Source organism: Stegostoma tigrinum, chromosome 15, assembly GCF_030684315.1.
Source record: "Stegostoma tigrinum isolate sSteTig4 chromosome 15, sSteTig4.hap1, whole genome shotgun sequence".
Lineage (NCBI taxonomy): Eukaryota > Metazoa > Chordata > Chondrichthyes > Orectolobiformes > Stegostomatidae > Stegostoma > Stegostoma tigrinum.
The window spans coordinates 22,446,723-22,583,106 of record NC_081368.1 but is presented as its reverse complement, the minus strand read 5'-3'; the positions used below and the strand labels follow the sequence as shown (position 1 = coordinate 22,583,106).

The 136,384-nt window shown below is 41.5% G+C and overlaps 1 long non-coding RNA gene across 2 annotated transcripts; it reads left to right on the top strand.

Annotated features, from left to right (window-relative positions):
- Nucleotides 1-15,634: 15,634 nt before the first annotated feature.
- LOC125459046 (uncharacterized) lies at nucleotides 15,635-86,897 on the top strand. 2 transcript variants are annotated; one of them, XR_009446691.1, is made up of 3 exons: nucleotides 15,635-15,748; nucleotides 81,820-82,018; nucleotides 86,521-86,897. It is a non-coding gene; the product is annotated as an uncharacterized LOC125459046 (long non-coding RNA). The 2 variants fall into 2 exon arrangements; XR_007248945.2 differs by lacking the exon at nucleotides 15,635-15,748 and adding an exon at nucleotides 80,727-81,186.
- The last annotated feature ends 49,487 nt before the right edge of the window (nucleotides 86,898-136,384 follow it).

Sequence of the window (136,384 nt, the reverse complement as noted above, 5' to 3'; positions counted from 1 at the left end):
TCTCTTTCTCTCTTCACAGAAGCCGCAGCATTGCTGGGTTGTTTCAGTACTTTTGTGTTTGTTTTGGTTTTGCAGCATCCACAGTATTTCACTTTTATTCCCCAGATGCAAAGCAGCCCATGCCTAAATGCAGAAAGATGTGGACAATGTCCAGGTTTGAACTGATTAATGGCAAGTAATATTCACACTGGACAGTGCCAGGCAATGACCATCTCCAACAAGTAAGAATCTAAAAATTGCTCCCGATTTTAAATGGCATTATCATCATTGAACCTTGCAGTGCATAACTCACCACCTGACTCCCCAGAGCCTGTCTATCATCTACAAGCCCCAAGTCAGGAGTGTAATGAAATAGTCCCCATTTGCCTAGATAAGTGCAGTTCCAAAACAGTCAGGGAGTTCGACAACATCCAGATCAAAACAGCCTGCATAATTGGCACAAAATGCACAAGCATCCACTGACACACAGTAGCAGCATGTGTACTATCTAGAAGATGCACTGCAGAAATTCACCAAAGATCCCCAAATAGCACTATCAAAACACATGACCATTTCCATCTAGAAGGACAAGGACAGCAGAGACATGGGAACACCACCAACTTCAAGTTCCCCTCCAATCCACTCACCATCCTGATCTGGAAATGTATCACTATTGCTTCACTGTCAAAATCCTGGACTACCCTCCCTAATGGCATTGTGGGTCAACTGACAGCACATGGACTGCAATGGTTCAGGAAGGCAGCTCACCACTACCTTCTCAAGGACAGCTAGGGAGGAAGTTCATCCTGTGAGTGAATTAAAACAATAAATAATAGGTGGTCGAGGCTAAAAATTTTGACATTTTTATGTTGAAAGGCAGACAGAGAGATGGCAACACACCAAGCCTTTGTGATATGAGTGATATTTCAGTGAGTCTGGGCTTTATGGCCCTGCTGGGCTAATCAAAGGCAGCACCACCACGCCCCCAACCCCAGAGTTCCAGTCCACCCAGACTGAGAAAAACAGTAGATTGACAAAAGCCTATATTTTGAACAAAAGGCTAAGACTGCAAAGGTTGTGCTGAGAATGGAGTGTGTAGAGTCCAAGCGTCAATCAAAGAGAATGTTGGCCATGAAGATCTGCAGATGACTTGAACTGGGAGGAAACAAGAAGAGGGAGGGGCTCGGCTAAACTGAAGTCAGTATTCTTTGGAGTATAAATTGCAATAAAAGTAACTAAAAGTTTAAAACAACGTACTGGTTCAAACATAGAAAAGTACAGCAAAGTACAGGCCCTTTGGCCAAGATGTTGTGCCGAACTTTTACCCTAAACCTAAGGTCTATCTAACCTCCACCACTACCTTATACTATCGTCCATATGCCTATCTAATAGCCGCTTAAATGTCCCCAATGAGGCCAACTCCACTACCCTCTCTGGCAATGTATTCCCCACTCCTACCACTCTCTGAGTAAAGAACCTACCTCTGACGTCTCCCCTATATCTACCTCCACCCACTTTAAAACTATGTCCCCTCATAATAACTGCCTCACCCTATGAAAAAGCCTCTGGTTGCCCACTCTATCTATACCTCTGATCATTTTGCTATCAAGTCACCTCTCATCCCTCGTCGTTCTAATGAGAAAAGCCCTAGCTCTCTCAACCTTTCCTCGTAAGACCATCCCTCCATTCCAGGCAATATTCTTTTCCAATGCTTCCACATCTTTCCTGTAATGAGGCAACATGAACTGGACACAATACTCCAGATGCGGCCAAACCAGGCTTTTGTATAGCTGGAGCATAACTTCACGGCTCTTGAACTCAATCCCTGTAATGAAACCTTACGCTCCATACGCCTTCTTAACAACTCTATCCACCTGGGTGGCAACTTTCAGGGAATTGTGGGCATGAACCCCAAGAACCCTCTGCCCCTCCACACTGCCAAGAATCTTTCCGTTAACCCTGTATTCTGCGTTCAAATTTGTCCTTCCAAAATGAGTCACCTCACACTTCTCACTAAACTCCATCTGACACTTCTCAGCCCAGCTTCCAATAATTTGCCCACCACTGACATAAGACTAATTGGCCTGTAATTTCCAGGGTTATCCCTATTCCCTTTCTTGGACAAGGGAATGACGTTTGCCTCTCTCCAATCTTCTGGCACGATACCTGTGGACAGTGAGTACGAAAAGATGATCACCAAAGGCCCTGCGATCTCTTCCCTCGCTTCCCATAGAATCTTTGGATAAATCCCATCATGGCTGGGGGACTTATCTATCTTCAAGTTCCTCAAAATTCCTAGTACATCTTCCTTACTAACATCAAATTCCTCCAGCCTACCAGACTGTTTCACACTGTCCTCTTCTATAACAAGGTCCCTCAGTTGTGAATACAGAAGAAAAATATTCATTAAGGACCTCTCCTATCTCATAAGGTTCTGTGCACAAATTCCCTTTATAACCCTTGATCGACCCGACCCTTTCTCTGTTCATTCTCTTATTCCTCATGTACGTGTAAAAAGCCTTGGAGTTTTCCTTGATCCTATCTGCCAAGGTTTTCTCATGCCCCCTTACATTGGACCTCCGTCAGACCCATTTGTCTCATTAGAAGATTTTACTTTTTATCCTGGGTAGGTCATTCACCCCACTTTAATCCTCATCCTAGCACTAGGAACCTGAGTCCTTGACATGACCCTTAGAGTTATGTGTTTCTCAGTATGGTGGAATTGCCTGTATCCCTAGCAGCAACCACCATTCTTAGTTGGTGCTGATGGGATTATAGAGTACCTGGAAATTCAATTAAGTCTTCCTAACCAGATCGGCAGGGATGCCTTGCATTCAAGCACTGAGCATTGTCCTCAACGCTAAATTGCTGCAGTATAGTCATCAGGATTGTGGGAAGGTTCCCTCATCGCTGAAGGTTCAGCTCAGGGTGTCCCAAGGTACAGTACAATATACTATAAATTCCAGCAGCGTGGGTTTATTTAAGGTAAATAATGTTTGATCAATTTTTTTTTGGAAGTAAAAGGGCAGCACAGTGCCTCTGTGGTTAGCACTGTTGCTTCACAATGCCAAGGACCTGGGTGCAATTCTTGTGTGATGGCCTGCCCAGAGTTTGCATGTTATAGACCAGTGAGCCTTACCTCAGTTGATATAGACCAGTGAGCCTTACCTCAGTTGATATAGGCCAGTGAGCCTTACTTCAGTATTATAGACCAGTGAGCCTTACCTCAGTTGTTATAGACCAGTGAGCCTTACCTCAGTTGTTAGTAAAGTGTTGGAAAAGGTTATAAGAGATAGGATTTATAATCATCTAGAAAAGAATAAATTGATTAGGGATAGTCAGCACGGTTTTGTGAAGGGAAGGTCGTGCCTCACAAACCTTATTGACTTCTTTGAGAAGGTGACCAAACAGGTAGATGAGAGTAAACTGGTTGATGTGGTGTATATGGATTTCAGCAAGGCGTTCGATAAGGTTCCCCACAATAGGCTATTGTACAAAATGCGGAGGAATGGAATTGTGGGAGATATAGCAGTTTGGATCGGAAATTGGCTTGCTGAAAGAAGACAGAGGGTGGTAGTTGATGGGAAATGTTCATCCTGGAGACCAGTTACTAGTGGTGTACCGCAAGGGTCGGCTTTGGGTCCACTGCTGTTTGTCATTTTTATAAATGACCTGGATGACGGCGTAGAAGGATAGGTTAGTAAATTTGCAGACAACACTAAGGTCGGTGGAGTTGTGGATAGTGACGAAGGATGCTGTAGGTTGCAGAGAGACATAGGTAAGCTGCAGAGCTGGGCTGAGAGGTGGCAAATGGAGTTTAATGCAGACAAGTGTGAGGTGATGCACTTTGGTAGGAGTAACTGGAAGGCAAAGTACTGGGCTATTGGTAAGATTCTTAGCAGTGTAGATGACCAGAGAGATCTCGGTGTCCGTGTACACAGATCCTTGAAAGTTGTCACCCAGATTGACAGGGCTGTTAAGAAGGCATACAGTGTTTTAGCTTTGATTAATAGAGGGATCGAGTTCCGGAACCGAGAGGTTATGGTGAAGCTGTACAAAACTCTGGTGTGGCCGCACTTGGAGTATTGCGTACATTTCTGGTCACCGCATTATAAGAAGGATGTGGAAGCTTTGGAAAGGGTGCAGAGGAGATTTACTAGGATGTTGCCTGGTATGGAGGGAAGGTCTTACAAGGAAAGGCTGAGGGACTTGAGGCTGTTTTCATTAGAGAGAAGGTTGAGAGATGACTTAATTGAAACATATAAAATAATCAGAGGGTTAGATAGGGTGGATAGGGAGAGCCTTTTTCCTAGGATGGTGACGGCGAGCACGAGGGGGCATAGCTTTAAATTGAGGGGTGAAAGATATAGGACAGATGTCAGAGGTAGTTTCTTTACTCAGAGAGTAGTAAGGGAATGGAACGCTTTGCCTGCAACGGTAGTAGATTCGCCAACTTTAGGTACATTTAAGTTGTCATTGGATAAGCACATGGACGTACATGGAATAGTGTAGGTTAGATGGGCTTGAGATTGGTATGACAGGTCGGCACAACATCAAGGGCCGAAGGGCCTGTACTGTGCTGTAATGTTCTATGTTCTATGTTCTATGTTCTTGCTGTGTTTGCATGGGTTTCTTGTGCGTGCTCTGGTTTCCTCCCACAGTCCAAAGATGTGCAGGTTAAGTGGATTGGCCATAGTAAATTACCTATGGTGTCCAGAGACATGCAGTTAGGTGGATTAGCCATTGGAAATATGGGGATAAGGTAGGGGTGGGTCTGTGTGGGATGATCTTCAGAGGATCGGTGTGGAATTGATGGGCTGAATAGCCTGCTTCCACACCAAAGGGGATTCTATCTTTCTATAAAATGTCTGACTAGACTAGGGGAAAGTAGTGGATGTAGTGTATTTCTTTAAGAATGCTCTGTCTCATTAGAGAATTTCTTTAAGAATATTCTGTCTCATAAGAGAATTGTTACAAAATTAAAGCCTACCGTGCCAGGGAAAATATAGCAACATATCTAGAAAGCTGGATGTGGGAAGGAAGTTGAGTTAAATGTATATGGCTTGGATTGCAGAGGAGTTGCAACTGACCGCATTTTACAGTAATAAGGAGATCTTTATCCACATTTGTTCTCCATGTGGTTTACAGAGGTGATTTTGACTTGGATTAAAGAAACGCAATCTCAAAGTCAGAGTCCAGTGACTATTAAAGGGATTCGTAATCAACAGAGGAAGGACTTAGGTTACTCAAATGGGTTGGCAAGTGACAGGAAACATTTAGTGTGGACAATCATAAAGTAATGTATATGAAGGAAAAATGACAAATGCGAGCGTACGTTCAGTTGAAAGAAGCTGAAAGGTGCACAGGAATAGAAATCTATGAGATCAAATATATGATACCCCAAAAAGTGCAAATGAAAGCAGATGAAGCTGCAGAAAAAAACCCTACAGATGTCTGAGTTTTATGAATAGTTTTTCCAAATTCTCACCACATCAGTTATAAATTGTTGGTTGAAGTATACAGCATTTTATGTATGACCCTACCATCAATACCACCCTTTATTCTTGTTCAAATGATTACATGTTGACTGAAATTTTCTGCACAGTCATTTCAGTCCTGCGATGCCATGTTAGTTATCAAGAATTCAAATATTCAGCATCTGACAACAATATTTTCAAGTGACTACAAAGTCTTTAGTTTTCAATTTTATTGGAATAGGTCATTTTTATCTTTCTGGAAAAGAATGTAGGTTTGGCTGGTCTTTCCATTTGCTAATTCACCTTAGTCACTGACTCAGTTGAACATGATGCTCAGTTTTTTGCATTTATAATTTCCTTTCAGAATGCCTGAGACATCTCCTTATCCTGACTCAATTATTACCATTTTCCCCCTTCTTTATTTTTAAGTTTGCCCCAGACTGCAGTTCAGAGTCAACCACATTGCTGTGGGTCTGGGGTGTCAGACCAGCAGCTTTCTTCTCCTAAAGAGCATTAGTAGACCAGATGGGTTTTCCCCCAATAGTGGGCTAATAGACTCTTCATTCCATATTTTTATTGAATTCAATTTCCATCATTTGCTTTAGCAGGATTTGGACCCAGGTCCCCAGAACATTACCTGGGTCTGTCAATTAACAGACCAGCAGCAATACCACTAGACCATCACCTCCCCTATAAAACAGCAAACTCTAAATGCCCTTTTCAGTTTGTATCATCTGAGGTAAATTCTTACCAACAATATTTTGTTTTTTGAAGTCTGCTTCAGTGTATGTCAGCACGTTGTGAATACAAGATTTATTTTCATTGCCAGCCACAGTCTCCAAGAATTTCCTCCAAGAATAGGATGCAGTAACAAAAAGCAAAAACTGATATTGCGTGAACAAAGCTTTGGTCTCAACCAGTTTGTAACTACTTTGTGTACCACCACTTCAGACTTCAGTCAATCAGAAAGGTGTTTTAACAAGGTCATTGTTTTTTGCCAGTGTTCCTTACGATTTCAGCCCTGTTAACAAGTCATCATCCCCAAACTAAATTGAAAGTGTTTATGTAACTGATAAAATTACTTTTGACTTTATAACCAATTTCCAGATGTTTCTCAACAATAATCTTCAGGCTGAATATCTGGTCTGCAATAAATTACTAGTATGAAATCCAACTGTTTCAGGTAGATACAATTCTGGGCCAATTTTAGGAGAAAGTTTAAGTAACTCGATAGTGTAAGTTACTGATGTAAAGGACTGGTGGAAGTCTGACCTCTTTCTTTCTTGTGCAGTAATCATTTGTGATTTTATCCCCATTTTCAGATATTTATGTCTTTTACTGATTTAAGCAGTTAGATGCAGTTTTTGAACTTTTATGTCATTTTCTATTTTCACTGAGCACTTGATGTACCTGATGGAGGTGATGTTGTATAATCTCAACATATTCATTACTCTTGGATTAAACTACAAGCTTTGTATTGTAATTTCAGCAACATTTTTACACAGCTGGTTTACATTTTCCTTGTCTTTATACAGCTCTTTCCTCATTTTTTTTTCTTTTAATTAAGTTTTATTGAGGTTTTAGATTCACAGATAAATACAACAAAGCAAACTGCTTGAGTAGTTAAAGCAAGATCTTTCTTCCAGTAAAAGTACAGTATTGTACATCTGGACCTCTTTCCAAAGCCAGATGGGCTACAGCTGATGGCTGCTTGTCCATTGTGACTGCAAGATCACGTTCACCATTTCAACTGGCTGCTGTAGGAACAGTGAAGTTCATAAGATTAATGTATGTGCTTCAGTTGCACCAACACATCATACAGGTGTGGCCAATGGCTGGTACGTTGGCATGCTAATATATTTTAACAATCATTCTTGCTTATTCTTGAAGGGTTGATTTTCAATCTGTGTGGGCTTTCATTTGGAGTTTTGGTCTTTGTGATTTTCAAGGCATCAGTTGTTGGAAAACTGCAGATGTTGGAGATCTGAAACAAAGACCGAACGTGTTGGAGAAACTCAGCAGGTCTGGCAGCATCTGTGGACAGAGAAACAGAGTTAACATTGAGTTCAATGTGACTTTTTCAAAACCAGATCATACTCTGTTAACTTTGTTTCTCTCCCCACAGATGCTGCCTGACCCACAGAGCTACTCCATTACTTTATGTTTACATTATAGTCAGTCAATGGAAGTCAAAGGATATTGATCTCATTATATCATTGCATTTTATTCACTATCCACCTGGATGTTGCTTTCTCCTTTCCAGCTGGAAGTGACATTTTGTGGAATTGTCATTTAACGTCTTGACAGCGTGGCTTGTTTATCACAATTGATGCTGAATTGATCTTTGGTTGAGCTGAGATTTCTGGAAAAAGTCCTTAATCTTGCTACTTGCTTACTGTTATGAATGTTCTATTCAGCACATCAATTTTGTTTTACATATGGCTACAGCATGTATTCTGGTTATATAGCAACAGAGTGAAGATGTGATGTCAAGTATTTAGTGGTCTTGTAAGATTGATTTATGTTTAGGGCAAGTTTATCTTATATTTGCTTTTGGGAGTCAGCCAAAGCTATTGCCAGGATTTCAGATGTGGGATGAAACCCTGTGGTCTGCTGTTCTAATATTAGAAAGCACACTTTGTCAATAGATGGAGTATTCAACCATACTTTGATTTTAAAATAGAGAAAAACCTTGTTCTAAAGTGGTATTGAATCATGTCCTCAATCATCACAGATAGTTAATTAGCTTTGGAGCGCAGTCACTAATTTTAAGTAGATGAACAGGCACACATTTCTATACTTCAGGGCTTCACAAAATCAGACGAATAGCCAGATGATTTGATTTTTCGTGATGTGAATTGATGGGGGTCATGTTGGCTGGGGGAATAGGCTTGTATTAGGGTGGGTGATCTGAACCAAAGATAGTACATTAATTCACTTTGATAATGGGAACTGCAGATGCTGGAGAATCCAAGATAACAAAGTGTGTAGCTGGATGAACACAGCAGGCCAAGCACCATCTAAGGAGCACAAAAGTTGACGTTTCAGGCCTAGACCCTTCATCAGCTCTCTGATGAAGGGTCTAGGCCTGAAACGTCAGCTTTTGTGCTCCTGAGATGCTGCTTGGCCTGCTGTGTTCATCCAGCTTCACACTTTGTTATCTTACATTAATTCACTTTACTCGGTTACCAGTTAAATGGTTGGGTTGTAGATGATTCCCAATGCCCAATGCAAAAAGCCACAGTTTGCAGCACTCTTACTGTACTATGATTTAAACCAAGATAATGGGCACAAGAGCCAGAAAGAGCTTCAAACACACAAACCACTTGAACTCGGATGACAGTGACACCAATTAACCAAGCTTACACTATTAAACAATTGTTGACATTTATGAAATAAGACTTCACATTACTCCTAGGCCTGTAGTCAGTTAATTCTGACATTAGCAGACCAGATCGATATTAAACTTGATATTGATTTCATTTGAATTGATTTGGGGTAGGAACAACTAGAAAATCTAATTAGTACCAAATTTGAACTGAGATCCTATGTTGCTCCTCTGCTTCTCCTGATTTCCAGTTGTAAATTATACATTCTCCCATCATGGGACATTTTATATTTTGACAGTCAAATTTATATACAAAATACAAATTGGCCCAGCAAACGATGCGCATAATCCATGAATGAATTTGCAAAACTACATAGGAAGACCAATAAGGAGCTCAAACTCAAGAAATCCTAACCCATCTTTTCAGTGATTTGGTTAGCTTTGAAAGCCAAAGGCCACAATGAATGTGCTTCCCTTCTTGGTCAACTAACTTCCTGATGATCAGTCAGGGACCAAAATTTTTCGAAAGTGTGTGAGATTCTTAGAAAAGACGGATTGTTGGCAATGCAGTGTTGTGGAACTATCAGAAAAGTATTGCGAAATATGGCCAATCGAGACTGCAGCTACTGAAATGGACTACTCAGCTCAAATATTTAGGCAAATTACCACAAGCAGGCAGAACCTGCAAGAAATAAGGGAGAAGATTTGCAGGGATTAATCATGCATTGCTTTTTGTTCAATTTGGACAAAGTTTGATTCTCTCATACAATTCTTTTTCCAAGCATTGACTTTCTTCTGTTAGTTTGCAATTGTTTTTTGATTTACGTTCTGAAGGGTATGGGCTTCCCTAATTCTGGAAAGCCTGGTGACAAAATGGCCTCTGGGGAAGGGGCTGTGAAGTTTTTAGAACATTATAGAATAGATGAAGGACAAGCTTCCAGTTGTGGAATTGAAATCATGAGTGTACAGCAAAAAGATGGAGGATATGGACTGAGATACTTTCTGAAGGAGGCTCACCGGACCCGAAACATTAACTGTGCTTTCCCTCCATGGATGCTGCTGGGCCTGCTGGGGCTTTCCAGCAATTTCTGTTCTCGTATGAGATATTTGAAATATTGTTAAATGAGACTGTGCAATGACTTAAAAGGAGGATGAAGATCTTTGCAGTCAATGCACAAGACATAGGGAGTCAATGGAGGTATGAATCGATTTGACAAAACTTTATGGATGAGTAAATTTGGGTTGCAGAATCTAATCTAACTGAAGTTCCTGAAGAATGGAGGTTAAGATTGAAATTGCTCAAGAAATCATTATTTGAGATAATGAGGATGTGTATTTGGTAGAGTAATAGGGTGCAACTGTACAATGTTATGGGTTGGAGAGTACACAATGGTAGCTGGCTAGATGAGTGAGTAAAAAGGCCACCACTGGATTAGACAAAGTACTGAGCTTGAGCATTACCTGGGTTCAGTTGAGTTCGCAGCTAGGGACTGAACATTGCTGAAGCCAAGTGTTTGGGTGGTGTTAAGAACTAGAAAATTATGTCATCAATTTTATTGAGTTGAAGGAAGCTTCATTGAATTGTAATTTAATATTGGAAAAGCAGTTGAATAGAGCATCAACAGTCACTTTATTCTTTGGATGAGGGCGTCACTGGCTAGACAGCATTTATTACCCAGCTCTAACTATCCAGGGGGCAGTTGAGAGTCAATCACATTGCTGTGAGTCTACAGTCACATGTAGACCAGGTAAGTATGGCAAGCTTCCTTCCCTAAAGAACATCAGTGAACCAAGTGGGCTTTTCCAACAATTGTTTCATGGTCATCATTAGACTCTTAATTTCAGATTTTTGTTGAATTCAAATTTCTCCATTTGCAATGGTGGGATTTGAACTCCGATCCCCAGAAAATTACCTTGTTGTCTGGATTAATAGTTTAGCAATAGTACCACTAGGCCATCACCTTCCCCATTGTGGAAGGTTGACTTGAGTTTGAAACCTATAGCAACTTTAATTCCATCTTTCTAGCATTTCCAGTGCTCCTTATAATTTGATGTGCATTTAGTGTTTGTGTAGAGGTGATCATGTCTGCTACTCCTCTCTTTCTTGTGTCTCACTGTTATATCAGTGGACCAGAGCTCTTGCACGTTACAACACTAATATTAGACAGATTTATGACTTTAAGCAGAATGTAGCTTAATTTAATGTTTCATCCGACTTCACAAAATTCTTTCCCTGGATTATGTGTATGAAGCAAGTGGTGAAACTTTGATTCGTGTAAAATTTTCAGGGAAGGAAACTCAAAGTTCTCATTATTTTCAAGACAGGAAGGAATCAATGCACCACTTGCACACACGACTGTGCCTCAAACTAATAACTAGAAATTCAGACACCAAAACCTTACCACATTTGCACTTTCCAAAGTCCTTGAGTGTGTTATTTCTGAATAAACGAGGAAATTGCAGTCATAGTAATGAGAGGCATTTGATTTTGAAACATTGAGGTACATATTTGAGACACTGACACACATTTTGGAGGGACATATTCCAACAAACAATTACAAAGTGATATAAGAGAAGATGCTGGCACGTGTTTGCTGTTGCATGATCAGACCCACCAGCTTGGAAAGAAGGGGTGCGGGTAAGGGGGTTGTTTTGAGAATACCTCCAGTTCTGTTAAATAACAAATGTGATGGCAGCCTTCCATCTTGTAAGATGATGTCATGATCAACTCTGTCCTAAGCATTGCCTGGTGTGGTTCAAGGACGTTATTCCGGCATGCAATCTCTTCTAAACTTACAGCGGAGTAAGGTGCATGATTGTTAAGGTTAGTTTATCTGGATTAGTTAGTGCACAGGGACAGGAGAGAGTGTGACTGACAGCAAGGAAGGTCAAGGGATTTAGAGAGCAGCAGGTTAAGAACCTCGGCCTTTGCAATTGTCAAAATGAGGTTGAGGCTCTTTTGGCTTTTCTGGGTGTGAATGAGGGCTGCAGCAGGGTGGTGAGCTAATTGACCGTGGCAACAAGGTACAGGAAGCCATTCAAAAGAAATGGCTAAAGAAGGAATATAATTGTTGTATGGGGCAGTATACTGAGGGGGTTTGGCACTGTGCTCTGCAACAAACAACATGAGTCCAGATGGCTGCATTGCCTGCTCAGAGCTAGGGCTGGGGACACCTGCTCAGGGCTAGAAAAGAATTTGCTGTGGGAATGTGAGGATCCAGTCGTCATTATCCATGTATATGCAAACAGCGCATGCAGGACAAAGAAAGAGTTTCAGCATAGTCAGTATGAGGAGTTAGGTAAAAATTTAAGCAAACTGGCACTTAGGTGAAAGGATAGAGCAATACAGATGTAGTGGCAGACATTTTCTTTCCCGGAATACTCATAATAGCCATATTGCAATGCGTAAAATTCCAAAGCACTGGTCCACCATCATGTTTAACTAGAAATGATAAAGATAGTCTGAAAATTGAAGAAAAAAAATCATCTAATTGTACCAAGATCCGTGGCTGGCTTGAAGATTGGACAAAAAAGAAATAAAAGGAATGACCAAAAGTGAATAAAAACAGAAAGGTTCCAGTACTAGAGCAAGCTAGCCAGAAATACAAAGCAGAATCTTTCCACCCACTCCACAATGTGGGCACTGGTGAGAAATCTGAGAAAATCACATGAGAAGGCCAGCAAAGAGCAAAAAGTCTCAACTCAGTGTTGAACAGTGAGCTGGGACTCTGTGAAGCTGGTGGCAAATGCTCATTTGCATGTAATAACTCTTATTATCATATCATCTCACCTCATTGATATCCAGTTTCCCATTTTTTTCCCAGCTGCTTCAGAGAAACCAGATCATTCCCGATAGGAGGGTCCAAAGAATGAACCAGGTGGCTTTGGGCTTGCTCCTGTAGACCTCCATCAGTCTGCAACATCCCAGTACCTGCTCCATGGGCAGTGATCATTTACACCCTCCCATCCAGGAGCACACCAGCAGAGTGGGGTGCCAACTGTGCAGTGTACCTGTCATTGCCTGACTGGGTGCTTGGCTGGTGTTTTAAGATGTTGCTAGTGGCAAAAAATCCTGTGAGGTCACGGCAATGGTGAGCATATCTGCCTGCAGTGAATAGGAGAATATGTCTGAGCAGGGTACCATGTGGCTGCATTGTAAAGGCAACATGGTAAATTTGGGAAGATAGCCTGGGGAAGCCCGCTAGGTTTTCAGAGAGAAATCATCCATGCACAATGCCAAAGTTGACACAGCTGATTTTTGGTAAAATTCAGCTCATAAAAACATAGATACTAAGCATTCCGACAAATATTTACAGAAGAAAAGAATTAATGAAGTAAAAGTCGGTCCTATAGCGAGACTAGAGAATCAATAATGGAAAATTAAGAAATGCCAGATGAATTGAATTTGTGCCAGTCTTCACCATTGAGGATATCAGTAACATGCCAGAAGCAGTGAGAAATCGGGAAATGAATGGAAAGCAGAAACACAGGAAAATCATAATCACCAGAGATATGGTACACAAAAATTGTCGGAGCAGCAGTCGATAAGTGGCCATGTCCTCGTCGACTTCATCTTGGGCCTTAAATAATTGAGAACGTCAGTGAGAGAGTAGAAGCATTCATTTTAACTTTTCCAAACTTCCTTAATTTGGGGATGGTTACATTAGGATGGTGGCAAATTTAACTCCTTTAGTTAAAAGGGAGAGAGACAGAAAGCAGGAAGCTAGGCCAATTGGTTTGACATCTGTCACAAGAGATATATTAGAAATAATTAAAGATGATATTGAAGAACTCTTGGATACAGAGATGATAGAATCCCTACAGTGTGGAACACGGCCCTTTGGCCCAAGAAATCCACACCGACTGTCAGAGCCAGATCCCGCCCAGGCCCATCCCCCTGTAACCAACCTAATCTACATCCTGGAACACTAGGGGCAATTTAAGCACGGCCAATCCTGTTAGCCTGCACAGCTTTGGACTATGGGAGGAAACTGAAGCACCCGGAGAAAACCCATGCAGACACGGAGAATGTGCAAACTTCACGCAGACAGTCGCCTGATGGTGGAATCAAACCCGGGTCTCTGGCACTCTAAGGCAGCAGCGCTAACTAAAGAGCCACCGTGCTGCTCCCAAACGTTTGAGGTAATCAGACAGAGTAGTTAGGTTTTGTGTAAAGAGAAATCATGTTTGACCAATCTTTTGGAGTTCTTAAGGAGGTAACGCGCTGCAGATAAAGGGGAACTGGCGGACATACGGTCCTTAGATTTCTAGAAGGCATGTGATTACTTAACACATGAAAGGATATTGTGGAAAGTAAAAGCTTATAGTGTTGTGGGTAGCATATTGCATCAACAAAAGATTGGCTAGTTAACAGGAAACCGAGTTGGCATCGATAGATCTTTTCAGGTGGGTAAGATGTGGTTTGCCGTAGGAAGCAGACACTCATATGGGTAGTCATCTGTTCAAAATTTATATAAATGACATGGATGAAGGGACAGAAGGAACAGTTGCCAAATTTGCTGACAACACAAAGATAGGTCGGAAGGTAAGTTGTGACAAAGTCATAAGGAAGCTACAAAATGATACAGATAGCTTAAGTGAGCAAAGATGTAGCAAATATAGTATAATATGGGAAAATGTAAAATTGTTCATTTTGACAGGAGTCTTGAAAATGAATTGTATTATCTAAATAGTGAGAGATTGTGGAACTCTGAGATGCAGAGGGATCTGGGAGCTCTCATCCAGGAATTGCAAATATGCGTATGAGAGTACAGGAAATAAATGAGGAAAGCTAGTAGAATATTACCATTTATCGCAAGGGGAATTGAACACAAATGGTGGAAGGAAAAATAGAAATTGCTGGAGAAACTCAGCAGGCCTGGCAGCATCTGTGGTGAATAAGCAGCGTTAATGTTTCAAGTCCAGTAACTCTTCTTCAGAACTATTCTGCTGTTTTTCGCCAAATGACAACAGTTGCTGACTTTCCAATGTAATTACTTGTGCAAAGCACATTGAGAAATTTCAACAATATAAAACTGGCACGTAGCTCATTAAATTATTTCCTCCAATTTGCAGCGTGGAGAGGAGTTATGGGAAATGCCTATAACCTTGTTGTAGTAAAAGTTATAGGGCAGGATTTATTCTAATGGATGGTCTTGACATCATATGACACTTGGATGTGTTTCCTGATTCTGCCCTGCCTTTATTCACACTTGCCTATTCAATTACAAGCGGAATTCTGCAAAGTCCACCGGACCATTTGTCTGGCTGAAGCACTGTGTCTTGAGTTGTCTTACTTTGCAGAACTTTGACTTTTGAAAGCTGGGTTAGTAAAAGTCAAGTCTAGAGTGGCTTGCACTGGTCAAAAAAAAATTAAGTGAACCAGCACTTAAACCATCGTGATCCAATTACTTCAGGTGTGATGTAATGTCAACCAGCTGGCAAGTTCATACTATCAATTTTTTTTTTGTTTAGAAGAAAAATTAGGCAACATATAAAAGCTGGCTGCCAGATGTTCCTGAGTAATAAAGAAAGTGAGGGGTGAAGTAAGTGTTTGACAAGAATACACAGGGAGAGGTTTAATCATGAGTTAAATGTTCCGTGACACAATTATTGTGTCTTTGTTAGTGTGCTTGTATGTTTAAATAGATAATCATGTATTGTTACTGAACTCCCTTACAATATAAAATTAGTGCTGACAGCTGTTGTTGATTTGGTTAATGGGGAGGGGGATTTTTTTATTAAAAAAAGGACTGTTTGCAAAGCTTTTTCAGGACAGTAGTCCGGAGATGTCTGTCTTGTTTCCAATCTTTACATTTTCAAGGCTTTGAATTTCTCTCTTTTTTGATTTGTGGCATAATTTTAGTTCTTTGGCCACACAGCCTCTGAATCATTTTACAGCACGAAGAAGGATGGGAGAATCTACCTAATGGGTACGGTTTGTATCAAATCACCACAGGCTAAGGTAGGTTTTTTTTTTGTGTGTGTATGTTATAAGCTGGGAACTCTTTAAATAAGACTGGAGTCACATTGGGTCTTTAATGAAACTGAAATGAAATGTGTTTTGCTAAGGTCTGTGTCTTTGGCCTGCCGTTGTTTTAAAAGCATACTTGTTGCATGCACCTATACAATTATTTGCCGTGTTAGAATCCAAACTTACTCACCCATGGTGTGCAGAGGCTGAAGCTCAATTTTCGTCAGGCTCTCCTCATTCTATCAAGACTCCCATGTGCCACCTTTAGTGTCTGCAGCTGACGCCTATTCACCGACCTCATGGCTCTGAAGGAGATTATTTTTTGTTCCTTGCTTTTCGATGTTAATGGTATCTTTTCCCAATTTTTAGCTGGAATGTAAATTTGTAAGGAAATCTGTGGGACCAGTTGTTTTGTTAATTCCTTGTGAGGATTGCATTCTTAATCTTTGAAACGGATCCCTTTTGAGCCTGCTCTGGGTCTACACTGTAACAATCTCAGTCAGTCCCTGGGACCTGCAGATCAGTCCACTTCTACTCTCCCTTGTGTCAGAATCCCCAAAATAAGCAACAGAGGAAAATATTTTGTCATAATACTGCCAACATTTAAAGGGGGATGGAGGCCAACTTATGAAATAAGAGACCGTTTGAAATTGTGAAAACGATCCCTCTCACATTCAGGCACCTACGAACACAAAGATTGCAGCTGTTGTGAGTTCTTGACAAGGCTTATCAGGGCCACAGCATGTATTCACTGAGGTTTCTTCACTGGATGTTCAACCGCTTGAAAAAAAACAGAGGCAGGTGAGCAAGCATTTACAAATGTAGAGTGCAGCAGATTGAGCAGATAATCAGGTGGCTGGCCCAACAGTCCTGGATCTACTTGTCTGGCTGGGTATATTACCAAGACTACAGGCTCAGGTTTTATAGACATGCCCACTTTCTGTATTATTCAACATTCATTTTAAATCCTGACCTTTTCCCTTTCCACTCTGACATTGGAAATGAACACGTCAGCCAGCAAAGAAAATGGATGATAGTCAGGACTCTTCTTGACTCCCCTACATTATTCTTAATTCAGACTCCACTGCTTCTTTTTATATCAGCCTGGTCATTTAGATAAGCGTGACAAGATGCTGCCACTCCAACGACTTGAGGCTGTTAATGCTGCAAATGTTTCTAAAATAAGTGAAGTTAAGTAGCAACTAAAAGAACGGCAGATGCTGGAAATCAGAAAGACAAACAGAAATTGCAGGAGAAGCTCAGCAGGTCTGGCAGCATCTATGGAGAGAAATCATAGTTAACATTTCGGGTGAGGTGACCCTTCCTCACATCTGATGGTAGCACGGCTGGACCTGAAATGTTAACGCTGACCTCTCTCCACGGATGCTGCCAGGCCCGCTGAGCTTCTCCAACAGTTTCTGTTTTTGCTTTTGAAGTTAAGTAGCATTAGGAAAACACTTCCAAATTGCCACAACAGCGATTATCAAGTCTAAACCAAGATTGCTTTCCTAAACTTCATTTGTCACCGGGTCACAGAGTAAAACTGTTAATGAGGGCTCTAGCGGTGCAGTGGTAATGTCCCTACTTCTGGGCTAAGAGGCCCAGGTTGAATTTCCAAGAGACAGATATCCACCTGCTCCAGAGGTATACAATAACTTCCCATAACAGGTTACTTAGGAGATAAGAAAAGTGAGTATCTTGGCTTCTACACTAGTAATTCCAATGGTTATAGTTGGAGGGGCTCACCAAATTTAGCCAAGTCATGGCTGATCTATACAGCCCAATGAGGATTCTGATTCACCCTCTAGTTTGGGGTTATTTGGTGTTTACTGATTGCGTTAGAATTAGGTGAACAAATGGAAAAGTTAGACAGGTTTCATCATTGTGCAGGACTCGACACTGTTAAGTTTGTTCACAAACACAAACATCATGTGATTACAGAATTACATTCAGCAGAGACTGGTGTAGAGTGGTAATGTCCCTATGCCTGAGCCAGGAAGCCTATGTTCAAGCCCTACCCGCTGCAGTGGTGTGCCATAACATCTCTGAACAGGTTGATTTGGAAAAATACCCTTTCAGAGAAGCACTAAGAAAGTCATTTGGGTGAGGAAATATTGTGTTTATTTGCGTATTAGCAAGCATCTTCAGAGATATTTGATTTCAGATGAAAATAAAATGGATTCTTTTAGAAAATTTTTTTTTGCTAAAATGGAGGTCAGGCCAGGCAAAGAAAAAATGTGTTGTAAATGTGTCTGAAAGGGCTTAATACTGAGGGATGCTTTAACCAAGAACTAATTTTGATGGCATGATATGGAGTGTAAAAAGCATTGGATAGCAAAGGAGCGAGACCGAATGTCTGGTCCTCTTCAAAGTCTCTGTGTCAGTGTCTGTCATATCAATAGAACTGATAACTCATTGCTAACATGAGATAAATTATTTCTTGTTGATTATAGGGCTGTAGTTAGATCGGGAAATGGTTTGCCTCTCTGACACTAAGCTGGCCTGTTATTTCCCATACTTGAAAAGGCAACCTTCGTAATGAGGAACAGCTCATACAGTGTAATGAGTTGGTATTCCCATATTACAAAGAGGTCTGTACTTTTTAGATTTATTTTTGAAAAAATGTCATTGCTTTTTAATGAACTGTTTAATAATTACGGGATTTCTGAACCAGGAACAAAGATATGAGAGATTTTGAATTATTGAGACTGAAGCCAACGATACAGATAAGGATTTCAGCAGTAGATAAGGTGAGGCAGGACTGAAGGTGGACAATATAGTAAGGCAGAAGTAGGTTATCTTGTGGATGGAAGGGTTTTAGGTGGGATTGGAAGCTCAGCTCTGGGTCAGAGAATACTGCGGTTTGAGACAGTGAAAAGGAATGAGATGGAATTGATGGCAAGACAAAAGAGATAGTGGCAGAAGCAGAGTAGACATTTGGGCCTTAGCAATATTAAACTGGTATTAATCAATCCTTGACATGGGATTGATTATGAGACCATTATCATTGATCTGACGTGGTGAACAGCATCGGGAAGCATTGAAATGATGAGGTCTACAGTGCTTAAATAGTCATCAAGCAAGTTGCTGTACTGGTGAAGTGCAGCTTCCTGGTATGCCAACAAATCCCTATCAAGAGGCCAGTTCACTTGGGAAAGGTAAATGAATAGTATTTGTGTCAGATTGATACAAGCAAGATCAAAGGCCATCAAATGTCCACAAAATTTCCTAGTACAAATTGGGGCTTAGCAGATTTCCCAACAGAATTTAAAATATTTAGACAGTGCTCAGAGTTACGACTAGGTTTAGGGAGTCCAAAGCAAAAAGCAAGCTGATGAGATTTATTTAGCTATTGGGAATGAAGATCAACACAGACTTAACATGTCAGGATTAACAGCCAAAGAATTAAAAGATCCCCAAATGAAATGAGATGCAGTGGAGTATCGTTTCAGAGTCAGATCAATCTCTTTTCTTTATTGACTAAGATTCATATCCTTTAGAGAGAAGCCTACAGAATCAATAGACTACTTGGAAAAAACAGACACACAAAAAAAATTCATTCTGTGATGTTTCAGATTGGGGGCTAGCACATGGAATTGTTAAGTTGGTCCCATGGAAGTTTTTCAGAAAGATTTGTTAGACAAACTGAAGACTTATAATGTTGAAGAGCTAATGATGAATGAACACAAGTACAAAGCAATCTTAGAAGTCAACAAAGCTTGCAGATCCTTTCAATCATTAGATTAATCATTCAGAGCAAGATATGTAGAACTTATGGCCATCTTCATGTATCTCGGAAATGCCCAACGTTCAATCAATTTTGCAAGGTGTACCAGAAAAGGCCATTGGCTTAGATACTGCACTGTAGCCAATGGTGATGCAGTGACCAAGAGCTGTACACTGGCCCAAACAAACTGCACACAAGGAGTAACTTCAAGTTACAATAAAGATTATCTAGTATCCCCTTAGAGGCATATGTACGATGTGATTGACTAACCACTCTGACAATATAAACAGTGAAACAAAGAGTACTGGGAGCATGTATCACACAGTCAGTCTCATGGAAAATTTCAGTGTCACTGCAAACATCCAACATATTTGGAATAATTCATATTATCTGCCTTTGAAAAACAAAAAAAATTGTTATTGGCTAAGGTTAATGCAGGACCAAGCATTCAATATGTTATTCATGCGAATTCTAAAAAAAAATGTACCAACCGACATGGGAAGCTACAACAATTGCAAATCCATTCAATTTACCTGAATGTCAAACATATTCTACATTGTCAATGCTGCCAGATTAGCAGTTACATATAAACCAGTATGTTGTAACTTCACACTAGTCACAATCAATTGAATCAGTCAAACCTCAGAGACCCATCTAAAGTTGCGGCAGACTAATCAAGAAATATTTGAAGAACTGCATATGAGAGACAAGAAAACTTCCCTTTCTTCTGAATGAATAGATCTAAAGCCACAGATCTGTACTGTGAAGATAAAAATGGAGTTTCTAAAGGAAAAGGCTGAGCAACTAACTCGGGTTAAATCCAAAATTGAACATACCCTTTGAGATGGTTAAAGTGTTTGGGGTACCTCTGACTAGCTTACAGTGGTAAATGTAAATCTGAAAGAGAAAAACATAGAAGCAGAATGAACCACAGGTTCTGTATCATTAATCCAATGAAAAGATTGCCAGTTTACTGGGAGATCTGAGGCAACTGACACATAAAATGGATAAGGCTTAGCAGGAACAGCTACAGAAACATTGGCTTGAGTTCACAGCAATCCTAGAAAAAATAACAGACATGCAAAAACAGCATGAGAAAAATAAAGAATCATTTAGTAATTGAGTATATAATGCTCTCAAAATTAAATGGTTAGAACTCAAGCTGAACATGGAGAAAACTAAATCAATTGGACAAGATGTAGAAGAGGTCCAGACTTCAAAAAGTACAAATAAAAACAACATTGAAGAGGCTATATTGTTATTAGAGCAATGTATGAAGTAAAAAAGATACACGGGACCAAGAAAAGGCTAAAATTTTGAATCCATGGTGTAAAACCAAAAGCTTCAAAATGAGCTGAAAATTCTAAGAAATGCAAAGAAGATTTGAAGCTCTTGAAACAACCAGAGGAAGGAAGCCAATCAGTCACCAATTTGGAGAAGAAATTGAGCTGGAGTGCATCAAAATAAGAAAATTCTGGAATAGCAACTGAAGTCCATGAAAACAAACCTTGCTGTTGATGGGGCTAATCAATATTTCCAGATGTAGGTAATGTTCTCGGGGCTTAGGTTCAAACTCTGCCAAGATAGAAGATGACAGTTGAATTCAATAGAAATCTAGAAATAAGAATCTAAAGACTACAAAACCATTATTGATTGTCAAGGGAAAGCCATTTGGATAACTAACGTCCTTTAAGGAAGGAAACTGCCATTCTTACCTGGTCTGACTCACGTGTTAGCTTGCTTTAATATTTATTTTCTCATCCAATCACCTGTTCATTTAAAGCCCACCGAGTGAAGTCAAGTTTCTCTGTGAATCACAGAACATGACATTGGTGTCCCATGTGCTAGAAGCTGTTGGCCAGTCGTAGGTCCAGGCCTAATTCCTTGGGGAATCAGTGGAGAGAACATCAGTCACTGTTATACTCTTCTCTCAGGGGATGGTCAAATAGGCAAAGGCAGTGGGATGGCTTTCAGAAGTCTGTCTTATGCCCCTTTTGTATGTTTTTGATTAACCGCCAGGTGGGGCAATTGAAAATTCCCCCCTCCAGTCTAGCTGTCAGGCCACTCTGGTTTGCCAGTCAGGAGCCTAGTGACCTTTCTCATCGACTAGAAAGGTGAGAAAATGCTGAGTTGCGGGTTTTTTTTTGATTGACCCATATTTTGAATCAGCCTGTTCAGATGATGTTATTGCTCACCTCTGGATAAGGTGGGAATTGAACCCAGTCCCTTCTGTTCAGGGGTAGGAACGCTACCACTGCACCACAAGAGGGCCCTTGAGTTGAGGTTCTTAAGTGGCCACTAATTGACTACTTAAGGAGTTTAAATTGATTGAGAATTGAGCAAATCACCAGGGAAATGCTCACCCAGAACTAATTAGTGGGGGGCAAAAGTTGGAAATAAGTGGAAATAAGCACAGTGGTTCTTAACTGTTTGAGGCAGTGAGAAGAGACTGAGATTTTCCCTCCAGAGAAGGGAAAATTGCGCTGAGTATTGTGCAGAGGCTTTAAAGATTCCTTATTTCAAAGGGAACGGTGTTGTGTCAATTTCAGTTCATGCTGGAAAGGTTTGTTGAAGTTGCTAAGCTCCCAACCAAAATAGATCCCAGTTTGCTGTGGTGTTCTTGGCCTGTTATTCCAAAATAATTATAATCATGTGAGCATAATGTTTTGAATTAAGTTGTATATAATTGCCTTTCTAAACTGACCGACTGCTCCAACATTGGGTTGGATATTACATGCCCAGTATGTTTTTATTGGGGTGGACACAGTAGGTGGTGCACATTCAGTTACCTTCCTGCCAACCCCGAACTCATCCTGATAATCCAGAAATGATTGGCAGACCTCCATCAAATGTAAGTAAATAATGAAGTATCAATTAAGTTATTAAAGGTCTCAACTGACCACCTTAAAAAAAGTTGGCATGGGCAGGCAGGCCAATGGGCAACCCCTTTTTTCACAAGTTTCTAAAAGCGCAGGAAATAAAATGTGAGTTATTAACATTGAAGCCCTTTATGCATTGGGGGAAATTCTCCAGAAGATAATGCCTATCTTCCTCTTTCAAGGCATGGTCTTTAAAACCCACTCTCTCTATTTCCTCCACCCTCACTAAGGTCACTGAATCCTCTCTATCTGAAGCTCCTTACTTACTTGGGCCTGGTATCCATTGGGGCCTTTATATGGGGACTGGTTGCGGTACTGGCAGCACCCACGGCCAAGCTCCAGACAGTCAGAATTTCTCCAACTGAGGGATAGAAGTCCCATTCAGCATGAACTGACCCCACCCACAGTGCATCATGATGGGAGGACAGCTTGTTTTAAGCCAAGTCAGCTTTCCATCGATTTTCCTTTGGGGAGCCAGCAGGATTTGGGGTCAGGCCAGCCACGGGACACTAACGCCCACCACTGTAAATGTTGGCCTACTGACTATTTTGGTGAGGTTGGTGGTAGTAGGTGGGTGCATGACAGACAAATGCAAAATCTGCTTTGTGCTCTATCCTATCACTTTTTTAATCATTACTTTTCGTTATCTTCTCCTGACTTTTCCCTCAGTCATTGTAAAGTTCAAAATGTACGAAACCCACTTGTTGGAATAATGTTTGGATGGATATTAAGTGCCCTATGAATATCATTGCTGTGAATAAAAGGAAAGGGTTGTGAAGCATGGTGGGGGTGGGGGTGGGGGGGTCTTTCTGTAAAATAACAAACTTCAGCACAATTTGCCACATGACATCATCTGCAGAACTGCCAACTGTTTGGCTTTGAAATTCTGCAACAAAAGGTTGCTTATTCACTTCAATTATTCTTAACAGATTCTAATCACGGGTCAGCTCCACAATGGTAGAACTGCTTCAAGTTTGAAAGATAAGCAATACAGTGGTCATTGTTCAAGTTAAATCCTTGTGACTTTTCCAATGTTCTTTCCCTTTTCTTTACATCATCCTCACGTAATGTTCAGTGTAAAAGTAGACAAAATAATGTACTTTAAATTACTGCTCATTGAAAGCTGCCAGATCACAAGTGGGTGCAATTAAAGGTTAATGCACCATTGCCAATCCCATTCAGCTTCAAAGCTGTAAAATTCACCATATGTACCTTGAAATTATTATTTCTTCTACTAAAAATACAGTGGGTCCTGACAAATATCATAGTGAAGTCATTGCAAAAAAATTATATGGAGAATGATTTCACTGTATTAACTAGTTAAATCAGATATATAACCAATTTAATGAAGTACAGAATACTAACATTAACTCCCCCTCCAAAAAAAACAATTAGGAGAGCAGTTGTTTTCATTAATGCAGAGGGATTTTGGATCCATAACAGAGATACATAAGACTATAAGAATTAGGATCAGGAGTCGGCTGTTTGGCCCCTCAAACTTGCTCCACCATTCAATAGGATCATGGCTGATCCAAATTTCCTTACATCCACTTACCTGCTCTTTCACCGTAACCCTTGATCCCCCGACTGATCAAGTATCAATCTATTTCAGACTTAAACAAGCATAAGGACTCTGCCCTCACAGGTCTCCGCAGTAAAGGGTTCCAAAGACTCTCAACCCTCTGAGAGGTGCAATTCCTGCTCATCTCATTCTTAAATTGCTCCCCCCTTACCCCTTCATTCTGAGATTATGAAGGTTGATTTTCCAATGTGGGAAAATGTTCAAAGGCATTGAAATGAATGTGGAGCTCACCTGACGTGTGCAGTTTAGACACTATTATTGTACACATTATCATAAGTATATACACACCTGGAAAAATATGAAGAAGCACCTGTGGGAAGTGAAAATTAGAGCGTGCATGGAAGTTGCAGGGATAGATATTTATTGTTTCGATTTCAAGACATAATCTCAGAACCAGTCACAATACATCAGCCAGCTATACTTGACACACATATTTTAAGTTTTATTTGGTTGTCAGCAACTCTGGAGAGGAAAGCCAAGCTGGCTTCAAACAAAGACAAACATTTGTTCAGTTAAATGGAGAAAGGTTGGTCATTTTTGACTGAGATTTACAATTATTTAAATCCAGGAAACCCTTGAAGGCTTTTCGGCAATCATTAAGGAGCCGTAAGGCTTTGAATTTTGAAGTTAGTTGGAATACACAGAAGAACTGCTTCAGCCAACATCAGCACCTGCAATGGTTTAAGTAACACAAGAAGAAGTCACTGTACTTAACAGCATTTAACAAAAAGAAATATAATTTTCCTTCAGGAGAACTGGGTGACAATTTCAGTTGTATGAATATATGAGTCATCCTAAAGACTATTTTAGCAAATGTTGGGAAGGTCAGTTAATGATTTGGCCAATGTATGACATGGTTCTAAACAAAAGTAGCCCAAGAAAAGGCAAGTGCAAGCCCTTTAGAAAAATATTCTTGTGGTTGTGGAATCTAGTCAGGACTCTAGTTCCAATGGATGGAAGTTCTCCTTGTCTGGTTGTAAGATACCCTGGGATTGATCCAATTCCAAAGCAGCATAAACCTAAACACGGAAAAAGATTTTATATCTATCAATATTAAACTTTTAACATTTTCGTAATTTAGTCAAGCAGTTTTCAAAAGGCAGTATGGTCATAAATCCCATAGTGGGAATAATAATCAAGGCTTTGGAGTTCTCATCTCTTACTGGAGACTTCTGTTTCTTTTTTGGAGAAGACATGCCAAATTAAGTGCTGGTGCCTGCGGCAAACCTTCTTCAGGATAATAGATCCTGGAGTTGAAATACCAGCCAAGCAGAGACCAGAGCATTTTTTGCAGGCAACAAGATGCGCCGGGGAGTCTCAAGTTTGGTAGGGGAGTTGGCAACGAGGGGGAGGGTGTAACTTTCAATTGCATACCCAATGTTAGACGTCACAATGAGGCATGGGGTATCAGACATCGAGGGGCTACTCCTCCAAATTCATCTTTGGGAAAGGCATTCAATTCTACCTAATGTACATTAGGAACTGCTCGCAGAAGTTCCTTAACAATAGACAGAAAGGCCAGAAAAAGAAAAGGTGACAGCTGAAAAGCCTTTTCAAATGTGTCTACATTTATATCAATCCAACACTGAATTGATCCAGTTCCAAAGCAGTGTAAACCTTGTGTGACCATATTTGAAGCTAGCAAGAATTCCAATTTTTCTCTGAAGGAACCGAAACTTTATGATGGATTCTTAATTTGGCTTTTTTGAATTCTATAATTGGGAGACTAAATCTGACCAAAATAATGATTATTTTGATTCCCATTCATCATTAATGCTGCTATTTTAAAAAAGTAGTTGAAATTGGCAAGTTTTATCCTTTGACACGTACTTAGGTAATTTGAGAAAATCGGTTGATTATTTATGATAACATTGCTTCAGTGTCCTACAAATTTATGTTGTCAGTTATATGTCTAATTGCTCGGTACACTCCCTCCACATTTTTTGGATGTATGAACCTCTTTAATATAACCAGTTATGTTAAAAATACAAATAAATATTAGGCAAGTGCATTAACCACTGTATCATTCCTGCATTTTGAATCATTTTCTGGCTTAAGTTCTTATCCTTTAGGCCCATGTTGAAATATAATTCAGGAAGCAATCAATGCCATGGTTTTATCATTTAACTTTATCACTTGATTTACTTAAATTGCCTAATACAAAATGAGAACAAGATGCTTAGCTTAGGATACACTCTTATGTCAATGCACATCATTTCATGATCTACTAAACATTTTCTGCTCCAAAAGGTGATACAATTCATCTTCAATTACTGTATTTAATGTTGTTTAACAGAACTCATTTGTTCATGGACAAAGTATGGTCTTATCAAACTTAAAAGTGTGTGCCAGATACGTGATTAACTTAAATATCACTTTCATAAGATGCCAACAAATCACCAATAAACCAACCAAAGAACATCTAATATTATATCTCTTAAATTAAAACACAAAACAAAACAACAATTTCCTGTTCTCTTTGATCTTGATAACCTTTCCCCTTCAAAGAGGACAATCCAGGAATTTAGAAGTTGTTGCAAATGCAAAGACAAATTTCCTTTCACAACTTCAATTTACCTCTGATTAAGTGTGTAGACAATTAGAGCAGATTTATGGCATGAAGGAAACAGGTGGCATTAAACACTAATATAATTCAATAGCTTGCCACTTTGCTCATGCCCATATTAGGAAAAGCCAATCAAAACATAAACACAGCATGATATTGTAGATTATGTTGTTTGATGCTTTTTATCATAAGCTGTCATGTCCTTTTATTAATTCCTAGAACATGTAAGGAGCCATAATTTTGAATTATCCTATAAAGTTCATAACAGAAACATTGCAGAGATGGAACAAGAGCAAAATGGGACAACTATGAGATATGGTGTAGAGGATGGAGATTCTGAATCAAGACCAGTCAAAAGCAATAAGTCAGATATAACAGAGTACATGCATATTGAAAAATTACCATTCTCCAGGACACAGTAGAATTGTACTCAAATATTCCTAAACCCTCATGACACAGACTGGCCACAATGAACCAATTACTTACATTTCCCCCTCTACATTTATCTTGTAGGTTGTGTATGCGGAATAATTAATGCTAATTAATGTAAGTAATCAGTGTACATCATCATCGATGTATAAGCTCGCTTGTCAACTCACTCTACAGCAACAGGCTTTGGAGTTATCCATTATGTTAAGCATCATCCTATAAATCGTTAGAAGAATGTTTAATAAAAGTGAAAGTTACTAACAGCCGACCTTGTAGTAGTCTCTACTGAACTGACCAAGCAACCTCCCCTAGGATCTACTACAATGATAATGGATGTTGGCAGCAAGTAACCAACCCGGCACTGGTAGAGACCGTGGAAAAAGTACCAGGAAATATCCAGACAGAAGACAGTAGGGAAAATCCAGACAAAGAAAAAAGCAAAGGTCAAAGCTGAAAATGACGTGTGTAAAGAGTAACCATACAAAATAAAATGGTGGAATCACATTGAATTTGGTACAGCAATTCTTGCAATGAGACCAAACAAGTTTTCTCACCAAATCTTACCAAACTCCTTGTTTAAATTGCTGTTTGAGGCCTTACTCTGTTTGAGGATCATACCATATTCTCACTCACATTACCACCTGCCATTGCCAGAGCAGTTGCTATTCACTGGAGATCCCAAAATTGACTGGCATCCCTGGGACCGGTGCCATATTTAAACGACCATTGTGCTCATGGACTAGCACTGTCAGTCTGGAGCTGCCCTGTACAGTTCCTTAGATTTGCACTGTGCTGGACAGATAGGAGGAAGTCCTTGCTCAATTTGTGGGCTGGGTCCTGGAAATCCTGTCAGATTGGTTGGTGCATAGTTAGGACTTCCATTTTCCCCAGGACCGGCAGTAGAGACCAGGTCATGCCAGTCTGGTTTGTGATTGCACCCATGTTGAAGCAGTCTCAGCCATCTGGAGGAGCACCAAGCACTGAGAGAAGAAATTCAACATTCTTCTGCATTCTGCCAAAGTAAGTGACCATAACACGTAAGGTATAGAAATCAGAAATAGGCCATTTGGCCACTCAAGTCTGTTCCACCATTCAATAGGATCATGGCTAATCTGGCATTCTCCATGTCCACTTTCCTGCCCTTTCCCCGTAACCCTTGCTTCCACTCCTGATTAAGAATCTGTGTATTTCTGTGTGATACCTCATACTTACTCCATCGCTACGAGTTCACCCACTTTCCGTAAACTCGTGCTCTAACACTATTACAAATGCAAAAAATATCTTCCCGTTCACCTTAACCCACCCCTCACTGTGACACCAGTAAGCCTACAAGTCCTCCATGCTGCCTGTTCATCATTTGGTAAACCTTGTGGCTTACAGTAATAGCTGAGCCACCCAAATTCACCTTCTGTAACACCTGCCTCTCTCTCATTCCAGCAATGAAACGGCCCACATAGAGCAGAAAGAGTTAAAACAGTTGGCACACTGCCCGACATTCACCCCTCACCCACTGTCTGCGGAGAAACTTGGCTCAGCCTGGACAGATATTGGAGGGTGTACTTGACTTACAATACTGGGATGTCCTGAGTGAAGGTCATTCCCCATTTTCTTGACTGAGGCCTTCCTTTAACTTTGGCAAGTTTACAGGCTTTGTGCCTGTGCTAAATGACATGTTGGGCAATAGTAACATGAGTCTTGAGATTATGAAGCATTTGTTATGGAGCATCATATAAGTGGATCTGAGATGTCCATGAGAGGTCATTAAGGCTGGCTAATGTTGGATCCCAGTGGGCGTAGATTCACGTGGCTGAAATCCATGAAGCATGCCTGAGATGTTGGTGCCTGATGTCCAACATGAGATCTGTTGAAGGAAATGGCAAATTGAACTCACAAAGAACTCACTTGGGTATCCACGTCAAGTTTTCCAAATGGCTAGCTTGTGGGGCATGTTTGGTAAGATTCCACGGCATGTGCATTGTTAGCAAGCTGTTAACAAATAATAAAGAGCATCAATTGGGAATTTGCCACATTACTTGAGCAATGTGAAAAGTTGTGGTGGGATGATTTTGATGTCAAGACAACCATCTTGCTCAAGTTTACTGCATTTCCTAACACAGCCCACATCACTCAGCGATAACAAGGTGTGGAGCTGGATGAACACAGCAGGCCAAGCAGCATCTTAGGAACAGGAAAGCTGACATTTAGGGCCTCGACCCTTCATCTCAGATTCTCCAGCATCTGCAGTTCCTATTATCTCTGATACAACTTTAACCCCACATCACTCAGCACCAGCTAAGATTCCACCCTTTGTATTTACTGGGCACTTTAGACGTGTGAAGTTCTGAATCAAGCCACAAACTGGCACAACTGGCATCTGAGGCTTACTAGGGGCAGAACATTTTCAGGGTCAGCAGAGAAACTAACCAAGATCTAGTTCAGTATCCTTCTGAATGCTGCTGGTGATGGTGCAGATGTCTTAGGCAGGACATTAACAAAGAATCCATGACATATGAAAATGTTACAAAAGCTTTTAATTCCAGGCACGGAGGGATTGTCTAATGGGAAGAGGGAATTTAAAAGAATGAGAGATGACCCAATTGAAGCATGGAAGATTCTGAGGGGGTTTGACAAGGTAGGCATGGAAGGGTTATTCCCTCTCATGAGAGAGTCTAGGACCAGCTGAATCTCAGATGTAAGGCAGAAATGAGGAGACATTTCTTCTCTCAGTGGGGAGTGAGTCAGTTGAATTCTTTACTCCAGAGGGTTGTTGAGCCTGCAAGATTATTCAAGTGTGAGATAGGCAGACCTTTAATCAGTAAATGAATCAAAGGTTATGGAGAAAAGGCAGGAAAGTGGAGTTTGAAGATTATCAGATCTGCTAACATATCAGTGAATGTGAGCACAGACAGATAGCCTGTCTTTGCTCCCATGGTTATAGTCTTATGGACAAGCAGAGATGAGAAAACAAAACTAAGTTTTTATTCAAGATCTACAGGTAAAATTACTGGAGTAAAATGCTAAGGCAGTGCAGTTTATGGGGCGCCGAAGTGGAACTGTACTTGCTCAGAGGCCAGGTAGCCACGAACAAGTACGGTGATGCCAATGCCCAATGTTCTTATTATGCTGGGAAAAGGCAGTTTCAGCACCAAACCTGTCCCACTGAAACTGCAGTCCAGTTCCTGCAGGAAGAGAGGACATGTTAAAATTGTTTGCTGCGACGAAAAGAGTCAAATACAAAGAACAAAATGAACAACTTATAGAAACAAGCAGCATTCAAGGAATTGAAAATGCTAAAGATTCGCAGTGACGTCCCTGTAAAAAATTAAAGGACACAATGGGAATTATTGCAGCAATGAAATTACGGTAAATGGTCATAAAACAGCCTTTCATTTAGACTTTGGAGCAATTAAAGTGTTAAATGAGACTGCTCCCAGTTATCCACCATTCAACTCCAAGGATCAAAAAGCATTTGACTCAAAATGAAGAGACAGCTGACTTTGACACTTCAGTACAATGGAAGAGATATTGCATTGCTCCAAGAACATTCATTACTAAGCCAGAAAACTTGCAGAAAATTTGCAATTTTATTTAATTGTTGAGCTGATAAATTAGAAAGGCAAGGCAAACTGGAAGACTTCAGAACAAACCTTCTAATATTACAAAGAGGCCTTGGAAACCTGAAAATAACTTCAACTACCACATGAGATAACTTCAAGGGAAGTTCCATATTCACTTTTAAAGAAGGTGAAGTGCTAAATTACAGCAATGTGACAATGGAAAGTAATTTCCTTGGTGAATAAAAACCCAACAGGGTCAGTCCCAAAACTGAGTGGCTCATTCTGAATTTGCAATGACTTTGCACAATTGAAAGAAAGTAGTGCAGGTGGAAATCAGTGGGTGAGAGTTTGGTGAAAAAATTATACATCAAACTTAATGTTAACCATGATTTTTGTCAACTACCTTTCATTCACGTTCTTTGGAAGGTAGTGCTTCAATCGACTACTGTTTTATATTTCACCAGAACCCCAAATTTCTCAAGTAACAATGCAAATATTCAGAAGGATTAGAAGAGCTAAATGTCACATGGATAACAACTCAATTCCACCACACGGTACCGCCACATCAGTGCACGCTGCCAAAACGAGAGAAATGCCCCAACACTTGCATGAACAGGACTTGCTTTCCCTGACAAACAACAGTTCTCTCAAACAACTGTTGACCAATTTGAGATACATCATTCACACAGAAGAAATGATCTCCCACCACCTCACAATGTTACAGGATTTCATCAATTCATGGTGATGGTGAATCAAGTTCGGAAGATTTTTACCAAATTTGGCAAGTGTATATAAATGGTGTGGGCAAGAAAATCAACACATTTCCTTTAAGAGATAACAGAAATGTTCACCTGAACTAGAAGGTTTGATATTGAGTAAAGATATGTAATAATTGAAAAGGAATCAAAAGTAGCTATTTGGACTTGTGAGAAGCTTTTAGACTATGTATAAAGTCTAAAGTTCCCTGTTGAAAGAGACCACATTCCATAGCTACATTGTGAAATATCAAAAAAATCTAGTGAAGGTGCCATCAAATATGTAGAGACTTTGTTTAGCTCTAATTAGACTTGATACTATACCCTAGAATGTCCAAGGCAAATCTCAAACGTCAGTGGATGTATTGTCATGGATTCCTGTTGAAAACCTACACAAGAGGATAAACATTTGGCCAAAGAGGTGGAGTCATCGACTTTGTCAGTTGTAAAATATTTTACCTGCAACAACAGGGCTTAGGTGAAATTATTTCAGCTCAAATATCAGGTGGAGACTGTACTCATATTTGTGAAATATCAAAGGGTGGCCAGGATATGTTTCTTGTAATCCTCAGTTTTAGACAATATCTCGAGCAATACAGATATCTCAGCGTTGTGACTTGCTGATCTACAATAAATGATTTATCATTCCAAGAATCCACTGACTCAACATTCTTCAGAGGATGTATCAAAGGCATTTGGGTATTATGAAGTGTCTTGTCAAAGTGCAAATTTCTGTGTGGTGCCAGGCTCACAAAATCATTTGAAGAAAATATTTCAAACCGCATCACCCATGGACTGATAACAAGAAGGAAAAAGGTTAAAAATTATTATAATACTCTGAAAAGCCTTGGAGAAAACAATTCTTTAGACCTTATGAAAAAGCTGAGAACACAAACAGGGAGACTGCTGAAACCAACACTGCTTTATCTCTGATAATAAAATGTGAGGCTGGATGAACACAGCAGGCCCAGCAGCATCTCAGGAGCACAAAAGCTGACGTTTCGGGCCTAGACCCTTCTTCAGAGAGGGGGATGGGGAGAGGGTTCTGGAATAAATAGGGAGAGAGGGGGAGGCAGACCGAAGATGGAGAGAAAAGAAGATAGGTGGAGAGGAGAGTATAGGTGGGGAGGTAGGGAGGGGATAGGTCAGTCCAGGGAAGACGGACAGGTCAAGGAGGTGGGATGAGGTTAGTAGCGGGGGAGATGGAGGTGCGGCTTGAAGTGGGAGGAAGGGATGGGTGAGAGGAAGAACAGGTTAGGGAGGCAGAGACAGGTTGGACTAGTTTTGGGATGCAGTGGGTGGAGGGGAAGAGCTGGGCTGGTTGTGTGGTGCAGTGGGGGGAGGGGACGAACTGGGCTGGTTTTGGGATGCGGTGGGGGAAGGGGAGATTTTGAAGCTGGTGAAGTCCACATTGATACCATTGGGCTGCAGGGTTCCCAAGCGGAATATGAGTTGCTGTTCCTGCAACCTTCGAGTGGCATCATTGTGGCACTGCAGGAGGCCCATGATGGACATGTCATCTAAAGAATGGGAGGGGGAGTGGAAATGGTTTGCGACTGTGAGGTGCAGTTGTTAATTGCGAACCGAGCGGAGGTGTTCTGCAAAGCGGTCCCCAAGCCTCCGCTTGGTTTCCCCAATGTAGAGGGAGCCGCACCGGGTACAGTGGATGCAGTATACCACATTGGCAGATGTGCAGGTGAACCTCTGCTTAATGTGGAATGTCATCTTGGGGCCTGGGATAGGGGTGAGGGAGGAGGTTTGGGGGCAAGTGCAGCATTTCCTGCGGTTGCAGGGGAAGGTGCCGGGTGTGGTGGAGTTGGACGGCAGTGTGGAGCGAACAAGGGAGTCACGGAGAGAGTGGTCTCTCCGGAAAGCAGACAGGGGTGGGGATGGAAAAATGTCTTGGGTGGTTGGGTCAGATTGTAGATGGCGGAAGTGTCGGAGGATGATGCGTTGTATCCGGAGGTTGGTGGGGTGGTGTGTGAGAACGAGGGGGATCCTCTTTGGGCGGTTGTGGCAGGGGCGGGGTGTGAGGGATGTGTTGCGGGAAATGCGGGAGATGCGGTCAAGGGCGTTCTCGATCACTGTGGGGCGAAAGTTGCGGTCCTTGAAGAACTTGGACATCTGGGATGTGTGGGAGTGGAATGCCTCATCGTGGGAGCAGATGCGGCGGAGGCGGAGGAATTGGGAATGCGGATGGAATTTTTGCAGGAGGGTGGGTGGGAGGAGGTGTATTCTAGGTAGCTGTGGGATTCGGTGGGCTTGAAATGGACATCAGTTACAAGCTGGTTGCCTGAGATGGAGACTGAGAGATCCAGGAAGGTGAGGGATGTGATGGAGATGGCCCGGGTGAACTGAAGCTTGGGGTGGAAGTTGATGGCGAAGTGGATGAACTGTTCGAGCTCCTCTGGGGAGCAAGAGGCAGCGCCGATACAGTCATCAATGTAACGGAGGTAGAGGTGGGGTTTGGGGTCTGTGTAGGTACGGAAGAGGGACTGTTCCACGTAACCTACAAAGAGGCAGGCGTAGCTGGGGCCCATGCGGGTGCCCATGGCCACCCCCTTTGTCTGTAGGAAGTGGGAGGAATCGAAAGAGAAGTTGTTAAGGGTGAGGAGGAGTTCGGCCAGGCGGATGAGGGTGTCGGTGGAGGGGGATTGGTCGGGCCTGTGGGACAGGAAGAAGCGGAGGGCCTTGAGGCCATCTGCATGCGGAACGCAGGTGTATAGGGACTGGACGTCCATGGTGAAAATGAGGTGTTGGGGGCCACAGCTACCTAGAAACTGATGTCCATTTCAAGCCCACCGACTGTATCGGCACCGCCTCTTGCTCCCCAGAGGAGCTTGAACAGTTCATCCACTTCACCAACACCTTCCACCCCAACCTTCAGTTCACCTGGGCCATCTCCAGCACATCCCTCACGTTCCTGGATCTCTCAGTCTCCATCTCAGGCAACCAGCTTGTAACTGATGTCCATTTCAAGCCCACCGACTCCCACAGCTACCTAGAATACACCTCCTCTCACCCACCCTCCTGCAAAAATTCCATCCCCATTCCCAATTCCTCCGCCTCCGCCGCATCTGCTCCCACGATGAGGCATTCCACTCCCGCACATCCCAGATGTCCAAGTTCTTCAAGGACCACACCTTTCCCCCCACGCTGGTCGAGAACGCCCTTGACCGCATCTCCCGCATTTCCCGCAACACAACCCTCACACCCCGCCCCCGCCACAACCACCCAAAGAGGATCCCCCTTGTTCTCACACACCACCCCACCAACCTCCGGATACAACACATCATCCTCCGACACTTCCGCCATCTACAATCCGACCCCACCACCCAAGACATTTTTCCATCCCCACCCCTGTCTGCTTTCCGGAGAGACCACTCTCTCCGTGACTCCCTTGTTCGCTCCACACTGCCCTCCAACCCCACCACACCCGGCACCTTCCCCTGCAACCGCAGGAAATGCTACACTTGCCCCCACACCTCCTCCCTCACCCCTATCCCAGGCCACAAGATGACATTCCACATTAAGCAGAGGTTCACCTGCACATCTGCCAATGTGGTATACTGCATCCACTGTACCCGGTGTGGCTTCCTCTACATTGGGGAAACCGCTTTGCTAAACACCTCCGCTCGGTTCGCAATAAACAACTGCACCTCCCAGTCGCAAACCATTTCCACTCCCCCTCCCATTCTTTAGATGACATGTCCATCATGGGCCTCCTGCAGTGCCACAATGATGCCACCCGAAGGTTGCAGGAACAGCAACTGATATTCCGCTTGGGTACCCTGCAGCCCAATGGTATCAATGTGGTCTTCACCAGCTTCAAAATCTCCCCTTCCCCCTCCGCATCCCAAAACCAGTACAGTTCGTCCCCTCCCCCCACTGCACCACACAACCAGCCCAGCTCTTCCCCTCCCCCCACTGCATCCCAAAACCAGTCCAACCTGTCTCTGCCTCCCTAACCTGTTCTTCCTCTCACCCATCCCTTCCTCCCACTTCAAGCCGCACCTCCATCTCCCCCGCTACTAACCTCATCCCACCTCCTTGACTTGTCCGTCTTCCCTGGACTGACCTATCCCCTCCCTACCTCCCCACCTATACTCTCCTCTCCACCTATCTTCTTTTCTCTCCATCTTCAGCCCGCCTCCCCCTCTCTCCCTATTTATTCCAGAACCCTCACCCCATCCCCCTCTCTGATGAAGGGTCTAGGCCCGAAAAGTCAGCTTTTGTGCTCCTGAGATGCTGCTTGGCCTGCTGTGTTCATCCAGCATCACATTTTATTATCTTGGATTCTCCAGCATCTGCAGTTCCCATTATCACTGCTTTATCTCTGCAAGCTAGAGATGGAGAGTTAGAATTGGAGGGTGTGTGTGTGTGTGTGTGTGTGTGTGTGTGTGTGTGTGTGCTAGTTCTACCAGATCACAGGCTGCTCTCCCATTAGAACGAGATGACTGGTGGTGGTTTAAACTGTTGTCACCATGTCTCAGGTGAGTGGGGGGGTAAGATAGCCCTTCATAGTAACCTCCGCTGGTACAAGAACTGAACCCATGCTGCCAGAATTACTCACTAACCATCCAACTAAGCGAGCTAGTCAACTCCTGAAGTGGTGGATAAGTTCACAGGATAACAGACTCTACAGAGAAATCATTCTGTTAAATTAGAAGAATGTTCAATAAAACAGTTTAACTTTCAGCTGGCCCTATTAATCCTGACCAAGGACACAATCTCCCCTAGACCGACTATGATGGTAACTGAAGGTACCATGCTGACTCTGAGATTTTCCAAATTTTTACATGTTATGTATTAACTGTCTGCTATTTCAAATACTAGTGCAGAAAATAATGGACTTTACATTTTTGAACAAAATATTCCGAGAGAGTACTTTATATGCTTTAACTCAAAGATATGGTTTAGCCCACATATTGAACTCCAACAAACATCCATTCTGTGTAGAGTTAATGTATGTCGTGTTTCTTGACATTTTTAATTAAGTAACTTTGGAGCCATTCTGGCTAATATTTAGCAAAGTATTGTTATTAGTATAAATTCCATTTACCAAAGATTCAATCCACAACCTACACACTCTTTCAGAATTTGGATTAGAATTCAATATTTGAGGTGAATATATCAAGATAAACTGGTTTTTATTCATTCATGGCTAAACCAGTATTTATTGCCTATCCCTAATTCCCCAGAAGACAGTTAAGATTGATGTGGGCCTGAAGTCACATACAGGCCAGACCAGGTAAGAATGGCAGCTTCCTTCTGTAAAAACACATTAGTGAACCAGATGGGGTTTTTACCCCTCAAAAATGGAGTCATGGTCATTAGATTCTTAATTCCAGACTTACATTGGATTCAAATTCCACCATCTGCTGTTGTGGGATTTGAACTTGGGTTCCCAGAATGTTAGCTGGGACTCCAAATTAACAATTGGGTGATAATACCATTTGGCCATTGCCTCCTCTGGTTTTGATAAATTGGGCCAATGTTTGAGACTTTCCATCCATTGGAAACACATGTTAGCTTCCCCAAAATATGGTGATCTTACTTTGAATCCCTTTTCTATTAGTACAGCCTTCTAAAGTTTTGAACACCCACCTGAATCATGCAGAAAAACTGAAAAAAAAATACTGAGGGGTCTATTAAAATATCAATGCAAAGGAAGATTGATAGGCCTACCATTCTCTTCTCAAGTGTGACTTCTCCCTTGTAAAAACAAGCACTCCGAGTGATTGACCTTTGCCTTTTGCTTATTTGCACTTCCTATACACATGACAAGGTGAAGAATGGATAATAAAGAGTAAGTAAAGTAGTCAGTTTTCATATTCTTTATTGACCTAAAAATGTTCTCCCTATTTGCTACTTCTACCATCATTCATGTAAATAGCAGAAAATAAGGCTGCTTGGTAATAGATATGCCTGGGTGCACGATGCTGTGAAGAGAAGCTTGAAAAGAAATGCCAATACCAAAGACGGACTGTGTGTTTATTGTCTCTAGATGTGCTAGTAAGCTTTCATTAATGAATTAACGGATATGTAATGTGAGATTTGTTTGGCGTAGATTTTGAAGGTGTGTCAGGATTAATAAGAAGGTAGGCTGCTTTGTGAAATTGTGAGCTTCTCACAGAAGTATTTCCACAGATGGACTGTCTAATTGCACATTCACAGCTGCAGGATTATTTGTAATTTGAGCATTAAGCACTGTAGCCCTTATCACGAAAAGCAAGTTTTTGGTTTCATGTCTGCATCAGATTCAGCAACACAGATTAGTTTTGTTTAGGTCATCTTTTCTAATCATTCACTGTTTGAACCCTGTAAAAACAAATATCTAATAGCCAGCAAAAATGGCATGGAAATGACACTCTCATTCAAATATTGATCTGATTCATGGACATTCTTGTAAATGTTAGAACCCTGGCTAACTGCTGGAAGATGTTGGAGCAACACAATAACTCCTGTGGAAAGATTTATTCCTTACTGTCCTGCTCCTACACCTACCCCACCATAATACTGATTTATACAACATCTTTGGTTTGGTAAAACATTCTAAGGCATTTCAAAATTGGACACTGAGCTACATAAGATATTATGAGACATTTATCAAAGATAATGACAAATTCCTTAAAAGAGGAGACAGAGCTTAAGACATGCAGGAAGGTGCTTGAGCCTGAATCAGCTGAGGGAGCAATTCACAATAGTGAGGCAAAGAACACTGGCAAAGCACAATGGAAACTGGAGAAGCACAAAAGACTAGAATTTGAAGAACTCCAAGTTCTGGGCAGGTAGAAACATGAGAGAGAGCTACAGGTTTAAGCAGGGGTGGAGATTATTGAAGGATTTGAGCACAAAGATGAGAATCTTACATTTGAGATATTGCTAAAATGAGAGCCAATCTACATCAGAAAACACATGCACTGTGAAAAAATGGGATTTGGTTTGAGGTAGTATTTGATGCACTCTCTCTCCTTAGCCTACGGTACAATTCCAGAGGGATTAGCAGCAATCTGGTACCTTGCCCAGGAGATCCGTATCCAATTATGCATTCAGATCGTAAGTTCGTTGATTATTTAATTAGCTAGTGACATTGTTATGATCTCCACAGAGACTTCCTATCTTTAAGAAGAAATTCAACCTTACAGTAAATTGATGAAAGAATGGCCCATTAAAATTTGAGATGTGAACTGTAATTTTAAAAATATTACAAACAAGACAAAATCTTCATATGAGACACAGGGCTGGATTTTACCATGATGTGGAGGTGTCAGTATTGGACTGGGATGGACAAGGTCAGAAGTCACACAACACCAAGTTACAGTCCAACAGGTTTATTTGAAATCACAAACTTTCGCAGCACTGCTCCTTCAGCAGCACTCCAAAAGTTTGTGATTTCAAATAAACCAGGTGGACTATAACCTCGTGTCTTGTAACTTTGGATTATACCAAAAATTGACTAAATGTTAATTTCAGAAAATTTCATGGAAGGTTTCTCTCTGTGAGCTTTAGTGAGTTATCCTTTGCAATTTTCTACTGCCTACATACCTTATATTTGCACCATTATGTATACCTCAGTAACACTCTGTTTGCACAACTTTGCATTCTTAAGTAATGGAAATACTGCCCATTGTTTCGTTAAACCACACAAGATTCTTTGGGGGATTGACAGACCACCTTCCACAGAGACTGTTCTCTCCAGGACACCCTGATCCACTCTTCCTTCACCCCCATCACCATCCACAGTCCCATGGCACCTTCCCCTGTAACCTGCGAAGGTGTAACGCCTGCCCATTTACCTCCTTCATCTCCAATATCCAAGGGCCCAAACATATCTTCCAAGTAAGCAACACTTCATGTGCACTTCCCAGAATCTAGTCTACTGCATCCGCTGCTCACAATGTAGTCTCCTCAACATTAGGGAGGCAAAATTTAGACTGGATGACCGCTTTGCAGAACATCTACGTTCTGCTTGCAGAAGAAACCCTGGGCTACCTGTTGCCTGCCTCTTTAACACACCACCCTGTTCCCTGGCCAACATCTCTGTCTCAGGCTTGCCGCATTGTACCAGCGAAGCTCAGCGCAAGCTGGAGGAACAACACCTCATATTCTGCTCGGGGATCCTACAGACCTTTGGACTCAATATCCAGTTCAATAACTTTAGGGCCTAAACTCTCCTATGTCCTAGACCCCTACCCCACACACCAGGTCTTGTGATCATATAGCCTACCATTACGCACTATCCATTATTAGTCGCTAACAGTCCCCATAAACAACTATTCCCCCTCCTAGCCGAATCATTATCAACTCCTTTGTCTGTCCAACTGCTCTTCTCTATCTTTGGGTACTATCCTATCGTTTACCCCCTACCCCAACCCCCTCTCTACTTTCTGCATATAAACCAACATTTTCCCAACTCCTATCAGTTCTCAGGAAGGGTCACTGCACCTGAAATGTTATCTCTGTTTTTTTTCTTCACAGATGCTACCAGACCTGCTGAGTTTTCCCAGCAACTTCTGTGTTTGTTCTTGGATTCAGGAAGGTTGTTTCCGATGGTTGGAGAGTTTAAGACCAGAAGGCACAATCTTAGAATAAGGGGTCGCACATTTAAGGCAGAGATCAGGAGGAATTTCTTCTCTCATGAATCTCTGCAATTCTTTACTGCAGAGGACTATCCAGGCTTGCTCCTTAATTATAATCAAGGCTGAGGCAGACAGATTCTTAATCAGGAAAGGAACCAAGGCAAAAGCCAAGAAAGTGGAGTTGATGATTATCAGCTATGATCTCATTGGAAGGCAGAGCATTCTTGATGGGTTGAACAGCCTATTTCTGTTCCTATGTCTTACGGCCTTATGCTCTTATTAACTATCATTGTGAACCCAACTTGCCTTTATCTTGGAACAAAATTAATAGTTTACAACACAAGCCTTTGCAATGTGATACATTCAACACCATTTTGAACTGCGGGGTATTTAGTCTACAAACTATAAACTCAGAGATTGGTGCCATTTTCCCCAGCATGTGGACATTTTACACGACTCCTCCAGAAACATTAGCTGGGCCTCTCATTGACCTTTCCTTGTTATCAAGCCTACTGCAGAGCAGGTCACATGATCACTCATTTTCGCAGTAAAAACGCAGTTCAGAAAAAAAACTCTATAAATCTCATAATTGTAACACCTACCTGCCTAAGTCATAAACACTATCCAAACCGTAACAAGTTTTAATATGCTGATTAACTTCTTGAATTCATGGAATATGGGTATTGCTGGCTTGGCCAATTTTCATTCCCATTGCTCATTCCGGTCCGTGTGGTGTGACTAAACCCAGGGTGGTGTTAGGAAGGCAATTCCAGGGCTTTAACCCAGTGCCAGGGAAGGAACATATTATACACATTCTAAAATCAAGTTCTACACATTTTAGCAACCAGCTTGCTACATGCAGTTCAAGTAAAACTCTCTTTCCATGCTGTCAGATTGTCCATTAAATGATCCTACTTGGAAACATCATGTTATTTAACCCAAATCTATCAAATCCACATTGCTAAAATCCTTTTTATTGTGTTTCTTAAAATCCAGCCTTTCATATGACTCAAGAGTAATTTTGTGGCCAACAACTCAATGAATAATATTCACGTTGCCCTTGAGTGAAAGATGGCACAATTATTTCAGTTTGGGAAATTTTGTCAAGAGCAGTACTGCTGGCTTTTGATAGGAGACATAGCCTCCACCTGGTGTTTATTTATAACTCATCTGTGGGATGTGGGGATCGCTGGCTGGCCAGCATTTCTTGTCCATCCCTAGTTGCCCTGGAGAAGTTGGTGGTGAGCTGCCTTCTTGAACTGCTGCAGTCCACATGCCAGGCATTGACCCACAATGCTATGGGGAGGGGGCGCAGGGGGACTCCCAAGATTTTGACGCAGCAAAACTGAATGAATAATGATACATGTCCTCGTCAGGATGGTGAGTGACTAGGAGGAGAATTTGAAGGTGGTGGTGTTCCCATATATCTGCTGCCCTTGTCTTAGGGGTTTGTGAGTTTGGAAGGTACTATCTCAGGATCTTTGGGAATTTCTGCAGTGCATCATACAGATAGTACACATTGCTGCTACTGAGTATCGCTGGTGGAGGGAGTGAATACTTGTGGATGTAGTGCCAATCAAGCGGGCTGCTTTGTCCTGGATGGTGTCAAGCTTCTTGAGTGCTGTTGGAGCTGCACTCATCCAGGCAAGTGGGGATTATCTCATCACAGTCCTGACTTGAGTCTTGTAGATGGTGGACAGACTTTGGGGAGTCAGGAGGTGAGTTACTCACAGCAGTATTTCTAGTCCCTGACCTGTCTCTTGAAGCCACTGTATTTATGTGGTGAGTCCAGTTGAGTTCTGTCAATGATAACTCCCACAATATTGATAGTGGAGGATTCAGTATTAGTACCACCATTGAATGTCAAGGGCTGGTGGTTGGATTGTCTCTTAATGGTGATAGTCATAGCCTGGCATTTGTGTGGTGTGGTGTCCACTTGTCAGTTCAAGCCTAGAAATTGTCCGGATCTTGTTGCATTTGAACATGGGCTGCTTCAGTATCTGAGGAGTTGCCAATGGTGCTGAACGTTGTGCAATTGTAGTGAACCAAGTCAAGTGTCAGCTTGTAAATCCTTCCAATGAACATGACTGGCAGGTGATAAGAGCAGGAGAATTTCCTGATCAGTCATGTAATAAAAAGAAATTGGAGCTTTTACCATCATGATTCATACTTCCAATATGCATGCAAAAGTCTGTTTCCACAACAACTGAGTATCCTTGGGGTGCCCCCGGCTTAGTTGGCTTGATGGTTGGTACAGATCAAGTTGCTGCAGTTAAGTGATTTGATCTCCATTCCAGCTAGAGTGATTCAGGAAAAAAATACAAGGGGAAAAGAAATGGTGAATCTGGAAGTTGGGGGGGGGAGGTGCAGGGAAAGGAGATGAGAGTCAAAGACCCTAAATTGCCTTTATAACAACTGGAACAAAGTTGAAGAGCCTCAGATTAGGCCTTCTAACTGGTCTACCTCTAAGGCCAACTCTGGCCTGCCTCAGCAATGAGCCCAACTCTGTTCCACTGGCCACTCTAGAACGAAATCATGGTAGTGGAGGGGCCTTTTTAAAGGAAACAGGCTTATTAACAAGACTTAATATCGTGTGTTTGACAGGCTTGCCTGCAATTTAGTAAATCATTGTTGATTCACAAATCATTGCAGAGCACAGTAAATTAAGTTTTTCTTCTTGTGGTAAAGTGACAATCATTTTCTGTATTGTTTAAAAAACATTTGTGCGTAGGAGAAACCCAATCATTTCAACAATGGCATGATGGTGCATGCTTAGGACAAAACTGACATTATCAGAAGCTCAGATCACAATTGTATTGATGATGTTTGACAATGATGCTTTATTTTGCATCACCTGAGACTGTGACGATCTTGATCTGGGAAAATAAAAGCGATTTTGAAGTAAAAACCGAAAGAACTGCAGATGATGTGAGCCAGGAACAAAAACACAGCTGATGGAAATGCTCCCACGATAAGACATTCCACTCCCGCACATCCCAGATGTCCAAGTTCTTCAAGGACCGCAACTTTCCCCCCACAGTGATCGAGAATGCCCTTGACCGCGTCTCCTGTATTTCCCGCAACACATCCCTCACACCCCGCCCCCGCCACAACCGCCCTAAGAGGATCCCCCTCGTTCTCACACACCACCCTACCAACCTCCGGATACAACGCATCATCCTCCGACACTTTTGCCATTTACAATCCGACCCAACCACCCAAGACATTTTTCCATCCCCACCCCTGTCTGCTTTCCGGAGAGACCACTCTCTCCGTGACTCCCTTGTTCGCTCCACACTGCCCTCCAACCCCACCACACCCGGCACCTTCCCCTGCAACCGCAGGAAATGCTACACTTGCCCCCACACCTCCTCCCTCACCCCTATCCCAGGCCCCAAGATGACATTCCACATTAAGCAGAGGTTCACCTGCACATCTGCCAATGTGGTATACTGCATCCACTGTACCCGGTGTGGCTTCCTCGACATTGGGGAAACCAAGCGGAGGCTTGGAGACCGCTTTGCAGAACACCTCCGCTCAGTTCGCAACAAACAACTGCACCTCCCAGTCGCAAACCATTTCCACTCCCCCTCCCATTCTCTAGATGACATGTCCATCATGGGCCTCCTGCAGTGCCACAATGATGCCACCCGAAGGTTGCAGGAACAGCAACTCATATTCCGCCTGGGAACCCTGCAGCCATATGGTATCAATGTGGACTTAACCAGCTTCAAAATCTCCCCTTCCCCTACTGCATCCCTAGACCAGCCCAGTTCGTCCCCTCCCCCCACTGCACCACACAACCAGCCCAGCTCTTCCCCCCCACCCACTGCATCCCAAAACCAGTCCAACCTGTCTCTGCCTCCCTAACCGGTTCTTCCTCTCACCCATCCCTTCCTCCCACCCCAAGCCGCACCCCCATCTACCTACTAACCTCATCCCACCTCCTTGACCTGTCCGTCTTCCCTGGACTGACCTAGCCCCTCCCTACCTCCCCACCTATACTCTCTCCACCTGTCTTCTTTACTCTCCATCTTCGGTCCGCCTCCCCCTCTGTCTCTATTTATTCCAGTTCCCTCTCCCCATCCCCCTCTCTGATGAAGGGTCTAGGCCCGAAACGTCAGCTTTTGTGCTCCTGAGATGCTGCTTGGCCTGCTGTGTTCATCCAGCCTCACATTTTATTATGATGGAAATGCTCATCAGGTCTGGCAGAATCTGTGAAAGAAAAACAAAGTTATTGTTTCAGGTCTGGTGTCCCTTCCTCAGAACATGTGTGTGTATGAGAGAAAGAAAAAGAGAGAGAGAATGTATGACTGGAGGGGAGATAAGCTCACAACAATGCTCAGATTAGCATTTTATACATGAATAATAGAGGTACTGTGCAACTATGGATGTAAAACTTCAAACAACCTAGGTCAGAATTCACCTTAACAATTATTTCTTACTACTTCCTTTCTGCATGCAAGCTCACTGACCACACACAGGGCTGGTGAGCAATAAAGCAGGTTCTTTTATTTGAAGTGTAGAATTTGTGTGTACATGTTATTGGAGAGCTCAAGAAATAGATTCAACTCAGGGATTCAAAGCACCAGCATAAGTTAGTCACATGGCACCTGACATCACTTCCTTCAGAGATAGCCTGTGCACGGTTTTTTGCATATTCCCTTATGTGATCCTGAAACATCTTCCTTCTTTTTTCCAAAGACAAATACCACACAAATTGAGATTAAATTTCCACAACATGGTTGGGTGAGTGCAAAATGTATTTACATAAAACATAAATCATCATGCGTCATTTAAGAGTTTGTGTCTGTATAAAGTGTCAGTGATGTACTGGAGAGTGGCAACATTAAACAACACTTCTCACAATATTTGTAAAATAAAAGTGGCAAAATCAATCAATCAATCAATGTTAGATTCATAACAGTACAGCTCTTCCAAGCTAGTAGAAAAGGAGAAAAGGAGAACATTGTGGAGGAGCAGACTGAGATACAGGCTGTTAGATTTAAAAGGATTGAGCGTAGTAAGGAGGAGGTGTTATCAATTCTAGAAGGCATGAAGGTAGATAAATCCTCTGGACCGGATGGGGTTTTTCCGAGGATTCTCTGGACAGCTAAGCAGGAGATGGCGGAGCCTTTGGCCATGATCTTTGAGTCATCATGGTCTACAGGTTTAGTACTAGAGGACTGGAGGATTGCAAATGTTGTGCCCTTACTCAAGAAGGGCAGTAGAGATGACCCTGGTAATTATAGACCAGTGAGCCTTATGTCTGTTGAAGGAAAAGTTTTGGAAAGGATTATCAGAGATAGGATTTATAGTTATCGAGCAAGCAACAATTTGATTGGAGATAGTCAACACGGATTCGTCAAGGGCAGGTCGTGTCTCACAAACCTCATTGAGTTTTTTGAGAAGGTGACCAAGCATGTGGATGAAGCAAGGGCAGTTGATGCGGTGTACATGGACTTCAGTAAAGCCTTTGATAAGGTTCCACATGGTAAACTGTTGGAGAAAATGTGGAGGCATGGGATTCAGGGAGATTTAGCGGTTTGGATTAGAAACTGGCTTTCTGTAAGAAGGCAACGAGTGGTGGTTGACGGAAAATATTCAGCCTGGAGTCAGGTCACTAGTGGTGTGCCTCAAGGATCTGTTTTGGGACAACTGCTGTTTGTCATTTTTATAAATGACTTGGACGCAGGCATTGGTGGATGGGTTAGTAAGTTTGCAGATGACACCAAAGTCGGTGGAGTGGTGGGCAGTGTGGCAGAATGATGCAGGTTGCAGGGAGACTTGGATATACTGTAGAAAAGGGCTGAAAGGTAGCAAATGGAGTTCAATGCAGATAAATGTGAGGTGATTCACTTTGGGAAGAATAATAGGAAGGCAAAATACTGGGTCAATGGAAAGATTCTTGCTAGTGTGGATGTGCAGAGGGATCTTGGTGTCCATGTACATAGATCCCTGAAAGTTGCCACCCAGGTTGCTGGTGCTGTTAAGAAGGCTTACGGTGTGTTAGGTTTTACCGGTAGAGAGATTGAGTACCAGAGCCGTGATGTCATGCTGCAACTGTACAAAATACTAGTGTGGCCTCACTTGGAATATTGCGTACAGTTCTGGTCGTCCCATGACAGGAAGGATTTGGAAGAATTGGAAAAGGTGTAGAGGAGATTTACCAGGATGTTGCCAGGTCTGGAGCGCAGGCCCTATGAAGAAAGGCTGAGGAACTTGGGTCTGTTCTCATTGGAGAGAAGAAGGCTAAGAGGGGATTTAATAGAGACATACAAGATGATCAGAGGATTAGATAAGGAGGACAATGAGAGTCTTTTTCCTAGGATGATGACGTCGGCTTGTACAAGGGGGCATAGCTGCAAATTGAGGGGTGATAGATTTAAGACAGATGCCAGATGCAAGCTCTTTAGTCAGAGAGTGGTAAGGGCGTGGAATTGGCCTGCCAATGTAGTCAACTCAGCCACATTAGGGGCATTTAAATAGTCCTTGGATAAGCATATGGATAATGATGGGATAGTGTAGGGGGTGGGGCTTAGATTAATTCACAAGTCGGCTCAACATTGAGGGCCGAAGGGCCTGTTTTTGCACTGTATTGTTCTATGTTCTATGTTCTATGTACACACTTATCACGTTGGTGCTTAGACTGGTGGGTACATTGCTACCCTGTGTATTGTAGTGTTGATAATTTACATGGTGGTCTTCCATAACTTCACACTCAGCGTACAACTTGAAATGTGCCCTGGATGCAATTGGAGTCCAGGGTGGTGTCCAGCTGGGCATTTCTCTCAGCTGGCTCAGATTCTCCTTTAGTGTTGATCCACTTGATACTGTAACCTTATGTATCTATGCATGCTGCATACTTTAGGTGCTTGAGTGAGAAACTTGTGCAGGCTGCAACAACACTTAAATCTCTTGTTCTATGCAATAGCTAGTAAGTTCCATATGTTAATCGTGCCCAGTGCTCCTGTTTCCCATTGAATGTGCTTCCTGATCATAGTCCTATTCAAAAAGCAATGTTGTGTGAAAACAGAATCGGGACTGGTATAAAAACTAAAATCACACAGGAATTGGGCTGGGCTGGCTAGATGGGTACAAAACTGGTCTCGTCAGAGAAGACAGAGGGTCGCAGTAGAAGGGGCTTTTCAGAATGGATACCAGTAACTGGCGGTGTTTCACAGGAATCAGTCTTAGGTGCTCTGTAGTCTGTAGTATGTATAAATGATTGGAGGAAAATGTGGGTGTAGGGCTGGATGAACACAGCAGACCAAGCAGCATCAGATAAGCAGGAAAGCTAACGTTTTGGGACAAGACCTTCTTCAGAAAGGGAGAGGGGAAGGAGATTCTGACATAAATAGGGAGAGAAGATGGATAAAGGAGAAAATAGGTGGAGAGGAGACAGACAGGTCAAAGAGGCGGGGATGGAGCCAGAAAAGGTGAGTGTAGGTGGGGAGTTAGGGAGGGGATAGGTCAGTCCAGGGAGCACGGACAGGTCATGGGGGCGGGTTGAGGCTAGTAGGTAGGAGATGGGGGTGGGGCTTGAGGTGGCGGAAGGGGATAGGAGTGAGAAAGGACAGGTTAGGGAAGCGGGGACAAGCTAGGCTGGTTTTGGGATGCAGTTGGAGGAGGGGAGATTTTGAAGCTTGTGAACTCCACATTGATACCATTGAGCTGCACAGTTCCCAAGCGAAATATGAGGTGCTGTTGCTGCAACCATTGGGTGGCCCCAAGAAGACATTCCACATCAAGCAGATGTTCACCTGCACATCTGCTAATGTGGTATACTGTATCCGCTGTTCCCGTTGTGGCCTCCTCTACATCGAGGAAACCAAGTGGAGGCTTGGGGACCGCTTTGCAGAACACTTATCCTCAATTTGCAATAAACAACTGCACCTCCCACTTGAGAACTATATCAAATCCCACTCCATTTCCTCAGCTGACATGTCCATCCTGGGACTCCAGCAGTGCCACACCGATGCCAGCTGAAGGTTGCAGAACTGCCCAGCCTTTTCTTTCCAATTTGCAAAGCATGTGGTAACAAGGAATATCAGAGCACATTTCTAGCATGCACAAGTCCAAAGGCTAAACCAGATCCCAGAACAAAAAACAGGTGATCAACAAAATTGTGCAACACTGGCAGCAAGGAAAATTCAACAATGTTCATAAGCAGAGTAGACCATGAGATTCAGAATCAACCAAGTGAAAGGCAAATTTCACAAAATGACAAAGATTTCCATATCGTTAACATTTCATGTCATGTTGATGATATAAGACGGAAGCTTTTATCTCCATTAATCTCACATGTCTACAAAAAAAATCAGAATGATTAATCCTAAAATGGACGTGGGAGCTACTGCCAACATGTTGCCATTACACATCCTGAAATGCCTTTACCCCAGTAGGTGACAAATCATGGTACAGCCTACAAAAGACAGTCTCACTGCAGATAATAGATCATCAGTTCCATTCATAGGCAGAATCACTGTAGTGCCAATATGCAAGTTCCCCTTGGCTTCCTGAAATCTTCAATCTGGTGAATAACAGTGCTGCAGTGCACCAGAATGCTCAAATCCCAGTGCAGTAACAACTCATGAAAATAACCATTCCCACTGCAGTGAAATCTGTACACAGACAGATTTGACCTGATTGGAAATGTTATTCTTTTGATTCCTTACTGGAACGTGGGTCTCCCTGGATGAGCCTGCATGTGTTGCCCATCCCTAGCTGCCCTTGAGAAGATGTTGGTGAGCTTCCTTCCTGAACTGTAGCGCACACATGCTGTAAGTAACCCACAATGCCATTAGGGGGGGAGTTCCAGGATTTTGATCCAGTGACACAAGGAATGGTGATTTTTTGTTTAAAGTCAGGAAAGTGCATGGTTTGGATGGGAACTTGCAGGTGGAGTTATTCCCGTGAAGAAAATGAATGTGCTGTATCCAAGTTAGTGGGATAACACACAAAGAGATAGAAAGGCAAGTGAGATATGGACAGGTAGCAATAACTTGGCTGACAATATTATGTGGGGTTATGCTCTTTGGCAAGAAGCATAGGGGAGCTGATATTATCATCTAAATGGAGAGAGAATGCAAAAAGCTATAGAACTGGAACTTAGGAGTTCTTGTTCATGAATCGCTGAAAAGCTAGCTCCAAAGTTCACTGGGTAATAAGGAAGGCATGTGAAATGTTGGCCTTTATTCCAAAGGGAATGGAGTATAAATGCAGGGAGGTTTTGCTAAAACTATACAAGGCACTACTCAGGCCATAGACCATAGCTGGAGTACAGTTTTGTGCACCAATCTAAGGAAAGATATACCAGCGTTGGAGGCAGCTCAGAGAACGTTCACGACGCTGACGCTAGGAATGGAGGGACTGCCTTATGAGAAGAGGTTAAGTAGATCAAACCTTATGAAAAAAGAACAGTGAATAGTGACCTTATTGAAACATTAAAGACACCGAAAGGAGTTGACAGCTTATATATGTAAATATTTCTGCTTATGGAAGAGTCTAGGACCAGGGGGGATAATCTCAGAATAAGGGGTCGCACGTTTAAGGCAGAAATGAGCAGGAACTTCTCTCAGAGGTAATGAATCTGTGGAATTCTTTATTGCAGAGGACTGTTGAGGCTGAATCAGTAAGTATAATCAAAGGCTGAAATCAATTTTAAATCATCGAGGGCAATGTACGAAAGGCAGGAGAATGAATTTGAGGACTATCTCAAAGATGAGCCATTATCTCATTGAATGATGGAGTAGGGTCTGTGGGTGAAATGGCCTACTTCTGCTTCTACATCTTATGGTCTTGTTGTCTAACTCATAGAAAGACCAAGATATATCTCATGATCTACGTGTTGACACTGTAGATTGTGAAGCTGAAGATGGTTTCAAGACTGATTTCTTTCACATTGGCTCTGGCTAAAGTGTAACAGTTGCAATTTGCAATAGCCAAAGATGAACATCAACAAGAATTGCAAAAGATCATTAACCAGAGAGGGCCTAACAATATTAAAGAAGTACCTGAGAAGATTTGTTCATTTTGGTCATACAGAGATGAATTGGTACATCATCCAAAGTAATTTTTAAGGGCAAACGAGCTCTCATACCGAAGCATTACACCAGGATATTATGTCCATGTCACACCAGCAGCACATGGGTATTGAATGTACACGATGACTAATGCATCAATCCGTGTGGTGGCCAGGGATCAATCAGGATATGGAATGACTCACAGATGGCGTGCCTCATGCATTCATGCATTCATGCCAACCCCAGCAACAGAAGGAGTTGGTATCTGTTTGCTTATGTCCTTCTTGGAGAAAAGTAACCACAGGCCTATTCACAGTGCGTGGGAAATATTATACTTTTGTGACAGGTTACTTCAGTTAGTTTCCTTTTATTCCAAGCCTAAGCAACACCATGCCAACAACCAAATGTGCTCATAATGAGCACTATTTCCAGCTTTTTAAACATTCTGGAATGGATAGTATCTAATAATGGACCATGATATGCTGCTAAACAATTTCAATACCTATACTAAATGGCAGTGGCTTATGTTACATGATCAGCCCATTGTCCTCACTCATAAAGAGTTCATATCACAGAAAAGGAGGTGCTGTAGGTATTAAAAGGCAAAGGGTACAGAAATCCTCACCACCTGATGAGGTATTTCTGAGGTGTTTGTGGGGAGCTAAGGGAGGGGCTGAGATGTTTATATCATTGATAGCCACAGCTGATGTGCCGAAGGCGAGCCTGATGTCAGTGGTGGGTAAGTTGTTGGAGGAGGTTCTGAGGAACAGGATTTACATGTATTTGGAAAGGCAAGCACTGATTAAGGAAGTCAGCATGGCTTTGTGCATGGTAGATCGTGTCTTATTAACTTGATTGAGTTTTTTTGAAAAGATAAGCGGTTTGTTGATGGCAGAGCGGTACGCTTTGCTTATGTGAACTACAGCAAAGTTTTCAACAATGTTCCACATGGTAGACTGTCTAATAAGGTTAGATCACATCGGATCCAGGAGGCGCTAGCCAATTAGATATGCATTTGGCTTAAGCCAGACGGTGGTGGTAGAGGACGAAAGAGCTGAATTCCCCAGGTGAGGTGAGAGTGACTGTCCTTAATATCAAGGCTACATTCAACTGAGTGTGGCATCAAGGAGCCCTAGCAAAACTGAAATCAAGGGGTATTTGGGGACAGATGCTCTGGTGGTTGGAGTCATACCTGCTACATAGGAAGACGGTCGTGGTTGTGGGAAGTCAATTATCTCAGCTCCAGGACATCTCTTCAGGAGTTCCTCGGGATAGTGTCCTCGGCCCAACCATCTTCAGCTGCTTCATCAATGACCTTCCCTCCATCATGAGGTCAGAAGTGGGGATGTTGGCCAATGATTGTGCAATGTTCAGCACCATTCATGACTCCTCAGAGACTGAAGCAGCCCATGTTCACATGCAACAAGATCTGGACAATATCCAGGCTTAGGCTGACAAGTGACATTCACGCCACACAAATGGCAGGCTATGACCATCACCAATAAGAGACAATCTTACTGTCCCTTGACATTCAATGCTGTTACCATCACTGAATCCCCCACTATCAATATCCTGGGGATTACCATTAATCAGAAACTCAGCTGGACTCACCACATTAACAGAGTGGCTACAAGAGCAGGCCAGAAGCTGGGAATACTGCGGTGAATACACATCTCCTGACTCCCCAAAACCTGTCCACCATCTACAAGGCACAAATCATGAGAGTGATGCAATACTCTGCACTTGCCTAGGCGAGTGCAGCTCCAAAAACACGCAAGAAGCTTGACACCAGCCAGGACAAAGAAGCCCTCTTGATTGGCACTACATCTACAAGCATTCACTCCCTCCACCACCGACACTCGGTAGCAGCAGTGTGTACCGTCTACAAGATGCACTGCAGAAATTCACCAAAGACCCTCAGACAGCACCTTCCAAACCCACAACCACTTCCATCCAGAAGGACAAGGGCATCAAACATATGAGAACTCCACTACCTTCAATTTTCCCTCCACGTACACAGATCCTTGAAAGTTGCCACCCACGTTGACAGGGCTGTTAAGAAGGCATACAGTGTTTTAGCTTTTATTAATAGAGGGATCGAGTTCCGGAACCAAGAGGTTATGGTGAAGCTGAACAAAACTCTGGCGCGGCTGCACTTGGAGTATTGCGCACAGTTCTGGTCACCGCATTATGAGAAGGATGTGGAAGCTTTGGAAAGGGTGCAGAGGAGATTTACTAGGATGTTGCCTGGTATGGAGGGAAGGTCTTATGAGGAAAGGCTGAGGGTCTTGAGGCTGTTTTCATTAGAGAGAAGGTTGAGAGATGACTTAATTGAAACATATAAAATAATCAGAGGGTTAGATAGGGTGGATCGGGGGAGCCTTTTTCCTAGGATGGTGACGGCGAGCACGAGGGGGCATAGCTTTAAATTGAGGGGTGAAAGATATAGGACAGATGTCAGAGGTAGTTTCTTTACTCGGAGTAGTAAGGGAATGGAACGCTTTGGCTGCAACGGTAGTAGATTCGCCAACTTTAGGTACATTTAAGTCGTCATTGGATAAGCATATGGACGTACATGGAATAGTGTAGGTTAGAAGGGCTTGAGATCGGTATGACAGGTCGGCAAAACATCGAGGGCCGAAGGGCCTGTACTGTGCTGTAATGTTCTATGTTCTAAGTCACTCACCATCCTGACTTGGGAATGTATCGCCGTTCCTTCACTGTTGTAGGGTCGGAGTCCTGGGGTTCCCTTCCGGATGGCATTGTGGATCAACCCGCAGCAGGAGGACTGCAGCAGTTCGGGAGGGCAGCTCACCACCTTCTTTGGGGCAGCTAGGGATTGGCAAGAAATGCTGCCATGCCATGCCCACATCCCACAAATAAATAGAGGGGAATAAAAAGGGTTGGTTTTCAAACTGGAGGCCTGTGACCAGCAGCGTACCCACAGCAATCTTTTCTGGGTCCACTGCTTTTCATCATTTATGTAAATGAATTGGATGTGATTATAGGAGGCATAGTAAGCAAGTTTGCAGATGACACCAAAGTAGGTGGTGTAGTGGGCAGTGAAGAAGATTATCCTGTGGAAAAACAGGGCCTTGTTCAGAAGGGCTAATGGGCTGCAGATTGGCAGGATAGAGTTTAATTCCGATAAATGTGAGGTGTTGCATTTTGGTAAGGCAAACCATGGCAGCACATAATAAAAATGAAAGAACTGCGGATGCTATAAATCGGAAACACAAACAGAAATTGCTTGAAAAGCAAGAAAAGCACAGCAGAACTTATGCAGTTAATGGTGGGGTACTGCAAAGTGTTGCTAGACACAGCAACCTGGGGGTGCAAGTGCGTAGTTCGCTGAAACTGGAGTCGTATGTAGATGGGGTGGTGAAGAAGGCATTTGGCATACTTCATTAGTCAGAGCAATGAGTATTGGAGCTGTGGCTGTACAGAACATTGGTGAGGCCATTTTTAGAACACTGCGTTCAATTGTGGAAGCATTGGAAAAGGCGCAGAGGAGATTTACCAGGATGTTGGCTGGTCTGGAGCGAAGGCTCTATGAAGAAAGGCTGAGGGACTTGGGCCTGTTCTTACTGGAGAGAAGAAGGCTAAGAAGGGATTTAATAGAGACATACAAGATGATCAGAGGATTAGATAGGGTGGACAGTGAGTCTTTTTCCGAGGGTGATGAAGTCAGCTTGTACAAGGGGGGGGCATAGCTACAAATTGAGGGGTGATAGATTTAAGACAGGTGTCAGAGGCAGGTTCTTTACTCAGAGAGTAGTAAGCGTGTGGAACGCTCTGCCTGCCAATGTAGTTAACTCAGCCACATTAGGGGCATTTAAACAGTCCTTGGATAAGCATATGGATAATGATGGGATAGTGTAGGGGGATGGGCTTAGATTAGTTCACAGGTCGGTGCAACATTGAGGGCTAAAGGGCCTGTTCTGCGCTGTATTGTTCTATGTTCTATGTTCACTTGGGAAGCCTGCAGCCCAACGGTATCAATGTGGACATCACAAGCTTCAAAATCTCCCCTCCCCCGAACGCATCCCAAAACCAGCCCAGCTCATCTACACTTCCCTAACCTGTCCTTCCTTTCACCTATCCCCTCTTCCCACCTCAAGTCCCACCCTCATTTCCTACCCACCAACCTCATCCTGCCCCCTTGACCTGTCTGTCCTCCCCGGACTGACCTATCCCCTCCCTACCTCCTCACATACACTCTCCTTTACTGGTTCCATCCCTGCTTTTTTGACCTGCCTGTCTCCTCTCCACCTATCTTCTCCTTTATCCATCTTCTATCCGCCTCCCGCTTGGTTCCTATTTATTTCAAAATGCCCTTCCCCTCCCCCATTTCTGAAGAAGGGTCTAGGCCCAAAACATCAGCTTCCCTGCTCCTCTGATACTGCTTGGCCTACTGTGTTCATCCAGCTCTACACCTTGTTATCTCGGATTCTCCACCAACTGTAGTTCCTACCATCTCTGGAAGAAAATGTGGCTGGTCTGATTAGCAAGTTTTCAGATGACACAAAGACTGATAGTGCCGATGATTGTGAAAGGGTACAACAGGATATAGATAGATTGGCGACTTGGGCACATAAATAGCAGATCGAGTTTAATCCAAACAAATGTGAGATGATGCATTTTGGAGGATCAAATCTAGGTGTTAATTATACTGTAAATGGCAGAATCCTTAGGAAAATTCACATACAGAGTGATCTGGGCGTGCAAGTCCACAGTTTCCTAAAAGTGGCAACACAGTTGGCCAAAGCGATTAAGAAGGCATATGGCATGCTTGCCTTCATCGGCCAGGGCATGGAGGACAAAGTTGGCAAACTGTGTTGGAGCTATATAAAACCCTTGTTAGGCCGTATTTGGAGTTTTGCATGCAGTTTTGGTCACCACACTACCAGAAGGACATGGTAGCTTTGGATAGAGCGCAGGGAATGTTCACCAAGACAGTGCCTGGTCTCGAGGGCATTGGCTATGAGGAAATGCTAAAAAGATGAGGATTGTTTTCCCTGGAAAGACTGTGGCTGAGAGGAAACCTGATAGAGGTCTACAAAATTATGGGAGGCATGGACAAGGTGGATAATCAGAGGCCTTTTTCCCAGTTTCGAAGTTTCAGTTGCAAGGGGTCCCAGCTTCAAGGTGAGAGGGGGAAAGTTTAAGGGAGATGTGTGAGGGAAGTTTATCATGCAGAGAGTGATAGGACCCTGGAACACACTGCGAGAAGAGGTGGTGAAAGCGGGCACATTGGTGATGTTTAAAACACATCTGGATGGTTACATAAATAGGGAGAGAGTAGAGGGACATGGACCGAATAAGGGCAGGTTTTGTTAGGGCATGATGATTGGCACAGGTTTGGAGGGCCGAAGGGCCTGTTTCTGTGTTGTACTTCTCTTTTGTTTCTTTCATTCTTTTGAAGTGCCTCGATGTACTTACTGCCTATATGCCCGACTGCACAGAGTGATCCGAAATTGACTCATTATTCCCATTTAGCAACAATCCATTTACTGTTGAAAACATGCACTCACTATTCTGCTTAGTTACTGATCTTTGAAGGATTTTTGCCACTGGGGTTTTAAGACGGAGTTTTGTGTTCATTGCAGGCAGTATAGATTGTCAACGGCTTCTTCTGTTTCACGGCAAGTTCCATTTCAAGACCCTTTTGATGAAATAGGTCACCATGATCCTCACACTTTGTTGCTTTTCAATTTTGTTTCTGCAATGTGGTCCCAGTCTTCAAATTCACAGTGCTGTCACCATGTTGCATTACTTCCTTTCTGCATGCAAACTCACCAATCACATTTCTAAAATGAACCATCAACATGAAGCATCTATAACTGTTATATAGGTATATAACAGACAATCGCAGCAGTCTGTAGATTAGAGCTGAGCGCTCCCCATGAGCAACAAATCAGATTAAAGGTCTTCAGTCCTGTCATAACTGTTCATTAAAAATTCGGAGACCATTCATTAGTTAAATGATGAGTCTCTGTGAAAATTCCCATCCTCAATGATGGTACAACTCAGCACACAGTCCAAAAGATAAGATAAAGTATTTCCAACCATAAAGACCAAGATGGTGATGATTTATGTTAGCCTTCTCCTGATGTTGCACTATCACAGAAGTTGGCCTTCAACCAGTTTGATTTACTTCCACATGATATCAAGAAATGGCTGTTTGCATTGGATGCAGCAATGGTTATGGGACTTTTTATCCTTTATTCATTCACAGGATGAGGGCATTACTGGCTAGGCAGCATTTATTGCCAATCCCAAATTGCCCAGAATGCAGTTAAGAGTCAACTGCATCACTGTGGGCCTGGAGTCACATGTAGGCCAGACCAGGTGAGGATGGCAGTTCCCTTCCCTAAATGACATGAGTGAACCAGATGGATTTTCCCCGACAATTCAGAATGGATTTATGGTCATCATTAGACTCTTAATTCTAGACTTTAATTGCATTCAATTTCCACCATCTGCTGTGGCCGGATATTTTTTTCTTTATTAATTGATGGGATGAGGTTGTTGCTGGCTGGGCAGCAGTTATTGCCCTCCCCTAACCTCCGGAAGGCAGCTCAGAGTCAACCATATTGCTGTGGGTCTGGGGTCACATGTAGGCCAGACCAGGTAAGGGTGGCAGTTTCCTTCCTTAAAGTGAACCAGGTTCGTTTTTCCCGACAATCGACAATAGATTCATGGTCATCATTAGATTCTTAATTCAAGATATTTTTATTGAATTCAAATGCCACCATCTGCCATGGCGGGATTCAAACTCAGGTCCCCAGAATGTTACCCGAGTCTCTGGATTAACAGTCCAGTCATAATACCACTATCGCCTCCCCTGAGAACACCTGACCATAGAACTGAAGAATTGGCTAGTTCTGAAGAATCTGTGTCTTACCGAGCTGTTCTAGTATGTCTAAAACACTGGCAACTACCTGACAAAATGGCTAATTGCCCAGCTATGCTCTTTTCATAAAAAGCAGGAAAAATCCAACGCAGCCAACTACTCCTCCATTGGTCTACTCTTGATTATCAGCAAGTGGTGAAAGGTAACATTGAAAATGCTATCCAGAAGCACTTACATAGCAGTAATCTGTTTGCTCAGTTTTGAGATCACTCAACCTATTAAAGCTTAAGTCCGAACATGGACAAGAGAAACAAATTTCAGAGGTGAGGTGGCAGTAATTGTCCTTGGAATAAAGACAGCATTAAACCGAATATGTCATCAAGGAACCCAAGTAAAATTGAAGTCAATGAGAGTAGTCCCGGGCAATTCTCGACCAGTTGGAGTTTTATAGAGCTCAGTGGAAACAGGTTTCAGTTACTGAAGGGTAACCATCTCAGCTGCCAAGATATCACTGCGTGAGTTTTGCTTAGTGCAGAGTCTTGGCTCAATACTCTTCTCAGAGTTATTCAATAACGTTTCTTCCATCATTAGGTCAGACGTGGGATGATTGTTCAGTGGCCCTTAGCAAAATAAGCAGCTGATATCTGCATACAACATTGACTTGGACAATATGCAGGTTTGAGCTGATTAGTAAAGTAACATTCATGTCACAATGATGTCACATAATGACCATCTCCTACAAAGTATCTAACTCTTAAGAGCCTCTTCTAATGTTACTATTTTCAAATTCCTTGCTCTTGCTATTCTTGGGTCAGGCACTGATGTGAAACTGAACAGAAACAGCCACGTAAATCCTGTGGCTACAACAGCAGGTCAGGGAGGTGGGTATTCTGCAGCAACTGACTCACCTGTTCATTCCCCAGAGTCTTTTCACCTGCAAAGCTCAAATCAGGATCGAAGTCTCGCCTGGATGAGTGCAGCTCCAGTATCTGTGTGATTGGCAGTCTGTTCATCATTTTAAGTAGCCACTTGCCCCAGTACCAGTACGACATGGTACAACTATCTACAAAACGCAGGTCAGCAACACAACAAGCACATTCCGAACTGTTAACCTCAAAGACCAAGAGGGACAAAGACAACGTGTTCATTGGAAAACCACCATCTGCAAGTTGGTTTCCGTGCCACACACAATCCTGACTTAGAAATATATCGCCAATCTTTTATCCTCGTTGGTTCAAATCAGATAATTTCATACCTAAAAGTTCCGCTGTTGTACTCATAACACACAGGCTGTCATATTTCAAGCGGTCAGCCCACCAACACCTTCTCAATGTTAAAACAGGTAGGCAATTGATGCTGAACCTGCCAGTGATGTCCCATATCCATAATGGATAAACAAGACCCTTTAATCATGTCTACATGAAGCACTGCATTCTTCTTATGCGATAATTCAAATACAGAGCTATTGTCAAATTCCTTGTTGAACTGGGGAGAAAGCCCTTCAGGAAAACTATAGCTGAAGACGTAATTGTTGCACCCAGGAAAAAATTAATGTGAGAATTGAAATATTGAACTGTGGAATACCAGCTAGCATAGCAATAATTACAACATCATACAACATCAAGTTGTTAGAATTAATTGATGAACTCAGGTCAGTGGAATATAAAACCTGAAAGAACTGCAGATGCTGTAAATCAGGTACAAAAATAGGAGTTGCCAGAAAAGCTCAGCAGGTCTGGCAGCATCTGTGGGGAAAATATCAGAGTTAACGTACTGAGAAAGGATCACCAGACCTGAAATGTTAACTCTTTTTTTTCTTTACAGATGTTGCCTAACCTGCTGAGCTTTTCCAGCAACTTCAGTTTTTGTCAGTGGAATATAAATTATTTATTGAGCAATCAGCAATTATTTCTGAATATCTAAGTCCAATTTCTACACGTCTGTGTTCCAAAAATTATTGTCCAAACCATGATACCTAGTTGGATTTCTCTGTCTGCATTTTGTTATACCTCTTAATAGTAACATTGTGATTTTTGTGCTCCTAGTGTTTTACATTCACACATGCCATGCCTTCAGCCTTTTGCATGAGACTAAATATGACCATACCCTATAACCCAGAAGCATAAAGGATTCTCTGTTCCCCATCTGAGTCATGTTGGGCACGGAACCATCAATCAGGATTGTGGTATATTTTCGAAGAAGGGAGAAAAGAAAGAAGGGAATCATACAATTCCTGTATATAGTGGCATTGGCAATAGATTGGTACCAGGGCACAGAATCATCTCTGTGAGCAGTTTTCAGCCAGGCCAACAATGTGCCTTGTTCATAATACACCCCCGAAACAAGTAGCAAAAAATTGCATTCAGCTGGGAATTAAGGCCGACACAAATAATAGTCAAGGGTAACACATGCATTGATCTTCTTTAAATAAGTTGAGCAGAATAAAGCTTATCTGTTTTTGCCTGCTGTCCCTTAACACTGCCTAGATGAAGCTCAGTAGAGAATGGAAATCGGGTGTTGCTGATGAATAGGTTGCCATACAACGTATTTATTTGAGTATTTATTGAATTAGTTAATTATGTGTTTGAATACAATGGATTCAAGCTGAAAATGTAATCAAGGCATGCACATTGCTTTATGGAATGTATGCCATGTCTATGTGCCATCTGTAGCCAGATGGTAAACACTTCAATTATAGGCCTTTTTTAATGATAAGTGCCAGTTTTGTCAAGAAAAATGAAGAATTTTCCTGCACGAAGCCCAGCAAGATCTCTCACTGTATCTTTCTGAATTCACCTTATTTATTACTTCCCTCACCCATGGCACCCCTCTCACTCAGGTCTAGCTCCAGTCCCCTGCTCAGCAGACCCAATACAACTTGCCACTGCCGGATATCCTGGAATTGACTGCCATCCCTGGCATCAGCACCATCTTTAAAAGGCCGTTGTGCATCTGGACAAGCATTGTCAGTCTGTAGGCGTCCTGGAATGATTCCTGAAATTTGCCCCAGATACGGCAGAAGGGAAAATCGGTGCCCTGATTTGCGAACCTGTTGATCCTGCTGGATTGGGTGTAGCAAATTTAGGGTGTCAACTTCTTTGAAATCCAGCAGAAGAAGTCATGGCAGACAATGCCAGCCTGGTCTGTCATTGCCACCTTGGCCTGTGCAGCATGAGCTATCTGGAGGAATGCATAACAATATATGAAGGAGGTCAATGATCTTCTCCACTCTATCAGCGTAAGTGCCACCATTTTCTGTCCGATACCCCACACTCACACTATCTCTCTTACTGCACCCACTTCTCACCAAGGCTCATGGTCTACCACTCTCACTATTGTCGACAACATCTTCCCTCACTCGCTTTCATCCACCCCAGCTCCCCTGACACTACTAACCCTGTACGCATTCAGCACTGCCTACTCACTTGTTTGGGACACCTCTCCACCGACTCCAACAGTAACAGCTCTGCCACCTACTTTTGTCTCCCTTAATCCCTGCTTCTGTCTCATTCCAGGAAGAAAACATGCCATATTAGGGAGAAAGACTCAAGACAGGTGGTGGGCTCCTCATACCTTACGTGGATCGGAAGCTGACTCTGTCTGAGAAGCCAGCTGACTGTTTCCAAGCCCCGACAGTGCTATTAGACTCATCATTATAGGCCCCCTAAACAAAGGCTGTCATTGTTGACTTGGCTGCGAACTACTGACAACTGTAACAATCTTCCTGGCATTGTATCTGCACTAAATGTCAAGGCACTATGACAGTACTGTGAGCATGAGGTCTTTGGCTGAAGAGGTAAAGCACCAAAAGGCAACATAAGGCATATAGGCTCAGAGTTCTGTGTGAGTAAGCAAATAACCCAGAGTTACAGCCTGATCCAGGCATGAGGTGTGTGTGTGCCTCTAAGTGTCCTTGCTGCAGTATCATGATGAGAGTTGCCATTGCAGTCTGAAGTGCAGCCTTGAAGTGAAGATGAGTCCTGTAAGTGGAATGGAGCTATTACTTGAGGGTCCTTATAGACAGAGCCCTTGGTGTCCAACATGAAGAATTTTCAGAGAGAGCAGCTGAAGTTGAGACTCTGACCTTCTCGCTGAGAATTCTCAGCATCTGCTTTGCCTACAGTGGAATAGGAAACTCTATGTTGATGAGGTGAGATGTGTTGGTCATAAGGTTGTTAACACAATCCCATTAAGAGGCAACTTGCTGCTGCCTGTGAGAATCTCACGTTGATACCCAGAACTTATATAAAAGATGGAGCAAGTTGCTCCCAGAAGATTCTGGCATAGATCTAGTCATTGCCCATGTTGTTTAGGCCCCTGTAAGATCCCACCCTTACATGTATTATGTCAGGAAAATCTTTCTCAGAATATCTAAAAAATGTGATTCTTACAATGTGAAAATAAACAATGCAATTCTTCAACGAGGTGGGTAGGTAGCTAATGCTGTTTTGGAAAATATATGTTTAGCTTGAACAAATTTGATTTATATAGCATACTTTTCTGTAATTGCCATGAAAATCACTTTTTAATATTAGGTTGGTATTTTGGTGCCAGAGAACTGGCTATTCAGTAATTTTAACTTGTCATTTTTAAGCTGTCGCTTTAAAGAAAAGTTTTAAACATTTTCCCCAAGCACTTTTATCTAAATCATGTGTTAGCTCAACATCTGTGTGGAGTCGTCTACTTGTTATTTTTCTCATAAAATCTTTTGTTGTTGCTTAGATTTTGGATCAGACATAATCAGGAGCTTTGCTAATTAAGGGATAGAGAGATCTGGGTGTCCTCGTACATGAATCACAGAGTATGATGCATATATATGCAGGTGATTAGGTATGCAAATGGAATCTTGCCATTTGTTGCAAGGAGAATACAATTTTAAAGTAGGGATGTTTTGCTACAGGTAAACCTCCTGTGTGTAATTCATATATTTGTATCTAAGCACATTAAGATTTTGAGGCAAAATCAATTTGATGAAATTCAAAGCCTGGTGCACTGAAATTCAAAGTTGGCATGGATGTGTTGGGCGGAGGGATTTGTTTCCATATGACACTATGAATCGAAGTATTATTTGACCAGCCAATATTAACTTATGTTATGCATAACCTGGGACTGCTGACAACCTATCGTCAGAATTTGAAAAAGTAAGGTCTATTTAAGAATATGGTCAAAGAAGATACAATCAATCTCTAAGGGAACTCCCCACAGCAAATATTAATTCAAGGAAAAGTCACTTTAATTAAACCAAATATTTGATTCAGTTCAATTAAGGTATAAAACATCCTGTAGTGTTAAATAAAAAAAAGACTTCTCTCAGTGATCTGGTCATTCATTTCTCCCTCAATCAACACTGATAAAATAGAATAATGCTTATTCATCTCATTTCTGATTTAAGGGGCATTGATTTTTGTGAATTAATTGTGAGATTTATCCACTTAGGGGTAACTGCGCTGCAAAAGATGATTCATTGGATGCAGAGCACTTTAGAGTTGTCAGAGATGTGTGATAAAGTTCTACATCAATTAAAGAGACAGTGATAGTGCAAACTTTATACAATAGTGAAAATCAACAGGTCCATGGTCATATCATCTACAGCGTGCCAGTATGGTGATGAAGTGGGGCTTGGAAAGGTACAAAGGATAGGAACATAATGTTATCTTGAATATTCCAGTGACACCCAATGCAATGATCTCATTTGCTGCTGGCCTATTAGTGCAGTGAACCATCTGCTCAAAAGGGCTCAGGAGAGGCATACATGAGTGCGGCCCAGCAGTTCCCTGTTGCTCCTTCCCATTCTACATGAACTAGCACTGCAATGATAGAACTAAATATCAGAGAACATGAAGCACTGGCTCTGAGTGATGAACTTGCCACCACTAAAAAGTAAGAGTTACGTGGAGGCATCAAGAGGTAGAAACGAGACTGTTAGGGTAGGATGGAGTGTCTGCGTGTGAAAAGTGCCAACATTGATGGTGTGCTGCAAGCACAAGAAAAATGTGGCACATTAAGTATGAAATTACTGTTATAAGCAAACATCAGATGTCTGGGTTAGTATGCAGTTATTCAATTCTCAAGAGTATCATGCTTCAAGTGGCCCAGGCTATGATTACATCTGGGGGTCATATGTTAAGAGTGTTGATATCATGGCCAAGTTTGATATGGTGTGTGCCATTAACTGTATGGAAATCTTGTTCATCTTGGGAGATTTACCTTTCACTTGGTTGACTGTAAACTTTCTCATGGTCTCATGGTGGCAATGTTTGTAGGACACAGCAGACCACTATGGTCTTGGATACACCCCTGACATATACTAGAAGTTGAATTCCCACGAGTGGTCCCAGTATCAGAAATATTGATTCAGTACTATGATATTCTGTTCCATATTATTTCTGATGGCTCCATGGTTCTTGTTACCTGCTCACTTACCTCACAGAACCAAGTGTCAGTGTGTGGTCTCTGATTCCCTGACTCCCCTACAGCGTGGAAACAGGCCCTTTGGCCCAACAAGTCCACACCGACCCTCAGAGCATCCCACCCAGCCACATTCCCCTATAATCCACCTAATCTACACATCCCTGAACACTATTGGCAATTTAGTATGGCCAATCCACCTAGCCTACACATCTCTAGACTGTGGGAGGAAACCGGAGCACCTGGAGGAAACCCACGCAGACATGGGGAGAATGTGCAAACTCCACACAGACGGTCACCCAAGGGTGGAATTGAACCTGGGGTCCCTAGCACTTTGAAGCAGCAGTGCTAACTGCTGAGCCACTGTGCTTCCCAAAATGGGGCTCATCTGGGCTTTGAGCCTGGGACTTCTCAGGTCCAAACTGAGAATCATTCCCCTCGACCAACAAGCCAGCCATAAATCATATGTCTTATATGCAGCCTTTGTCCATCATCAGCCACTGTCTGGATATTCTTGGAGATGTGACAGCAGGTGCAGCAGATTGCCTCAGAGTGAAGCCACTGTATCTGCTGCCAGGATCATGGAGATACACCAACATGATATACTATTCATTTTTATACACCAACTACTCATTGATAGATTGGCAGCCCTTCCAGTTGCTATATTTCTTCCTGTTGACACAGCAGATCTGCAGAGCCATTAGCATGTAATCTCTAGCTCCACACATCACTGGGAATTTTGCTCTTCTGGCAAATCAATGTGACCACTTGTTCTGTTTCCTCATGAGATCTGTTCTGAAGAAGGGTCACTGGGCCCAAAACATTAACTTTTGCTTTCTCTCCACAGATACTGCCAGATTGGCTGAGTTTTTCCAACAATTTATGTTTTTGTCATATCATGCCAATTTAACTTTCCTAGTGCAGCAGACAGCAGACTGGGAGGAGCTTTATGCAGTGCCAATACAAAGTTTTGGTTGCAACAAAAGTTTAGTGTTACTCTGTGTTTGGCAGCCACTGGCAGTGCAATCCTTGCCATGAGATAGCAAGGGCTGCAGATGTTAGAGTCAGAGAAAAACATAGTGTGGAGCTAGAGGAACACTGCAGGCCAGACTGCATCAGAGGAACAGGAAAGCTGATGTTTGGGGTTGTTGTTGTGAGGCTCAAAATTCTTTTGAAGGAGGTGATGTGGGTTTTGTGATTACCTTCCTGGTGAAGCTGAGCCAGGCATTACTCTGGTTAAGGTAGATATAGGAGAATTGATCTCAGAAACCAGGGCGTCCTGTAGGGAAAACTCCTCCCCTCCTCATTGCAGAGCTTCAGTCTTTGCGACTTCTGCTCTTTTTATTTGTGGTGTTGCTGACCTTGGTGCACTGCAGTGACAAGGCTTCTTTCTCTCTCAAGCAACCGACAAGAAATTCAACCCATGAATGGATGTGCAAAGTCAACAACAAAACAAAGCAGTGCATATACAAGCCTCTCAATGTGAGGAGTAAATCAAAAGCATTTGCCATGCAAACTGGATGCTCTTCCCTTTAAATATCGCTTGTCATTGTGTGGAGTGAATGGAGGGCAGCGTGTGGCCGAATGAGTTTGAACATGTCCAGTTAAGGGTGACAGGGGCAGTCACTCAGTCGACCTGAACAGACCATTTTGGAACTTCAAATTGGCCTGAACATCTCACTTATCATTAAAGCTTTCTTTGCAGTACCAGCACAAACATGGTATGCCAGGTTTGCCATCTTCTCTTCATGGGGCACCAAGCATGAGACTCAAGTGAAGCCTACCATTTTATTCCTTCAAGGCTTCCTTTGTGTTGGCATCAGTTGTGCTACAGAGCCCAATTTCATCGACTCAGACTCAAACAGTATGGAGTGCCTAGAATAACAATGAAAAAATTCTTTGATCTTGTGTCTGGTAAAGAATAGCTACTTGATGTGTTAAGTAAAACATCCAGGCGTCAACAGGTGTGTGTTTTTTTAATAAATCATTAGACATAATAATATTTGTGATTCCCCATAGGCGAAAGAATCACAAGATTGTCATCTGTTAAAAAAGATAGTTTGGAAATGTAAAGGCCTTTCACAAGAAAGATGTCATCACCCTCGTCATGCCTTATTTTTGGGTAGCAAATATGTGACTGCAGTTTGGCATAAAATGCACCAATTTCAATAACCGTGGAATTCAAATACTGTTCCAGTGTTTGAGGCAAGCTGTTTAATTCACTGTCAAATTGGCTGAATAAATTTTGGTTAATGGTTTCTTGGAATTAATCATGAATGTTAATCCTGTCAAAGTTTGTCTGGAAATTCAATGGAAGAGGAAAATATGAGATAGCAAGTGCATCTTTTGCCACTGGAGAGAAACCCCACTGGGTCCTGGAAAAGGGAGTATTCTAAGGACTCAAAGTTACTGTTGGAGAGTCACAGATTGATGAAAGGACTAGACTACTTTCCCAAGTTGAGCAAGTATTAGAGCCTTTGAGTGAGTAAATCAACACTGTGTGTTATTCAAAAAGGATACAAATTAGGAGTAGATGTAGGCCCTTTGGCCCTCCAATCAAAAAGGTCACGGCCAGTTTGACTGCAGCCTCAACTTCTCTTTCCCACTGACCCTAATAGTCTTTAAGTTCCTTGTTAATCAAAAATCTGTGTATCTCTTAGGAAGGGTCACTGGACCCAAAACTTTAACTCTGATATCTCTTCACAGTTGCTGCTAGACCTGCTGACCTTTTCCAGCAATTACTGTTTTTGTTTCTGATTTACAGCAACCACAGTTCTTTCAGTTTTTTTATCTGTCTATCTCAGCCTTAAAGCATTCAATAGCCCAGCATCTGTTCTTCTCTTTAGAAGAGAATTCCACATACTTACAATTCTCTGCAAGAAATAATCTTTGCATCTCTACCTTAAATGGGAGATATTTTTAAACAATGTCATATGCATCCAGTCTGTTCCACAAAGGGAAACATCTTTCCAACATTTCCCCTGTCAGATCCATTAAGGCTCCTATGTGTTTCAATAAGTTCACTTCTCATTCTTCTGAACTCTAATGGACAGGTCCAACCTGCCTATCGTTCCTCACAAAATAACATCCTCATCTTAGAGATCAGTCAAGTGGACCTTCTCAATATTACTTCAGATGTAATAACCTCATTTTTAAAAAAAGACCAAAACTGCACTACATGTATTCTCATCAAAGCTCTGTACAATGTAACAGAACTTCTGTATTTATATAACCCATTCCCTGACAATAAATGACAGCATTCTATTTGATTCCTACACATGACTGTACCTCCATCGCAACACTGTGTGGTTCATGTACCCAGACACCCAGGTCCCTCTGTACATCGGAGTTTTGCAACCTTCCTCCATTTAAAATTAGAGATAACACAGTGTGGAGCTGGAGGAGCACAACAGGCCAGGCAGCATTAGAGGAACAGGAAAATTGACGTTTCAGGTCAGGACCCTTCTTCAGAAAATTATTTTATCATTTAAAATTATACTGCTTTTCTATTCTTCCTGTCAAAACAGATAAATGATCATCTTCCTCCATAATACTCTATCACAGTTTATTTAACCAATTGATATCATTTTGAAGATTCCTAATGTCTTTACTTATTCTCCGAACTATCTTTGTGTTATCAGCAAATTTAGTAATGAGTCATTGAGTCCCTTCATCAAAATCATCGATTTGGCTTCTAAATAGTTGAAGCCCCAGCACTTATCCCTGTGGTCCTCGTTACATCTTATCAATTCAAAAATGACCCTTTTATGTCTGTTTTTTATTTCTTGTTACTTCATCAATCCTCTCTCCATGCTAAAATATTGCCCCCAGTTGATTATAGGTCTAAACACGTTAAAAGAGTTAATACTAAGGAATGTCATGAGCACCACCCAAGTCATATGGGCCTGTGGGCAGATTAGCATGGAATTTCTAAGGAGTGAAACCTAACATCAGGTCTTCCTCAAAGTCTCTGTAACTAGTTGCATACGTGCGATAAACTATACCTTTTAACAACAAGAGACTCTAAGTTAGAGTAGGATGTGTGGTTTCCCTCTCCCACACTAGACCAGTCTCTGTAGTTTCCTTTGGTTAAACAGAATGGTGGCAACAACCTTCATCATGAGCAGCTGCTCATACAGTGTAGTGTGCTGGCACCACCCCATTCAACACCTGCTATAACATTGACTTCTGTTTTGTTTGGCAACCTTTGATGTGGTCTATAGTCTGAAACGCCTTCAGGAAATGGAAGTACACCAAATCCACAGGTTCCTTTTTGTTCACATTGGTTGCTACTTCACGTCCCAAAAAAACAGTCAAGTGCAATTTCCCTTTCACAACACCTTGCTGATTCAGCCCAATTGCATTAAGATTTTCTATGTTTTCTGCTGCAACATCCTTAATCACACAATCAAGTGGGATATTTATAATTCCTTTATTGCTCTAGAATTGTGTGATCATTAATGTGTTATTGAATTCTGTAATTTGTAAACAAAAGGTAATTAGGATCAAATATGGCTTCTTGGATGGTAGCCAGGGTATTGCATTCCTCTTCTTAGATGTAAACCTAACAGTCATACAGTGATTTAAGATATGCCTTCTTAAAGCTATGTGTCATCATATAATGCACGGAGTTCATGTCACTTCTGTATTTGATCATGGTCGGTTGTGGCTCAAGAGGCTAATTCATGAATGACTTTCCCATCCACAGCTGGCACTTTGGCCTAAGTCTGACTGACTTTATTTTTCCTTTTGTGAGGCTTTCTTTTCTTCCATCTAGTCACTTTCTTTTGCACATCCTTCCCCAATGTTTGTCTGAAGGTACTCTGGTCATCAGTAAGGGTTTCTTATGTATGAACTTTGATTCCAGTCAACGGAAAGTCTCACTTGTAGAAATTCATGTATCACAGCCATGGGCAACCTGCTGTTCTCATTATTATGGAGAGGAAGTCAAACCCTTTTGATAATTAAAACTGAAACACACAGAGAAGATTGCCTTGCTTCGAAATCTGCTAAAAGAAATGGGAAAAATTGTATAACCTGCCTTTCACCTTCCAAGCTGTTATAAAGGAGAGGTTAAATGAAATCTTTTCACTCACTCTATAATCAACAAGTAACAAATTATTTATCTAACTCTAACAGTGTTTTTCTTAACTGAGCTATTAACAAATTGAACAATTCCCCCTTAACTACTAGTTATTCCCAAACTGAAACAAAATTCTAATGGTATGCTGCTCCAATAGATACAAGTGCCATTTATAGAAACTAAAGTAATAGGAAAAATAAATTAAAACTTCGACTCTCTAAACCATAGTCAGGATTCATCTTCTGGAATGTTTCGTGCCTTTTCCACCATTCTTCAGTCTAGAATTCCTTCTTCATTAAATTCCTATGTCAGGAATAATAGCTGAGAATGCCTTGGTACCTTTTAGATGGTGCTTAATCAGGGTGCTTAAAGATTTCTGTTACAGCCAGAGTTTGACTCTTTCAATGGCAGTTCACTCTCACCCTGATTGTCAAAAATCCTCTTCTTAGGTACCCTTGATGACCTGTCAATTTTCTTATAACAGGATTGGTCCTAGGTCATCAACACCCTCAAATTTAAATTTAATTGGTTTTCAGTCTCTAAGTGCCTGGTTTAAGTTAATTGGCTGATGATATTCATTCTGGATGCCTTAACACTAAAACAAGCCCGGTTGACAATCACATAAGTCTATTGATACATATGTTTCAATTTCAGAACTGTTTGTGCATGAGACGTTTTTTCATCAAACTTAGAAATTCACATCACCTCTTAAAGGGACCACACATTCTTTCCTCTCTCATTTTTACAAACAAATTCTAGCATTCTACTTTCTAAGTCACAAGTACTCTACCCAACTTCACAACACTCAAACATCAATACACTAACTTCAACTTCAAAAAGCTGTTCTTATATTAGTAGTTGATTGAAACTGAGTTATGGGTTTGGGTTTATAGTCCAGTATGCAGTTTACCACCAATGGAGCATTGATTTGTATTGCTTATACATTATGTACAAGTACAGATTCTTATAGGTACTGCTTCTTATTAATTCACTGGAAAGATTATATAAACAATCAAAGGAGGAGTCTTGTAAATGATTATCTTTAATCTGTGCACTGAAGATATTAGTCAAATCATCAAAATGTAGAGGTTGAAGCTTAATGCTGGGCTGGGTCTACTCTTTAACGTATTGTCTTGTATCTCTCAGCCATCACCTTGTCAACTCTGAGAGCTGGCTCCCAGGAAGCCAGAATAGATTCAAATACTGTGCGCAAGTAAATAAAGGATGATTTGGTGACTGGATACTGGCCATGAGAGAAAAAATAGCTTCTGAAGAAATTTGCTTACAACAGTTGTCTTTGAGTAGGGGTAAGCATTTCTGGCACCGTTCTGTTATTTCAGAAGCTTGACTCACTTGATCTTGCTGTCTAAGACTGGGCCCAGTATGTGGAAAGGGTGTGCAATTTTTTCAGGCAAATGACTTTGGGCAGATGAAAAGCAATGAACATTCTTCTGACAGCTTGTGGACCCACTAGTTTTTTTGTCTATTAGGAACCTATGTTTCCTGAGGCACCAGATACTGAAAATTTTCTGGACTCAGTGCACCAGATCACTGTAAAGATAATATTTAATTATGGGGACCAAGAGTGATTGTTCTGAGCAAAGGCCACCACCAGATACTTCTGAACTCAACCAGAGTCATTCATGGGTGCCCAAAATGAAGATGTTGGTGAGAAGCTATATCTGGTGGTCAGGATTGAATGTAGGCATAGCTGTGCTGGTAGGGTAATGCCCAGAGTTTCAACAAGGACAAAAGGTACCACCAGCAGCTCTCCCACACTTGTGATAATGACTGGGTAAACCCTGCACTCAGTTACACATTGATGATATGGGTCCTTTCATGGGTTCAATGTTCTTAGTCATTGTGGATGCCCACTCAAAGTGATTTGACATGCATAGAGTTCATTTATCACACATAATGACAATGATAGGAAGGCTACAAGCATCTTTTGCAATGTGTAGACTTTCAGAAGTGTTGGTCACAGCCAACAGGTCATCATTTACCAGTAGGCAATTTAAGTATTTCTGAAAGTTGAATGGTATTCGCCAATATAGACAGCTCCAAACCAGCCATTGTCCAATGGTCTGGCAAAAAAATGTCCAAGCTTTGAAGGCAGAGTTCAGCAAACAGTCTACAGCTTCGCTGGATGCTAAACCATCCCAGCTCCTATTTTATTATCAGACCACCGCACATGAACTCTAGGGATAGCTCTAGCAGAGTTGCTAATGGGGAAGAAGACTTTGCATCAGGTTAAATCTGCTTTTCCCAGACCTGGGGGTTGTGGGGAATGCTGAATGCTACTGTCAGACAAAAGACTCCTGCAAGTGAGAGAGACAGTTTACTTCAGGGAATGAAGTTTTGTATGATCCTGCATGGGTAAGAGGCATGGTTGATGCAAGTTCAGGTCCTATGATGTATAAAGTTCAGGGAGGTGAGGCGGTCCTGAACAAGCACGTGGGCCATGTGAAAGCTGCAAACCTGCAAATGAACAGGAGTATGACATACTCAGCCCCTCAGAACAGCTGGAAAGCCTATCAGAAACCATGGGCTTTGCCCCTCCATCTAGCTTTAAAGGAAGCTTAGTCTGAGATGGGCATGGCAGGTGTCACAGCATTGACACATTTACTGCCTGAAGGAGAGGATGAATTTCTTCTGAGATGCTCAGGGGCAAGAGGCAGGCTACTACATATTTTGTTGTAGTCTGGTACATGCTATGTTTTTCTGAAGCTGAGGCAGAGGAACTAGACCCTGTGTGAAAACGCCTAGAAGAGGCCTCAAGAATAAGAACAGGCCTATGTCCCTGGGCTCAAAGGGGGAGCCTGTAACAAGTCAGCCAGATGGAGGTCATAAAATGAGTTCCTTGTTTGGGGCTGTTACCTGGTCCAATCAGGGAGCCCTAGCTGACTGATATAAACAGGATTGTCAGAGGTTCTGTTCATTCAGAGCTAGCTCTGAGGGAGCTTGACCAGTGTCAAGTACTATGCACAAGTACATAAAGGGTGACTTGGTGATGGGATACTAGCCTCTGGAGCTATTTTAATACGATTTTACTTTGTCAGGCAAGGAACTGAGAAGACCTCAGACAGTATCTCAAACACGCCAACAGTTAAAATAAGAAATTGAAAGTGTTTTCCCAGAAAGGCAGTTGGTGCCAATTTAGTGACCTTTGGACATTTTCCTTCCCATACAACGACAAGTAAGTCCAGAATGCAGCATTATATCTATTAGCAACATGCAATTTCGGAGAATCCAAACTTACAAATAGCAAGGCTCTTGTGATCCTAACAGTAATGTTTTGGTTTGGATGTGCAATGAACATTTTTTAAAGATAGCAGGTGTAATATAGACCTATACCGACAGCACAAAGCTGGTTTATGGGATTGGGAGCTCATTTGTACTGTGTGGATTTTATTTCCCAGTGAATCAGAAAATATTTATTTTTCAATCAAGTAAAACAGCAGTGAGACTAGAAAGCAATTCTCAAAAAACAGCTGAATTATTGTTGTATGAACTTCAGTGAGTAGATAAGTGAAAATTATCTGCTGATTTAAAATGAACCAGTTTACTCGATGGTCTACACCAGCTTCACGCTTGGGATCTTGATATATTTCGAAAGCAATATTATTAAGAACATAGGAAGTCTATTTTGTCATAATTTCAGGTAGTGCTGGTAAATGCTAATGTGATAATTTCTTTACTGTAGGTATAAGAGGAAAGATATCTTGCTACAATTGTATAGAGCCTTGATGAGACTGTGTGTGGAGTATTGTGTACAATTTTAGTCGCTTTACCAAAGGAAGGTTATGGTTGCCATATTGGGAGAGTCACTAGACTAATACATTGGACAGTGGCACTATCTTATGAGAGACTGAGAAGCTTACCAGTCAGCACTGATTGGCCCACAATTCAGTGAGCTTTCTCAGTAGTGGAGACTGTGGTTTGGTCAACACAGTCCAAACTGTATTCCTTAGAGTTTGGAATAATTAGAGATGATTTCATTGAAACTTACAAGGTTCTTAAAGGGTTAGAAAAGAATGTAGAAAGGATGCTTCCCCTTGCTAGAGAGGTGTCAGGAACCAGGGAACACAATCTCCCGGTGAAGAGTGAGCCACTTAGAACTGAGATGAGGACAGAATCTCTTCATTCAAAGAATAGTGAATCTTTGGTAATTTTTAAGCCCCCAGAAAGCTGTGAAAGGACAGTGGTTGAATATGTTCAAGACAGAAGTCAATACTTTACTAGATCTTAATACCTTTGAGGGATATGTGGATGGAATGAGAAAATGGGATTGAGGTAAATGATTATCCATGAACTGGAAAAAGGAGCAGAATCAAAGGTCTATATGGTCTATTTTTGTTCCTACCTTTCTATGGCAGCAGTATTTCCTCTATCTTACTATTAGAGCATATGTATTAAGTGTTGACCAAATCACAGTCTCCACTACTGAGAATACTCACTGAATTGTGGGCCAATCAGTGCTGACTGGTAAGCTTCTCAGTAAATCATAAGCCACAGCAGTGGTATTCCAATTCACCAGATTCTAGATCCTGCAGGCAGTCACGTTAAGGTCTGCTCTTTAGCGGATCCTAAGATGAGAAGCCAAATCTTCTTTTGCTTTTCATGGGATGGGGTGGGACGGGAGAAGGGGCATCTGAGGGGCGAAAGTGCCGGTTTCCATATGCTGACTCTTTGCCTTTCATCGTGTAGATATTTCCATTCTCTGGAGTTGAGATGGCGAGAAGCGAAGGTAATTGAGTAAGTTGGCCCTGGAGAGAAACTTGCTTCCGTTTCATCACTTTGTATCAATTGAGTTCTGGGTGAGATTGGTTCAGTGAGGAATGTCTTGAGCTACTGCCAATTAAGCTCTTCCTGTGGTCAATTAGTAGCCACTTTACAGCCTTAACTGTGAGCCTCCCAAAAATTTGCCAGCCCAGCAGTTGAGAAAAGTGATGGTTTCTCGTCGCAGAACCAGGATGAATTGCCTTCTTGGTTAGAGGGGAAGCCTCAAATTACCCTAAAATGGGGTCGACTGGAGGCACAAATAAGGGCAATGGGGTCATTTATAAAGGCCACCCCCTTGCCCTTACCTCCAACACTATCCCTTAAGAAACAAAAGAACAAGTTTTATTTTCTGGCAATTGGATCTCCTGAAGAGTAGACCTTGACAAACAGCCTTCGGGACTGAAGCTGATAGCTTCCAGGGAACTGGGATACCACTAACAAGGCACGCAACAACACTCACTAATCAGTACCTTATAAGCCCATTGGTGAACTATTGGTCAGGTTTCTAAGCAGTGTAGTTGCTGTTCCACCTCCACACTTTGTCTCAGAAAGGGAAGCAGCCTTCATTACTATTTTCACTGGTTTGTTCTCCTCTTGATTGCCTCTGACATGACAAAGTTGTTTCTTCTTTTGGAAGGAAGTGCCCCTTTCACTATGTAATAAACTTTCTCCCTTTTCCTATGCTGCCTTGTCAGTTTTCGCACCATAATTATTTTGATCCACATATTACTGGTGCACATTGAGCTGTTGTTGAATGCAAAGGCTTGTGGCCATATGTGGGAAAGACATGAAGTTGTCCAGAAGGGAAACCCAGCAAAACTTGTCAATATACAGCAACACAGCTAAAGATTAAAAAACAAGCAATGTTGGATTGGTAAAGACCTGTCCCATATAAATATGATGTCATACCCATCACAATGTACACCTCATTTCCTGCAAAACATGTAGTCACCATGGAGAAGTCTTGAAACAGGTTAAAGATATAGGCAAGTTGGCAAAATACAATCTGGAAAATTTATCTTCCCATGGCAATCAAGCTTGAAGCAGAAAACCATTCCAGTCCTAATGTTAAAACAGTACTTGCCTCTTCCCAGAGATTATCCCCAACATAACCCAAAACAGATTGACTCTCACTTGATGAGATTCATGGCATAAGCCAGCATACCGTTCCATGGGGTCAGTGGAGGACTTTAGATTAGGTGCAAGCAGAAACTTTAAATCTAAAGGTCAGAAAATAACTACAGGCATCAGTCAGTATTGGCTCCATTTGTGACATTAAAAATAGACACTAAAATGATATATGAGGGTGAAATGTAAAAAAAGTTCAACCTGGTAACATTTATTTCACTTTGGCCCTCATACTACTTTGGCACTCAGTGGTGCAGTTTAATATCCTGTAATTAGTAGAGGAGCCTTTTATGAGTACACAGAAGTCTAAGCATACTCGCTGGGAGATAAAATTAGAGTTAATTTATGCAGGGTACATATCCTTGTGGTTTTAGAAGAGATGTGCATGTACTAATAGAAATTCTAACGGTGGTTAAAAAAGGTTAATGATTTACTGGTCATTAGAGAAATACACACTTGTTGTAAGATGCGTACAATATTTTAATCATATATTCACTGTTTTGTTCCCTTGGCATAAGTCATTTGCCCTCACCCGAAAGAGTTGTGTCTTGCTTTGATGTGTTTCCATGTGTATTGGAAAGTTTCAATTTGAACTCCCTTTGGAAATGCGAGTTCAGTTATTGATCAGCTGTTTGACAATGAGAATGTTCTAATCCAATTTTTAGATACCAATTGATTTGCTTTGTGAGATTTAATCAGGTGGCCATGCTCCAAATCACTTTCCTCCTCTCTCAGTCCAGCAGTTCAAAAGACAGCTGTTGTTGGACATTTTCTGCTCTAACTATAATTAACTAACTCCAGATAGAAAGGGGAAGGACGAATTTATTATGTCAATTCTGTCAGTTCAATCATTTGGAAAATGTATTGTCATTCATCTCAAATGTTTCATCCAATTATGCCATCATATAAATGTCCTCTATGCTATTTTTTAGTAAGACAAATCAGAAAATGTGAAGTTTATCACTCAAGCTATTTCAGTTCAAATCAGGAGACTATAAGGCATTGGAGCAGAAGTAGACCACCGTTCTTTGAGATCATTGCTGATCTGATAATTCTCAACTCCATTTTCCTATCTCTCCCTGTAACCCTTGATCCCTTACCAGTTAAAAATCTGTCTTTCACAGCCTTGAATATAATTAACAGCCCACTCCCAATAGGTCTTTGTGATATAGAATTTCAAAAATTTATTTTATTCAGACAGAGGAAATTCATCCTGGCATGTGTCCTTAAACGATTCACTCTCAGGTTATGTGCTGTGGTTGTAGACTGTCCCACAAGGGGCAACAGCCTCTCCACATCTAACCTATCAACATTCCCTACCAATCTCATGTTTTAATAAAGTTGTCTCTCATTCTTGTTAACTCCAATGAGTACAGGCTCAACTTATTTACAAGTTAATTATTAAACATCTTCATTGAAGCCAAATGCCACTAGTTTAAAATCCAAACTTTAAAATTGTATTAAAAATACATAAATCAGTCTTTACTTCACAGCCCAACCTTGATCCCTGGTAGCACTCCATGAGTTACAAATCGTCATCCTAAAAATGCCTCCCTTATCACAGTTCTCTGTCTTCTAATTGTTAACTAATCCTCTATCAATGTTGCCTAAAACATTAGGGTTCTTTTTTTTATTAAGTATTTTATTATGTGCTGTACCTCACTGCCTCTTGATAAACCAAATATATTTAAATATAAACTACAATATATATTCTTTAGCTATTACCCTGTTATCTCCTCAAAGAATTCCAATAAACTTGTTAGGTATTATTTCCTCTTCATGGACAAGCCTACTCTATTTAATTATATGCTGCAGTTCTAAATGCTCGAATAGTGCATCCTTCATAATAAACTCTAACATTTCCCTATGACAGATATTAAACCAATTATTCATTTGATACCTAATTAAGGTATTTTTCCCTTTTGAATAAGCATATTACATGTGTCAAAGTCTTATAAGGGCATAAATGAGAGGGGCTGTGGTGAGAAATGTGACAGAATTAGATGAGATTTCCAGTGAGGCCTATCTCAACATCATGTGCAGCTCACTGCATCTTTTAAGCCAATTCCACAAAGCAAGGTGAGATTCTTGCTAGGGAAGGGGTGAATTGCCTATTAAGAGGGATTGAGTTTTTAAATGACATCAGTAATTACATATCTCACCATAATAATATTGTACAGACCATGTATTTTTATCTTTCTGTTCTTTTCTTTGTCAAAAGCAAAGGATTGTTTTGAAAACCCAGATTATCGAAAAATTGCTTAAAAGCAGGTAAGTCCTGGATGGAGCCCTGGGCTGATCGAGCCAGGTGTCTGTGTACCAATGAGGATTCAGCCAGCAACAAGTAGCTGATTCATCTGTGAGTGAGTAACTAGTTATTGATGACAACAGCCTCCTGACGACCAACAGTTATATGTTTGGCTCCCAGGTAACTGAACACCTTGGAGATGTGAATTTTCAGGTTAAGTTATTGGATCCCTGCATGTTCAGGAGCTGATTATTTTCTCTAAAGTAAAAATCACCTTAAGTCTGAAGAAAGCCAGTTTACTTTTTCCTTCAGCAACCTCTGTAAGCTGTGGCTGTTAATCAGTAAGCCAGAAACTTTATAAATGTGACCCAGTCATTCTGTGCCTTCTACAAACATGTGAAAGCACTTGGAGAAGGAGAATCAAGGAGCAGTACCAGCTAAACCATGTGAAGAGCAAGCATTGAATTGCCTTCCCAGTCTCTCCCGCCTCTCATGACACATATTTTTCCCCATCTGTTTTGTATGTGTAAACAGAGAATATGTATAAACCAGAGCACTGTAACAGAGCTATACGAATGTCTGGAGTAGGACATAAGGGATACAGCAGTGGGAGGCTGGTGGCAGTGAAGGTAACAGATGATTTGAACTGTTGAGTGGCTCCTTCTAGGGAGTGACAGGTGACCTGTGTGGGATCTCAGTCAGCACCCACAAATACGTCAGGACAGTTACCAATGTTATAGAATAGCCTTTATAATAGGATGGCCTTTATTGTCAAGTGAGAGCAGTTAAAGCTTTGTAATGTTGCCTTTTGGTGCAATCTTAAGTTCAGGAGACCTAGATAGAGACACTTCAAGTGTTGTTACTGAATTGAAATCATGTAAAAACAGACTAGCATGGGAATAGAGAGCTTAAGTAGTCCAGAATGAGAATAAATATGTCTTCAACGTACTCAGGTTATAGTCCTGTTATCAGAGCCCTTGCTGCCTCAATATTCTGGGCTCTGTCCAGGGCTCACCTCCAGGCCCTGTCCCCCAACTGGCCTGGATTTGCTCTGCTCCCGCTTTGAGCTCTGGCCACAACTCACTTCCGGGGCCCAGCTCATGCTTGGTCTGCTCCCGCCCCAGCTGCAACTCATCTCCCGTGACAGGCTGATCTTGGACTCCATTCTCCATTCCCTCCAGGTAAGGTACTTCAAGAAGTTAAAATTTTGGGGTGGGGACAGTAAAACTGCATCAGTGGGGGTGGGGGGGGAGAAAGAGGGAAATGAGCTGGCAAGCTGAGGAGTCTTAGGCTGCCACCATCTTAACCATCTGTTCAAGACCACACCAGTTCCTACTGTTCCTCAGTGACAAGGTCAGTGCTGCAGCCCAGACAGTAGGAATCAGAAACTTGGTTGGCTTTCCCCAAGTGCTAGTACCAGTACTATGGCACTGATAGGGCTAAATCTCAACGCTGTGGAATTCACCAAGAAGCGAGTTATTTTATTCAACCAATATCTAGAGAATTTGTGATTGCTGTTACCACTGGGTGTGCCTACTACCCTAGCAGGTTCCATGACTCTTAAATCTCAGGGCATTCTTCCACACCAGGTGCATTTGAGTCTGGGTGCCTTGAGGCTTGTTACTAAGGGACAAGAACTGCCCAGAGTGGTAATGACTGATGACACAATCCTCGGACTGATATGGAGGGTAGATACAGTGCTGTCAGTGCTTCAACCAAGGCCATGGTGGAGCAGCTGATGAGCTATTGAAGATACAGTTCTACCACATGGTCCAGTTTTAGATTGGCTTTCCAGTATAGTCCAGAACATTATCATTCCCAGCCTTGCAGAACTGGTGCACCACAAGACTGTGGTGGGTGCTAGGGAGCACAGGGGATGCGAGGACACATCCATGGAGGAGGATGAAGACTTTAATGAGCAAGGCCCCCTTGTGCATTGTGCACAACAGTATTCAGCTGCATTGGGGGCTACAAGTCAGACAGGACCTGATTGACTCCTGGTTCTAGAGGGGAGAGCTGTGTGCAGAAGTCAACCATAGAATGTAAAATAGTCCCGGATCATCATGGCAGATTTGTTTGCATTGTGGGGAAAACTGCAGTCCCTATTGTTTTATTTGTGTTCACATTTGCTGGCTTTAAAAAACCGCCTATTGCAATGTTCCCTTACTGAATAGTGGCAAGACGCAGGTCTGTATTGGGCATTGAGGACAGTAGTGACTTAGAAGGTGTTTTAGACAGGAGGTCGGTTAGCAGTGTAGCTTGGTTGTTTAATAAAGGCTAACGTAAGAAAATAGACTTATACATTCAAGGGAGAGTCAATCTATGTGCCATAGGCAATGTGGCTTTGGTGTGCCATTACATTGCTGGTGAGCAGCAACATCAGGTTGCCAACTCTTTGCCAGGTGCACAGTGGGATGCCAATGTTTTGGCAGAAAACCAATAAGTGGTGAGGTTTATTTTGTAAACAGTGCATGGTAAAATGGGGCTAGAATTCGCTGTGGGGGGTGTGGGTCACCGTAGGCGCAAGATAAGTAGTTAATAATGTGATAACAAGGTATAGAGCTAGATGAACACTGCAGGCCAAGCAGCATCAGAGGAGCAGGAAGGCTGACGTTTAAGGTCTAGACCCTTCTTCAGTTAATGAAGTGTGTTTTGTAAGTTATAGCAAGAGAATTTGCTAGGCCTCATTGGCGTGAAACTCTCCAGAAAAACTCAACCAAACTGACACTTAGCAAAACAAAGGAGATTCAGTCCATTAGCAGTTTTCTGATCCGCTGCAACCCCTCCAGAGTTTAAGGATTACTGCCAGTGCATCCACTATCTCTATACTTCCCCTTACTATCCTAAGATGTGACCCACCTGGTCCAGGCAATAAGGCCTTTAGCCCAAAGCATTTTCCTAGTAATTTCTCTCTAGTGATAGTTATTATGTTTATTTCCTCCTGTCCTTTTTACACCTTGATTTAATGTTTTTGAAAGCTACTAATACCCAACCATAAGAATTTTTTGGTACCTCATTCTCATACTTAATACATACATCAAGATTATCCTAGTGCTAACATCACCATTAAACTGATCATACAAGAAAACTCCCACAAGAAAATTAAATAAGACACCAAGTTTTTGTATGTGCTTAAGTGGCAATGTATCTCCTTTAGAGATAAAACCTGCTCTCTGAATTCCTTTGTGCTACAGGTTTGAGAGATTACCTGTTTACTTGCCATACTATAATGTAAACATATGAAGAGAAACTAACACCATTGAATGAATTTAGGGTGATGCATCAAAATAAGCCACATTTTAACCATAATCAGCTTGATTTGTCAAAGAACTTGGTGTTTTTGCCCTTATTGAGGGAGAGGAAGTCTTTACAAGATTACCTGTTTGGTAATAGAAAAAGTAGCTGATATGAACAAAAGTAAAACGTAGTCATGTTTACTGTATTTATTTCAAACACCAAAAGAAGTTAAATTAAGGTACTAACGAAGTAATACTATTGATTACAGATGTAGCAATCACTTTTTAGCATTTTAAAATACTATAGCTACTCGGTCGTGATGGCACTATAGATGTTTGCACTTTGAATTCAGTATTCATTCTGGAGTCTATCGATTGATGCAACTAAGTTGACCATCTGTTCCATGCTAATCCCCTCCTACGGAAAGAAGAGGCAGGCCCAATTGATCAATGGCTGCTTCATGAGATTGAAAAACAGATCATTAAAGCTACCAGCTCATTCTAAATTGCACCTATTTTTACTCCTTTAGCATTAGTGACTGGACAGACTTCAAAGAGTTAACAACTTTTGAATGGAAGGATTGAGGGGGAGGTCTACCTGACCAAAGCATTGTGGCAACAAGCCAGTGAATTTGTTGTGAAATACAGCCAAGTTTCAATGGTAGCTTGTACTGTTGGGGAACAATCATGTGTTATTAAGGTAGTGTGTACCAACTGGTCATTTATGACTGTGTGATGCTTTCAAATTATATTTATCTTGTTTAGGAGATAAATTTATTTTAATGATGTTTCATGGGTAGTTAGAATTATTGCCTCTTTCTGCCATTTATGTTTGTCCGCATCCAAAGCAACCCTCAAATACTATATCCACGTACTTTTTTAATGCTGCTCAATCCTTAGGCAGATAAATAACAAGCAAACAATATTGATATAAAGCATTCAGCCCTGTTCCTGAAGAACATTTAGATTACTACATGTAAGGAAATTATTAGTTCTCCTTATTGTATAAAATAGAGACTATTCTTTGCCATAGCCTTCTGAAAACCATTAAACCTTTATCAGCATTATTAGTGGTATTAGCATTAGCCTTAAGCAACAGTTTATAAAGAACATGGTGATAATATCGGTAATGGGTTGGCATCAAAATCATTTTGCTTACACCTATCCTTTATAAGTTGCTGCAGTACCAAAGTGTCATTTAGTTGCCCTTTCACATACATTAATATTGCTGAAAACCAAAGCAGCCTTACTGATTTCATTTTATAACTGCTAAGGAATCCTTGCATCTGTTTGGCCTTTAGCAGGAAAAGAATGAGAGGTTAAAACGAGTTGGAAATAATATTTGATATAAGTGATAGACGTGATAATTCTGCACCACTTTCTTCTCTATGTATAAAATGGGAAACATTGCTCTGATCAAATTGCAGACTAAGATGGATGTAATTATTGTTGTGTTTGATCTTGGTGAAACGTATTGGTGAAATGTACTTATGAAACTTATTTGGCAAAATTTGCAGGACCAAGATGGTTGAAGATATTGCTAAAGGCCAATGATGAGAAACCTGAACAGAATGGTTGATATGAAAGTGAGAGCCAAAAGTTGACTTGCCTCATGAGTAAAAAGAAATGGAAAAGCAAGATTTCTTTGAATGTTAAAAAGTGGTGTTGAGATTAATTGCTTTTGAAATGAACTAAATGTCTGAACCAAGCAGTAGTTTACTTCAAACCAAATGCAATTTGCATTTATTTACTATTTTTGGAATTTATTTGCCCTACTGGATTCTTAACTGACAGATTATTTAATATTGCACACATTACTGCAGGATAAAGGAAAGAAAAAAATCAGTATTTTGTCAAATAAAAACCAGACAATGGTAACATATGTGAATAGAGTAAATTTGGTTTCACAAAATGTTGAGTTTCCAATATCTCCCTTAACACAGGTGACCTCAGTCCTTTCAGCCTTGGTCTCCTGCAATTTCTGGTGTGAAATCTTGTCAAATTCCACCTGTTCCTACTTCTCCCTACCCAATGTGAATGTGTATTAGTTGGTAGCATTTCTAATTGTGAATCACAATATTTTTGGTTCAAATAACACTCGAGCTTGATTACAAGTTCAAATTTGGTACACTTGGGTTATGGTGAAGGCGCATTGCAATGTTGCATCATTTTCAAGATCAGTTTTTTGCCAGTCCCTAATTGCCCTTTTTTTGCAATAGGTTTGAATGACTGAAAAGCCTCCTCCCATTCCAATGAAATAAAAGGAATGGACTAAAAGTGCTACAGGCATAGAGAAAATTAAGGAAAGCTTGTTCCCATCTTCCAGTGTTACTGAAAATGGATCCAATCATGCCAGGTTGGGAAGAATTGGAAAATACTACTAAAGCAAACAAATCTGCCAAACAGCAGGTAAAGCAGGTACGAAAGGTCGTTTCACATGGTTGCTGTAGAGAAGATCACAAAAGAATTGAAGATCGTGCAGAACAAAATACAGCATTGTTGTGTTTGCTCCTTCAGCAGTCAGTGTTCTGTAATGACAATTCTTTCTCAATATTCATTGGATTCAAGCAGGTGGTATTGCCCACAAATATCACCAAAAAAGTCAGCTTTGTTCTAATTGTGTTTTACAAGTACACAAGAGCTAAGCATTTGCTCGAACCAGATATGCATTACAAAGCAATCATTCTACTTTAGCACTTAACTGAAAATGATGATCTGAAATTAAGTCTACATTCTCCACAAGATTCTGCCCACCATCCAGCCAACTTATTCACCAATCTAGCTAACTGCTTGCCTCTCCAACTACTGCCTCACCATGATGCCATCTACCCCCTCACCTACTTTCCTCACCCCCCCATACCCCATTTACATTGGTCACCAACATTTATTCATTTAAGAATCATTGATTAACACTGAATGTTAAAATAAGAGAAACTAATTATACTTTAACTAATGATGTGCTTAAATATTTAAAAGAAATTTTAAGGTACTCCAAAAGAATAAATTTGAGTGTTATAAAAGAATTCTGAAAAGCTATGCATTATCTGAAAAGTATTTACAGAAGTTTATTTGACATTGCCTTAGTACCGATTTCTCTAACAGCAGCTGCAGTTAAAGGACATTGTCTCCTTCTCTTGCATTAGGAGGTGGGTGCATGGCTTCCCTTTCTCTGTTGTACACCAAGGCTCACTCAGCTCACTGTGACAGAGGCAATGGGAATGGCCGGTATTGGAAGACTGGTGGTAAAATGCATGAGCAGTTCAGTGGGCAGCTTTCCCTATCAGCTTTGGTTGGAACAGCTCCAACACCAGCAGATGTCCTGGTCTTTCCTGTCGGATCAAGTTTGCCCAGAAATACTTTTAAGATCAACTCTATTTGAAAGGAAATTTTTTTTGTACATCGGGAGCTCATAGAAAATTTCACCCATGGGAAGACTACCAGAATTGCATTTTGGGATAAAATGCAGTTGTGAGTTTTAAATAACTTACAAATTCAGGTCAAAAACTTCCCAAATCTCATTCAAGTGAAAACACAATTAAAGTCAAAGAGTCATACTGTTCAGAAATAGACCCTTTGGCCCAACCAGTCCATATTGAGCATAATACCAAACTAAACTAATCCCACCTGCCTATAAACTAAGGGTCTAGGCCCGAAACGTCAACCTTCCTGCTCCTCTGATGCTGCTTGGCCTGCTGTGTTCATCCAGCTTTACACTTTGTTACCTCAGATTCTCCAGCATCTGCAGTTTCTACTATTTCCTAAACTAATCCCACCTGCCTGCTCCTGGCCTGTATCCCTCCAAGCCTTTCCTATTCCTGTATTTTTGCAAATGTCTTTTAAATATTGTAAATGTACTTACTTCCACCACTTCGTTAGGAAGTTCATTCTACAAATGAACCACCCTCTGTGAAAAATTTATCTCTTGTGTCTATTCTCATCCCTCTCCTCAATGTGTCCCCTAGTCTTGAAATCCCCCATTTTAGGAAAAAAGCAATTACCATCAACTTTCAATATACACCTCATTATTTTATAAACTTCTATCAGGTCATCTCTTGTATGCTCCAGTGAAAAAAGTTCCAGCATATCCAGCCTTTCCTTATAACTAAAGCCTTCCATATCCAGAGACATCCTGGTAAATCTCTTGTGAACCTTCTCCAGCTTGACAATATCTTTCATATAACTGGATGAACAGAACCTGAGCACAGTATTCCAGAACAGGCTTCACCAATGCCCTGTGTAACCTCAGCACAAGGTCCCAACTCCTATACTCAAAAATCTGAGCAATGAAGGCAAATGCGTCAAATGCTTTTTTCACCATCCTGTTTATATGTGATGCAAACTTTAAAGAATTATGTACCTGCACCCCTAGTTCCCTCTGTTCTACAACACTACCTGAGGCCCTACCATTAATTGTAAAAGCCCTACCCATATTTCTTGTACCAAAATACAATATCTTTGATTTATCCAGATTGGGCTCCATCTACCATTTTCCAGCCCATTGACCCATTTGATCAAGATCCCTTTATAATCCTAGAAAACCTTCTTCTCTGCCTACAATGCCAACAACTTTGGTGTCATGCACAAACCTAGTAACCGTGCCTTCTAAATTCTCACCTAAATCACTTTATATAAATGAGGCTTAAGCTAGGAAGATGAAAAATCAGACAAGGTACTCATTTTGTTACCCAGAAATTCCCATTGGAATATGCATACGTTCAGACATTGAGTGAGCACAGGTCTGAATATATACAACTTTGCAACAGGCAAATACTAAGAATGGTAAACTTTGCATACAAAGGCAGACTATTTGGGCAAAGCACTGGAAGGTAGCTGATGCTAATGGGACCGTACTCCAACATGAATCACTCCAATCATCATGCAAGTGACAGAAGTTTAAATGAAAATTCTGATATGGAAAAACTCCAATTACAACTCTAGTATTGAAAGTATGGTGTTCTTGTTCATAGAATACCGACAGTGTGGAAGTAGACCCTTCAGCCCAACAAGTCCACACTGACTCTCTCAGCAGTCCACCCAGACCCATCCCCCTATAATCCACCTAATCTACACATCCCTGAGCACTACAGGCAATTTAGCATGGCTAATCCACCTAGCCTGCACATCTTTGGACTTGGGAGGAAACCAGAGCACTCAGAGGAAACTCACGCAGACACAGGGAGAATGTGCAAACTCCTGACAGGCAGTCACCCCCGGGTGTATTCAGACCTGGGTCCCTAACCACTGAGCTACCTGCTGTCCCCCTTGTTATGTATTGTCAAAATGGATATGATGAATTGCCATAAATCTCCAATCCATTTGACATTAAGCTTATTTGGTCATGTATGATTTAGCAAGGTCAAATAATTGTGATCTAAGACCAGAGCCATTGAGGTACCAGCAGAGGAGAGAAATATACTCATTAATGTCAAGTGTGGGATTAAATCAGTAAAGGGGCAGACTGAGGTGTAAACAACATAACAGTATATTTTGTATAACAATTTATAATTGGGATAAATTCAGAATCTAGCAAAGAGACAGAAAATATCTATGAGGTCAAACTAGTGAGGATCATAGGAGCTGACAAAAAGAGCTTCTCTAAATATCAAAAGGAAGATAGACGTCTTATGAACATAGGCCCCTCCGAATCTGAATCTGTGAAGGCAGTTATGGGGACCAAGAAAATGGCAGAAGAGTTAAACAATAATTTCTATCAGTCTTTACGGTGGAAGATACTTTGAACATCTCATTAATAATAAAGAATATTGGCAAGAATGAAGTACCACCACCATCACTAGAGAAGTAGCATTATACAAACTGATGTGACTAAAGACAGAGATGGCTCCTGGTCCTTATCACTCCCACCTTGGATCCTAAAAGATGTTGATGCAGGATGGTGGAACAATTCTGAGGTAGGATCACTGGACCCGAAACGTTAACTCTGTTTTGTTTTCTTTACAGATACTGCCAGACCTGTTGAGCTTTTCCAGCAACCCTGTTTGTTCCTGATTTACAGCATCTGCAGTTCTTTCAGTTTTTATTGTGAATACTGAGTGCAGTTTTAGTCTGATTATTTAAAGATGAATGTAAATGCGTTAGAGATTGTTCAGAAGAAGTCTACAAGATTGAACTCTGGAATGAATGGACTGCCCTTAGGATAGGTTGACCAAGCTAAGATTGTTTCCACTGGAGTTTAGAGGAGTGAGGGACAGCTTGATTGAAGTCTATTGGATCAATGGGGTGAAATTCTGTCAGTTTTATTTCAATGGAACTCGCTGTCTCTGAAGGCAGTGGAGGCAATGTTACTAATTTTATCAAGTCAAATGTAAGTAGATTCCTGTTAGGCAAGGGTATCAACAATTATTAGAGTCTTTAGAATTTACAAGACAATGAACTTATTGAATGGCAGAGAGGCTCAAAGGGGCTGTTTGGCATATTTCCACTCCTCTTTTATCCGTTCATCTGCAACAAGTTGCTAACATGCAATGAACCACTTCTGGTTTAATACAGGAGCCTCTTCTAGAATAGACCAGCAAGTGATTTTCCTTGACCACACTAGACAAAGGCCCCAGCACTGATCCCTGTGGACCACTAGTCACAGGCCTCTAGTCCAACCTTCAACCATCACCCGCTTCCTATCATCAAGCCAATTTTGAATCCAATTAACTAGCTCTCCCTGGATCCGATGTAACCTAACCTCCATGACTAACCTGCTGTGTGGAAACTTGACAAAAGCCTTACTAAAGTCCATATAGACAAGATTCACTGCCCTACCCTCATCTATTTTACTCCTTTCTCTAATCACTAAACTTTCCAGATAGTACACTTGAGTCTTCACACTGTGACATTCAGAAGTTAAGGCAAAAGGTTGAAATATATACTGAATTCTGAGCTTAACTTCTCAATGTGCTTTCTGCTTTCAGAGAACCAATTCTTGAAATATATTTCAACAGACGAGATTGAGCTGTCCGGAGGTGGTTCTCAAGGCGCAGAGAGTAGGCAGCGGATGAAATTTGAAAACAAGTCATGTCAAGTGAGAAATAGAAACAGCACTCCTTTTCGGGAATTGTTTCAAGAATTGATGTTCCTGCCATCTGGAGCTTACTTTTAAGGCAGCAGTGAGGAAGGGGCCATTAGTGCTGAACTCTCTATTAACATCTCTCTACCAGTGGATGGATTTAATTAAAAATTAAATGAGATAAACTGAGGACTCTTCAAATCTTGTGACTTCTTTTCTCCACACCCACTGTGGGCAAGGCCCTCAGCTGTCCCATTTATCTGTAAGTCAGATTCAAAACAAAATGCCTCAATACCTCCAACAATAGTTTGGCAGAAAAATAAAAAAAAGTAGAAAATGCAATGTAATTGAATGTAGAGATTAAGTAAGGTAATGAAAGGACAGCATTAACAATATTGTACTTCCATCTTTAATTCTTCGGGAGCTGCAGATCAAAGTTAATAAGATACCTATTTAATGCTTTTAGCCCTATGGCACAGGATCCACAATATAATTTTTTTTCTGGATATCATCCTGAAGTCCCCGCCAGAGGAAAAATGTATAGGAAAGAACAAACCCACACACCACATCTTGTTCTCAGATGACAGTTCATGTCATCGTCATTATACTTAATCTTTGAAGGATTAATCAAGAAAAATACTTGATCGAAACTGGTATGTTGTTATTTGAAAGAAAAATTGAACTTGCATGTGAACCATTCCTCATGAAAGTGTGACAAACGTCCAAACTATCAGCAGTATATGTTCAACAGCGGGTTTTTTTAATTGCCCTTGAAAGCAAATTTTTTTCTCAGAGTGGAGTCATGTTTCTTCAATGCTACTAAGATTTTCACATTTTATTTTTCTATTGTTTAACGATGCTAAATGCATTGTCTTCCTGTATGTTTATCTTGGTTATTGCTGTGTTGCTGCAGAGATTTTTTGGGGCAAGAAGGGGCAGGGAGAATGGGAGTATATCCATGCCTTAACTTTGATTTCTTTGTCAAGTGAGCATGACCTCAACATTTGGCAGGCTCCATTAACAGTGTACCTGAATACTTGACAAAAATACTGTTGTGAAATTTGGGGTAAATTCAATTTCATCAAAGCCTCCGGAAATCTCAAATTAATTAGTAAGATTACACAGGATTTTACCTGCTTCTTGAAGAATGTGGATGTGTTTAGCAATAATAAGCTTTAGGGTATAACTACATTTTTGGCAGTTGATCTATGAAACTTCACAAGCTGAAATATAATCATACTACATTTTAAATTAGTGATTTTGTAATTAATCTCCATTTAGTGAACTGATCATTTGTGCTGAAATTTCTTGATTCAAATAAACAACAAGACCCACATTATAACAACTATCTTGCAGTGATGGTTCAGTATGGATGTTTTACACAGTCATTCCCTTATATATCAAAACTCTGACTTGGTATTTGATAACAGGCAGAAAACAGAGTAGGAATAAATTAACAAATAAAACAATGATCTGAACACACAAACAGAAATTGCTGGAGAAACTCCGCAGGTCCAGCAGCATCTGTGTTCCAGTGAGATAAAACAGTCCACAATATATATGCCTTTAGGAGGATTTGGATAGGCTTTGTGATTGGGCAAGAACACAGAAACTAGAATATATTGTGGAAAACTGAGGTTATCCACTTCAATAGGAGAAACAGATGTTCAGAGTATTTCTTAACTGGTAACAATTGGAAAGTGTACCTGGGTGTCCTTGTGACTAAGACACTGAAAGCTAGCATGCAGGTGCAGCAAGCTAGGAAGAAAGTTACTGGAGATTTATTGAATTGAGTCAAGTTCACACACGTGCATTTAGTACCATTAGGTTTAGGAAATATGTCAGAAGCATTATTTTGGTTTCATGGCAGGAGAAATGATCCTGCCTTGTCATCTCTTTTCATTGAAATTCAGCATGGTCATTAGTAGGTGTGGTATTTTCCTTGGTGTGATAGGACATGCAGGTTTGGCATTCTTTCTCAACGTGACACTGTATGTTTCAAGACTAATAAACAATATTGGGAAGCCCTTTTGAAAATGAATCCTGGACACTTGTTAATGAACTTCTTCCACTTTGACAAGATTAAAGTCAATACAACTTCATCTTTTAGAAAAGAAAATGCTTAAAGGTGTAGCACATACAATTTTTACAGTATCTTTTCCTTGTATTTTCTCATAGTATTCCTTTTTTCTGTCAAGTCAATTCCTTATGGACCATGCAATAGATTTCTGCTGGTTACTGGCAATGCACTGTTACCCAAGGTTCTTTGCCTGACAACCCTGTCACAGTAGTAAGGTGAATGATTTTAAATTTTAGAATATGCTCATTAATGGATATGACTGTTTCCAAATATCTGATTAATATCATTGATCTTGTCAAGGAAGACTTGTCATTTGTCTTCACATAACAAATGTTCCATTTGTATGAGTGTGAAGACTTTCATGTTAGGAATTTTAAAGGTACATGTTTGGCTTATCTGTCCAAATTTCTAACAATGAAAGTATTCTATGTACCTGTGGACTCTTTCTCAGGATTTGCAGAGTATCATAGCACTTTCATGCTCATTTTTACCTTTGTGTCTTGGATTTCCATAAGACCATAAGACATAGGAGTGGACGTAAGGCCGTTCGGCCCATCAAGTCCACTCCGCCATTTAAATCATGGCGGATGGCCATTTCAACTCCACTTCCCTGCACTCTCCCCGTAGCCCTTGATTCCTTGTGAGATCAAGAATTTGTCAATCTCTGCCTTGTAGGCATCCAACGTCCCGACCTCCACTGCAGTCCGTGGCAATGAATTTCACAGGCCCACCACTCTCTAGCTGAAGAAATGTCGTCTCATTTCAGTTTTAACTTTACCCCCTCTAATTCTAAGGCTGTGCCCATGGGTCCTAGTCTCCCCACCTAACGGAAACAACTTCCAAGCATCCACCCCTTCTAAGCCATACTTTATCTTGTAAGTTTCTATTAGATCTCCCCTCAACCTTCTAAACTCTAATGAGTATAATCCCAGGATCCTTAGCTGTTCATCATACATTATACCTACCATTCCAGGGATCATCCATGTGAATCTCCGCTGGACATGCTCCAGGGCTAGTATGTCCTTCCTGAACTGTGGGGCCCAAAATTGGACACAAAATTGGTTTCTTTTACCTTGTTGTTTTTAAGAGACAATACAATTATACCATTTGGATTGCTGTTTTGCTTCCAAATGTCTGTTATTTCACCTATTTGTATGGTTTTCTCCAGGGTGAGGTCTTCTCTAGACTTCACTAAATCTGACAAGGATTCATCAATAATGCAGTCTCTGATTAATTCTGTTTTATAAATCTTGGTATTCTTATCCTTCAAATAGCCTGTAAAGATCATTAATAAAATTATCTATTACTTCACTTTAATTCTGAACTTTTAAAAAATTAAATATAGGGCTTTCCAAAATCTTGTTGATTCTGAGGTTCAAATATCTTTCAAAAATGTTTAAAATATCATCAAATTCATCTGTTTCAATCAATTCTTTGTGTGGCAATCACATTATCATCTGAGCCTCCAAGTTGAGTAACTAAGTACTAACTTGATTGCTTCATTCTTACTGCCTAACTATGATGGGAATTAATACCTTGGAAGTTATTTCTTTCCTAGTGCTCAGTTCTGGCTCTTGTTTAGTGCATTCCAGTGTGCAAACCGTCATAGCAAAGAAAATTTAAATTCCATGGCTTTTGAAACTTGCTAAGTATTTTCATTTTTAAAAAATTATACTATATTCCAATAATTAACATTTTACTACACTTGAGTCTTGTTAATACTTCCACTTCAGCATTTGTTTTTGTCCCCTGAAAGATTTCTCACTGTTAAGCAGGCCAATATACTTCAAAACCGTGCACAATGATTAAAAACTGTTTTCTTAACTTTAAGTTACTAATCTTCTTGCACCATTTCCCTGAAGAATCAGATTTTTTTGGACTGTTTTGGTTTCCTTTTACCCCATCTGCTGCATGGGCCCTGCATGTAATGGTAGTGATGTCCAGATTGGAACAGTTACAGTTTTACCATGGGGAACCTTGTCAAACTCCTTATTTAAATCCACATATAGATAATTGGCACTATTAACTTTTTAACCCTGCTTGAGGCTTCCCTCAAGCAATTCTTGACCACTGTTTAACTCTCTGGCTCAAACCTGGGATGGGAAATACTGCTAATGAAGTCTGAACACGTCAGTATATGAATGCTTTTGCTTGCAATGGCTGCACCTCTCCTATCTGGAGTTCCTCAGGTTTTCTGGCACTTCTTCTTCCAGGTCCGAGTTGAATCCTTTTGTGTAAACCAATTTTTGAATGCCTTTCTTGGTTCTTCACTGTTTCTCATTTCTAGTAGTTTCTGCAAGATTGTAGGGCCAGCATGGAAGCTTTTTACCTTAAGATCTAGCTAGCAGAGATTACAGAATCATCTGAATGTTAATAGAAAAGATTTCATTATATATTTTTAAACTATATACACATTGCAGTAATACATCAAACTCTATTCAAATCAATGCAAGGTCTCCGTCACATGTTCTTCTCACGACATCACAATGGATGGTATACTTCACATTCTTCCACATATTGATTCATTTAGCATTATTTCAAACACTTTATATGACAGATGCAAGTCAGGGAGCCTGTTCCAAACAATTGGCTTTCTAGGACTTTCTCGGAAGGACAGGAGCGGTTAGTCAACCCATTCCCAGAGGGTGGGTTTGCACCTTAAGTATTTCGATGAGGCTATGTGTCTGTATTTAGCTCACTCTGTCAAATTAATTGTGATGTGATCCAGATTCCTTAGACTTTGGGGAAAGTCAGTAACTGCAGCAAAGCAAGGACAGTGCAGGCTTAGGAGGAGGAGAAATGTGTACAGACCCTAACTTTTTATTTTACTATATTTTAAAATGTGGACTGAAATGGTTTAAAAGCCATTTACAACACCAAGGGTTGTGGAAGTGATTGCTACACTTTTAAGAAATAAGATGCCAGCACTTATTGTGAGTTCTCTTTATACGCCCAGTGGGTACATTTTAGCTGAAGATGAACACACATCCCTGAATGTTTACACAATAACATTTGGCCAATAACAATTAGCTGATTGGTGATTGGAACAGTGGACTGCCAATGATGACAAAGGCCTTCTGCTTGCCATATGATTGCTCCCCAGGTCTCTGAACAACTAGTGGATGTGAACAAGATGGCCAGAACCTTGGACTTTTGGAAAGGAAAGTATTTTTGTCCCTGCAGTAAGCGTACCTAAAGTCTAAAGAAAACTAGTTTATTTTCCTTCACCATTTTTCTAAGCTGCTAAATTTGTCTGCTAAATCACTCTCTGTCTCCTGCAAGCAAGTGAAACTACACAGAGAAGCTACAGTACATCACCAAAGAGCAGGTCCTAAGAAGCTGAAATAATCATCAAAGTAAATCCTGTGGACAGGAACTATTGAATGGCCTTCCCAGCCTTTCCCTCCACCCATAACACCAATGTTTTTATCTGTATTTTTCTCTGTATGTAGAAAGAGTTTTATAAGGGGGTTAGAGTTTTAACTGGTAGAGTTATATGCGAACAATTCCTAATTGTTTACCTGAAGTTATAATTTACATATTTGCCATAAATAATAAGTACAGAAATTTTGTCAGTGTTTTGTCAATCTGAGAGTAAAAAGACGGGCAAATTGGGAATTTTGCATATTTTGGTATAATCCCTAACTTTTGTAGTGGGAATAATGGAGTTTGATTTCCAGTGCACTACCACAGTGAGGCATGACACATGTTTACACCCTGTCCTTTAGTAGGCCCTAACATCAAACCTCATCCCCCCAAATATCCTGAACGAGGCCAGGGCATGGACCTACCTAGCTTTGCAACCTCTCTTCCATTGCACCCCATCTAATTGAAACCTGAACAGGCTTCTTGGCTGTCAGTCTGACAGGGACCTAACAATATAACAAAGTGTGGAGCTGAATGAACACAGCAGGCCAAGCAGCATCCCAGGAGCACAAAAGCTGACGTTTCGGGCCTAGACCCTGTTAGGTCCTGAGATGCTGCTTGGCCTGTTATGTTCATCCAGCTCCACACTTTGTTATCTTGGATTCTCCAGCATCTGCAGTTCCCATTATCACAGGGACCTAACAATACTTGGCGAACATGGATTTGCAGGTTTCCCACAGGCTGCACTGTCCTGCACCAATTCTACTGCATCCAAAATTTAATCAACCTCCATTTGAGATCCCATCTGTCAGTTCCAATTAGGCACGAGCAATCTGATTTCTCATCAGGATTCAGCTTTACTCATGATCTCGCGAGAAAGCTGTGAAATCGTGTGATTGTTCTATTGCTAGTATTTGCTCAGGGACCTGGGTTAGGATTGAGTTTCTCACTCTGTCTGTCTGCTGTTTGGCAGCTTGGTTACGCTGAGCAGCTCTGCAAGGCCCCAAAGCCAACAATATGTTTCTTATTTAAAAGAGGTAAGCATCCAGCAGGGGAATGGCGAGAGCTCAGAGTTTGGACAGAAATACTAGAGCTGCCTTTCTCTCTCTTGTTCTCTCACTCAGGCATGTTGGGGACCCTTGGGAGTTGCCTTAAATTTTTGGACTTTATTTACAAATTCCTGCGTACTCCCTCTACTCCTGTAACAGCTTTTTACTGTTTTTCACTACTTCACTAAAAGTGGCCTCTTGTTTAATCCTGCCTATTCTGTTCACTTTTCACCACTTGGTTTGGGATTGAGATGACCATGCTACCATGATCCTGTCTATCTCTTATGGTTAGCTTTGTTTGTCCCAGTCCCCTCAGTCCTGTTGGATCATGTCAAGCTTGTCTGCACTTCTACACCAGTAATCTGGAAGTAGGCATGGTAAAGCAATTCCATGTCTTTATCCAAACTGTACACATTACTACAATCTTATGTAAAGCCGTGTCTCTGGGATGTTGCCTCTGTATCAGTCACCTTCTCAGGCTGTTCTGCTCATATTATGCGAACATCATCAGTTACATCAATGACTCAAAACTCTTCACTCAAAGCACCTTTAATTGTTTTTAAAAATAGCTGCCCGAGATTTTCAGGCTACATTGGCAGCAGGAACAAAAACAGGCAGAGCCCAAATTATCTGTGCTAGCTGGTGTATTAGTTTCCTGAAGGCATTCCCTTCATGTGACACAGAAATATGTCCTCATGAGTAGGGGATAGGTTCACAAGTCCAATACATCTCCAATTTAAGGTAAGTTAAGCTGGTTAAGGAGCTCATTAACAGGGATTTTGATGTCTTCATCGGGGCACTTAGCAACATGTGACATCAGGGCAGGACCCCTTGGTAAAGGGAGGCAGTCACTGTGTGTGATACAGAGCTTTATTTCCCACTGCAACTCCATTTTGATCTCGTCCCTTCCTACTCTCCCTATCCCCACACATCACTTCTGAGGGACCTTACTGGGCGTGGCATGTAAATATTCAATTGGCTACTTGAGTGCTTTTCTGGTGGTAGTGACTTTTATTTAAAAAAAGAAGACAAAGTCACGATGATTTTGGTGGTGGGTAAGCACTGTATATGGCAATACTTCCAAGCAGATTTAAAACAAAGAAAAAGAAATAAAACGGGGCAGGTATACAATGGGGAACCAGTTGCAGCTGCTTAGGAAGTTATTCTGAATTCATAAAGGTGAATGGTGAAGTTGGGATCCCATCCATTGATAAACAACATTCTTGTTGCCCACACTGCTTATCACCAGTGTGAGGTCAATGTAGCAGACCAGTACCCTCCTGGGTTGAGAGTCAAATGGTGAGGGCCACAGTTACCAATGCTAATTTGATGGTTACCCGAGCTCAGGGGAAAAACAGTTGGCAACGGAGGCGTGGCTCAAATTTTAGGTCCATTGGCGATGTGGAGCAACACCCTCCACAAAGAGTAGAGCATTGTGGCATCAAAAGGACAATGGAGAGGGATGAGAAGTTAAGAAGCTCAAGGAAGCCATCCAACTGGTGAAGTTACAGCTACTTAGAAATGAGTAAGTGACAGTTCAGCTGAAGACTGTAGCTATCCTGGAAGATGATCAGAGATGGTGGAGGAGAAAGACAAGGAGGGGATGGGGGAAGGAAGCCAAACGCTGAGGCTCACAACATGGATAGGAAGATGAGAGGATTTCTGCAGATTGGGAAATTCTTATTGGAATACCTTGGAAATCAGGGATCATCTGTTTCAGGAATGTTTCAACTCAGCCCTGAAAGCCTAGGATGAAGGATATGGTGTAAAACTCACTCTTGAGTTATCGATGCCAACATTGAATATTGAAGACACGTCAATGGCAGCTTCACATCTGTTTGGAGGATTTGCCATCATCGTTGAGGAATCCTTGATTCTTGTCACCAGATTATACCTCTCTCCTTGCTGTCCATCATTAACAAGAGTATTAGCCGTATGGTTTCAATTATCATTATCTACATGGCACTCAGGCAAGGATAGCAGTGCGCAGCTACAGGTTGAAGAGAATCCAATGACCCACTCAGTGCTCCTTGTGACTTGGTGGCCTCCATGCTCCCACACATCTAGGCAGCACCTCCCGTGTGGCCTTAGAGGAAGTAACGGTAGCCACCTAACTTATCTCAGCTAAAATAAGCACAAGGAACTGGGAATGCTGGAAATCTGAAACAAAAGCTGAGATTACTGCAGAACCACAGCAGGTCTGCCAGTGTCTGTAAAAAGAAAAACAGTGACTCTTCAGCAGAACTGAAGACAATTGGAAACTGAGGTCTGCAAGATGCTAAAGAAGACAAAGTAGACATAGAAAGGATGTTTCCTCATGTGAAGCAATCTAGAAAGAGAGATCATAGTTTTAGGATAAGGGTAGCGGATTTAAAGATGAAAGGGGACATGAGGAGATAGGAAGAACTGCCGATGCTTGAGTCAGAGATAACAGTGTGGAGCTGGAGGAACACAGCAGGTCAGAGGAGCAGGAAAGCTGATGTTTCAGGTCGGGACCCTTCTTCAGAAATGGTGGAGCGGGAAGGGAGCTCTGAAATAAATAGAAAGAGGGGGTGTGGGGCTGGGAAAGGTAGGTGGGACGGTGATCGATGAAAGCGGATAGGGCGTGGTGAGGATTGGTTAATGAGGTGGGAAGGGCAGATAGGTGGGAGAGAGGATAGACAGGATGTGTCAGGTTAAGGAGATAGGGATGAGAGGGAGAGTTGGTCATGGGATGAGGCCGGGATGGGGAGATTTTGAAACTAGTAAATTCCTCATTGAGACCATTGAGCTCGAGGCTCCCAAGGCAGAATATGAGGCGCTGCTCCTCCTTTTTCCGGGTGGTGTCATTGTGACACTGGAGGAGGCCCAGGATGGACATGTTGTCCACAAAGTGGGAGGGGGAGTTGAAACGTAGCACTCCCTGTGGTTGCAGGGAAGGGTGCCGGGGTGGCGAGACTAGTGGGGAGTGTGAAGCAGACAAAGGAGTCATGGAGAGCGCGGTCCCTACAGAAGGCAGATAGGGATGGGGGGAGGGAAAAATATCCTTGGCTGTGGGGTCAGATTGCAGGTGACGGAAGTGGCAGAGAATGATATTTGAATCTGGAGGTTAGTTGGGGCGATACATGAGGACAAGGGGGATACTATCTTTGGTTTTTGTTGTGGGGAGGGAATGTGAGGGCAGAGGTGTGAGAAATCCAAGAGATGCAGTCGGGAGCATTTTCAACCACTGAAGGGAGGAATCTGTGGAATTCACTACCCCAGGGGACAGCACTTGCTGGGACATTGCATAAGGAGGAGATAGACAGATTTTTAATTAGAAATGGGTTGAAGGATTATGGAGAGCGGGCAGGATAGTGGGGTTAAAGCCAAGATGAGATCAGCCACAACCCTATTTAATGGCAGAGGAATCTCAAGGGACTGAATTGACAACTCCTGCCCCTAGTTCTTATGTTCCTTGTTCTTATGAAAGGTGGAATTTATGGTGATGATGAATGGGGTGGTGGTGTTGGGTGGGATGGAAGGGATTACAGTAACTGATGACAGTGAACAGAGAGAAAGAGATAGGAAAAAAAAACAGATTGCTGATGATAAGCTGAGAGAGAGCTAGAGAGAGACAGAGGTAGTAGACCTGAGAGGGGTGCATTGTTTTGATTACTTTCTCCTGGATGGTGTCAAGTTTCTTGTGTGTTTTTAGAGCTGTACTCATTTGGCAAGTGGGGAATATCCCCATCACATACCTGGCTTCTACTTTGTAGATAGGCTTTGGGGAATCAGGGAGTGAGTTACTACCAGGGGATGAGGACACCTAGCCTCTGTCCTGCTCTTGTAGCCATCGTGTTTATATAGCTGATTCAGTTCAGTTTTTAGTTATTGTGATTCAGTGCTGGTAACGTTATTGAATGTCAAAGGGTGTCGTTTAGATTCTATCTTATTGGAGATGGCCATTGCCCAGCTCTTGTGGGGTGCAAATGATATTTGCTCCTTGTCAGCCCAACCCTGCATATTTCCCAGATGTTGCTGCATTTGAACATTGTTTGGCTCCTGTATCTGAGGAGTTGTAAATGCTGCTGAACATTGTGCAATCATTGATGAACATCCCCACTTCTGACATAATGATGAAGGGAAGGTCATTGATGAAGCAACTGAAGAGGGTTGGGTCTAGGATGCTACCATGAGGGACTCCTGCAGAGATGTTCTGAAGCTGAGAACACTGCTAGCATTTTCCTATATGATGGTTTGACTCCAACCAACAAAGAATTTTTCACTTGATTGTTATTGCCTCCCATCAACTTTGGGTTCCTGGACGGCGCACCAAGTCAACTGTGGCCTTAATGTAAAGGGCTGGCACTCACACCTCGCACCACTAGAATTCAGCTCTTTTATTGATGTATGAAGCAACATTGTCATGAGATCAGGAGCTGAGTGGGCCCGGCAGACTCCAAACTGGGTATCACTGAGCAGGTTATTGTTGAGCAGGTGCTGTTGGAGGACATTATTGATGACTCCTTTCATCATTTTACTGATGATCAAAAGTAGATTGATGGGGTGTTAATTAGCTGAGTTGGATTTGCTGCGCTCCTTTTGCACAGGTCATTGCAGGGAAATTGTTCACAATGTCAGGTAGATGCCAGTGTCGTGACTGTACCCAAGCAACTTGACTAGGGTGGGGTTGGGGGGATGGGGTTGCTGGGTGAGAAACAATTTCTGGAGCACAAGGTGTCAGCACAATTGCCATAACGTTGTCAGAGCCCACAGCTTTCGTAGACCCAGTGGCTTCAGTCACTTCTTCATATAATGTGAAGTGAATTGAATTGGCTGAACATTAGCACCTGTGATGCTGGGGACCACTGGAGAATGCCAAGATGTATCATCCCCTCTGGCTAAAGATTTTTGCAAATGCTTCATTATAATTGTATGATGTGCTGAGGTCACCCGTCGTTGAGGGTGGAGATGTTAATGGAGCCTCCACATCCAGGTGAACATCTAATCTTCTTGACAGTGCTAAGAGGCTGCCTGACATAGCTATCAAAGTACTAAGCATCTTGTTTTGCATGTTCCTCAGTATTCTCCTGTGAGCCACCCTCATCTAGTTTTTCAGCTGAGTTCCCTGGAGCAGTATTGCGTCCAACTTCACTCACCAGTGCTTTCTCCTTATCCTGACTGCAGCCCATTCTGGCCCAGCCACTTGCTAGCTACATAACCTGCCTCTATGCAAGCTCTACACAGTGCTATCAAAGCCGATCGCTGCATAAGGGTCAGGTCAATTGAGGAGGTTTCTTCATCAGTAGTGGCCTCATCTTTTCTGTGGCAAGCTAAGAGTAGATCATGGGTAATAAAATGTGAGGCTGGATGAACACAGCAGGCCAAGCAGCATCTCAGGAGCACAAAAGCTGATGTTTCGGGCCTAGACCCTTCATCAGAGAGCATCTGAGATGCTGCTTGGCCTGCTGTGTTCATCCAGCCTCACATTTTATTATCTTGGAATTCTCCAGCATCTGCAGTTCCCATTATCTCAGTAGATCATGGGTGTTTGTTTGGAAACAAAAAAATAAAAGGGAGAGATTTAGGACAAGAGAAGGCATTGAGTGGAAAGCACAAAATTCACCATCTCACTGCCAGTAGATTCTACCTCAGCAGAATGAGGGGGAGGTGAGATTTTGGATGCAGAAGAAAATACAGTCATCTGGAATGTTCTCTGTGATGTTGAATGCAACGAGTCCTACAACAACCAGCCCCTGGGATGTAGGGAACTAGTATCCTCTGTAGAGATAACAAATTGTAGAGCTGGATGAACACAGCAAGCCAGGCAGCATCAGAGGAGCAGGAAGGCTGACGTTTCAGGTCTAGACCCTTCTATCCTCTGTAGTGTTTGTTGTCACAGGAGTGCTTATCTCATAATGGTTTTCCCTTCCCCTCTTTATTGCACCCGACACTGTCATAGAAGAAAAAAAGAAAGAATGCCAGTGAATGTGCTGCCCTCTGTTTGAGTGATGCCTATGTTATACCTGAAAAACAAAGAGTAGGTGGAGGCAGTGAGAGATAGATGTGAGCTGGCATCATTTAAAAGTGTGGAGGCTGAGGTAAGCCATCTGAACGTGAGTCCTGAGTTCTGACGGCAAGAGGCAGCTAATTGCTGAACGAAGTGGGGTAATGTATTGAGTGAGCTGAAAAGGTGGTTGTATAGGAGATGACTTTGAAGATGCAATCTCTGATCGCCTCAGTGTGATATCTTTGAACTTTTCCCAGCACTGCTGGTGTTATACAAAGCCCTGACTCTGTGCTACCCCTTACTTGGCCACCCACTTTCATTGTCTTCAGCAGGTACTTTGAGGAGGGCTTCCTGGGCCCCCCTTCAGAACCACAACCTCTCTTTTCCTGTTGACATCAATGTTAAAGACCCCAATATCTTACTGACGTACATGAGATCTCCCTGTCTCTCCTTGTCCTGCGGTTCCATTTATTTTGTCTCCTCTTTCAGCCAGCAGCAGCTTTCTTTCAGTCTACTCACTTCCCTTTTAGGAGGGGCAGACTGCCTTTAAGAGATCGAGACATGTTGCAACACATGTTAGCTCAGACACTGCTAGACCTCCTGTTGAACATGCAGCCAGCAGACTAAGTCACGCTTGACTTTATGTTACAATCAAGCAAAAAACAGGGAACATGTTTGTGTGCTAGGCCCTGACTTAGCAGTACAGGGCAAATCCAGGATTATAACACTCCCCCAAACCCAAAAATGGATGCTAACAAGATTTTGCCTTGAAACTGTATGACTACAGACAGTACAGACTGATCCTGCAGTTGGTTTTCTTTCTGTTCTTATTTACTATTTCCCTTTTGTGAGAAGTTATTCCCTCACAGAAGACTGAAAGCACAACTCTTGATAATATCCGGCTGAGCTTAGTTATTTCACAAGTGTATCTTTTTACATATTGAGGTGACTTTAGTCACATAGTTAGTCTGAACAATCCTAGAGCCAAGAAACTGGAGCCCAGTCTGGGGCATACTCTGTCAGAGGCATAAACTAAACGTCTATCTTGGTCCAAAAGCTCCTTCTGAACATGATTTTCATTAAAGGTGCTCTGTTTTCTGTGTGCGGAACCACGTTTGCCATGCCAACTATTTACGAATACATTGCATGTGTTGTAACTGAGAACAATTGCAATAAAAAAAGATTTCTTTTAATAGAATGCTTAAAAACCATGGTAACATGTTTATTGGGCACAGCAGCTTTGATTTTGTTAAAATGCACGCTCAGAAGAGAGAATCCAGCATTTTAAAATCCAAAAAATTTAACGTACCAACAACTTTAGGTTTGATTAGCCATGTCATTGAGAATTCTTGGCTTGCAAGGCAAATTCTTGCAGGTAATCAACAGCTTGTCCAGGGGTGTGAAAAATAACTAGACGTGAAAGTCTGCCTCAGTCCTTTGCATTAATTATGTTTTGCAGAATTTCAAAGGTACCTGAAAAATTAATTACTGTTTTTCAAAATATAGCTCCACAATGCCTGGGTGCTTTCCCACCAATATGTTTTTCATGAAGACATAATCATGGAATCCCTCCAGTGTGGAAACAGGCCCTTCGGCCCAACAAGTCCACAGCGATCCTCAGAGCATCCCACCCAGACCCATCCCCCTATAACCCACCTAATCTACACACCCCTGAATACTATGGGGGAATTTAGCACAGCCAATTCACCACGCTTGTACATCTTTGGACTGTGGGAGGAAACCCCTGCATAGCAGGGAGAATGTGCAAACTCCACACAGACAATTACCAGAGGGTGGAATTGAACCCAGGTCACTGGTCTATGAGGCAGCATTGCCAGCCACTGAACCACCCTGTAAGTGGGGGAGGTCAGATTCGAACCCGCATCTCCGCGGAGACTAGAACCAGCATAAGCAGCTTAGACCACTCAGCCATGTTGCCATAATGCTGGCAGGCCATGGGCCCGATCTCCCATTCAAAAGGGATGATTGCTGGTGGTGGTGGTTTAATCTAAGAGTCACTGTACCTAGGATAAGGTTGAGAAGGAGAGCCTTTAATAGTGACCTCAGCCACTGCAGGAATTGAAGCCAAACTGCTGGTATCACTCTACATCACAAACCGAGGATCCAGCTAACTGAGCTAACCATTCCCTAATTATATTGAAGTTTTCAATGCAGCTTGTTTGCGTAATATTCAATGCTGTTTTATTGGAATGTATAGTTTGTTTATAAATATTTGTTTTGCTCTGCCTCTGACAATAAATTGCTCTGACCAAAGGCAAAGACATGCAAGCCAAATTTAACCCCATATTATAACTTGTTACTGGGCAAGTCAGATCCAAGACTGAACTCTGTCTTGATAGATCATATTTCATTTTTTTAGTTTTAATGAGTTGATCTTTCATTGAAACACAAACACAGAATGCTGCAGATTGGGTGTAACACTAAAAAAAAGTTTATCAGGCAAAAGAAATAAAAACAAAGTAAAACAAACCAAACTATTTACATATAACAGAAATTTTTGAAAATTGAAATGTATGGCAAACCATAAATCCATTGACCCTCAAAACACTCCTTTATGATAAACACACCAGAGGGAATTGCTTTCTCTTTCACACAGGCTTTAATTTAACTGCAGCTTCAACTCTCTGTTTTGAGAATATAATGGCCTCTTTCTGGAATCTTCACAAAATTGAGCAGGGCCTTTCTAATTTTCAAATTGCCCTATTAAGGCTCTAACAAAACACTTCTGGTCTGGAACTTTAAAACCAAACTTATTATATTTACATAACCTCTTTTTTAAGAGTGCTAAAATGACCTCCCCTTCTAATGAATAATCCCTGCAAAGAAACATCATGCAACAAGAATGTTACCAGAATCATGTTATCAGAATCTTTTGAGCTAAAAAGTAACAAAACTGGTACAGCTAATTCTACAAGGTAAGCTTCTAAACCTAAACAAGAACCAGATCAGTATCTCTCTCCATGTAATTGGAGACATTGTGTGATTGAAATTGTCACTGATGAAGATGTTATTGAAGCATTCCATACTTATTTCAACCTTCAAAGGATGGGAAGGGCAACCTCATTCCGAAACCATAAGCATGGATTCCTTCATTAAAGACCTGCATTGATTAATGGGTAACTGTCAATATAGTACCCTGAATAATGGCATAATTAAGGACTGTATTGTGGTTGGAGTCTTGGAAAAGACCTCATCAGCTTTTTCCAATTAGAGGAGGATTTGATGCAAACTGGCACAATTAGCAACACAGGCAGAGGTGAGAAAACAGAATTGGGTTTTTATTTGAGGCAACTAGGAGGTTTTGTGGTGAAAACTGATGGAGGCAAGGCAGGTTGTGGGACAGAGGAGTGAAAGTGCACCTCAGCTGAGGCCTGGAAAGCACAAAGAGCTGACACTCTCCAGTATCCTCAATGTGGAAGTTATTGGTTACTGTGATACCAAAGTAGCCCAAGCCAAACACAGATACGTATTGAAATTCCTAAGGGCATGGTTCTCCACCCATACTTCAATCAACAAACATATTGAATTGGACCCCATATATAAACCCAAACAGATCAAAACCAGAAATGACACTACTCACCACAACGGACTGGACAGTATAAATTCCAAGCAGCATAGAATAACATCTCCTCATCTGAGTCTCCACTGATGATGTCACCTAGCATGGTGACAAAATGTCTGAATGAGAACAAGCCAGCTCGGCGAGCAAGTCAACAACCTTACCCTCAACCCAAGCTACAGATCTTTGTCAAAACTTTAAATTGGCTTGAGCTTTATATTAGTAGCCCACTAATTTTATCACTATTCTATCATCTGCTCTGATCCAATGGAAATTATTGGACTGTTGATGTAAAAGTAAACATGCAGAAATAGAATTTCAATCTAGCCTCTGGAGCTGATGTATCGGTTCTCTCAGATGCATAAAATTGGCTAACAGAAGAACATTCATCTTCTTCTAAAGAAAGGTCACTGGGCCCGACACATTAGCTCTGCTTTCTGTCCATGGATGCTGTCAGACGTGCTGAGATTTTCTAGCATTTTTTTTATTATCTTTCTGCTTTCCAGCATCCAAAGTTCTTTGGGGTTTTTTTTGGCTATCATTAGTTATCCTCTGGCCTTCTATCCACCAATCAATTTCAGGGGCCAGGAGGCATTCATCCCAAAGTGAAAGCTCAGTTGGTTGCAACACCACAGTAGAATAGAAAAGAAATCATAACGATTTAAATGTGAGCCAAAATCAAAAATGTTCATTGCTAAGCTAAAAAACTTAGATCTGTGACTCATTTATAAGGTCAACAAATCAGAAAGCCAGGGAAAACAAAAAAGGATTCGGAGTAGAATTCCCAAAATTGTTTAGTAGCCTTGGAAAGCTAAAAACAGCTCAAAGTGAGATCACTCCAAGGACGCAGACATTTTTAAAGAAAATGAAGCACAAAATTGAGGCAATGCGACAGCAGAGAGTGATTTCACAAGTGAGAAAGCCAAAGCAATGGTGCTCTGGCAAGAAGCCAGTACCAAAGCCAATTGTTCACTTTATATTTGTGTTTACCTCAAACAATTAAAAATGCAGTGTAACGGGACCTCCATCAATGGTTTCTGCAAATGAAAGACTGTCTACATCATTTTCACCAACTCTGTTACAAACAGTGGCTTCTGGCAGCTGCCTCTGAACAAAGAATCCAAGCTACTGACAATGTTCATCACACCATTTAGAAGTCATTGCTTTAATCAACCACCTTTTGGCATTGCCTCAGCACCTGAATTTTTTCAAAGACAGATGACGAACATCTTGGAAGGATTAGAAGCCGTCATCTGCCATATGGATGATATCCTAATTCATAGTTCAACCACATCTGAAGACAATCAACAAATAAGAACAGTGCTGAAAGAATTGCAAACAGCAGGACTAATCAAGCAGCCCTTGCACAGCAATAATCTGCTCACTGACACTCAGTTTTGGTTCCACTAGAGCCATCAGCAGCTAATTTCAGTACAGTGTTGACCTCAATGATATGAATTCAAGAAGTGAGGTAAGAGAGACTGCACTTGACATCAAAACAGCACTTGACTGAATGTGGCATCAAGGACCCAGGGTCAACTGGAATCAGGGAAAAATGTGCCACTACTTGGAGTTATACCTAGGATAAAAGAAGATGGCTGTGGCTGTCTATAGTCAATCATCTCAGTCCTAGAACATCACTGCAGGGGTTCCTCAACATAATACCCAAGGTCCAAGCATTTTCGGCTACTTGATCAATGATATCCTCTCCATCATTAGAATAGAAATGGAGATGTTCTCTGATGACTGACAATATTCTGCATCATTCACAACTTCTCAGATACTGAAGTAGTCTGTGTCCATGTGCAGCCAGCCCTGGACAACATTCAATGTTGGGCCCATAAATAGCAAGGAATTGCCACATAAGTGGCAGGCAATGACCAAAGAATGAATCTGACCATCTCCACTTCACATTGGGGCACTATCACATTGCAGAATCTGCCACTATCAGTGTCGTGGGGATTACCATCGGCTGAAATGCCAGTAAAAATACTGCAGCTGCAAAACAGGTTAGAGGTGAGGGATCCTGTGATAAGCAAACGCGCCTCCTTACCTCCCCCAACCCCGTCCACCATCTACAGTGTACAAGTCAGGATAATGGTACAATATTTTCCATATACTTAAATGCTTAGAGCCCTACAACACCCAAGAATCTTGGTATCATCCAGGACAAAATACTCTATTTGACTGGCACCCAATCCACTACCTTAACTATTCACTCCCTCCACCAGAAAAGCACAGTGGCAGCCGTGTGCGCTCATCTTCAAGATATGCTGCAGTCTCGTACCAAGGCTCCTCCAACAGCACCTTCCAAATCCCTAATTTCTACAACCTAGAAGGACGAGGGCAGCAGTTTCATCATATTCCCATGAGAATACCACAGTTTGCAAGTTCTCAGAGTGGCTTCATCCTGACTTGGAATTATATCGTGTTCTTTTCTCTCTAGGTGGAAGATCAAAAACTCTCTTCCTAATGGCATTGTAGGTGTATCTGCACCACACAGACTCAGCAGTTCAGGAAGGCAGCTCACCCTTAGGTTCTCAAGTGTAATTAGGGATGGGCAAAAATGCTGAGCGGCACCCACATCCTGTGAATGAATGATAAAATAGTGATTACATCAAAAGGGGCTTGCCATTGAAAAAGACCTGCCTTTTCCCCCACCATTGCAAAATTACTTTTAATGCCTGCCTAAGCACACTCAACCTCAACTTTTACAAATTACATTCCTGCCAGATGCAGGCTTTTCTCTTAGAGTTGCAACATTTTTCTGTGGTTTCAATGAAAAATGCTTGTTGTAATTCCCTCATGCCATGAGAAGAGCCTGTGGCAAATAGACAAAACTCCAGCTGAAACCATGGAGAAACAGCAGTTCCTGATAGGGGAATAAATTTGACATAAGGGATAATATTTTCTCAATTTATCAACGTTCTTCAGATTTTGATTGCAGCTGTGGTCTGTTACCAGTCAATTAATCAAGGAATCATTCAGCACATCTGCAGTTCCAGTTGCAGATTCTCTTATAAAACTCTTGTGTAAAGTGCAAATGTAACTTTCATTCATGGTATGTTTACATGATTTCCAAGAACCACAGAGATTGGGGAATTAAGCCTGTCGTTTACATCAGCATAAGACGATCACTTGCCCTAAAAAAAAATTTCAGACCCAGTATTGATGTCAGAGAAACATACCCTGAAATCACAAACTTATTTTTTGACTTTAGCTTTTCGATTAAACTAGTGTGAACACTGTTAACCAACTAGCAGATCACTGTAATGACTTAAAACATGTCCATATTCCACAGCTGGATTCTGTGGATTTCATTGAAGCCAAAAATGTTCATAAAAATATTCAGATTTAATTTGGCATCCTTCCCTATCCAAAAACAGTACAATAACACTTCCAATATTGTGTTTTAAATGAAAAATATTTTTCTCAAAATAGGATGCATATACTTGAAGCTTTGTATGAACAGAAGAGGTTCACCAGGATGTTGCCTTGGAGGGAGAAATTGAGCTATAAGGGGAGACTACACAGGCTTAGGCTGCCTTCTTTTGAGCAGAGAAGACAGAGGGAGGACATGATTGAAGTGTTTAAGAACATAAAAACCAGGAACAGGCATGGGCCATCTGGCCCTTCAAGCCTGCTCTGCCACTTTATAAGGTCATGGGTGATCTTTTCGTGGCCTTAGCTCCAGTTGCCCACCCTTTCCACCATTACGCGTAATTCCTTTACTGTTCAAAAAATTATCCATCTTAACTTTAAAAACATTCAAATTAGGAAGAGTCCTCTACTTCACTGGGCAGGGAGTTCCACAGATTCACAACCCTGTAGATGAAAACATTCCTCCTCAATTCACTCCTAAATCTGATCGCCCTAATTTTGAGGCTTTACCCTTTTGTTCTAGTTTCATCAGCTAGTAGAAACAACCTCTCTGCTTCTATCTATTCCCTTCATAATTTTATATGTTTCTATAAGATTCCCCCTCATTCTTCTAAATTCCAATGAATATAATCCCAGTCTTTTCATTCTCTCCTCACAGGCCAAACCTCTCAACTCTAGAATCAACCGAGCGAATCTCCCCTGTACGTCCTCCAGTGCCAGTACATCCTTTCTCAAGTGAGGAGACCAAAACGGCACAGAATACTCCAGGTGTGGCCTCACCAGCACCCTATACAGCTGCAACATAACCTTCCTGCTTTTAAACTCCAACCCTTGAGCAATGGAGGACAAAATTCCATTTGCTTTATTGATTACCTGTACCTACAAACCAACCTTCTGTAATTCATGCACAAGGACACCCAGATCCCTCTGCACAGCAGCATACTGCAAATTTTTACTATTCACATAATAATCATAGAATCATAGAATCATTGGGGTGGCACAGTGGCACAGCGGTTAGCATTACTGCCTCACAGGGCCAGGGTTCAATTCCACCCTTGAGCCACTGTCTATGTGGAGTTTGTACATTCTCCCTGTGTCTGCGTGGGTTTCCTCTAGGTGCTCCGGTTTCCTCCCAGAGTCCAAAGATGTGCAGGCTAGGTGGATTGGCCATGCTAAATTGCCTGTAGTGTTCAGGGATGTGTAGATTTGGTGGGTTATAGGGGGATGGGTCTGGGTGGGGTGCTCTGAGGGTTGGTGTGGACTTGTTGGGCTGAAGGGCCTATTCCCACATTGTAGGGATTCTATGAATTGTCCTTAGTACTGTTATTACTACCAAAATGGATGACTTCACATTTATTTACATTGTACTCCATCTGCCAGACCTTTTCCCACTCACTTAAACTATCTATATTCCTCTCTTATGAGGGGTATTGACAGGGTGAATAGAGAGCAGCTGTAACATTTGGTTGAGGGGCCAATCATAAGAGGATAATGTTTCAGGGCAAAGAGCAGGAGATTCAGAGCTGATTTGAGAAAAAAACGTTTTCACTCAGTGCATGATGGGAATCAGGAATGCACTGCCTGGGAAGATAGTGGAGTCTGGATATCTTACAACCTTTAGAAAGTATTTGGATGGGTATATCATAACATTCAAGGATATGGAACAAGTGCAGGAAATTGGGGTGAGCTTACTTTCAGTAATAGTCATGTCGGTGCAGACTCAGTAGGCCAAAGGATCTTTTCTGCACTGTGTGACTCTATGTGTCTGTGAATCTATGAGCTGTGAGTAGGAGTAGGACATTGAGCATCTCAAGCCCGCATTGTCATTCAATAGGTTCATGGCTGATTTGTCTATAACCTCAAATCCACATTCCCATCAACGCCAGATAGCCTTTCACCCCTTGCGTAACAAGAATCTGTGCCTTAAATATTTTCAAGGATGCTGCTTCCATACCTTTTCAAGAAGAAAGCTCCAAAACTCACAACCTTCTGAGAGAAAACTAATTTGCCTCACCTCTGATTTAAATCTGGAAACCCTAAGTTTTAAACATTGAGCCTCAGTTCTTAATTCTCCGAGAAGAGAAAGTATTTCCTTCATATCTCCCGCTATCAAGATTCAGGATCTTATAAGTTTCAATCCAGTTGCCTTACTCTTTTAAATCCCGGTGAATACGAGCCTAATCTTGCCTCATAAGACAACCCACTCATTTAATGTATTAGCCTGGTAACCACTTCCATGAACTGCCTCTAACTTATCTACACCCTTCCTTAAATAAAATGACCAATATTGTGCATTGTATTCACACTGATCTGTACAACTAAAGAATAAGGTCCTTACTTTTCTATGCAGTTCCCCATGCAATAAATTATAACTGTATTAACTTGCAGAATTACTTGCTGTACCTGTATACCACCCTTCTATGACTCATTCAGTGGGACACCCAGATGCTTCTGCAGCTTCTTGACATTTAGATAATGTGTTACTTTTTTTTCTGCTAAAATGGGCAATTTCACCTTATCCCACATTAAACACCGCGTGCTACACCTTTGCCCACTCACTTGTCTATCGATATATAGACACACATATAAATGTATATTGTTTTCATCCACATTCAGTTTGATGTATTTTGCAGGATTTCATAAGTGCTCTGATGGTAACAGTTTATTATTTAATAATTAATAAATATTGAGGCAATGAACAAAACGTGTCCATACACAGAGAACAAAGACGTTAAGTCTTTGGGAGTCAGAAATCTACAAAATAGAGGGGAAGAAATACATTTGTGTATTGTCCAGTTTAACCTTCATTCTGCAGCTGTGAGGCAACCTTCAATGATATGGATGCTAGTGATATTTACCTGTCCTCTGGGAGTCAAAGTACGTTTGAGGCAATATGTGTGTAAACTTCCCCTCCATTACCCTTAAATTGATAAAATCTAACATGAAACAACTCACAAACTAGCCAGTTGACTTAATTTGCCTCCAGAAGCGTAAGAGGGAATCAGAATGTGCATATAGTGCTTAACTTCAATCAGCTTAATAAGAGATGTGAAAAACCAAATGCTTTCAGAATTGATGGATATAATTCTTCTTTAGAAGTGTCAGGTGATGCATTTTGTTAGGAAGAGTAAAGAAAGACAATACAAAAATGGAAATACAATTCTAAGGTGGAGGTTGGTAGGATGGGTGTGGAGGCAGGAATGTAGGAGCCTGGGGGTGTCTATGTGCACAGATTATTGAAAGTGGTAGGGCAGGTGGACAGATCTCTAAGCATAGAGTTTCATCGTTTTATTAAGAAGGGCACTGAGTACAAGAGCAAAAGGATGATGTTGAGCTTGTGTAAGACAATTGCTAGACCTCAGCTAGAGTTCCATTGTGGCCAGTTCTGGGTTCCACATATTAGGGAAGAATTGAATGCATTGGAGAGAGTGCAGAAGCAGTTTACAGGAAGGAAGAATTTCAGTTATGAGGATAGGTTGAAGATGTTGGGAGCTTCTCATTGGAGAGAAAAGATTCAGAGGAACTGTGAAGGAGGTTTTCAAACTCAAGAATGGGCTGAATAGAATAGATAGGGGGAAATTGTATCAGTGATAATGGGAACTGCAGATGCTGGAGAATCCAAGATAATAAAATGTGAGGCTGGATGAACACAGCAGGCCCAGCAGCATCTTAGGAGCAAGAGATGCTGCTGGGCCTGCTGTGTTCATCCAGCCTCAAATTTTATTATCTAGGGGGAAAAAACAAGAGGGCATACATTTCAAGTGATTTTCAAGGAAGCAAAGGTAAGGTGAGGAAAAGCTTTTTCACACGAGGCGAGGCGATGGAATGCACTGCCTGGGAGCGTGGTGGAGCCTGGTCAATTGATGCAATGGATGACAATTTGGATAAAAGTAATGCGCTAGCATATGGGGAAAAGGCAAGAGATTGGCACTAGGTAATGATGATAATTTAATCAGTCATAGAGTCATAGAATCATACAGCGCAGAAACAGAACCCTCTGTCCAAGCAATCCATGCAAACCATAATCCCAAACTAAACTCATTCTGCCTGCCTGTGCTTGGCTCAGGTCCTTCCAAACATTTCTTTTTCATCTATTTGTACAAATGTCATTTAAACATTGTAACTGTACCCGCATCTATCACTTCCTCTAGCAGATCATTCCACAAATGAACCACACTCTGTATAAAAAAAAATTTGCCCCCATGTCTTTTTAAAATTTTTCCCCTCACCATAAAAATATGTCCTTAGTCTTGAAATTCCCCACCCTAAGGAGAAGCCACCTGCCATTCACACTCTCGATACCCCTCGTGATTTTATAAATCCCAATAAGGTCACCCCTCCAACCTTATTACAGGCATGATGGCAGCCTTCAGCACTGTAACACTTCTGTGATTCTATGATTCTTTAGCCAGCAAAGTGAAAAGTAGAATGTTTGCTGATGATTGCACAATGTTCGTCATCATTCACGAAATCTCAGATACTAAAGCAATGCATGTCCAAATGAAACAAGATCTGGAGAATATTTAGGTTCAGGCTGACAAGTGGCAAGTAACATTCATGCCACACAAATGCCAGGTTTTTACATTCTCCAATAAATGACAATATAACAACCAACCTTTGACATTCCATTGCAATACTGTCCCCACTATCAATATCCTGGGGGTTACCATTGACCAGAGACTCAACAGGACTCATCACGTAAACACAATGGCTACAAGAGCAGATCAGACACTAGGAATACTGTGACAGCAACCTCCTGACTCCCCAAAGCTTGTCCACTATCTCCAAGACACAAGTCAGGACTGTGATGGAATGCTCCTACATACCTGGATGAATGTAGCTCCAATTTTCAAGAATATTGATACCATCCAGGACAAAGCAGCCCGCTTGATTGACACCACATCCACAAACATCCATTCCCCACACCAGCAATGACTAGTAGCAACAGTAAAGATCCTTCGACAGCACATTCCAAATCCATGATCACTTCCATCTAGAAATACAAGAACAGAAGATACATGGGAAGACCACCACCTGCAAGTTCCCCTTAAGCCACTCACTATTTTGACTTGAAAATATATCACCCCATCATTACTCTTGCTGGGTCAAAATCTGGAATTCCCTCTTTAATGTTACGGTGGATCAACCTACAGCACATGACTGCAGCAGTTCAAGAAGGCAGCTCACCACCACCTTCTCAAGTGCAATATGGATAAGCAATAAACAAGGACAAACCAGCAACACCCATGCCCAATGAGTGAATTTTTTAAAAAGGCTCATTTAAGGAAACTATAGAAATCACTAGTTAGCGCACATATAAAATGCTGGACAAACTCAGTGCGTTTGGCAGCATGTCTGGAGAGAAGACAGTGTTAATATTTCAAGTCTGATGTGGCCCTTCTTCATAACTGAAAGGAAAATGGTGTTTTTTTGTACTTTTAGCAAAGGTGGAGGAGGAAAGAGGGGACCTGATGGTATGGATGACCGGTGCAAAAAACAAAAAGTTTGCTAAATGTGGTGAAAGAGAGTTAGACGTATAAAGTGGATGTACGTTAAGGTGTGAAAGGGAAAAAATGGATCCTCTCTGCTGAAAGCAATTAAAATTATGGGACATGGCCATGAGTTGCAGTGATGGGTTTGGGGGTATGTTGGGGGATGATTGTAAGAAATGCAGAGGGCAGAGGTCATGATGTCAAGCTCTGAAGTTGTAGAATTTGATGGGTTGTGAAGTATCAAAGTGGAAACCAAGGTGTTATTCATCGGAACATTGGAGAGAAATGTTAGCATGAGAGTAAGTTGAATTGAGAGGCAACTGAGAGGTTGAGGTCATTCCTACAAACTGGGAAGAGGTGTTCTGCAAAGCGGGCACCCAGTCTGCACTTGGCTGTGCCAATATGAAGGAGACCGCACTGTGAGCAGTAAATACTATGGAGTAGATTGAAAGAATTACAGGTGAAATGTTCCTTCACTTGGAAGGTGTGTTCGAGGCGTTATACAGTGAGGAGGTGAATAGGTAAGTGTTACACCTTCCATAGTTGCATGGGAAGGTGCAATGGGGAAGTGAGGAAATGTTAGGACTGATGGAGGAAGGGACCAGGATGTCACAAAGGAAACCATCCCTGTGACCACTTGGGGGATGGGAAGATGTGTTTAGTGGTGGCATCTTGCTGGAGCTGGGGAAAATGGTAATCTAATTTGGTATTTGAAGCTGACCTCGAATACCTACATAACATGGAAAGGATAGCTGGATCCCAGGAATTACAGAGTGATCCATTTTAGTCTCATCTAGGATCAGGTGGGTGCAGGCCAGGCCTCTATCTTTTTGGCAATGTACAGCCAGGAAGGTTTGAGGGGGCAGACCATCTTGGGTTCTTTGTAATATTGAAGCCAAACACTTGGAAAGTAGAGTGTTCATGGACAGATAGAAAGCAGGATTTGGGAAAATGATTTGAAGAACAAAATGTATGGATGCCAGCATCTACAAGTATTGCAATCAAAGACTAATAAAGCATTTTTTGCATGTTTTGTTCTGGCCATCTTTTGAAAGGAGAGGATGAAGCTACTCTGCACTACATTGTGTTAATAATCTAAGCTAATCCAACACACTGTTTGTCAGGCAATGGCTGTTGTATGTTGAGTTAGCAATGGGGAAGCATTGTAGTTTTGCCAGTTGGCTATATTCATTTTCCACTCACTCACCTACCATTCCACAAACAGCAATGTGATACGGCCAGATATTCTGTTTTAGTCACGCCAGTTGAGGGTAAAAATTTGTCAGGGTGTTGGGAATAAATGGCGTTCTTTGAAAGAGTCCCAAGCGGTCTCTTACTCTCACATGAGAAAGGAGATTTGGCCTCAGTTTAACATCTCATGTGAAAGATGCTGCATCAGATGAGGCAGCAGCCCCTCAGTACTGCGCTGGAGTGTCACCTGCGATTCTGAATGGTTTTCAATTGCAGATGTATGAAGTCTTTTGCACAGTTGTTGAAGGGTACAGACTCCCAAGCCATAATCTATACTCTCTCAGATTCCAGTTCTGGTGGTTGTCTGAAATCTTGCATCTTGTGGGTCTTTCGGCAGATTTCACTCAGCCTTCTGACAGCAGCTTTGACTGACTGACCTGTTTACTGTTATATCTGGCAGCTGCAAAAGTTTTGCTTGGGCATCCAGGTATCACACATTCCTTTTGGCTAACAACCATAACGTGAACACTCTCCAGATTCTGAACTTGCAACAAGTCCCACACAGAGAAAGTTTTCAAATTTGCACCGTTGCCATAATCGCTGACCCACTACCATATCAGTTTACCAGGCGTCAGGTCTTTTAAATTGCATTAATCATGATATTGGAGTGTGAATTCCACAATCCCTGCCTCCTGACCCACTGTGCCACATTGTTGATTATTCACTTATTTTCACTTGATTTAGCTGTACATGACAGCTGAACAATGCATTCATGATGAATTGTTACCCCTGAGAGTGATTATTCTTTGCACTGTTAACTGCTTCTGTTTTGTTCAAAGCTGGCCTGAATTTCATCCACTTTTCCAATGTTCTGGAAGCTAGTGTTACTTTGGAAAACACCCCAGAATGTGACAATCATCTGATGACCAGATGGCAATGTTTAACCTATTGCACATAGGTGACCCAATCCTATAATGATTGGCTAGGTAACCAGGAAGCTTGCAATCCACGTGTGCAAATGGTAAAACCGTTAACTGCTTCCCCCGCAAAATCCTCGCTAGCACTCGATCAAGAAGTGTTTTCTTTTAGCTCAGGCCAATTCCATCTCCAGATCCCGTTGAGCTCCCCCAGCCCCAGTGAGGAAACCCTTGGTCTTCCCTGTTCCAGTACTTCATCCAGCATATTACATGCCCACACCTCCCTCCAATCCTCACTTGCCATTGTGCCAAGTACTTAGTCCTTAACAGGCCCCTGACAGCTGCTTCCAACCAGCTTCTGGTTGCACTTCCTCGATGGTTTGATGGGAGATTTTTCAAAGCCTAGCGATTCAAATTGGCTGAATCTAGCCTTCTGCCACTTGCAGATGGGTAAACTGTTTCTTTTGCTCTGTTCCCACCTAGGAGTGAACGGTAATGCCAATGGGTAGAGTTTTATAGCATCTTGCATGGTGCATTGTGGGAGGTCAAAGATTATTTAGTTAGATGGGATAATGGCCTGCCTGAAACTTGTTGCCTCCACCAGAATTAAGTCAGGTGTGGGAAGGCTGTAGTTGGACTTACAATCATAGAGCCACAGAGTCATACAGCACAAAAACAGACCTTTTGATCCAACTCATCTGCGCCGTCCAGACATCTAAATCTGACCGAATCCCATTTGCCAGAATTTGGCTCATACCCTTGTAAACCCTTCCTATTCAAGTACCCATCCAGATGCCTTTTTAATATTATAATTGCACCAGCCTCCACAACTTCATCTGGCAGCTCATTCCATACACGAACAACCCACTGCATGAAAAAGTTACCCTTCAGGTCATCCTTAAATCTTCCCCCTCTTGCCTTAAACCTATACCCTCTAGTTTTGGACTACCCCGCATTAGAAAAAAAGAACAGGTTGCCATCCCACTAACCAGTTAAAGGTCTTAATTCATGGCCCTCATCCTGATATGGGCTTTTCCTTCAGCAGGTTACTTTACCCAATGCAACAATGTTTATATTATGGCTCATAAACTAATGGATAAACCTTATGGATATTGAAGAATTCAAAAAACTTTTAACAGTGCTCACAAATATATCAAATTTACATTCTCAGACACATGAGTATCAGGACTAAAGTTAAACTTAGAGATTATAAAGAGCAGGATGTTTTCAATAGCATGTAATACTTCAACTGATCCGAGGAATGATAGAGACTGTAAATCCTCAGATCAGATGCTATGATCCGTTTTTCTTAAAGGTCTACTGGTTGAGAGGCATAAGAAAACATTGTCCTTTCTCTAACGTATATGCGCAGTTGAACTTTGCATGTGTTGCCAATTCATTAATTAAACAGAAAAACAAACCAGAGTTAAAAAGACTAACATCTCAAATTTCAGTGCAACTCTTTGGAGGTTTGATAACTCATCCCCATGTAGTAATCATATACCCATCTGTAGACGTAAGTGTTGCGTTTATTTGGCAACTTGGTTGCCTTGCTGCTGGTTGTTGACTCAACGTCACTGCACAATCAACATCATTAGAGTTTCCTTTCTTACTTTCTTTGTACATGATTAGTGTTACATATATTGGTCTCAGCTGGCTACTGTTCCTTCGTAATTTAATACTTTGGTCAGTGATTACTTCATATGACTGTTGCTGGCTGCATATTTTCGAAAACATTGCTGGTATCCAAGTACTTGTATTTCTAACTTACATTCTCTACCCAATGGGTAAGTTCGATAATTCTATACTCACTTATTCATGATGTGCCTTTATCATTCTGATTGATTGTTTGATTGTCACATGTATTTGTTACAAATACAGTGAAAAGTGCTCTACAATGTTGCTGCTCTCTGGGGCCATCTTAAAAGAAGAATGCATTGTGTCTCAGAATGATTAGACAATTGAATACTCGGCAAGATCATTTACATTTGCTTTCCAAGCATACGTTCTGCTGGGGGTGGTAATCCTTTTTTTATTGGTGTTGCACAAAAATGCATCAATGCAATGTGAAGTCTGGCTTTGTCTCTTGGCACTTAATAATCATTGAATTGATAGCGTGTTGTGCCATATGTTCTGCTAAGACCATCTGACCACTGGTAGTGAGGTCATGTTGTGATGTGGGTCATTCCCCACTTAGTAAGCATATCTTGAAGATATACAGTGTCTATCACCATATACCATGAGTTCCAAGATTCAGAATAATATTGATCATCATGTCAGTAACGGTTGCATTCCTTATGGTGTTAATTGATGTAAACTTTCCTTCGCACTCTGAATAGATCTGTTTCTATCCTTGTGGATGGAACGTTGTGTAGTTGTAGAGGCTCCCTCTGCTGATGGAGTTGGTATATTTGGCATGACTCACAAATGCATTTATGAATGATTGAATCGCCTGATTCATCCTCGGCCAGTGCGCAGATTCACATGCTAGCTACCCAATACCCCTGTGTACTGGTATAACATGAGCATGATGTTTCGACAGAGTGTTTTTGTATTAGGACTTGCTTTTCCTTGAAAAGTGCTATATCAAGTTTATCGCCATACGGTCAAAATGAGTAAATCTTCTCAAGTACTTCTTTAATACTGTGTCAGGTCATTCCTGGATAATGATCTTTTGCTCCGCTTGTTATTCATCATCGGCAGTTGATAATTATAACTGCTTCATACTGACTCTGGCAAAAGTGTACCAGATAAATCTTGCAAACATCTTCAATGTCATAGCCTGGAGCATCAATACGTAGGACAGGAGGAATATCTTCGTCTTTGTGCTGGCTGGTAATCTGTTCAGTTGTATTAGTTGTAATCATCCTGGTTTATAGCTCACTTAGAAGTCATATCCTTGGAGCTCATTGACTGATCTGATTGTTTCATGTGTGGTCTGCTTTAAGCCAGCTCTTGAAATTTACCTTTTGCTGTGTCGGCTGTGAACCTCACTGATAGGTTCGTGTTTGTGTGCATTCTTAATACTTGCTTTGCTGTCACTGTTGTGGTGTTGGACCATCTTGCTGGCCGTCTGTGTTTTGTTCTGGAGTCTGGCTTGGCCATTGGAACCACATTTCTTATAAGACCTTAAGACAGAGGAACAAAATAGGCCATTCAGCTCATTGGGCCCACTCCCCCATTTAATGAGATTGTGATGACTCAGATAATCCTCAACTTCATTACCCTGTATTTTATATTTAGCCCTTGTTTCCATTGCCGATTAAAAATCTTTCTATTTCAATCTTGGATATTCTTAACGACCTGGCCTTGACAGCCCTCTGCAGCAAAGAATTCCATAGAACAATGAATGTCTCGAGAAGAAATTCCTCCTTGTCTCCTTACATGGGCAACCCCCTTACTCAGAATTATTTCCTCTACTTCTAGAATATTCTTTCCAGATCTACCCTGACAAGACACCTAACCTTATATGTTTCAATAAGTTTGCCTCTTATTCTTCTAAGCTCCACTGTGTATAGGCCCAAAATATCTCCTCAATAAACAGTCCTTCCAAATCCAGGATCAACCTTAAGAACCTTCTTTGATTGTTTTCAATGTCAGTGTATCTTTCATTCAATAAGGACCAAAACTGTTCACAGTATTCCAGGTATGGTCTAATTAGTGCTCTGTATAGTTTTAACAAGACCTCACTCTTTTGTATTTTTATTTTTATAGCCCAATTCCTTTGAAATAAGGGCCAACAACCCAGTCGACTTCCTTATTTCCTGATGAAATTGTATGCTAGTTTTCTGAGAGTTATCCTCAAGGAGTCTCAAATTTTTCTGTGTTGTAGCTACAGTAGTCTTCCCCCATTTAAGTAATAATCAGCCTCTCTATTCTTCCTGCCAAAATGCATAACCTAACATTTTCCCACATTATATTCTATCTGCCAATTTTTTGCCTTCTCAATTAACCTGTATATATGCCTCTACAGACACGTTGTGTCATCTTCACCACGTCTTCCAAACTATTTTTGTTTCATCCTCAAATTTGGCTCTCGTACGTTCACTTCCCTTATTGAAGACATTCATATATATTCGAAATAATTGTGGCCCCAGCACTGATCACGCTGCCATTCCACTGGTTACAGGTTGGCATTCTGAAAATATACCCATTTCCCCAACTCTCTGTCTTTAAATGGCTAGCTAATCCCCTACCCATACCAATATACTGCCTCCAACATCAGAGGCTTTCTTATTGAGTAGTCTAACGTCTGGTACCTTATCAAATGATGTCTAAAAATTCTAATATATTACATCCATTGCTTCTCCTTTATCTACCTTACTTGTACTTCCTCTAATAAATTTGTCAGGTATGATTTTCTCTTCATAAAACCATGCTTATTCTGTTTGAACGTATTATGTATTTCTAAATATCCTGCTATTACACTCTTAAATCAGACTCTGCCATTTTCTCAAAAGCAGAATTTAAGATAACTAGTCTATAGTTAGCTGTGTTTTTGACTTCTTCCTCTTTTAAATAAAGTCTTTCTTTGGTAGTTTTCCAAGCCTCTGGGAATTTTTCAGAATCCAAGGATTCTCCAAGAAGCTCTTGCTGTCTGTCCTTATATGACTTGCAAGTTTACCAGCAACATATGCATTCTCCTTATTTTTGTTTTGGTCACATTTTCTTAGTTTTTAAAACATGCCCATTCCTCTGGTTTACCACTAATCTTTGCCACATTATACATCTTTTCTTTCATTTTGGTGCTATACTTAACTTCCCTTATTAACCATAGGTGTCTCATCTCCTTCATGGAATCCTTTTTTCTCACTAGGAGACATGAACTATTTTCCTGAGCATCTACCAATGTTCATCAACTATCTTTATTATTAAGTTTCTTTCCCAATCCACTCTAGCTAGCTGTACTTTCATCCCTTTGTAATTTCCCCATTTGAGTTGAGCATCAATACTTCACTTGTCCTACTTGCACAGTTTTAACCGTGGTTCAGTTAGTAGTACAAAGGTTATTTACTTTGGTAGCTTCTGTTTTTAACTTTAGCTGCTAACTTTTCCAATTTCTTTCTGCAGAGCCTCCTTTCTGGTTTTATCATATCGCTGGTACCAATGTGCATGAAGACAATGGGATCCCTCCCTTCCCATTCCACATTTCTCTTCAGCTCTGAGTGGATGTCCTGAACCCTGGATCCTGGCAGGTAGCCCAGCATTCAGGACTCCTTCTCACAGCTGTAGATGATACTGTCACCTACTATATGTTCCTATTTCCTCTCCACACCTGTACCATGGCGATGTGGTCAGTTTGCTCATCCTCCATGCAGTCCCCAGGATCATCCACACAGCTTACAAAAACCTTGTAACTCTTGTACAGTCTCATGGGCCGAGGCTCCTCAAATGCAAGCTCCTGGATTTCCATGCCTGCCTCACCTGCAGTGACATCCTCCTGTCCCTAATCACAAGGCAAATGTGAATCACCTCGATATGGTGCCATATCAGTGGCTCAAAACCCAGCTCCTCAACATGCAGACCCAATGTCGCTTAGCACTGCATAGCTTAAAGGCAGTGTGAGAACCGAGACCGTGTAGGTGTGACAAATCACATCTGTTGCAGATGCTGTTTTGGAGCACTTTGCTAACTGTAGCAATGGTGTTGGCTACACTTAAATTACAAAATTATTGTTAGCTTGCCACTATAGCTTCATACTTGTATCCATCTTCAAGTACTGCTTCAGAGGTATGTCCCTTTTTCTTGAATAGAAAATCCTTCTCAAATGCTTTAATTATGCAGAGGCAATCACTATTTCAATGAGCATCTATGACGATTCTTGTTCAGAAATGTAATGCTTATCTGCACCATCTTCCAACAAACTGGTCAATGGGCATTTAGGATTTCTGTCTGTATCATGAGTCGGAGTCTGTTGAATTTAATTTTCACCATAACTAGTCTATTATAACATTCCAAATCTTTTCTGGGTCTCTCTGGTCATTCATGGAAAGTGTGGATATGATAGTTCTACAAAACCCCTCATTCCCAATGAAAAATGAGATTTTCAATGCTCTTTTCATAGAATTATGCAATTCCTGCTGTACAGATAGAGGCCATTTGGCACCTCGAGTCTGCACAAACCTTCCTAAGAGCATCACACTTCCACGCTCTATCCCCTAACCTGCACATTTTTGGACTGTGGAAACAAACCGGAGCACCTGGCGGAAACCCACACAGATGCACGGAGAATATGCAAACTCTTCCCTTTGGATCATCCATAACCTGATCTATAAAACAGAACTGCATACATTGATTGAACAATTATAATTTGGATAAGGTACTATTGGATAACTAGTTCATAATTAAATGTGTGCTTTGTATTTCTCTTTGGAAGTCTTTCCTTTTGAAGATTTTTGCAGAGATTTGTAGCTCAGGTTGTGGATGAGATTGTTGACTTGCTCACCAAGCTGGCTTGTTTTCATTCAGGCATTTCGTCACTATGCGAGGTGACATCAGCAGTGAGGCCTCTGGTGAAGCGATTTTGTGGACAGAGGAAGAGCACCTGTTCGAAATCTTCACTATGAACAGATAGCCCCGTAACTTCATCCGCAGGTGACTATTAAATAGACAACAGGAGGATATGGTTGACCCTAACACAATGGCCATACTGTCCTTCATCAAGAACATATCAGAACTGACAATGAGACTCCTACGACCAGTAACAATTATGGTGGCACACAAGCCCACAGCCACTTTACAACAAACACTGACAAGGATTAAATGCCCCAGTCCCACAACACGCAGGATCAATGTGGTTTACAAAATCATTCTACAATAGTAGGATAATAGGTCGGCACAACATTGTGGGCTGAAGGGTCTGTACTGTTCTATGTTCTATGTTCTTTGTTCAATGACTGTTGCAAGCATTACACTGGACAGACAGGAAGTTAAACTAGCCATCAGAATACATGAACATCAGCAAGCAGCAAAATGACATCACGAGCGTCCCTTCATATCAGGACACTCGGACAATGAAGGCCATCAGTTTAACTGGGACAATGTAACTACAGCAGCCCAAGCCAACAATAGACTCACACAGGCATTGCTAGAGGCATGGCTCTCAACCCATAATGTAATCAACAAACACATAGAATTGGACCCCATATACAAATCCGTACGGTGCAAAACTGGAAATGACTGTACTCACCGTAACGGACCGGACAGTATAAATTCCAAGTGGAGTAGAATAACATCACTTCATCGGAGGCTTCACTGATGATGTTACCTAGCATGGTGACAAAACGTCTGAACAGAAACATACTATCTTGGTGAGCAAGTCAACAATCTCAGTCATTGCTTTTTTTTAAATGAAGCAGAGGACAGTGCAGTGTTGTTTATTTATTTCACATGCTTTGCTTCTCTCTCATTTTATTTTTCTCTTGTTTTGGCCCCTTTTGCTTTTATTACTGCTGATCTATTATCCGACGTGCTTCCTTAAATGATATCGGTTTAAGAACCAAAGTCTTGTGATTTAGAATTGCTGACTTATAGCTGTAGGTTTCTGCCTCTAGGTAATGTTCACACCAAATCAGAAGTGTTGGTGGTGTCATGTGTGTTTTTTTAAAAATTCTGCCACAGATTTGTGGAAAGACAATGACAAAACAGGCAAGAGATGCGGAGATTGAAAACTTCCTGCACTACTGCTCTCACACCCCTTCCCCACACAAAATAAAGTCAGAATCCCCCTTGTCCTCACATATCACCCCACCAATCTTTGCATCCAACGTATCATTCTCTACCAATTCCACCACTTACAATCCAACCACACAACCAAGGAAATATTTCCCTCCCCATCTCTATCTACCTTTCCCAGGGAGCCCTCTCTCTGCGACTCTCTACTCCACTCCACACTCCCCACTAGCTCCACCACACCAGCACCTTTCCCTGCAACCACAGGAAATGATAAACCTGTACTTACACCTTTCCCTCACCTCCATCCAAGGCCTGAAAAAAACCTTTCATATCAGACAAGGGTTTACCTGCACGTCTGTCAACTTGGTCTATTGCAACCGCTGCTCCCGATGTGGCTCTTCTACATCAGTGAGACCAAGCAGAGGCTCGGAGACTGTTTTGTAGAGCATCTGCACTCTGTATGCAACAAATGACAACACCTTCCAGTCACCAACCATTTTAACTCCCCCTCCCACTCCCTGGGTGCCATGTCGACATGTCCATCCTGGGCTTCCTCCAGTGTCACAATGACATCACCCGCAAACTGGGGGATCAGCACCTCATATTCGTCCTCAGGAGCCTACAGCCCAATGGCCTAAATATAGAATTCACCAGGTTTAAATTCTCCCCACTCCAGCCTCATTCCATGTCCAAACCTTCCTCTCATTACTGCCTGCTTGACCTGACACAACCTGTCCATCTTCACTCCCATATATCTGCCCCTCCCACCTCACTGACCAATCCCCACCACTGCCTACCTGCACTCACCTATCCATCCCACCTTCCACCCCCAGCCCCATCCCTCCTCTCTCTACTTATTTCTGAGCTCCCTTCCCCCTGCGATTTCTGAAGAAGGATCCCAATCCAAAATGCCAACTTCCCTCCTCCTCCAATACAGTTTGGCCTGCTGTGTTCCTCCAGCTCCATGCAGTGAGGTCTGAGCAAAGCCGAGCCTTCCTGGTAGAAAACCATCCTTTAATCTATTTTGCAGTTTCTTTTTCAGAGACAAGAGCTTTTGTCACCATTTAACTATCTTTTTATTTTAGAATTGAATCTGGAATATCTGGTTGTCTTCAAAGAGAGAGTTAGAGAATTTGATTGTTACATGTCTATTACCTTTGGTTTTGATTGTATTAATAACTTCAGCCTTTTACAGAAGGTGATTTTAGAAATTTTGCATGCACTTTAATTAAAAAGAAATTAGCTCTAAATTCTGGTCACTTAGCCTATGTGGTTGCCTGCACTCTCAAAAGCTAATGCTGCTGATTGTCAACATTATTTGATGTCCAGAGGCGTTGGCCAATTAATTTTCAAAATCTCTGCCACCAAGATTTTGGAGCCTTTGTTTCATAATCATAATTTTGGTTTTGCCTCTAGCAGAATAATTTAACACTCACCACTTATCGCTCATATTATCATTAACAATATAAACTAGGAATAGATAGCATGATATTGAAGAATCCAACAGATATTCTCACAGGTACATCAGTATCCAAATTAAGGTGATACCGGAGTGCTTTGGTGCCCTCAGGTCACATGTTGTGATCCAGTGGTTATTTCATGTGCATATCTCTTAAAGATAGACTGACCATGAGACATAACACAACGTGTACCTAGTGGCCAGTAGCAGTGTTGACTTGAGGTATGCAGACCGAGTAAACCTATCTGGTGTGCTTCATGTCTTCCAGGGAATCACTTGCTCAAAAGCACACGTGCCTGTTTGAGAGATGTGACATCTGGAGCCAGGAGACACACCCCCGTCTTGATTTCTAGAACACAGATCATCCTCCCTGAGAGACCCCACCCTGCCAAATACCTGCCACCATTACTTGTGTTTGGCTTGGATTACTTCTTGATCTTGAACCTCTGTTAGTCATTGTTCAGGTTGCAGCCATAGTCTCTCCAGATGTCAGCAGGTGGGATTTCTGTCTTCGAGGTCCTTGATCCTGGGAAAGCCCATGGCTGGCTACTTAAATGCCCAAATGGCACTTAATACTAGGGTGCTTCCCAGAAAGGGCAACAAATGCCTCTTACTAGCTCTCCAGCCAGCAAGTAATATCTCAGAAGCTCCGTAAAATTCAGCTCACTGAATACCTTTCTCACTATGACAAAAATCCTGATTACCTGCAGAAGTAGAATATTATGCTGGGAACTCCCTTCACAAGTTTATCGAGCCTAGTTTCATTTCTCTTACCCCAGAATTGCTTCTGTGTGGAGCAGCTGCTACTCAATAGATCTTAAAAAAGACCTGTGTTTTGAAAGTTTAATCAATCCTTGGCAAGGCCAGTTAAAAATAAAACTGAGTAAAAAGCGAAAGAACTGCGGATGCTGTAAATCAGGAACAAAAACAAAAGTTTCTGGAAAATCTCAGCAGGCCTGGCAGCATCTGTGAAAGTAAAAACAGAATTAACCTTTCGGGTCCGGTGAGTCTTCCTCAGAGTCCTTCCTTCCATTCTGAGGAAGGGTCACTGGGCCCGAAACTGTTTTTCTTTACCTTTTACAGATGCTGCCAGATGTGCTAGGCTTTTCCAGCAATTTTGTTTTTATTCTTAAATTAAAACTGTTTCACTTTAAGAAGCACAGCAAACCCAAAGTCGTTGGATCCAAATTTTAATTCTCCATGCTTGAGGGTTGATGCTTCTTTCCAAACTGTGCAGTTAAATCATTTTTATCTCTCTGAGAATCAAGCTGTGGTGGGAATCAGGGTGAACTGTTAGAAAGCTGCAGCGTCTAATGTTGATCGTGGTGAGACTTTCTTGGATGCAAAATGAACAAGAGTTGCCTCTCAGTGGATATAAATCCCTATTTAAATTCCCCTGAAATTGTCACTCAATTTGTCATTCCCAGCTGTAGATGAAATCTGCACTGGAGGCTTCCAAGATTAGGTATAAACCTGGTTAGGGTAATATAATGAACCTGACATTAGTTCTTGACCTTCATCAAATGTGAACTGGGTGTGATTAATGCAACCGGGAGGAATAAAACATTTTTTTCAATCTCTGTTATGCCTCTTTTAATAAGGGAAAATTACTTTGGAACATTTTAAAACATCTTGTAATTATAAAATATGTCTTTTTTTTGCTAGTTATGGAATTTTAAGAAGCATTTTTTATGGTTTTAAATAAGTAGTTGTATCAGTCTTTGGAATAAATGTCTCTTGTAACGTGTTACTCTAGTCCAAGTTTATCTCATTATTGTACATACGTACGCTAGGGTTTCAAGTCCAAAGTATGAGTCATTTATCAGGTGTGTGGTGTACCATATGTTTAATCACTTTACACTCACAACAAATGGCAACTTGGGGCTGATTTCAAATACATCTTTTTGATTGAAATTGTTTTTCAAAAGACTTGTTTTTGCTGCAGTCATGTCATTTGCAGATTTCATCTCCTTTTTCCCTATGCCAACTCCACGCCTTTTCCAGCAAGAGCTTGGTAATGTTTTGTTTCTAATCCTACAAATTTCTTCATAACTTCCATTATTTGCTTTTGTCCATTAATCTCCTTCAAGCACATGGCACCACAAATTGGACATTAATTGCTGCCTGTGCTATAACTTGCTCTTCTCACACATCACCTGATTGCAACACTTAATACATTTGCTAATTTTCATTGGAGTGACTCTATTCTTACAAAGTATTGCATGAATCATTTAAGTTACCAACGAGATTCACGTTTTTGTTTAGATAATATATTGTAACAATCCTTTTACATTTATTGATGATATTCATTTATTGATACTTCATGCAAATTTTCTCCCACAGATTCATTTTTTATGTATTTGCTGTTTTTCTTACCATAATATGTTGTGGCAGTGGACAAAATTTCTCCTTTTCTATTCATGCTGTCTCTTTCTCGTGTGTTTTACAGGTTGTCTGTGTTTAGGAAGTGGTGGGAGGTATTAAATGATATGGCTGTTGTGGAAGTCTCACGTCCAATTATGTCATCAGTCATTACCTGCACTCTCTACAGGAAACAGACAATGCAGAGGAGGAGCATTGCTACTTCCCAGTTCTGTGGAGAAGGTCAGAAATGAGATACGCCTTAAAACTAGAGGTACTGGCAATGATTATAAGTAACTATGTTTTGATAGTGCAATTGAGCAGATTAGCCAACTGAGAGGAATATTCCCCAGTCGAACTGTTCTTTCTCTTTAATTCTAAGACAGTTATCTTCTGCCCTGCCCCATGGGACATATGAGGTGAGGGTGGCATGTTTAGATGCTGCTACCTTCCTGACGTCCAACTCAATTAATTCCATTGTGGGAATGCCTATAAAGGGTCCTCCTGCCCCATCACCCATTGAGACCCTTAATTGGGCAAGTAAAGTAGGCATTAATCTACTACCACTGTTATTACGCTGTACGGGCTTGTTTGCAGGCTTCCATAATGTGGAGGGGTGGGGAGAAAACAGGCTGACACTCATTCAAAGGCATTGAATGTCTGATTATGGGACATCATGCTGAGAAGAATGAATCTTTTAAGAGCAACCCATTTCCTTTGCTGCTGAACCCTTTCCCCAACCAATCCCGTGATCCTCACTCCATGGCCTCTATGATGTAAAGATTTTCTGAAGAAGGGTCTAGGCCCGAGACACCAGCTTTCCTGTTCCTCTGATGCTGCTTGGCCTGCTGTGTTCATCCAACTCTACACCTTGTTATCTTACATTTAAGTATAATTTATTTGAGAGTTTGGATTACGAATTAGAGGCATGTGGGCTTTGGTCTGTGTGTATGAGGGTGTGTAGTGGTTAATTATCAGTGTTTATGGAGCCAAGATTTTTTTTTAAAAAGCAGTATAAAAGAAAGTTACACCTGCTGTGCTAGTTGGAATTTGTTTGCATTGGGAGAGTTTTAGGAACATACAGCATGAACATGGAAGATTATTATCTTACTTTCAGTAAGAAGGATCAGGGAAAAACCCAAAAGCTTGGAAACGTTTTGGTTTCAATTTACATATGTCCTGGTGGATGCAAGATGCATGAAACAGTTTCTCCTGAAGAAAGAAGATGGTTAGAACTACTAGGAAATAGATTAACTCAGTGTAAGTATCTTCATCGCAAGCTCCAGACCAGAAGTGCTTGGGTAGGATCCTGAAGGCATTCAACTTTGAGAAACTCTAGGTGTAGTTGTGCAAGTACACAGAAATGGGCTTCAGAGACTCAAGACCAAGATTTGAAAACAACATTTAAATCAAGCCTGTAGATACTTTAGAGAAGATAGTTGCCTATAGTGTTTGAGACCTGTAAAGGGATGCTGTTTGGTAAAATATTTCAAATTGTCTTTTATGTATTCTATTTTATCTTTTTTCAGCTGTATAATAAGCTTCTGTTTTCATTGTTAAAAAATCTGCAACATTGCACAATTGCATTTCAATGAAAGACCAACATGTTAAATTACAAGAAATCCATCAATATAGCTATCAGTTTTGGATCTGAATTATCTAGTAATAATATACATAGCTACATAGCTATGGAGAAGGAGAGGATTAGGCAAAATGGGAGGATATTTAATTGGGGAAGAGGAAACTATGACGCAATTAGACACGAGTTAGGAAGCATGGACTGGGAGCAATTGTTCCATGGTAAGGGAACTATAGACATGTGGAGACTGTTTAAGGAACCGTTGTTGCGAGTGATGAGTAAATATGTCACTCTGAGACAGGCAAGAAGGGGTAAGATAAAGGAACCTTGGATGATGAGAGCGGTGGAGCTTCTTGTGAAAAGGAAGAAGGTAGCTTACATAAGGTGGAGGAAGCTAGGGTCAAGTTCAGCTAGAGAGGATTACTCGCAGGCAAGGAAGGAGCTCAAAAAAGGTCTGAGGAGAGCCAGGAGGGGGCACGAGAAAGGCTTGGCAGAAGGAATCAGGGAAAACACAAAGGCATTTTACACTTATGTGAGGAATAAGAGAATGGTCAAAGAAAGAGTAGGGCCGATCAGGGATAGCATAGGGAACTTGTGTGTGGAGTCTGAAGAGGTAGGGGAAGCCCTTAATGAGTTTTTTGCTTTGTCTTTACGAAATAAACGAACTTTGTAGTGAATGAAACCTTTGAAGAGCAGGTGTGCATGCTGGAATGGATAGAGATAGAGGAAGCTGATGTGCTGAAAATTTTGTCAAACATTAAGATTGACAAGTCGCCAGGCCCGGACCAGATTTGTCCTCGGCTGCTTTGGGAAGCAAGAAATGAAATTGCTTCGCCACTTGTGAAGATCTTTGCATCCTCGCTCTCCACTGGAGTCATACCTGAGGACTGGAGAGAGGCAAATGTAATTCCTCTCTTCAAGAAAGGAAATAGGGAAATCCCCGGCAATTACAGACCAGTAAGTCTCACGTCAGTCGTCTGCAAGGTGTTAGAAAGGATTCTGAGAGATAGGATTTATGACCATCTGGAGGAACATGGCTTGATCAAATACAGTCAATACGGCATTGTGAGGGGTAGGTCATGCCTCACAAACATTATCAAGTTTTTTGAGGATGTGACTAGAAAAGTTGATGAGGGTCGAGCTGTGGATGTGGTGTATATGGACTTCAGTAAGGCATTTGATAAGGTTCCCCATGGTAGGCTCATTAAGAAGGTCAGGAGGAATGGGATACAGGGGAACTTAGCTGCCTGGATACAGAATTGGCTGGCCAACAGAAGACAGCGAGTGGTAGTAGAAGGAAAATATTCTGCCTGGAAGTCAGTGGTGAGTGGGGTTCCACAGGGCTCTGTCCTTGGGCCTCTACTATTTGTAATTTTTATTAATGACTTGGATGAGGGGATTGAAGGATGGGTCAGCAAGTTTGCAGACGACACAAAGGTCGGAGGTGTCGTTGACAGTGTAGAGGGCTGTTGTAGGCTGCAGCGGGACATTGACAGGATGCAGAGATGGGCTGAGAGGTGGCAGATGGAGTTCAACCTGGATAAATGCGAGGTGATGCATTTTGGAAGGTCGAATTTGAAAGCTGAGTACAGGATTAAGGATAGGATTCTTGGCAGCGTGGAGGAACAGAGGGATCTTGGTGTGCAGATACATAGATCCCTTAAAATGGCCACCCAAGTGGACAGGGTTGTTAAGAAAGCATATGGTGTTTTGGCTTTCATTAACAGGGGGATTGAGTTTAAGAGTCGTGAGATCTTGTTGCAGCTCTATAAAGCTTTGGTTAGACCGCACTTGGGATACTGCGTCCAGTTCTGGGCGCCGTATTATAGGAAAGATGTGGATGCTTTGGAGAGGGTTCAGAGGAGGTTTACCAGGATGCTGCCTGGACTGGAGGGCTTATCTTATGAAGAGAGGTTGACTGAGCTTGGTCTCTTTTCATTGGAGAAAAGGAGAAGGAGAGGGGACCTAATTGAGGTATACAAGATAATGAGAGGCATAGATAGAGTTGATAGCCAGAGACTATTTCCCAGGGCAGAAATGGCTAGCACGAGGGGTCATATTTTTAAGCTGGTTGGTGGAAAGTATAGAGGGGATGTCAGAGGCGGGTTCTTTACACAGAGAGTTGTGAGAGCATGGAATGCGTTGCCAGCAGCAGTTGTGGAAGCAAGGTCATTGGGGTCATTTAAGAGACTGCTGGACATGCATATGGCCACAGAAATTTGAGGGTGCATACATGAGGATCAATGGTCGGCACAACATTGTGGGCTGAAGGGCCTGTTCTGTGCTGTACTGTTCTATGTTCTATGTTCTATGTTCTAATATGAATCGTGATCATAACACTTCCCTCTCACCAACACTTACATATGGGCTGGCATCCAACGATGACACTATGGCCTCTCCATGACAGTTCAGTAGCCTTGCCAGCCTCTTCCACCCTTGGACCCATGATCCTATGTTAGGACTTTCACCAACAGGAATTTCACCAGCTCTCCAGCCAGCAGGTGAGATCCCTATCATCTCTATTAAAATATCAACCTAAGTATCCAAGTAAGGATCATGGAATCATAATCAGAATAACATCGCCAATGTGGATTAAAAAGTATCCTTAATGGAGTAAGATATTTTAGGGCACTCATCAGGAGCATTATCAATTGAAATGTGACACAATGCAATGACAGTTTTTACTAGAACAGATTGCCAAAATCTTTGTCAAAGAAATGATTGTTAAGAAATATCATGAAAGAAGAAAATAAAGGAGAGAGGTTTTGAAAAGGAATTCAGAGTTTAGACCAATGAACTGAATGTATGGTTGCCAAAAGTGTAACAACTAAAATAGGGGTGCATGCATGGACAGAGTGAGAGAAAAGCAGATATCTTGGGAAGTTAGAAGCAAATGCAGACAATGCTTAAGAAACCTGGCAGGCCCAGCATCACATGAGGAGAGAGAAACAGAGCTAATGTTTCAAGACCGGTCTGGCTCTTCAGAACTTGCAAAAGAGTCAGACTGGACCTAAAGCGTTAACTGTTTCTCTCTCTTCAGCTGTTTCCAGACTTGCTGAGTTTCTCCAACATTCTCAGTTTGATCCAGATTTCTAGAATTCACAGTATTTTGCTTTTACGTGGCAGTTGTAGGGTTGGAAGAGGGTACAGAGATAGGGAAGGGGGTGAGCTCATGCAGGGTTGAAGTGATAGAAGGATTTGAAAGCAAGGATGAGATTTTTTTAAAAATGAAACCTCACTTAACTGGAAGCCAGTTTAGTTCAGTGAGCAAAGTATGATGGGGAATGGGACACAGTGCAAGTTAAGATGTAAATGGCAGTATTATGGAAGGTAGAAGAGGAGCTTGGCCAGGAATGTGTTGAAATAGTCAAGTCTAGCGATAATAAAAGAAAACTGAGTTGTGAATGAGATGGTTTTCTGGTGGTGGAAATAGGCATTCCTCATTACAGTGGGGTTATATGGTTAAAAGTATCATTCAGGGTCGAATATGAGGCTGAGGTTACAATCATTTGCCAGCACTATCCCAAAAGAACAATGGATCCTATGATTAGGGAACAGAGTTTACAACAACAAGAAAAGACCATAGTTTTGGTCTTCCTAATATTTAAATGAAGGGGATTTCTTCTCTTCCAGAGCTGGACGTTGGACAAGCTGTCTGATCATTGACAGACAGTGGAAGCTGTGCCTACTTTCTGTCCTGTTCCTTCGGTAAGAGATGTCAAAGTCAACTGTAATACTTCAATTGATGTCCTGTCAAAAAAAAACACATACTCTGCAGTTCTTTCGCCTCAATCTTTTCATAACTTCTCTGCCAGATTCTCTAAATAATTGATTTTACATTTATGTTTTCCCTGCTCGCTTGTTCTGCTTTTTGATAGAAGGAACAGCTTTATATGTCTCTACTCTATTGGAATAGAGGAAGACAGGCTTTAAAAATGGCTAGTCAGATCATCCAGGATTCACACCCTATTCCTGTTTCAGGCAATATTTGCTGGTGCAAAACAAGGGTGCAGTTCTCAAGCCCACATGCAACATTGCAAAATTGTCTGGTTCTGAAGCAGGCTGAACAGATGACCAGATATCTGTTTTACCAGATTGTTTCTGAATGATTGTTTGGCTAAGTTCCAAGAATGACCAAATAACTCAATCCAGGAAGGACTACTTTAAAAAAAATAGGTGTGCAGTTCTCAAGCCCACATGCAACTTTCCAAAATGTCTGGTTCTATTGCAGGGATGGACATTTCAGAGTCATTACAATGTTGACGAAATCAGGCAAATTCTAGCAAACAGAACAGGTAGTTTTCCTTAATTATGATCTTATAAAACTGTAAATTATTTCATCTTTCTTTGAAGCAGTTGTTCAATACCTGCGTCTTTATTCGGACAGGATTAAGAGATGTGAGATGCTTATCTTTTCTTTGAAAGGCTGTGATTGGCTTCCATTGACTGTCTTTGTAAACAGTTTTATGAAGCTGTAAGGGGGAAAATTTGGGGAATGTTCAACATCTGATTTTTTTTTCATTTTCTGAACAGTTCAAGGACTTGGCAGTGTTACATTTTAGTGAATCTTACTTGCTACCTTTACTTTTTTGTTATCCATTCAAAACTTGAACGTTATTTCTGTGCACTGGATGCTATGCTTTCCTTGGTTTGTGCATCCTATCCAAACTCTTTATCCAGCTCTTCCAATTTTATGTTCAGAATTTATTCTGAATGATATGCCAAAGTTCTTGAGAAGACAGTGAAACACTATAATGTTTGCTTGTTGCTGCGTAATGTGTGTCTGTGTAGAGAGATATCAATAAGAAACTATCAACAGTTGCAACTTGAAAATATTCAATATTTTACACTGCATTACTTTAACCATTTTTTAACTAATCCTGTTCTGTCAGTAATGTATTTAAGCACATTATGTACATTTTTATGTAAAAGATAGATTGTTTCAGAATTGTAAGCAACTTAAGCATTACTGCAAAGCTGTAACCTTAACTAGCGTGAAGTTACACAGTACAGGATTAGAGTAATGTTATTGCTGAATAGGTTCTTCAATGATATCTGATCTTGATGGGGCCATGAGGATGTTAAGTATAGAGGAATCTGCAAGTGGTCCAATTGTTCTGTAAATAATTCCAAAACAATTTTCATGCATTCAAACCTGAGCCAAGCTTATAACCCTATATTCCCTTCAATACAAAGATTATCAACTTCAAACTGTACAAGTAAATCATTCATCCCTGTCTTCTTCATGTCCATAAGACCATAAGACATAGGAGTGGAAGTAAGGCCATTCGGCCCATCAGGTCGACTCTGCCATTTAGTCATGGCTGATGGTCATCTCCAATGCTCTCATGGCTGCCTTCTGTGAAAAAGTGTCTTTGTGAACATTCCTCCGTTAACATCACCAATATGAAAACAGATCAAAAGACAATGTGATTACTGGGATTATGCACAGAAAGCATTTGTTGTTTTTACTTACGTGACAAGTACTTCAAAGTATGGGAAGTGTTTTGAGACGTTTCCCTAACATTCATTTTATTAATATGGACTTAATGCAAATTAATGTTCTGGAGACCCCGGCACAAATCCCACAATGGCAGATGGTGGAATTTGAATTCAATTCCAAAACAGTGGAATTAAGAATCTGCTGATGACCATGAGGCCATTTCTAACTATTGGGAAAATCCATCTGGCTCACTAATGTCTTTCAGGAAAGGAAATCTGCCATTCTCAACCAGCCTGGTCTACATGGGACTCCACACTCACAGTGATGTGGTTGACTTTCAACAGCTCTCTGAAGTAGCCTGGCAAGCTACTCAGTTGAATCAATCATTACGAAGTCTCAAAAAAGAAATTAAACTGAACAGACCACCCAGCCTCAACCTGGGCATTGGAAACAGTTAAAGTAGAAACAGCCCTGTTCACTCTGCAAAGATCTCTTTGCTAACATCTGGGGGCTAGTGCCAAAATTGGGAGAGCTGTCTCACTGGCTTGTCAAGCAAAAGCCTGACATAGTCATAGAATCATACCTTACAAACTGTGATCCAGACACCACTATCGCCATCCCTCAATATGTCCTTCTCCTACCAGCAGGATAGACCCAGCAAAGGTGGTAGCACAGTGGTATACAGCTGCAAAGGAGTTGTCCCGAAAGTCCTCAACATTGACTCCAGACTCCATGAAGCGTCATGGCATTGAGTTAAACATGAGCGAGAAAACCTCCTGCTGATTATCACATACCGTCCTCCCTTGGCTGATGAATTGGTACTCCTCCTGTGACCCTCGGTATGCCACAGGATCGGTGCTGGGTCCACAGCTTTTTGTCATTAATATAAATGATCTAAGGTGTGATGATATTGAGGTGCCGGTGATGGATGGGGGTGGACAAGGTCAGAAATCAGACAAAACCAGGTTATAGTCCAACAGGTTTATCTGAAAGCTTGTGATGAAAGCTCTGAAAGCTTGTTTTCAAATGCACCTTTTGGACTGTAATCTGGTGCCATGTGATTTGGATGTGAACATAGGAAGTTTGGTTAGTGAGTTTGCAGATTGTACTAAAATTGGAGGTATAGTGGGCAAGAAAGAAGGTTACTTCAGAGAACAACAGGACTTTGACCAAATGGGACAATGGGCTGAAGATTGGCAGATGGAGTTTAATTTAGATAAATGTGAGGTGCTACATTCTGTAAAGGCAGACCAGGGCAGGACGTACACACTTAATGGTAAGATAATGAGGTGGGACATTGAATTATGACATCAATACCAAAGGAAGTGTTTCACAATGGGTTCATCTGCTCTTCAGACAGGCTGAGGCTAAACTTATTGTACTTCTTCAAACAGTATTTATTAACAATATATGCACGATGATCTGGCAGCAGGCATCTCTGTCTAGATCTGCTTTAGTTCCAGATAACACAGTGTGGAGCTGGAGGAACACAACAGGCAGGCAGCATCAGAGGAGCAGGAAAGTTGTCGTTTTGAGTTGGGACCCTTCTTCAGAAAGAACAATGAAAGAGCCTTTTGCAGAAGGGTCCCGACCCGAAACGTCAACTTTCCTGCTCCTCTGATGCTGCCTGGCCTACTGTGTCCCTTCAGCTGCACATTGTGTTATCTCTGACTCCAGCATCTGCAGTTATTGCTACTTCTGCTTTAGTTACAACCATCTACCATTGTCTCTCACATGATGACTGATATTAGAGTTGCATACCTCATCTGCATATTCATTAAACAGGAAGTTTATAATTCTGCTGGCCTTGACCATGCAGTGCAATTTCCCTGCTCCAGAATTACAAATTCAGATTTCCTGCCTATTTTGGACAATGTGTCAAAGTGCAGTTTGGGCATGTGAATGACCATTTCAGTTTCGTAACTTTGAATCCATGGAGAGCACATTGCCTTTGGCTTAGAACCAACCTTCCTGTCGCTGAGCCATGGCATAGCACCAGCGTGCCCGATCTGCATGTTCAAACATTTCACAGTTGAAGATGCTGTATAACTGCTGCCTAGCAATTCAACCGTCCATTAAACAATATGAAGAAACACAACAGCTGCAGGACAATCAGGCGAGAAACAAGACTGCAACAAGTCAGCGTTGTTGTTATTTCTTTAGAAGATGCTTGCTTATTGGTGAGGACACCATGAGGGGTCACAAGCTAAAACCTTGGGGTCACAAGATCCAAGGCAGAAATAGCTGCCAAGGAGTTCAAACCAAGTTAAAACTAACAGCCATTTCTAATGCTGTTACAGGCCTTCACATTTGTAGGTTCTCACTGAAGGGCCGTGAGAGTTTCCAAGCCTCGAAATGGGATCAAAGTGAAAAAAGTTCTGTGAACATTGATGCAGAGATCTCTAAAATCTATATGTTTTCCTTTGTGCAGCACATATACAATATTTCTGCAATTCTATAACAGCAACATATTGACCATGAAACACGACACAACTTGGGATGTTTAAGCGAACAGGGTTTTTAACTTCATTGTATCCAAGTAAGGGATGCAAGTTTATTTCTGAAAAGTTATCGGAATTGTCGAGGAGCTTGATACAATCTTGGTATTTATTGATTTCAAATCAACATAATGTCATAAAATTGCTCTGTTCATTTCTTTTGAAATGTCCAAAACTGTTGTGTTTAACTCCATGCGTCAATGCACAATAATATCAGATGTCTTTTGTGTAACACCCTCTATATTGTATCACCCAAAATCTTTACAGAATGTTTCCTCTTGTTTACCTGAAAGCTGTACTTCTTGAAGGCTATTTAGCAAGGTTTCACAGTTATCCTTCTGCTTACAGAGATAGGTCAATTTTCTTGATACTGAGTTCCTGTTCCTGAATATGACTTCCACCTTCACATATCTTTCTCGTTTTTTATGTTCAATTATGTAGAATTGTGGATGGATCCTTAATGATTACCCATTATCAAGTTCTTTGGAATCTTAAAATTTTAACAGAATGTAGATTCAATTTAAAAGAACATTCCATTATAAATGGATCACAGACTCTAAAACAGTTACGAAGCAGTTCAGAACAATGTCTGGACCGCAATTCGGCAAGGTTGCTCCTTATATTGCATCTGCGAGTTTAACCTCCCTTGTACTTCCAGATGGCTCAGTTTGCAAATTTATAATCCAGCATGGAATTTGGCAATGACCTCAATGGTCTCCATGGTTTGATCCACACTCTGTGTTAAGTTAACCAAGCGCAGTAAGATGACTGCAAAGGTGAAAGTATCATCCAAGTTTCCTGCTTCTGAATGCTATACAGTGGCTCCCTAGTGGAATATGCGTATGTGAATGTTGGGTCAAAACAGAAACAGGTTCAGTTTGCCAGTAAAGAATAATCATTTGAGCAGGCTGCTGGTGAGCAGCATGCATCAGTGAAGCTGTCTCAGAACATGTGTCAATGCTTTCAGAAAACAACGGGCCTAAAGTAACACGGCTTATGCCAACTATTGTAAATAAATCAGTAGAGGTTGATGGAAAAGGTGACATCTTCATGATACCACACAATTTATGCTTCTTTGCCATTACTGGAATATGGTGCCAGTGAAAAAGTAACAAGGTTCCCAATGACTAAGAAAAATAAAGTAATTAGTAATGATTGTTGATTGTCTTTAACTATGCAAGTAAACATTATACATTGATTTGTTTTAAGTCAAACTAGTTGTAAATATTTCTGTATCTTCCAGACTCATTGATGCCTAGCACTCCATCACATTTGTAAAAATGCCTGTGAGGTTGGCCCTGAGTTATTGCCAATAACTTCTGGTTGCTCAAACAAGGACAGAAAAACACATCATAACTTAATATGCCTTTCTTAAAGAGGCAACTAAGTAGAACCACCCCCCCCCCCCTTAATTACATAGACCTGTTAAATGTGTGGCCATTTCTTAATGAAACCTGAAAATCCACTGTGCCGCTTTCCATCTCCCTGTGTACTACTGTGTCTGGAATTGTTTCAAATAATTTTCATAATGAATACAAAAAAATTGGCTTAAAATATTACCTTAGGGTAAATGATAGAGAATCAAAGTCTGATGTTTGTTTTGGAGGACTTTGATCATTCCTAAGTTTCATTTAGAAGAGATTTTTTTAACCTCCCCATGAAGGACGCGCGCTATTTTGTTTTCCTTTGAAGTTCCTTGATCAAGTCATGTGTCTGCATCTGCAAAGG